This window comes from Macrobrachium rosenbergii, chromosome 32, assembly GCF_040412425.1.
Source record: "Macrobrachium rosenbergii isolate ZJJX-2024 chromosome 32, ASM4041242v1, whole genome shotgun sequence".
NCBI classification, from domain to species: Eukaryota; Metazoa; Arthropoda; class Malacostraca; order Decapoda; family Palaemonidae; genus Macrobrachium; species Macrobrachium rosenbergii.
The window spans coordinates 9361419-9485654 of NC_089772.1; the positions used below are offsets into that span (position 1 = coordinate 9361419).

Consider the following 124236-nt stretch of genomic DNA (forward strand, 5'->3'; position numbering starts at 1 on the left):
ACAGCAATGATCACAGTAGGAAATTTTACGTATAGCAATGATCAAAATAGCCCAAGCATTTCTTATGTTACTAAATTCATTTACAGCCAAGGAAATATTCCAGTAGCCAATGTGGAGTATAGGTCTGTTTATGAAACCCAGTGTGGCCCCTCTCTCTCTCTCTCTCTCTCTCTGCAGGCTGATCACTCCTTGGAGTTCTCTGAGGTTTATAGAGTCTGTAGACTCTGTCCATAAGGATTTTCAGCTTTAGACACAGTCTGAATAAACAGTACTGGAATAACCAGTACCACTATAGTTATATACCATTACTAAGTAATTTGAATCACCACCACCTCTACAAATGGTGGTGATTCAAGTTACTTGGTACAGTAGTAATGTGGTAAAACTAGAATGACACTGATTATTCCAGTACTGGTTATAAACATTTCGTCTTCAGCTGAAAACCCTTATAGAATAAGATAGAATATAGGATTTAGGCCTAGGACCTATGAGGCCATTCAGCACTGGAACTGATACTGACAGTAAAAAGGTTTGAAAGATGTAACCAGAGGAAACCCTTGGTGTCTTCCTTCCTCCCGTCGTCTACCTCTCGATTGGGAGCCTAGACGAAACCTCTGCCGTAAAGGTTGTTCTTAGATCTAGGCTGCCTACCACAGTTGTTGGAACTGAGGGGTTGTCTTCTGGGTGTTGGTTTAAAGGAGGATGACAGTAAAATGTTTTTAGCATCTTCCCCCCTCTGAAATCACCTGATCTAGATGTTTTTGGAGAAAATATCCAGACATATCCAACAAAGGACTGGTCCTCATATTCGACCAACTGTCTGAAGAAATCTGCCTTTGCGCTACAGAAAGGAGAGATTCTCTTCTTTTCAAAACAATATTTGCCCACAAATTAACTATATTCTGTCATATACAGTACTTTGGCACTTTACCTGACGGAGGGAGGAAGTCTTTTACCACTAACCAAGAATCATTAAAGACAGTTCTTTCAATAAGCTTTAACAATGCCCCTTAACAGTTGTCAAGATAAGAGGATGCTCTCAGAGTCCTTCCCAAAGTTATGTCAAGATTTACCATCTCAGCAGTGGTGAAATTAGATCCTGTCTGTTGTAAAATATTCAAAGGGGTGTTACTAGGCAACCAGGACAGAGTTCCATTAACAATCCTGGCAAGTGAGGTTGGCTTGCCTGGAATATAAAACCTTGCCTGGAGATTTTGCAACAGTATGAATTTTGGTGTTATTTTTATTTCAATGGCTTAATGAGTAAGGAAGGGATGGATATTTCAGATAATTTGGGCTAGCTACCACTGATATTTTTGGAAATAAGTGAAGATTTTGAGACAAATCACCCTTACTAATAATGGAAAAGGCTGTAAGATCAAAGTTGCTCTACCTCTTTTTAACTGCTATATGCAGTAAAGAGCTGGGAATCCAATTTTTTTAACAGACTCCTAACATTGGCTTACTCCAGGAATCCAACTTGGTCATTGGTTAAACCAAATCAGGGCTACCTCTCCATTTGGGGTTCCAAAATAATACTAGGTAAGGCAGTCGCTATCTCTTATACTGTACTGACGCTACCCGGCAACTGTCTCAGTCACTAATCACCACCTCAACGTTGTGTGACAGACAGTGACAACATGGTCCATCCGTGAAGGATATACGGCATTCATCATGTACGATCCATCACTAACTTGACCATGACGTCACATGTTACCAAGAGAACCTGAATGAAAGTGAAAATTTACAAAAAAAAAAAAAATCCTAACTAAATGGAAAATTATCTGATCAGTGAAATTTCTTTCTAATTTTTACTCGTATCACTGAACTAGTGTAGCTCTGATGACAGCCGTGAGTTAATGTATGAAACAGCCGTTCGCTTAAGAGCAGCAATTTTTATAATCCCTTCGAAACTTCAGTTTGAAGTTAAGAACTGAATATTTGGCAAGTGTTACATGAAAATAGTAGATGCCACATGCACATTAGTATTTAACAAAAATACCTAAGAGAGGGACTACCCAAAAATCGCACGCGCGCACATTATATTATATATATATATATATATATATATATATATATATATATATATATATATATATATATATATATATATATATATATATATATATATATATATATATATATATATATATATATATATATATATATATATATATATATATATATATATATATATATATATATATGTATATATACTATAATACTGTTTCTTGTTGTGTTACAGTAAGACTAAAATCATGGATTTCACAAAATCCCTGAATATGTGAAATCACCAATTCAATTAGGAACATTTGATCCCCGAGGGCAGTGAGTCATCTACATTGTTTCACCGTGTTTAGTACTAGCTCCTCGGGGATCAAATATTCCTGAGTGAATTGGTGATTTTACGAATAACCTGAAAATTCCTGGGATTTCATAATCTTACTGTGAAATACACCTGATTTATATAATCTTATATATAATATATATATATATATTATATATATATATATATATATATATATATATATATATATATATATATATATATATATATATATATATATATATATATATATATATATATATATATATATATATATATATATATATATATATATATATAATGTCAGGTGTACATATATGTATGTGTGTGCGTATCTGTGTGTGTTGATTTATACTCAATTGCTTTCTGATCACCCATCTTTTTATATCATTAACCTTTTCTTAGATGGTCGAAATATCTTCAGTTTCCCACAGCCAGATAAATCTGCATGTCATCAGTGAAAAACGTTCTTTCCATGTTTTGCATAATCCATGATAAGCAGTGTTCCTAAGACACTGGCCTGTGGTACTCTCGTTAGCAGAATTTTAAACGTAGATGTATAGTTTTCGATACAGCATGTGATTCAGAATTTTTACTGATGAAGTAACTCACGCTATTCTAGTACATCAATTTCAACGCCTGTCCATTTTATGTTTTTTATTAAGCTAAAGTGATGTTGTAGAAGATACATAACTAATATTTACTAGTATTAATGCCGCACATGCTTACACACACACACACACACACACACACATATATATATATATATACATATATACATATGTGTATGTATGTATGTATATATATATATATATATATATATATATATATATATATATATATTATATATATATATATATATATATATATATATATATATATATATATATATATATATATATATATATATATGTATATATATATATATATATATATATATATATATATATATATATATATATATATATATATATATATATATGTATGTATATGTATGTATATATATATATATATATATATATATATATATATAATATATATATATATATATATATATATATATATATATATATATATATATATATATATATATATATATATATATATATATATATATATACATATATATATATATAGTGTGTGTATTCTGGAAAACACTAATATGTGTTAAAAAAATGTATATAATTGTTTTCCATTTAGTGAATAGTCAAAGTACTGTTATAGTGGGTTTTCCGTAGCCATTAGAAACGAGTACTGCGCTTCATAGGTAAGGAGTGAAATGGCAAGAATAGTCTGGACGATACTTCCGGGGTTAGACTCACTTGTTAGCTTTTTATTTCAGTATTTATCCCTTGTAATACAGCGAGTCACATAAAAATTATGATTCAATAAATGAAGCTGAATACTTTCTTAAAGTGTTATTTACTGAAATTTGGCATTTAAGAGCAAAATTAGTTGAATTTCTGGAATATTAAAATAACCGGCAACTTTTCTTTGTTATTGTTGAAGTGAGTCAGCTGTCAAAAGGTTCTACCTCATAGAATGATGAAACTTTTCTATAAAAAAGTAATGTTCTTTCTAAATTTCTTTCAGTAATGTTTGTGGAAAACGTTTCAGCTGTTGGACAGCGAGCCGCCTTTTTCTTACATACATGTTTGAGATTGATCATATTTGATGGGTTCCATATGCAGTCATCTGATCTGCCGATGTTTCTTTTCGTTATCGCAAAATCAATTCGTTCACCGCTGTGGACTTTCACTTACACTTAGAATGGTGTGGCTGATCTTAAATGACTGTTAGATTGTTTAATAACAAAAGCGTTGCTGTCAATTCCCCTGAAAGGTAATGGTTTCAGAGAAAGACTAAGACAAAGGCTACTACTAATTTCACATTCTAACTACTTTACGGAGAAAGAACATCTTGTGCACAAATCTACAACACTAACAGTTGCATCGTGCTTCTACAAAGAAAGCTTATCAGCCGATTCAGCGGCATGACAAGATAGCGATAAAAGTCACTAATGTCATTCAGGTATGGAAGGTTAGGTTTTAATTGGTTAACATTGGGTTTTATACTGATAAAAACAAATATAAATGAAACTTTATTACAAGGAACACACCTAAGACCTGAGGACAGAAGAAAAAGTATTGATTATTCAAAGGGGTCACAGACCATTGAAAAGACATCTTCGCAATATGTTCCTTTGATCTTAGAATACAACCGATCTATTAATGAAGACAAAACATGGAACCACATCGCGATTAGGACGAGTAACCTAGCAAATATTATGCAATAGGAAGAAAATTAAGATGCAGTTATCATAGCGTAGTTATACTAAAAAAACGAATATTTGTACTTCCATTTTAATATTATACAGTGGCCGAGTGGTTGACACGCAGAGCTCGATGCCGTTTGCCATGGGATGAAAACATTATTATAGGTCATTCCAATTGCTCGTGATTCAGTTTCAACGTTACTGAGTGGGGTTTGTTGAAGAAACACAAATGACTGTTCATCAAATGTTTCTATAGAATGCTAGACAGGTATTCTCCGACAACGGTCAAAATAAATAAATTTCGCGCCTTGGTGCTCACAAGCGTCCTTGACAGTCTACACAATTTCAATCTGTAAACAGGAAAAAAAGGTTACTGAAGCAAGCGTAAGCGAACGAAAGTTAAAAGTTTCACAAGCATGGCAAATGCGACATTAAAAGAAAAACATTGTTGATAACTTACATGTTTAGTCTGAGAAACATACTACAAAAGGCCCACTAATTGTATCACGTGGAGTTTAGAAGTGTCAACAATGGAGGTGAAAAGCTGTCGTGTTTATGTTCAAGGTTAACTACCTCTCCTTCCTCTTCCCTCGACTCTTCTCATTCCTCGTTCCTGACCCCTCCAAAAAGTTGCCACACCACCAATATAGAATATTTAAATAGTTTCCACGTCGTCTGTGATTTGAGTGCTATGATAAAGACGACATTACACGGGACGAATGATTTAAAAGTGAGAGTGGAAGAGAAGAATCCAACGTGTCGTCTCGCTGTACCTGCCGCTGTTTCCGTTGCATTAATGTGTTGATTTGTGAATAAACTGGTAACCATGTGTGATGTGAGATGTGCGTTTGGGGCTGATGCGAAATCATGTTTAGTTAGTCCCTTGCTTCACGTTAGGGCATGAGGACTAAAGAGACGCGGGGCTGGGGCCTCTGAAACATTTGCGCTGCAACTGGCCTTTTGTGTTGTGCTTCGAGGCTGAGGCTGCTGGTGGATGGATGTTACGCTCGCTGCCAAATATCAAGAGCCCTGAACGTTGTAGGATTGGTGTGTGGTGAGTAGCCTAAGCCTCATTCGTAGCCTGAAGACCAACCCGAAATTTAAATAGTCTACCCTAAAGGCTAGTGTGGTTTTAGGCCTCGCAAGTCGTCAGGTTTATTACGATCAGTTTGGTTGGCCAGGCCATTTTAATGTATTCCACCTAGATTAAGTTAGGCCATAAACTAAGCCTAGGTCCATTAATGTTTAAACTAATACTTTGGGTAGGGTAGGCTGTTTCAAGCTTCAGACTATGCAAAATAGGCTATGCTATCCTTGGTTATCTTATGATAACTTATAGCATGAAATAACGAAGCGTATGGGACTGGTGTTGAGTAACATAATTATTTTGATGCAGGGCAAAATACATGACATAACTGAGTATCTTATTTTATAGGCAAGACATAGGCTGAGCTAACTAATGGTGATATAACAAGCATCTTTAAAGGTTAGTATTTACCATAGATTTTTCTTGCATTAAAAGGCATGGAGTTATGCTATACAAAAGATAATTTAGCTAGTGTAGTCTACATTTGTATAGACTAATCAGAACCACCTAATATATATTGGTCGTACATAAGCAGCATAAAGTAATATGAATTATGAAATCCTGTATTTGAAACTGGAAAAGAAAAGATTATACTCATGTGGTTTCTTTAAATATAATGTAGTTATATCTTTATTACATTGGTGTTATAAAGATATAACTACTGTATATTGGTGTAATAGCTGCCTTTATTATACTCAGTCATTTCACTGGGGTTTTGAAGGTTTTCCTCAGTGTGCCCCCATTTTTTTTGTATGGTAGAGTTTGTTATTGTGAGTGAATATTTTCGTATAATCAAGTGCACCTCTATTTCTGTGTGAAGGTCTCTAAATTTTTTGCATATTTTTGGTTCAAGATCAAGTACTGAATAATGTTGGGTGTCTTGCTCCAAGATCACGGGCATTTCAGTGTACAGTATTCAAGAGGGAACTGCAAGTTAAAGCATAAATCATTATGAGCAAGAGGAAACCATAAGCAATATAAGATATAAAACATTTAGGCTAATTAGAAACCTATTCGCTGTCTGTTTAGTACAGAAAACAAATCTTGAATATGTAGTGCTGAAATAAGAAAGGAACTGTCAAGAACTTTGTTACAGTTTTGCAGTTTGGCATATGGTAATAGTTTTTGGTTTTTATTAACCCATAAATTAGTTTAATGTCAATCCTTTTTAGGTTCTGATAGAGCTCACTCTAAAAAAAAAAAAAAAAAAGAAAATATAAGCAAAGTGAAGGTAAAGAAGTTAGACAAAGTATGGAGAAAGAGATGAAAGGTTTTGGATGAAGTGAAAGGTTGAAGGCATTGCAGGTGAATGCTGAAGGGATGCTGGAAATAATAACATTTTGCATGATGCATACTGCAGTGCTGTAAGTGGCCTAAATATGGTACAGTACATTGATACCAAGTGGCTCCCAGTCCTCTTGTACTCACAACCAGTTTAAAAAATATCATACTTGGGCTGTTTTAGATGGTTAATGGTAGTTAGTCAAACCAAGCCTATAATTTTTTCTCGCTTCTTATGCATCCGTGCACTGTCCGTGATCATTCACTACATAACAACTGCCCTCCAGCCTAGCCAGTGGAGAGTCATGCAACTCATGGTGAGGTGTATGTAAGAATGAGTCTCATGTTCTTGTTGTTTCCGTTCAAGGGATACAAAATGTTTCTTAGATTTAAAATTATGAGTAAGTAATATCTAGCACCATTTGTTTACTCCCATCCTTTCATAAAGCAATTTCATACAAAAGGATCCAAGTTAATCTTGGTTACTCTAAAAATCAAGGAAATTGTTTACTTGAAATGCTACTTTAGTAATACCTCTAGTTATGTCATTTTGAGTTTCATGTGTATAATTCTACAATGTTTTTGTTAAGAGCATTCATTTAGGAAAAATAAGTTGACTTATTGGTTTATACATCTGTAGGTAGGTCAGCAACAAACTTTAAAAAGCTATAAAAATATAAATATCAATAAAAAAAGTGCCAAACTGATAAAGAATTTTAAAATATATAAAATAATATACAGTAGTGTACAATATAAAATCACATGAAAGCGAAAAAACGTTAAAAATATTTATATGAAGTATACAAAATATTTAAATAGTACAGTACATAATGTATGATTTGGATGATGGTAGCATCAATCATTTCTGATAAGGCATGAATTTTAGCTCATGTTGTGGTGGTTGGTGCAGTACATTATAGAGTACATACTTTTTTTTTTTTTAGTTTTTCTGTACATTCTTTAAGGTTAATATGCATAAATTCATTAAAAAGGCAGTAAAATTTTTAACTAGAGAACAACACATTGTCCATTCATTAGTAGCAATATGGGGATGCATTTATAGTTTGTTGAGGTTATTGTTGAAAGCACTTATTCAACTTAGGTTGTTTTTCCACTTATGTTGGTGTTTTGCAATGAATTAGCAATATAGGATGAAGTTTTACTGTGAAAAGAAAAGATTTTTCTGGATTGCTATAAAGATTTTCTGGATTTCCTATTATCATTACATCTGCTGGAGAAGACTTAAGGTAATGAAGTGCTTCTTAGGGCAAAAGTCTGTGACACTAACGGTGTTTTTTTTTACACTCAATATAACAGTTCAGTAATACGATTTGCAGCTATTAGAGCTCATTTAGGAAAATAACAAATGGATTTTATCCCAAAAATACTGGTAAGCCACTTTTTAACTGTAATAATTTGCTGAGGATGCTTATCCTTTGATCTAGATCCGTGGTAATTCATGTTTGTATTCTCTCCAGACTGCTATATGTTTGTGACAAAAATTGGAAAGCAGTGCTGTAAAGTTTGATACCATTTTCTACAGCTTATGAATTTCAGTATTGTATATGAAAAAATTTAAGGCGTAAGCTGAAAGAATTAGATTTTTATTTTGATGCCTAAAGGCTCAGTACTTCAGGGGATTCAAGTAATAAAAAGGTCTTTTGTATGTTCATCTATTAACCACTAGCAGAGTAACCCATGCCTTTTATGTATATAGGATGCTGATCGAGGTTGGGGGGCTGATATCGAATGTGTGACAATCATCCATGAACCTTAGAAGACAAAGGTTGATTAAAAAGTGTGTAGAATAGAATGTCAAGGACAGTTACATTGATCAGCCAGCAGTGATTGAGCTGGCAAAGAAGGAAATCATGTATGAATTGCCAGCAGGTGAACAGAGGATATTAATTACAGTACATGCCCAGTGCAAAGCCTCGGATGAGGATGGTTGGTCAGTGATTTACTGGGGACTTAAAAGCAAGGGACAAGGACTGTTGTATGTGGCTTCTGGCGCAGGGTAACAGCAATCTGGAAACTATTGCTTGTGAATGAAAAAATTTCGTTGATATAGTAGAATGAAGTGAACGAAGTCTTGAGCAGTGGATGATGATGTTATGGATATACAGATAGTTCTGGGTATGCTGCTGGGTTGAAACCTGTCATGACCAGTTATATAACCAAAAGCTGAAAAGTAACGGTATTTACCTTGTAAAATATAAAGTTGCATTCCAACCGATCATAAGCCACTCAACCCTTGTCCAATGTAAGCGATGCTTTTGGGCCTGAATATGATTGAATATCCTGTTTCACACAGTGTTAAACAAAATGGCCAGACACATTAAATTGGATTAGGGCAGATGCAGAGAAAACTTAGAAATACATTGGATAAAAATATTCAAAGTGTACTAGACTCTGCTCACCATATTCATTGTGAATCCGGCAAAGATGTCTACTATTTCCCCTCCCCCTTCTTGTATTGTTGCATTGCATTATTTTTCATGATTGTTTAGAGCTTCCAGTTTGATGCTGCTGTGAAAGATTAGTACTGTTGGGGTTTGTGGGTGACCCAAATGGGTAGAGAGTGAGAGTTCCTTTCTTCTGGATGCAATGTTGGTGGGGCTGTTGGAGTTTATTGCTGACATGGAATGGCTAGGGGGTGTGGGAGAGTCATTTTTTTGTGGCCATTGATAATAGAGGAGAAGCTTTTTATGCTGATGACGATGGTTATGCATACTCGGGGTGTGCAGGTTGTCTGCCAGATATGTTGTTTCTTCTCCTGGTAAATGGTGAGAACTTCATGGATAAATATGGTGAAGAACCACTCCTGAAATTGTAGGATTAGCTTCACATATTGTAATTACTGGCATTCTCAGACAGTCCAAGGATGTCACAAAGAACCTTGAAACAAATACTTTTGCAGTTTCTGCATCCTCTGTCAAAACTTATTCTGCTGTATGTTCGTGAATGATCATCATGAATGCTGTATGTCCCAGCTTGATAACCATTGACTTCTTTAACCACGATCAAATTGGTTTAGAAGTAGCTCGGCAGCCTGTTCCACATCTACAACCTCAGACTCAAAATTTTGCAACAGTAGTCTTATAGATCTCATCAACTAAAAAGAATTACATGATATTGTGAGTGCATTCAGACCCTATCTACCTCCACGTTGCAATTATCATTGAATGATGCAGCTCTATTCATTCATCTCATCGTAGTTGTTTAAAGTTTTTCCAAAACTTTTCCACCATCCCGTCAGGGTTAGCATCAAGAAACTGGACCATCTCCGTCATCCATTTGTGGTAGGCCTTGAATATTGCAGTGAAGCCTTGATCGGTAGACTAAAGAGGATTGATGTTGGAAGGCAAGAACTCTTCAGTATTTTCAAAATTCGTAAGAAGGAGCACCTTGTTTGCAATTTTATTACAGTGGGTATATTAATCAAGGCTTAATGAAACATAGCCAACTACGAACTGTTCCCTTAAGCATTATTGCTCTTGGTGTGCGAGCAACTTGGTTGCCCCAGCATGACTGAATGGTTGATAGTGTACTTCTTCCAGAATAACAACCATCACATACCTATGGTTAATGGCTTTGATCTTTGATGCCCTTGACTATGAAATACTTCATATTTAGCGATATCAGAAATATACTTTGTGTGAAAATTGAGTAGCATATCTAATTACGTCACAAAAATTTTAAAGTGAGGAACAGTTTGTTTTCTAGTGAAGAGCAATTACTTTGGTTACTGTTTTGCACTTTTAATTTAAAATATTTTTTGTCTTAAAGTTTCATTTAAGGCCATTAGTTTCATTAATAAGTTGGTCTCTTCTGGCTAACCAAAGTACAGTACTAGGCCTTCTGTCTAGGTTAGTAAAATCTTATTTCTGGTGATCGTAAATAAAATTTACTGGAGTTGGTCAATAAAATTAAGTTCAATGAAAATGAGCTAAAATTTCACGTACATTATTTTCGAATTTAATAAAAAAAGGAGTTAAAAGGCTACATAGTTAGGAATAATAGTTAAAATCAGTTGGTAAATGATGTTCACTACATAGAGACTAAGAGATTTCAGGTAGATCGTTTATTTTAATGATTCCAGTGCTTCATTGTGTTTAAATAGAACCCTAGAAAGATGCTGCAGTTAAATTATAGTGAGGTGTGGTACCTATCATTACTCCGACTTCACTATCTGAAGAATATGTGCTTATTGGCAGGAGGTAACGGATTTTCAAACCTTTGTTTTTATCGTTTCCGTTACTTCGCTTTTACTGATTTACTTCTGTTTGCACTAAGGTAAACAACTTCTTAGTGACCTTTGGCTTCTTCGGGTCCTATATGTTGTGGTCCCTTCATTTATCTGAATTTCGTCATCAACTATATGTTGTAGTCCTTTCATTTCTCCGAATTTCGTCATCGAGCGAGTTAGAAGTTATTAAAGTATGTTTTCACCCAGTATCTCCAGTGATGTCCTTTACCATTCCCTACACACACACACACACACACACACACACACACACACACACACACACACACACACACACACACACACACACACACACACACACACAGATCTTATAAACGGATTTTACGGGTGGAAGAGGAGTCTTGGAAATTGTATTTTGTGCTTTTTTGCTCTATCGTGGACGCATGTCTGTATACACGTTAACGTAAATAATGCTGTAACCTGTTCATTTATTTACAGCCGTGAATTCTAATGTATATGTTACAGACTAATAGCGAAACCAGGCATTTCACGAACTGCTTGAAATTTCAGGGAGATTTCGCTATCTGCCTGAAATTTCGGGCAGTTCGCGAAATGCCCAGTTTCGCTATCTGCCTGTACCAGTACCTGGTACAGTACCATCACCAATCCTCTCAGGAGGTTTTGTGTTATCATCTGCGTGTTTTGGTACATATTATAATCCTCATTTTAACTGCCGGTGCTTGACCAAAAGTGAGTTAACGTGAGTACTCATGGAATGTCGAAAATCACGACCTGTCTCTCACATAATAAGTTTTTTTTCTCCAAGAGAATTGGAAATGGGGAAGTTGTTACGTCGGATGCTTAACCTTGATCCTCCGTTTGACCTCTGGCATGACCTTCCTTTGGATGATGCTGATGACGAAGCCTTCTTAGTCAGTCTCTCTCTCTCTCTCTCTCTCTCTCTCTCTCTCTCTCTGTTATGCCTTTGCAACTTGGCCGGTATGTGGTTTCCGTGTATAAAAATTGTCTTAATTGATAATAATCGGCAGTTGGTTGTCGAAGAATGTCAAATCTTTCGACTCATGCTCTTTTATTGTTCTTGAAGTCACAACGGTTTTCAGCACTTACAGGTAACGCTGGTACTACCACTTATCATGGTCAGAAAGATGACAATGACTCTGTAGGTACTGTTGTTGTTTATGGTCGTTCGCTGCCGCGAAGCTTTGCAGTATCTCCGACCGTTTTTGGTGCCCCATTGGATAATAACTTTTATTACTCGGCCATGTCTCGTTTTTATGATCCTCGGTGGGCGTGTGTGCGCGTTTGTTTGAGAATGGGTGCGGTGGTGGTACTCTCTTTATGTTGCGAAAATAGAAGCCATCAGTCGCGTTAGTGTTGTCTTTTTAACTGCTGTCGTTACTGCTTTTGACTGGCGCAAATGATTGAGTGTGAATTACTGTTCTGAATTTATTAGTTCACTATTTTTTTTTAAAGTTTTTACTGTAAGTTTTGATATGTGAAGTTGACTCCCATACTTGTATGTTCCCGTATATCTCCTTTAACTCTCATAGTTACGTATATGCCTTTTTTGCCCTGGCAGATGTAGCAGAATGGTGAGATAGATTTACCAGTATACTTTGTCTTTGTATTAGATTTAGGATTTATATATTTTAATACGATGCCAGAAACTGAGGTGGAATAAGGAAAATCATCCAGGCATAAGATTATGAATGAGGTTGTTCGTTTAGTGTGATGAAAAAATCATCAGAAGATTGCCAGTACTGCGTATAATCCATTGTCCCTGAAAAATTCGGGCTTTTTGTTTGTCAGGGATTATCTTGTCACAAAGACGAAGATTTTACGACTCATTTACTGCCACTGCGCACGAGCTCCAGGCTTGTATTAGTCTCTTGCTTAGTATCGTGTAAAATTATGCAGATAATATTATCAGGGCTTACTCACGATCATATTTTATAACTCCTGTAATTAAAAACGGGATTTTATTACACAGATTCGTATGGGAGGAGGCGAGGCCAGTTGTTTATGTTGTGCACTAAAAGACTCTTTTTCTGCATATTGTCGGGGATTTTATTGATCTCGAGTAGACGTATCTCGTGCAGACTGCAATGATTTGTCAGGTCATTTTAATGTTTACCATCAGCACGTAAGGGTGAAATGGTGACTCTATTGAGTGTATTCGTCTTTATTAGCCTACTTTCTTGAGTTGCTACCTGTACATATTTTGACCGAGGTTGGCGCTATATCACACGATCTCTCTCTCCTGAAGCTCTGTAGGCAGACCTTCCATAATGATGGAAATGTTCCGTATGACATTTCAACTTTGACCTAGCGACCCCTCGATCTTCTCATTAATATGTTGGTCTGATTAAAGTTTAGTTTCTAAAAGTTTCGTGCTAGCTCTCCTTGTAGTGTCTCCAAAAATCACCTTGTTCAGTAATTATTGATGTGAGGACGTGGAAGCAGACATGTCGGTGACGTCAAATGCCTTCGAGTCAAGTTTAGTGAACTTTCCTTCTTACCCTTGCTTTGGTGAACGCTCTCTTTTGCCACTTATTTCACGATTATCCGCAATTGTTCTCCATATTTTTATGCATTCGTATTACAGGTTTTAAAATGCTCCACCCCCCACCCCACCCGTTTTAACAAATTTTCAGTTAATTTTGCAGAGCGGAGGCTCGTTTTCCCTCAAGTTTAACGAAAGGTGGCGTCGTCCTTTGTGTCAGCGATAAGACGCGTCAGTGGATTTAGTCTCCAGATTTTAGCGCCACATGGCTGTAGCGTGGACACCCCCCCTTTTTTTTAACTCCATTACATCCATTTTAGCCAAGTTCGCGACATCTTTTATCCCCATTTTTAGTTCCAGGGTGCGTTTTCTCCCCGTCATTCCATTAACGACCAGCTTCTAATCATATCCTGTTTCAACTGCCCAAAAGTCCGTTATCTTACTCCGCGACGTTTTCTTCCTTATCTTCCGACCTTCGAGGCTCATGCGCAGTCGGACCCTAATGACTGTATCAGACCTGAAGTTATGTCAGACTTCCCCTGATCTCACTCGCTATCAAATGACTCCCAGAAAGTAGATTCCCATTTTGACTTGCAACTTACCGTCTTGAGATTATCTGTCTGGTGGCAGTAAAAGTAGATGACTCAGTATGACAGTAAATAATTTTGTGTGTTATGTTGCTATGTTCATTCGTATGGCAATATTTAACGGGATAATACTCTTGAGATGTTCATTAATTGTCCCTACACTTTGGAACGTAGTTTAATGCAGTTGTGTGTTGGGGTTACCTTGACAAAGTATTAACTACTTTGACCCAAGAATATCGTGATCTGTGGAGTTATGATGCACAGATTAATTCGAGTTTTATTTGGGCCATTTAACCATTACTCAAAAAAAGCGGGAAACACGATGCTAAGAGTGTTTGTTAAAAGCACTACCTTTACCGAAAGGAAAAGGATTTTTGTTTTTATGATATATATATATATATATATATATATATATATATATATATATATATATATATATACACACATATATATATGTGTGTGTGTGTGTGTGTGTTTATATATTTATATTGCCAATCACCTTTATTTATTGCGTACTGCTATAAGCGCAATGACCCTTTAATGGCCTTATTTTTTGTAATTTTAGCTCAACTTTCCTAATAATTATTAGACATGCTAAAGGGACCGTCGCAAGCTAGAGTATGAAAATAAGAACTAATCTCATTACGCCGGAAAGGCCAATAAGAATTTATTTCAGCTCATGGCTATAAATTTCTTTCGAATACATTTCTATTTATTCTGTAATGAAAATAAAACTGTCTTCACCATGGTGATGTAACTTTAGGCTCTATTGCTTTTTAAAGGGATGCATAGAGTATATTGATCCCATCACCAATTCTTGATATTGTAAAGGCCTCAGTGACCTCTTTTAATGTTTCCTATTATTTGTGGATATGCTCTCCACTGGAAGCCCCGAAATTCTTGTGGAAATAATTGAAGAAAATCTAATCAAGTGGAATTCAGTTCTTCCAGATTATAAAACTGATAGCAGTTCCATTTTAGTTTTCCGTAAAAGAAAACTGTTGAGATGGCTGCTTGTCTGTCCGTCCGCACTTTTCCTATCCACCCTCAGATCTTAAAAACTACTGAGGCTAGAGGGCTTCAAATTGGTATGTTGATCATGCACTCTCCAATCATCAAACGTAGAAAATTGCAGCCCTCTAGTATAAGTGGTTTGTATTTAATCTAAGGTTCAATTTAGCCATGATCGTGCGTCTGGCAACGCTATAGGACAGGTCATCACCTGGCCGTGGCTGAAAGTTTCATGGGCCGTGGCTCATACAGCATTATACGCTGTACAGAAACTCGATTGCGCCGAATGAACTTCAGCGCGCATATTTTACTTGTTTTGTTTTGTATACAGTCAGTATGGATTCCATGAAGGAAGATCAGACGGTGATAAAATCCTAACTTCTTCTCTTCCTGTGATAACTTATCAGGAACTTGAATTGTAAATCCGGAACAGATGTCACTTCCCTTGGCTCATCGAAGACCCCGTCAGGGTCGAAACTTACTCCTTGTGGCTTCACGCGTCTGTGAACACGTTTCAGTAGTCACTTTAAAGTCTGTTTTGGCTGCATTTGATACCGCCATATCTTCTGCCTCCTTCCCCTGTCTCGTGGATCTGTTCATTTCTACAAATTTTTGTTCTCCCATACATCTGCAGTGAGTCTAATCCTAATTAATCATCGTCTTTTCATTCTCAGTTGACTTTGTAAGTACTTTTCAATCTCACTTAATGTTGTATTATTCGATGTATGGAGATATATACAATAGATAGTTTATTTTGACTGGGGAGACAGTAAGACTAATTTCCTCCCTAGTACTACCACAATTACTTCTTTCTAACGGCTCCTTCATCCTAATTCAGGCCTCATTCTTCCCTGTATTGTGTCATGGTCTCGTGTTTGGGAGGGTTCTCTGCACGCTGTTGTTCTTTATTTAAGAACATGAAAGGCCTGTGTAATGAGGACCTCATTAAAGGCCCTGTCTAATGAGGACCTCAGATCACCTTCGTGGTGCATGACCTTAGTGGTCAGCCATTCGCGTTTAGACTGTAAAAGGCGTTTCCTTCCTCTTTTTTGTCAAGTAATGTTTTGATTTTGCCAGTCACGTCATCCTTGGTCTCTTCGCCATTAAACCACTTTCCAGTTCTTAGGGAATTCTGCGAAAAATTCCGACTGTCCTACTGTGTGTGTGTGTGTGTGTGTGTGTGTCTCGCTGCTGGCTTTTATTACTGTGGTTAGCATGATGTATGTGTAATGTAACTTTTTTTTTTTATTCAAATATTGAAAATTCCCGATTCGATATTGGAGAACCCAAAACTCTGTAACCTGATATTTGTTGAGGAATGTATCGAATTGTGTTTTGTATTCCTTTTGCCCATACTTACATAAGAGTACAGTGTTCATTGTACTTGTTCGAATGTTTAGGTGAGAAATGACTTTATAAACAAGTATTTTTTGCTTGCATTTTTGTTTTATTTGATTTTAAAATCCTGATAACAGTAAACTCTTGGAACAGGAGAATTTCTTGCAAGATGTGTTGAAAGTTTTTGCGATGCTACCTTCGTCCGTTGGTTAGGATAAATAATTCGTAGGCATTTGCTACTAAGGCTTTTGACACTGAGCAAAATAATGATGTTGGCAAGGACTTCAGTTGTTTATATGTAAGAACATTTAATTAAAACGCAAAGGGATTGGGCAGATAAAGCTTATTTTCTTCCCCTGACAATTTTGTAGTGACTATTCTTGGCTTTTCTTCTGACACGTCGGAAGAAACAGTTATCACTCTATATGGAAGCGAAGTCGCTATCCTTGTGGAGAAAACTTCGTGTACGGTTTGCCGTGTTACGTACACCTGGAAGGAAGGGTTTTGTGGGTGTGTGTTTGTGTGTACTGTCTGTGTACGTGCGCGCGCCTGTCGTATTTTTTCGGTAGGGGGAGGGGTTTTGGGGGTTGAAGATCGTTGGGTGGTACTAGTCGGAAGGCGGCGGTGGGCTGCCTGTTCCCGGGAGATCGGGCAGGAGCTCCGTACAACAGGTGTTGGTGGTGCTCTTGGAATCAAAGGACGAGGAAGTGAATCACCTAGGAAGTAGCGGCTGCGACTTGAATTTGTAAGAAAACAGACGTAAACGATATCGCTTCAATCCCTAAAGGAGCCAATTCATTGTGATTCTGCTCTTTTTGCTGTTAATTTCTTGGCTTTTCAGCTGAAAAAATTGCCTCGGATAGATCAGTTGTTTCAGGTTACTGCATCTGTCTATGCAAAATTAAATGTATTTGGTATAAGGCTTTTATTTAAGCTTATGCCGGACTTATTCGTCCTTGATCTCAAATTTAGGGTGCATCATTTCCACTCTTTCCTCGATTCGTCCGCCTCTTGATTTTAGCAAGCTCTATTTCAGTCGTTCGATCAGCGAGCCCACATAAGTTATCTCTAAAGCTCTTCCTTTCTTTCGAAAAGTCGCTTCTCTCCACTTTTCCAGTAAATATATTACGGTCCGTTCTTTGGAAATCTCATCCTGCTTCTGTTTTCCCTGACTCATAGGCATTCTCCCTCAAGAGGCGGGTTTATCACTTCGCACTAGGTTAAGCCCCCAAATTTCTTCATTTTTTCTTATTTTGTGTTATCCCGGGCTAGAAAAATGGTTCAGTCTGGTTAGATACAGCCGAAAAAAGAAAAGTAAAAAGTTCAAGTACCGATGGCGGCTCAAGGATGATTTATTGTAAGCCTACCCTGACCGCCAGTGACGTAACACAAGTATCGGCTCTTCAAGGATCCTCTTACCTTATAAGTTACATAGATGCTGGGAGGACCCAGGCGGAAAAGGCCAGATAACATCCAATCATTTTACAGATAACGCTTTTGCTAAGGACGTACTGTAATTGTCAAGATTTCTCGTCGTGTCCTTTCGAGATGTGACAGAATTCTTCAAGTCACAATCAGGAAGTCATTGCATGAATCATCAACAGTCCTCCTGAGCTAGTTGTTGGCTTGTCGTTGAAAGGCTCGAACTTCTCGCTACTCATAAATGTATGATATTCACACTCGAGGCAGCCGTTTTCTTTGATGCGCTCAGAGGCGATTCGTTGACATTTGATTGTGGGTGGAACAGTAAGGGACATTAGCGTCGGAAGCATATGTATTTTTCAATTTTTGGATCTTTCTTGGATATTGACCAACAAGGGTTTTAACCCGGTATGTAGCCTATCCACCTTTGTGGCGTGTTTAGTACAAGCCCGTTGGGGATAACCGTAAAAACATGAACAAAAGACTGTCAATATCATAAAGACAATGACCCCCAAGAAATATGAGTCCTAGATAACGACCCCCGAAAACCCTTGGGGGTGGCTATCTAGGAAAGATTCCAATTCTTTTATATCTTTGGTATTTTTTTAAGCTATTTATGTTAATACTGGCAATACCTTGTGAACACCGATACTCTCGAATCCACTTATCCCTAATTCCTTATCTCTTAGTCTTTGTCTGACTCTGATGCTTATACTTTATAGGCTAGTAATGTTTATTCTTCCGATATTTTTGTGTATTGGTTTGAAACTTTTTTTTTATATCCTTATTTTTTTCTTTTTGATGCCATTCCAGGTCACACATTTTTTCTTACCCTCGTGCGTGTTTACTTTTTACTATAAATAGACCAAGACATGAATAATGTATGAGCGATGAGCTGACGTTGTTTTGAATGTTTGATGTTTTTGCACGTTACCTCAAGGAATTCAGCATCCGCCTTTTTGTGCCCAGAGAGAGTTCCTTGGGGTTAGTGTTGTTTTTATTCATATTTTCGTAACAAAGGAACGGCCGCATATTTGTGTAAGCCAGCTCGTACGCACACACACACACACACACTCACTCACCTGCGCAGACATATAACTCGTGCGCTGATAGCATCTTTTCGTCTTTCGCTTTTGTTTCACTTTTTACATTTTTACATACTTCTTAGTGCATAAGATTATTGAATGTTCTAATGTACATATGAATTAAATTTAGTCTTTGTAATATTTTCTCATGCAAATTTTAGTAATTCGCTTTAGCATAAATACGTTACAAAAGTAATAGTATATGTAATTCTCTCTCTCTCTCTCTCTCTCTCTCTCTCTCTCTCTCTCTCTCTCTCTCTCTCTCTCTCTCTCTGACGTAATTATGACACACTGCCACGTGCACCAGAATCTTTCAGGTCAGCTGCCAGCTTGTAATGGTTGTATTTTGGGGATTATGAATAGTTATGCAGAATTTTTAAGTAATTTGTATTTAAAATTCATGTTAATTTTTCTTTTACAAGAGATAAAACCTTTGAAATTGAATGCAAGAAATGTAGTACACGGTTCAGTCAAGGTGTATATTATATAGGTCTTGTTTGTGAACCATAAGAGAGAGAGAGAGAGAGAGAGAGAGTAAGTACTCCAAACACACTATGTATATGGGTTTGCGTGTTTATGTAGACAGACTCGGACTAGCCCAGCCAAGCACGCAACGCATACTGTTACCAGCCAGCGCAAAATATATTCTTTGTGTACTTCCAGCGCCCGAAGTTTTGTTCTTTCTCAATCTCATTTCAAACCTCTGTATCTTTTCTTTACCGCGAGGATGGATGCCTTGAACTCTCAGGATGCTAAATTAAATCTTTACACCTGTTAATTTATTGGGTGTCACTTTGGCCACGACAGGACGTTCGGGGAACCACGTGTGGTAGCAGAACGAACGGCCTGATTATTTTACAGCTTCGCGCAGCGGAATTCCACTGGATGATGGGCCCTGAATTCAAGAGCAGGTGGGGTTTGGGAAAGATGACCGGAAGTGGATCTCTCTCTCTCTCTCTCTCTCTCTCTGATGATGATCTCTTTAAAATTGGAGGGGGATGTTATTTATATTTTTACCCGTAGAGCGTTATGCATTAAAATGTGTTTTTTTTTTTTACAGTTCGCAGTGTTTTTATGACTTTCATTTGAGCTGTAGTCCGTGATGAGATGTTTATCCTACAGGATTTTTCGGCGTAATCATGATATTGAACGTTTATGTTTTTAAACAGCAAATATTGAAATATACCCATATATATATATATACATATATATATATATATATATATATATATATATATATATATATATATACTCATTCAAACTGGATGATGTGTGTGTTACAAGCTTTCTAACAAACAGATTATATATATATATTTGTCCTAGAAAGCTTGTAATTTTTTTTGAAAAAATATCTCCTTTATATACCATCCAGTTTGAATATATTATAATATATAGTTAGTATATATATATATATATATATATATATATATATATATTTATTTATATATATAGAAATAATCAACACAATGACGTGTGGAACAGAAATAAATTTCTGACTCACATCAGGCTCGAACCCGTCTTTCAATTGAAAGGCAAGGGCGCTGCCCACTAGGCCATACAAGTCATATTATGTATATATATATATATATATATATATATATATATATATATATATATATATATATATATATATATATTTATGTATGTGTGTGTGTGTGTGTATTGTGCAACATGCACCAAAATGGTAGACAAAAAAAAAAGATAATTTTTTTTTAAATCCCGCAATTTTTGTCATTCGTAATGAAGTCCTGTTGTTTGGCAAAGCCTGACCTGATCGTAAATCTTTGCGAATTCCAGACAGGCACGAAACGTCTAGGCAATAAAGATCGCATGTTGTTTTCCAATTCTGACTGTAATCCCCGTTTGACTTCGTCATTTATATCACCTGGTGTTAATAAGAATTTCGAAAGCATTTTCAGTTGGGGATCGATGTTTTGGGCAAACCTGGAGAGAGAGAGAGAGAGAGAGAGAGAGAGAGAGAGAGAGAGAGAGAGAGAGAGAAGTCTGTCATTTTCTCTCTCCCCTGCGTTTCATCCCAGTTGCGACCCACCACAGCCTACTGGCTGCCACAGCGGCCATCGTCCGCTCTCTACGTGAATAGAGGTGCAATAAGTTTCAACGGAACGTACCCATCTTGCTCCGTCCTCGCATGAGAGTTGAACATGAGAAATCTCATTAGTAAGACTTGGCGTGTTGAGAGAGAGAGAGAGAGAGAGAGAGAGAGAGAGAGAGAGAATATCCTTTGTATACGGTGCATTATTTATCGAAAGTGGTTCGTAGGCCTGTGAAGTTTGCCACCTGACTGTCGTCGTGTTCAGGACTGGTCCGAAGCAAAATGCCGATTATAGAAAGAAGGCGCTCTCGCGCTTTCCAGTGGCAGTGGGTCGTCGTTGCCGCGTGTGCTGCAGTGCTGAATGCTCGCTTCTGTCCTTGTCATCACGTGCAGTAGCGTGTTAATCTGTGGCATAAAGCTGTGGTGTGGTAGATCGCTTAGGCGACTCTAGCATTGCAAGTTCAGCTTTGCGTACAAGAGATGCTATGGTCGCGAGTGTCCTATAGGCTTCGTTAATTGCTTTATAGGCAGCTCGTACAAGAACGCACGAACACATATGTTAAAAAAAACAAAGTTTGGATTAATCTCTCTTCGCAGTTAATGCAATTTTCTAATTGTGATTTTAATTTCGCTCGAAACCCATTTCGGAAACAGTGTTGTGTCGTGGGAAACGGATTAACTCAGAAAAATAGAGGTACTTTTAATTTTTCACCTCTGCGTGCTTGGGATGGGCTACCATTTGGTGAGATACATTATATATATATATATATATATATATATATATATATATATAATATTTTACTGCAAATACCGTTACAAGGTTTCCTATAGGGAATCCAGAAACTTTTAGGAAAGCACGCACGTATTTATGATTATGTTTTCCGTCTGTATATATTTGCAACACGCTGAGCAACGTGTTTTCCAACCGTTCGGAAAACACGATCGGCTGTGGATTTGGGCCCCGAAAAATATTGTAAAGAAAGAGGAACATGTTAGGTTTAATTCGGCCTTATAAAGACACAAGAATTTCTTATCACCTTCAGTCCCCTTTGAGCATGTTATTATTATTATTATTATTATTATTATTATTATTATTATTATTATTTGTATATTTTTTTCCCAAATACGTTCATGCTCTTTCAATCTGACAGACAGATGTGTCAGTTAGGTTGTCGACTTTCCCTAAGCCATCGCTCAAGTTACGACCCTAGCAGTGTTTATGTTAATGCTCTTGTTGAGAATTGAAGGTTTAGAGCGGAATTTTATATCATATCTCTCAGTTAAAGTTTACTAATGCGGAAGTGTATGTGAAAGTATGCGTCATGCGCAGTGTTTTATTATGTACAACAAAAGGCGACGTCATGAAGACAAGGTTATTCGTACTGATACACACAAACAACTTCACATCATTGTCCAGTTAATGCTCTGCACTGAGAGCTGGACAATACAAGTCAGTGAAAGACTTTCAGATACCATGTTGTTGTGAGGTGAAGTTTGAAATGAACACGTAAAAAAATGCGTTTTCTGTACAGTGTATAATGCTGTATGAAACTCTCAGCCACGGCCCATGAAACTCTCAGCCGCTTGTCGTCGTCGTAATCTGGGGCCAACCGCTCTCACCAGTGGCTCCGTGAGTGGATTGAAGGTACCGAAGTCTGGGCTCTGGAACAGTGCGTAACGTCTTTAGAGTCGGAACTTGCCATTTTTGACACAATAATAGTACTCTTCCACTTGCAGCCAGACTCCAGGAACGTATTTTACATAACCTTCTTTGAGCGTCAGACATTTTTCTTGCCTGTGCGTGACTCAACTTCCCGGACTGTACAAAATGTATATAAAAATAATAGGGGCACTCACTTGCCAGTGAATTGGGTATACGAAGTTAATTAGGCTGGCGTTTCTGATATCTGCCGTGCACACTCTCGGACTAAGTTCGGGTGCCTTATATCCTTGATGGAATAGGGTCAACTGTGATCCAGTGACACTTGCAGAGGGACAAGCCTTTTGCCTAAAGAGTCCAATCACACAGACTTTCAGTACTTCAGGCCAGATTGGGATCGTGATCAGGCTTAGTGTTGCAGATCTCAGAAACTACTGAGCTGAGAGTTCTGATCTTGTACAGGTTGGTGCAGAATTTGCGCGCCATCTTGGATTTTGTTTCAAAATTTCAGTAATGAACAACAGGTGGTTTGATGGCCTGGCCCTGGTGTAACCACTTTTACCAAATGGCCATATTCATTATTAGAGCTTCAAGGAGCCTTGTTGCTTTGTTAGGATTGTTATCACTATGCAGATTTAAAGAAAAAAGCTGTTGAATGAAATATGAGGAAATTTCACATTGTGGTACCTGTGTGCCCAAAATTTGTGCTTTGGAAATTTTGATGATGTCGTAGGCGACGTGACATAGCGGCCGTATTAGACTTTGTTGATAACCTAAAAGAAATAGATACCAGAATTTCTTATGGGAAATTCATCTTATTTCTCATGGACTGTCTATATATGGTGCAAGATACAAGTTGCTGATTTGATATCAATCCACGTGCAAAGGAGGCTTTATTGGGCACGACGCATATTTATATGTATGCAGTGTATATAAATTGAGACTGTTAGTCCACTTTCATTCATATTTGAGATGCAGGCTACCATAGGAGAAGCAAAGTAGGTCACTTAGAAAAAGGAGCTGATTTGCATGTATCATGTGAACTATTGAGATGATAATTGTAAATACATTTTTATCATACACACACACACAAACACGTACACACACACACACACACATTATATATATATATGTGTGTGTGTGTGTGCGTATGATGAAAAGGTTATCATACCATTAGTTATGTGTGTACAACGGCAAACGCAGACCAATGGTGTTTTGGGGGATTATATTCATGGTTACTGTCCGATGCCACGGATGTGGAGTGACGTCAGTGTCTCGTGACAAGGCAGCCATATTGGAAAATGTTTATGACCCGAACATAACTTCTCCAGAACGCCTCAAGGAAACTACGGCATTTTTACATGCAGCCTGTGCATCAAGTGCAAATAACAGTTATTCATTTCTAACGAATCCGTATGCAAATTAGGATTTGGCGGCCGTGTTCGAACTGTTTTGAATCTAGTACCGGGCGTCAGTGGTTTATTAGTTAAGGTTGTTATTCTTCCTCACCATATTTGAGTAATGGTATTGATATTATGGTAATTAGAGGAAATGCTGTTTGTTATTATTATCGTTGCATTAAGCTGCAATCCAGTGCAGTTTCTAGTTGCTTATTTAATTGTTTAGGTGGGTTTTTAGTTTTCTGTAAAAGGAAATTATTGAGATGGCTATTTGTCTGTCCGTCCGCACTTTTCTGTCCGCCCTCAGATCTTAAAAAGTAATGAGGCTAGAGGGCTGCAAATTGGTGTGTTGATCATCCATCCACCAATCACCAAACATACCAAATTGCAACCCTCTAGCCTCAGTAGTTTTTATTTTATTTAAGGTAAAAGTTAGCCATGACCGTGCATCTGGCAGCGCTATAGGTGCCAACAACGCATGCCACCACCGGGCCTTGGCTGAGAGCTTCGTATAGCATTATAACGCTGTACAGAAAACTCGATTGCGACCGAGGAACTTCGGCCAATTTTTTACTTGTTTGTTCCTTGCATATAAGGGTCATAACATCGCTAAAGGCTTTTGTGTGCTTAACATTTTAAAGTAAATAGAAAAGGCCAATGAATTACCGACAGTTCCGGCAAGAAAGATTGGTTCAGAAGTTGTAGCATCGGTTTGCCGGGGGGAGACCTAATGACTATGGAATGTCTTTTATAAGCTGGCGATGAAGACGGCGGTAGTGATTATGATGATGTTAGCAGATGCGTCTGGGAGGCGCTATGGCCATATTAATCTCGGCGGGATATTCCTTGCGATAAAAACTCAGTGCCACGGTGTGATACGTCTCCGGTCATCGCCTCTTTCTTTTGTGCTCTTTTGAGGGCAGGTTTGTTTTTTAAGGTTTCTGTAAGTGAAAACTATTGTGCCGGATTTGTCTGTCCGTTGGCCCTCAGATCTTAAAAACTACTGAGGCGAGAGGGCTGCAAATTGGTATGTTGATCATCCACCCTCCAATCATCAAACGTACCAAATTGCAGCCCTCTAACCTCGGTTAGCCATAATCGTGCATCTGGCAACTATATAGGACAGGCCACCACCGGGTCGTGGTTAAAGATTCATGGGCCGCGGCTCCCATAGCATTATACGGAGACCACCGAAAGATAGACCTATTTTCGGTGGCCTTGATTATACGCTGTACAGAAAACTCAATTGCGCCGAAGAAACTTGGGCGCATTATATACGTGTTTTTTTAATTTTTATAATAAAATGCTTTTTTTATATATATCCGTAACAACCTTTCATCGTCTGTACTGTATATATATATATATATATATATATATATATATATATATATATATATATATATATATATATATATATATATATATATATGTATGTATGTATATGTATGTATATATGTATGTATGTATGTATATATGTATATATAGATATATACTGTATATATATATATATAGATATATATATATATATATATATATATATATATATATATATATATATATATATATATATATATTATACTACTTAGAGTTCATATATATATTGAATTCTACTGCACTTAGAGTTCATCCGCTCTTACTGCTTCCCTCGTCCAGTTTTCAGTCACAGGAGTTAACATAACAGGAATTGCGATTACACGGCAGGCTAAAACAGTTACGACTTTAGAGGCCTACGGCAGTATATTAATACTGGTTTGGCAATGCCTATATCGTACTGAAGCGTGTAAGCCACGACACACGTCAAAGATGCTTCCAGAAGGTAACGTCAGTCTTCCAGAAATACTTGAAAGTTTTTTTTTTTTCCGTCATGGTAAATATTTTCGTTGTATTATTACGGCATAAACTGTTGGTCGAATCATAAGGTATTTTGAGGATTATCGATTCTAATCTGACGTAAGTCCAGTATTTTCTTTTAGTCTTATGGTGGTACCTCTCTCTCTCTCTCTCTCTCTCTCTCTCTCTCTCTCTCTCTCTCTCTCTCTAAAAGATTGCATTAGTATTATTCAGTGCATACATAATATGCGTAGCATATATACATGTATTTATATACAGTATATATATGTATATAAAATCTTATACATACATACATACATACATACATACATACATATATATACATGAGTAAAAAAGCCACAACAATATAATTGATAAATTGTATATTTTAAGATACAAAAATATACAAAATATACAATTTATCAATTATATTGTTGTGGCTTTTTTACTCATTATTTTCGATCACAATATAGTGATGCTCCACAACATATAGCATATGTATGTACATATGTATATATACAGTATATATATCTATATAAAATCTTATACATACTTATATGCATACATGTTGTGGTCAGGGCAATTCGCCTCACCACAGAAAGACAGTGTCTGACCGTAAGAGCAAATCATGCACCTGGTAGTCAGTAGAATGTGGTGTGATTGCCTCCCTGGCAGGGAAGGGCATGACCTGATATGCACATGCAAATGTGTGTATAATGGTGTGTATGCGCTGAAGAAGAAGAAAATAAGACCCGAGAGTGGGTAAATGAAAAATGGAAGGTGAACATTTAGTTTTTTAATACTTTCCTGCAAGCCAGAGATCGGAACTTTGGTTGCTTGATCCCGTCTTCAGTGAAGCCACTAAATTGGGCACCTGCCTGAGACGACCCAGCAGCGACCACAGATGGAGAAGACACAGGTGCTCGAATCTGGGGGAAGGCAAACAAACTTTAAAGGGGGGAGGTCGCCCCCCCCCCCGCCACCCAACTTCTTGCACGATTTACATGATTTTATCTGGAGTGTTCGCATCAAGGTTTCATTTTCAATGGCAGTGACTGTCTCTCTCTCTCTCTCTCTCTCTCTCTCTCTCTCTCTCTCTTGTGTGCACTCTTCTGAGCAAAGCCTACGTTTGATTGTACACGAGAGGAAACACACACAGTTGTACGAAGTTATATTCAGTCCCCCGGAGTAATGGGACTAGTTCGGTGAAAGTGACAATATTTCCACTTCCTGTGACATTGTTCGTGGCTAAATTCAGCAGCGGAAGCTGTGAAATATTTTCGTTAAAATCATCGAGGTGCTCTTCCGCAGTCGTGTCCAGTTGCAGTCAGACCAGGAAGCTTGTAAGAAAAATAACAAGTGTAAGTTTAATTAATTGCTTTTTTTTTTTTGCTGTGTTTGGTAATTAGGAATAAATGGCATTTAATTGTAAACTTATATATATATATATATATATATATATATATATATATATATATATATATATATATATATATATATATATATATATATATAGAGAGAGAGAGAGAGAGAGAGAGTGTGTTAGTTAAACTTTTGTTCTATCTTTGGTAACTAGAAATAAATAGCATTTAATTGTAAACCCATATATATATATATTATATATATATATATATATATATATATATATATATATATATATATATATATATAGAGAGAGAGAGAGAGAGAGAGAGAGAGAGAGAGAGATCTAGTGACTAATATGAGGTCTTTCTGCCGTGCCCTATATTTGTCGCAAAGGTTAAAGCTCTTAAAAACATCTGATATCTCATATTAATTATGTGATTGATCTCGGAGTCAAAGTCAGGGTCATGCTTAGAGGTCCAAGAGTCACCTTAACCAACATAACCTTTTAATCATAGGAGGCAGGCACTTCATGCAATATAAGTTACAAACTCAGTTAATAAAGCCAATGTGCAAAATTAGGTCAAGGTCATTGTTAGGGGTCACAGGTTAAATAGGAGTTTGCCACCACCGGGCTATTGCATTACAAGAACAACTTGTTTTAACCTTTATGGTTTCCAGCATGTATCTTGGGTGTGGGGTTGCTAGCCCATGCCATTCTTCACTAGCTGCAACTCAGCTCAGCTGACCAACTACCAGGTACAGGGTTCTCGTAGGTGAAGAGAAACAGCATGAATTAACAGAACGTTCTTAAGGCTGGCTGGTAAGGCAGGTGTCATGGCCACTTCACCACGATATATATATATATATATATATATATATATATATATATATATATATATATATATATATATATATATATATACTAACAGGACCTCATTCAAAGTGGATGGTATCTGGCGGAGATATTTATTCAAAAATGTTTGTCCTAGGAAGCTTGTAACCTTTTGAATAAATATCTCCGCTAGATACCATCCAGTTTGAATGAGGACCTGTTACTAATTGTATTAATGCACATAACAATTAGGTATACATTAGAACAATTATATATATACGATATAGTTAATATATATATATATATATATATATATATATATATATATATATATATATATATATATATGATTTGTAATTCATGCTTATTTCGAATCTTAATCCTCTCGAGGAAAAAATAAAACAAAATCTTGAACTCTTGAGCCTCAAATCAGTCAATCATTCTGTGCATTTCAGTAAATTATAAATTACAGTGGATGATCGTGCGTCAGCAGTACGATTGCATAGCTATTACGACGGCATGACGCACCGAGATATTATTAATTATTACAGACATTAAACCGTGTTCAAGATTACGTTATTGCCGTTATGAACCCATTGTCTGTTGACATTATACGCAAGCCGTGTTCCTTTATCTGATGATATGATTTAATACAATTGATTCTGGTAAAATACCGTCCAGTTTGGCGGATGCTTTTGAAATGTCAGCTTCAGAGCAATTTGATTTAACGCTTCTATGAGTTCATGAAAGTTGGAAAAGTATAATTTTATTTTTAGTTGGTGCTGCAGAGAGAGAGAGAGAGAGAGAGAGAGAGAGAGGGAGAGAGAGAGAAAGTTACTGAGTGGGATGAGCCTTTTTTGAATAGAACTACATCCCCAAAATAAACATTATTTGTTTTAATATGTTTTATTTTTATCGCAGGAGTGTTACGATTACACATTTATTTTTTTATGAACCGACGACAGCCCTGAACTTCCTGTACGAAACACGATTGTCGCCGCTCAGCAAACAGCATTGTCTTTTTGCGCGTGCGTGTTTTGTTTCCTGTAATTGCCTGTGGCCTTTAAACTCGTCGCTACCGAGAATTTTATGGCGGGAAAGATGAGAGACATCCTGCGGTTCAGATTATCCCATGAATTCCGTTCATTTTTCCGCGTGGAGACCGAATGGGTTTTGGGGACTTCGGCAACTGCAGTGTTTCCCAAAACGAGGACGCTTATGCCGAGGTGAAATGATGCAGGGTGGAAAATATCGCTTTCACGTTGGGCTGCAGTCATTGCATGTTATGGGTCTGAATGGCTCGCTTCATCGACTCGTAGACGTTTCAGACTCGCATCGGGATCGAAGCCGGGTCTTTCAATTTCAGACTCACGTCGGGATCGAACCAGGGTCTTTCAGTTTCAGACTCACATCGGGATCGAACCCGGGTCTTTCAGTTTCAGACTCACATCGGGATCGAACCCGGGTCTTTCAATTTCAGACTCACATCTGTATCGAACCCTGGTCTTTCAATTTCAGACTCACATCGGGATCGAACCCTGGTCTTTCAGTTTCAGACTCACATTGGGATCGAACCAGGGTCTTTCAATTTCAGACTCACATCGGGATCGAACCCTGGTCTTTCAATTTCAGACTCACATCGGGATCGAACCCTGGTCTTTCAATTTCAGACTCACATCGGGACCGAACCCGGGTCTGTCAGTTGCAAGGCGAGGGCGCTACAAATTGAACCAAGTAGCTGGTAGCGTCCACGCCTTTCAATTGAAACACCCCGGTTCGATCCCGATGTGAGGCCATTTTATTTCCGTTCCAGAAGCGATAGTGTGTTGACGACTTTCATCGAATCGTATGTATGGGGCAGGTGGCCATAGGTTGCCAGGCCTTATAAAGGTGTTAGGAATGTTAGGGTTGGGCTCCAGGATTTGTATGTTGTAGCATTCTGATTACTTTTATGTTGAACAGAAACAGGAGACGTATTTGTCCTCGTGTTCAAGAGCAGCGTTTGTTAGTGTAGTCGTTGTTATATAGGCCGTTTATTCATTTAATTTTTATGACAATTTTTTTTTTCACCTTCTTCCAACCTCCTGTTTTAATGTTTGTTTCTTGTGTAGGCATTTCAGTAGCCATTATTAGTATAAGGTTCTGATATATATATATATATATATATATATATATATATATATATATATATATATATATATATATATATATATATATATATGCTATTTGGGCATATTTTCTCTTATATGCAATTCCTATTGAAGCATTGTTCGCAGGTACTATCTTTTTATCAAGACTTTGAATCAATCTATACTTCTTTTCTATTCAGGCAAGCTTTTCAGGAATAAGGAAAACTATCCAAGATTCTTTCCATTTACTTTTCCTAGTCAACAGACAGTTTCCCCAACTGTCGGCGGCGTTTTCAGGATTCGATTACAAACTGCATGCGGACTTTTGAATTTTAGACATGCCGTCATTGGGGTACTGAACCACGCCCTTTGCTGCAAGCCGCGGCATTGGACGCGTCTTACGGAGTGCCAAGAATGCCCATGCTACCGCCCAGACCACCAGCAAGAGAATGAGGCCTGCTGACCAATAGAAATTCAGCACCAAATGACGTCATGTCTAAAATTCAAAAGTCCGCATACAGTAAGAAAAACCTTGTTTGTCTATTTGTAATCCAATCCTGAAGACGCTGCTGAGAAAGGTGGGGAAATAGTCGGTCGACTAGGAAAAGTAAATGGAAAGAATTTTGAATAAATTTTCCTCATTCCTGAGAAGCTTGCCTGAAGAGAAAAAGAAGAAATATAGACTAAGACAAAGTCTTTATAAAAATATAGTATATGCGAACAGTGCCATCAACTTCAATATAATATATATATATATATATATATATATATATATATATATATATATATATATATATATATATATATATATATATATATATATATATATTTGTTTGTATATGTGTCAGTTTTGAATTTTTGTTCCCAATCAATTTGGTTTGGATTTCCACTTCTCTCTCTCTCTCTCTCTCTCTCTCTCTCTCTCTCTCTCTCTCATTTAAGCTATTCAAGGTTACTTTCTGATAGTCTTCGGAACTTGGTAGTATAAGTGCACATATAATTTTCTTTAGTATAATAAAATCACGGTAATTTGGAGTTCCATACGATATGAACTTGACCTCAGCCTTCGAGGCCAAGTAATGATCACTGCCATAACTCTTAACGGCTTTTACCATTGTCCTGAAGATCATTTACATTCCCTTAACGAAACTATGGGGGCTGTTGTGTTGGGAGCGGCGGAGCTTGTGGAAGTGGCCCGCGAAAATATTTTCTTGGCGAAGAGAACGCGAAGATTATTGTGCACCCTTTGTTTGGTTTCGCCTCGTCTCCGACCGTTTTATTCTTTTCTTGGACCTCCTTGTTTTAATGGTTGTTTCTTAATTAGGCATTTGAGGCAGATACTCTGCCATTATTATTATTATAAGGTTCATGATATCCCAACTGTAGCATTGTAGTGGTTTTCGTTGAAATGGATGAACTTCTATTCTCTCCGGGTCCTCAAAATGCAGAATGGATTGGCATTGCGTCCTGAGCTGCCATATATATATATATATATATATATATATATATATATATATATATATATATATATATATATATATATATATATATATATATATATATATATAATATCCTTTACTTTGATGGAGAACTTATGTTTCTGTCTCGTGTCGTTACTAGTATATTTACAACAATTATTTCCTTTTTGTTTTGATTCTTCTCATCTGCTTGACATCATAGTAAAATGGGCGTGTTTTACTCCGTCCAGTTATCATGGACATTTGTTTAAAGTTGTAGAAACTGCCTGATGCAACCGAACTTCAACTCCGAAGGAAGGTTGTCGGGTGTCGAGTCTGTCGTTTCACTGGTTGGGGTCTTGATGGTCAGTTCCGGGTATCTTTATGCCCTTCAGATGGTCAGGGGGAAAAGAGAATTATTGTGGGTGGGGGGAGGGAGCATTCCCCGGTGCCAGTAGTGGCCTCCCTGACGAGAGATGTCGTCGACAGATGGTGTTGGATCACGGGTGAGGGCCGGGCCGTAATGGCCTTCAACTCCTTCCTGGGACTTTTGAATTTGATTAACACGTGTTTCAGTTCCGTGAGTGCAGGTGCCTGCGGAGAAGCGTTCGGGACATTTTATTGAGTGCGGAGATGATGAGGACGATGCTGTTCGTGTTAGTTTTTGGATAATAGGAGAATTCTCGGGAAGTGACTTTCTCATGTTGACATTGTTTACCTTCCTCCTTTTGCAGTCGTTTTCTCTCTCTCTCTCTCTCTCTCTCTCTCTCTCTCTCTCTCTCTCTCTCTCTCTCTCATACACACGCCAAAATCAAGGAAAAGTACTGATTATTAAAACTAAAAACGGTAAGCTACCATGTTGCGCTGCTCTCTCTCTCTCTCTCTCTCTCTCTCTCTCTCTCTCTCTCTCTCTCTCTCTCTCTCTCTCTCTCTCTCTCTAAAACGCATAAACAGGATAAGCAGAAATAAGGCGGTAAAAAAAAACCCACCTCAAGTTGCGGACCTTCAGTAAATAACCTTACGTCTTAGGAACTATCAACAATTGGAACGAAGACACAGTGTAATTGGCAGCATTATGGGTCTCAAAATATATCTCTCTCTCTCTCTCTCTCTCTCTCTCTCTCTCTCTCTCTCTCTCTCTCTCTCTCTCTCTCTCTCTCTCTCTCTGCACAAAGGCTGATGGCAAGCAAAACGAAGGCGCAGTACAACTCGAAACAACGAGGTATCGGATTAATGTACGCATCTCTCTCTCTCTCTCTCTCTCTCTCTCTCTCTCTCTCTCTCTCTCTCTCTCTCTCTCTCTCCATAGCAGCAAAATTCAAAGCAAAGATAGACTAATGCATTCCTCCGAACACCCCTCCCTCCCCCCTCTCTCTCTCTCTCTCTCGCACAAACCAACATCCAGGTAAACAAAGAGATTGATTGACGTAGACAAAGAAAACTCAGAGGCAGCGACAGGATAAAAACAAGCAACGGAGCTCCTCTAATGCACCCAGACACCTGCCACACTTTCAGACGTCAATAATGAGGGACAGAGGTTCTTGCTCTGAGGTATTTCCAGTTTTGAATTGTCGCAATCGGCCAGGAGAGGAAACGGTGGGCGAACTTGATCATATTCATTTGCGCCAAACGGACAAATTGCTCTCTGAAATTTTCAGCAAACCGCGAGGAGCTCAACGAAGCATTTTGTTTTCACGCGAGATTTGGCATTGTTCGTCTCTGTGCGAGTCGATGTCGTTGTAAGTTTTAATGTTATTGTTCGCGCTTTGTTTTGGATGGTTGTTATGTCAAAGAGCATAATATAAGTTAAAGCCAGATAGACTGTCTGCAGTGATATTCAGTACGAACTGGAATGAAGGCTCCAGCGGCGTCTGGCATCGTGTGCGGCCCTGTTCCAAGTCGAGTTGCATGTTTTGGAATAAAGTTGAATATTCTGACGTCCTTAGTGCTAACACTCAAGTGCAGACAGGTTACTTGTTTTTGCAGTGACATTGCAAATTTGATATGATATGAAATCCTACGGCTAAGGTGATCTTTCGAGTCGTGGAGTGATTTATGCCCGAGAAAATGTAGGTAAGGCATGTCATTTGCGCCGCTGTTGCCATATAGAGCCCCCGTGTTTTTGTATGTCGAGTGGAACTAGGAATGAGAGAGAGAGAGGGAGGTGAACTAAATTCCCAGTATTCTAAGTGGAGAAAAAGGTGACCGACGCGCCGGGTCCGGCTCCTTCCAGCACGTGTCAAATGCCTCCTAAACCTCATTATTTTGCGATCGTGTGCCCCGTCTTCTCTGTGACGGTTGATACGAGGCGACAGCGGAAAAGTAGCGGGGATGCAGTTCGTGAGGAGACAAACAGGACTGTAAACGGAAAGAAGGTCGGGAAAAAGAGAATAGACGTTTTGGATGAGAGAACATGCGATGCTCTGTACACACACACACAGACCTCTCATCTCTCTCTCTCTCTCTCTCTCTCTCTCTCTCTCTCTCTCTCTTTTCTTTCTCCCTAATCTTTGTTCGCGTTGGTGATCTATTCCGTTCCTCAATGTGGACTCTTCCGTCGTGCCGTTGTGGCGAGCTTCCCCTCGACAGGAACAACGAAAGCTCAGGAATCACACACCGAGGATGGAGAAAGGGGAAGCCCCGTGGAAATAAAGATACGCAGAACAGATTAATGGTTAATGCAGCTCTCGGGGTCTTTTTAATCCGAAACGGTGGAAAGCGGCTTTGTAAACAAAAGGATAGCCACGCATTATACAGGGCAGCCCTCGCTTGCACGAGCAATTGGTGCTGGAGAGAGAGAGAGAGAGAGAGAGAGAGAGAGAGAGAGAGAGAGAGAGAGAGAGAGAGAGAGAGAGAGAGAGAGAGAGAGAAATTTATGTTCGTCAACAAAGGAAATTGCTAACATCATCAGTTTTCATTTGCTATATATATATATATATATATATATATATATATATATATATATATATATATATATATATATATATATATATATATATACATACATACATACACACACGCATACACACACATATATACATATAATGTGCATGTATGGACGCGTTTATTCTTATTTATCAGGTTCAGCTCCTACGTGTATCTTCCGTCACCCTTGCCTGCATGCAAATGGTGCTTGTGGCTGAAAACATAATTGTGCACCATGTAGCAACATGTCCAGTTGATTGACGTGATTGGATTGCTCATGTCGTTCTTAATGACCAGAGGATTCAGACGTAACCGGGTCTGTGAATCTTTTCTATTGGCGGAGAATGAGGTGGTTGCAGACCCAGCTGGCTTCATGTGGGTTCATATTCATGTTCTGTTAGATATAGCAGCGAGTCACGAGAGAGAGAGAGAGAGAGAGAGAGAGAGAGAGAGAGAGAGAGAGAGAGAGAGAGAGAGAGAGAGAGAGAGAGAGAAGCGTCCCTTACTTGTGAATAAAGACTGAAAATAGCGAAGTGACTTCTGTTCCACTCGGTGTTACGGTCTTGTTGTGATGTTGATGAAAAACAGGAATGATTTATTTTCTACGTTCTTTCCCCACAGGAAAACTAATGAAGGTCTGTCGTGAAAATCAGAAGGAAAGGAAAATTAAACGCAAAAAAGAAATGAGTCACGTGCAGTGAAAAATTTGACACGAACTGAAGACTTCATGACTCGCACAAAACAGTGGGTGTTATCAGGATGTTATTCTGACAAAGGTCTAAAGATTCCAAGCTTATAATGATAATCCTATTTTTTGTAGAACACTTGTGTGCCATTTTTAAGCATCACAGAAACACAATTCGCAAGATGCGTCATTGAAATCAAAGCAGATGATTGTTTATGCTGAATCGGCCGATTAGAAAAGAAACCTCATATCGGATATTGAGGTAATAAGTCAAGAGGTAAAAAGCGATATCGGTGAGGCATTAAGTAGGAAGCATTTGAAGTAAAGAAGGCTGCTTGTGTGGTCTAGAGAATTACCCCCCTTGTATCCAATCCACCTAGACTTCCTTGCGAACCCCATTGCTGTTCCTTCAAACAGTCCGTAACAGAAACTGCAGCAGTAGTGTCGTCATACGTAGCAGTAGCTGCATCCGTAGCAGTAACAGTGTTTCAAGTGGCCCTCGCCTGCTTCCCAGTAAAAGTGGCCAGATTTTCGCCCGAGAAACCTCGATACTATCTGAGACGAAGGGGTCCCCACCATCCGCTCAATGAGGTACTGATCCGCGAGTGGTCCTTGAGTGAATCGGTGCCAGCCAGTGCCACCAGAAGGAGGGTAGGAGGAGGAAGAGCAGCAGGAGGAGGAGGAGGAGGTGGAGGAGCACGCTTAACTCGGGTGCCGGTAGAGGGGCACACAGCGATGCCCAGGGGGAACCAGTCCCCTCGGAAGACTCAGAGCGTATTCGTTGGAGGAGGATGCCGCGCCACCTCTCCCGATCTGGTTCTTCTCCCGACGTCTGCGGCGGCGGCTGCGGCTGCTGTGGGAGGCGGCGGCGGTGGTGGCGGCGGTACCGATTCTGGACCCCCGACTCCGAGGGAACGTCATCCCCAACATGCTGTGGTTGTGCCCAGGCCTCTTAGTTTAGCCAGCGACGGACATGCGGCCGCTTATTTGTACTCTTGCCACGCACCCTACGCCAGGTAGTGGTTCCTCTCCTACGCTTCGCCCTTCTTAGAGTAGCCAGTTCTCTCTCTCTCTCTCTCTCTCTCGTAGTTATAGATAATTTAGTAGCTTCATCTAATTGTTTCTGGGTATGTTATTTTTGTGCTTTGCGTTGTAAATCTTGTGTGTTAATGTGAAATATGACATCACATTTTTTATTTTTCATTTAGCTGATCGGCTTCTTTTAATCAGGGCCCAAATCTTTTTCGAGAATGGAAATAATTCGATTGTCACTTTTGGAATGTTGAAATCCGTTTAATAACACCCTACAGTCTTCAATAAAGATCCCAATTCCTCGTTTTTGAACCATTTATTTGATTATGCCTGTCTGTTCGCTGTGCCTCTGCACCTGACTTTAAGTTGCATTTTCAAGTCTAGATATTCCTCATGGAGGGTTATGATGGTACATCATAAAACACATCATAACTATATGGTAAATATATGATTGATGTACCATGATTATATGGTCCATATATAATTGATGAGATCTAGTGGTATTTCCTGGAAGCCAGCAGGCTTCATTAGTGCACCGAAGGACAGGAAAGCACTCTCTGATTCATAATTGGATAATGCTGGTACTGACCTTATGCAAATAGGCGTATATATACACACACACATATATATATATATATATATATATATATATATATATATATATATATATATATATATATATATATATATATATATATATATATATATATATAAAATATATATGGCTATAAAATATTTGATGTTATAACAGAATTCCATCTCATAAAGGTTGCCTTATAAAAACACCAGAGAGGTTAGAAGTTGACTAATTCCGAAAAAAGTGATTAGAAGCTGCTGACATCAATGGTTTGCCTAGTATCTGTGAGCAAGGAGGACAAATGGTAAATCAATGCCGGAGAGCGTTCTGTGCCGCTAATAATTTGGGAGTTTTCTGCGAGGATTCATCCTTCAAACAGCAGTCGATGAATGATGAATGTCATGGTGCCTTTTGTTTTGTGTCCCTGTGGCCATACTTTCCAGGGCACATTAATTATCGACGAATAGGCTAATTTTTCTCAACATTAAGCACCCCGTAGGCGGGGTAGCGCCGTCAGTGCACCTCATGTGGTGCACTGTAGGCATTACTTAAGGTTCTATGCAGCGTGCCTTCGGCCCCTAGCTGCAATCCCTTTCGTTCCTTTCACTGTACCTCCTTTCATATTCTTTTTCTTCCATCTTACTTTCCACCCTCTCCTAACAACTGAGGTTTTCCTCCTGTTACACCTTTCAAACTTGTACTGTCAATTTCCGTTTCAGCGCTGAATAACCTCATTGGTCCCAGTGCTTGGCCTTTGGCCTAAATTCTATATTCAATTCAATTCAGTTCAGCATAAAGCAGTTTCCCCATAACAGGAGTGGATCCTGTAAAAAAAAAAAAAAAAAAACAGTGGGGGTGATTTGTCACATCCACATTTTGACTGTTGAGCGTGAATGTAAATTTGTGCAGAAAACTTCCTTCCAATACCTCTTTTGCATCATCTGCCATGCACTTTTTACTTCTCATTTTCCTCCACCTTAATTACACAGTCTTTCCACATGGCCAGACCATCTCAGAACTCTCTAATCCATCCTTTCACCTACACGAACTTTTTATTACTTCAACGCATCTTCACGTAACTCACCCTTGCAATTCTTCTTACACCACATAAAAAAAAGTCTGTTCAAGGTATAACAGTCTTTGTTGAGAAAAATAGCTTATACGTCAGTAATTAATTTGCCCTGGAAAGGGTGCCCGAAGGGAAACAAGGCAAAAGGCCCTACGACATTCATTATTCATGACTGCTGTTTGAAGGATGAATCCTTGCAGAAAACTCCCAAAACGTTATCGTGACAGAACGCTCTCCTGCATTGATTTACCACTTATCCTTCCTACTCACAAATACTTCTAACTTCTAACTTTTCTTTTAATCAGTTGACATCTGCACCTCACTTCCTTAAAGTAGAGTTTACTCAGTAAATTTTCATACGATCCAGAGAGCATGAGTCTCCCTAGGCACTGGTCTTCTGTTTCAGACCATAAGCAGTGGCCTTGCTACCTTTTTTGCTTATTCACCTGTCTTTGAATCTTCTCTTTATTATCAACATTGTGTGCAAATGTCATCTACTACTCCAGACTCCATTCACGACCCCTTTTTGTTGCCGAGCAACTTAGCTCCTGCAACTTCTGCCCTTTCTGTGGCTAATGTCATCATTCCATGCCTAAGGAAAACAAAGAATGGCCATGGCTACATAACACGCCCTCGTCTCAAGAACAGTTCTACTCCAGAACAGTTACCCCCCACTTAAAATATCCCAACGCCTGATTTACTTTCATCATGAAAAAAACTTATCACGTAGTAGATTATTTTCCTACACTATACTTCCCCACCATCTTATATCAGCGTTACGTTTCTGTCATTTTTCCGTAAACTTTTTCAGGTTCTTACTGTGACACAACTTTTCCTTTCACCGTCAGACTTTGGCGCATAACTTACTTCGAAGCGCAAACTCGATCCCCACGCATCGTCTTCCAGTAGTAGAAGCAAAAAGGCTTGTAAACGTAATAAAACTGATATTTAGAAAGCTCATAAAATGGAGTCAAGCAAGATTTCATATAATTTTTCCGTCGTTTTCATATGTAATGACTATTTTTCGTGGTTCCCTATTTGTAGAGGAAAGCATACCTGTATGCGGCATCTTGATTTACAAACCACAGACGTTAAAATTCCTTCAGTAATGACAGAGATTTTGTTAATTTATTTGTTTATTTTGTACTTTCCGTTCTTCCAGTTATTTCCCTTCTTTAAGGAAACTTGTCGAGAATCCTCATCATCATAATATGAATGTCTTTCACGTCATGCTTACGTAAAAAAACATTTGTTACTCGTTGTTCATAAGCTGAAGGTGTTATAATGTTCTATCGTTATTGTAGGTGTTTCTTATATAATTGATTAGACATTTAGGAAAGAAACTAAACAACTAAGCTATTCTTTGTTTGTTTGAAGAATAGTTCCAGTACAAACAGTGCTCGTTTGAAGTAATTCGTAGCAAAATTTGCAGTGATGGTTGCCGGAAACTTATAGTACATCCAGAGGTTATATTACTTTGGTTACATCTCGCGGTTAGCTACGCAGAGTCAGAGGCTGTAGCAAAACCAAGAACGGATTTTTCCAGTGTGGCTTTTGAACGATGGAGTGCTCAAGAGAGAAAGAACTCTCGTATGCGCATTTGCATATTCACACATCTCACTTTCCAGCAAAAGAAAAACAGTGGTTTCGTGTTGAATGAAGGATGACGTACATGTTCAGAACAAGTTCCTTACTTTTACTGAGGCAGCCGGTATGAAAGTAGGAGTCCAGACAAATTCAGGCTTATTTGACGCTTTGGAAATCGTTCACAAGACCGGCATTTTATTTTTAGACTGTGGAAATAGGTGTTGGAAAGGATGTATGAAATCACTGCAACTTTCGTGAAAGGGACCTGTGAGGTCATTCACCGCTGAAAGGAAAATTAGCAGGAGGGAAAACCTCGCAGCTGCACTATGAAACAATTGTTGGAGAGGGTGGAAAGTCAGATGGAAGAAAGATAATATGAACGGAGGTACAGTAAAAGGAATGAAAGAGGTTGCAGCTAGGGGCCGAAGAGACGCTACAAAGACCCCTCAAGTAATGCCTACAGTGCACCGCATGAGTTGCACTGACGGCGGTACCCTCCTACGGGGTATTTATGCGTAGTTGTTTATTGAAAATAAAACTGCTCTGCTCAGTGGTTTACTCAGCTGGACATGAGACGCGACTTGAATAGAACCACTAGATCTCATGACATGCGTCCACTCTACTCTTGCTATTCACTGTGAAGAGCGTCTGATGATTTGCAATACTTGGTGTTAGCTTTGTCCCTAAGCTTATTCCCAAGAAGCACTTGAAGGATATATTCTCTTGTGCTGATAGAGAGAAACATATTGTTTGTAAGAATTCCCATATCCAGAAATGGTGATTTTTTTTAATATACTCCATTCAGATTTGAATATTGATTAGTGTCTGGGCGCCAGCAGCAGCATTGCATAAAACCCTTCATTTGCCAGGCAAATTTGCTCAAAAAGTCTTATTTTCAACCAGAAATCCAAAACCATTCAAGGTAAACCTCATGATTTGGTTCCACCACTTGCTTTGGTGAATATAATTAATCCTTATATTTTTCATGTTACGTTGTTACACTACTTCGCAGTAGACACCTCTTGTTTCATTTAGTGTAAAATTGTGGAACCTCTGTCATCCTTGCAATACTGTCGTGTTTGTGTCCAGGAGAGGCCCGCATGCCTCATAGGTTATAGGTCATTTAGAAACCTCGTCGCTGTATGTCAACTGTTTTTAATTTTATATGCTAGACCCTTGCGTTATCTTCTTTTGTCCCTCATTTTGACTCGAAATTGAAGCTTCCAAAGAATGTGGGTTTCAACCTCCCACACTGCAGCAGTAACTGATCACGATACAGAACCAGCGATTTTTCATCGCCCCGAGGGAGACGCGAACCCGCGACATCCGAGCGGCATGCCACGACGCTAACCACTATACCAGCGCACCAGATGTTGGTGCCTTTTGGCTCATTAAAGGAAAATTTCTTGTTAATTCGTTTTACGATACATATTTTCGTTTAAACAAAATATTAGATTTAGAATAGAGGTTTAACCATGATCAATTACTGCTTCTTGACTTGAATAGTGCCACCCTATGGGTCCAGATTTTTTTCGGGACATGTCTTTATTCAGTGAGGATGAATAATAGTTAAAAAAAAATTTATATACAGCCTATGGCCTACGTGGAATGTAGAACAATAATCACGAACGAATTACGTTTCTTAATACATACTTGAGGAACAAAAACTAACGCTCACGCCCCTTCGAAAACATTAATAAAACAAGTAAAATATGCGTCGAAATTCCTTCGGCGCAATCGAGTCTTCTGTACAACCGCTACAGTGTATGATCAAGGCCACCGAAAATAGATCTATCTTTCGGTGGTCTCATGAAACTTTAACCACGGTCCGGTGGTGGCCTGTCCTGTATGGTTGCCAGAAGCACGATTATGGCTAACTTTAACCTTAAATAAGATCAAAACTACTGAGGCTAGAGGGCTGCAATTTGGTATGTTTGATGATTGGAGGGTGGATGATCAACATACCAATTTGCAGCCGTCTAGCCTCAGTAGTTTTTAAGATCTGAGGGCGGACTGAAAAACCGGTACGATAGTTTTCTTTTACAGAAAACTAAAAAGCGAACTACCAACGTAGCCCAGCCCACGATACACTGATGTGTCAAAGAAGTAAATGTTCATTTCAAGCAAGCACGAAAAAGTAAAAAGTAAAAAAAGAGCAACCTCATAGCCGAGCTCTCCACAGCTCAGAACTCTTTGAATCGATTTCAAGTTTGTTTTTATGAACCCGCTAACTACTTTTCCGCTTCGAAGACAACCACTCCGATTTTTATCGCAACGTTTTTGCATTACAGAAATTCTCTGTCCAAAGTGGAATTTTGTTAATTACGTCGATTTTTACAAAAGGGATGCCAGTCATTCCAGAGGGATTATTTTGTAATGAACGTACGTGAGTATATTATCAAGCATGCAGAAGTGATATGTGACTATCTCGAAATGATTCATTTTGTACAGTTTGCACAAGATACATAACTCCCTGCTTCAGTAACTCAGCTAGTCCCACGGCATTATATTTTGTCTAGATACTCATTATTCTTTATATTTTTCTCTGTTTTTTATCGTACAAACTGGTTTTCTCCATACAACACAGTATTGTGCCGCATCTCTCGAGTCAACGCTTGCATTTGTTTCTTTTTATGTGTTACACTTGTTTTGTGTTTGCATTTTGTGTTTACATATTAGTGTTGCCATCTTTATAACTTCATTTTATGGAATTTTATGTTACAAAGATACTTTCAGCTTTGTTACAAATCATATAAAGTTTCATTTTATTTGTGCGTTTATAAAGTTTTTAAGTTCGTAACCGTGCAGTCATTTTCACAAAAATGAACATATCACTTCGTCTTATATATATAGATAGATAGATACATAGATAGGTGTGTGTCTGTATATATGTAAATGTGTTCATATATTTATGTACATAATGTCATTATTAAACACGACTGGTTTGTGCGAGACTGGAAAAGGGTTCATCCAGAGAAGCAGAGCTGACATAGGCTACTCCCTTGCGCTGGCGATACACAAACATCGAGAGGGAATTCATTTCGTTTAATGGCAAGAGAAGGCCTGGGGCGTGTGGTATGTTGCTGTGGTTATAAAATGTGTGTTCGTAGATGACGCAGTGCGAAGGGTACTTGTAGATTCAGCTCAATATTTTCGTCTAGCCGTTCTACATTATGCTTGTTCTTGTGCGGCTGCTGGAAGTTTGTGTGGGTTGCAGTGCATCCGTTTCGAGTTCCCTAGAGCATCGGGAGAAATCATTTAAGAGATTTAAAAATGGATGTAAGGGTGAGGTTTTAGACCGTGGGGTGAGGCACCTCTCTCTCTCTCTCTCTCTCTAGAAACCTCGTATCCCCCTTACATAATCGTATAAAATCTACTTAGCATTTGGTTGTCTCTCTGCCACATATCCCTTAACGGCGTACTGAAATCCTCACCCTCATGCCATCCTACAAATTCGTGGTGGCCATGTCCCTCCGCCCCTAAACCTGAGTTAGGCGAATGCGAACCCGATCACACTTTCATACGAGTTAACGTTAAGTCCCGTGATTCATGAAAGGGGATATTATTTACCGAGGTTCCTCGCTGTCTGTGAGACTGGCGTTTACATCGAACCGTCTCGGACGCGCTTCAGTCTACGAATTCAAAAAGGATAGTGTTTTCTAAGTGAAATTATGAATATCAGTAGTAGAAACAGCAGCAGTAGTAGTAGTAGTAGTAGTAGTAGTAGTAGTAGTAGTAGTAGTAGTATCACCATCGACATCGTCAAAATTACTGCTTTGTTGCGATAGGGGTCATATTATTGTTATTATTGTATTATAATTATTTCCGGAGTTATTTCATATCTCACGATATTAGTGTGGAACTGTTGGACTTCAGATTGTAGGGCGATGGCCGTGCCGGGATAAGAGATAGCGATGCTGGGCGTGTCCATGGAAGCGGACCCTCTGAACACAGGGGATCTATTGTATAAAGCCAGGCCTAATGCTATTTTTGTCTCGCTTCGTATTTGAGCGAATGCGACCTATTTCTGCTTCTGAGCCAGGCACAGGGTTTTTTGCGATGCTTTTCATTGCTCTTGTATTTTGTAATAGTTCACGTTGACATTTCCTAAATTAGATTCGGGATTGATTGTTGCCACAACTGTTTAACCTTAAAGTTACTTTAAGATGGCTTAGTTGTCATGTTTCCCCCCAGGTTTTGGTTTTGGTAAAGGCAGTTCCGGTGACAACTTTCTCCAGTTGATTCTCAGCCCTGATTGACTCTAAGGAATCTTTGTTATTTTATGTAGGCTGGGGATTTTTACCCCTATATCTCAATTTGAGGTATTTATTGAGCATGAACCAATCGATTTAGGCTGTCCACTATGAAAGACAGTGTGCAAATCAGGCCACTTTCTGCTTTTATCAAGAAACGAACGTCCAATGCGTTCCTCTAAATTTTCCAAGCTGGGAGGTTTGAAAATAGACTGTCAGCGAAGGAATAAAATTGTTTTGATTCAACTGAACTATTTTCTTTTTGCGTATTTTACGAATAGCCAGTCAGACTCTGTGTGGGACTTATTTGTCCCTGAATAAAGTAACGTTTTCTTAAGTGGCTTGTGTAGTCGAGATCTGTCACTGTAATCTGCAGCTGTTTCTCCTCAGAACACGCCCATGGATCAGGCTGTGTAACCAAAATCCGTAGCTTTAGCTAGTGTTGAATGAGGCTTTTGTAGGCTATCTAGTGAAACTCTGCTGTCAGTCAGGCTTATGTTTCCACCGTCTCTTTTATTATTTTCTTGGCCACCTAAATCTTATTCTGCAAGGTTTATGCACTCTAGTAATCTTTCAGCCCCAACTTTATAAACGTCAAATTGTATATTTAATGCGTCACGTATGCAGGCTGTAACTTTACCCAGACTTGAACACTATCCAATGTATCCATGCCAACTTTTTAGCTTTCTGTAAAAGAAAACTATTGACATGGCTATTTGTCTGTCTGTCCGCACTTTTTCTGTCTGTCCTCAGATATTAAAAACTACTGAGGCTAGAGGGCTGCAAATTGGTATGTTGATCATCCACCCTCCAATCATCAAACATACCAAATTGCAGTCCTCTAGCATCAGTAGTTTTTATTTTATTTAAAGTTAAAGTTAGCCACGGATCGTGTGTCTGGCATCGCTATAGGAAAGGCGGTCACCGGCCCGTGGCTGAAAGTTTCACGGATCACGGCTGAGAGTTTCATACAGCAATATACACTGTACAGAAAACTTTGTAACTTTTTTTTTTATTCTACCCGTCATTGGCAAGATTTTCTGTTCTCCAATATTTTTTCTTTTTGCGCGGGGGGGCTGACGTCGGATTTTGACATTTGGTTGAGTGTGCAGTAATCCCTACATTCGTGTTAGTCATCACTGGTTGCGTTTTAAAATCTGAAGAAATTTTCTGTTCTCAGGAATCGTTATTAGTCATGCAAACAGACATTTAGAACGGTAATTTCGAAATTCCTTCTCACACCAGTGGCCAGCTTTCTCTGCCAACTGCATTCCTCTTTTTTTATTGCTTTGCTTTTTTTATTACGCTGCTTTTATATTTATCATAACACTGTATTTATGTTTTTGCCATCGACGTAAATATTCTTTCCAACCGACGCAGTTTTCCGAAATTGTTAGCTTATTATTTCCATTTTTTTAAACTTAAAAGTTTGTTTTTAGTGATTTGTAATAATTTGTAGATGTAAAATTGGATTGATAAAAGATCATAAATCACAGAATGGAACAAAACGGTGAGTTGGAGAAGTGTTGGCGATGGTGGTGGTGTTGGTGATGAATAGTGATGAGGCGATCATAACGATTAGCTGGGAATTATTGATCCACCCTTTATTCTCACCGATAGACCCATGTCGAATGTAGGTTACACTAAGCCTTGCATTGTAGGTGCATGTGTTTACCTTCCTTTACATATCTTCTCTTTCGTCGTTTTCCTTTATTAATCGTTTATTTTTATCTCGCTGTTCCACTCCTTAAAGGAGAAATGGTTTATTAGCGAATAACGTTTGAAGATTTGTGTACACTGAATCAGCCCTCACTAATCTTCTTGCTTAAAATATTTGGAAAGTTAGCTTTCAGCTAACACTGTAGACATCGTTAGGCTGATGAAGTCCGCACCTGATTTTCTGCGAGCACATATTGAAATCTCTGTCATCCGCAGTGCTGAATCACCTTATATAATCATTACATTCGGTGGAATGTTAAGAATGGAGACTACTCGTCAGATAACCATTGCTTTCCATCTCTCAGGTCGCTCTTAAACTCATCCCAGAATATGAATCTTTCAGTTAGCTGCATTCCCTCAAGTATTTCAAGTAATTCGTTCATATCCCGTCCTTGAACAGCCGTTTAAACAGCTCATTTGCTGAGTCTTGATCGTCTCTTCATTTTGTGGCGTTTTGTGAAGTATATTTCTGTTCATTTGTTGTGTGTGGATATTTTTGTATATATACTATTTATTATTTTGCAGATTCGAGATTTTCGTCGTCTTTACGTTCTTACTCGTTTTGTAATTGTTTTGTTGTTGTTGTGTAAGAGTTTATTTAATATATATATTACAGTATATAAAGTCTGCTGTAATTTGATGTTATATTTTAACTTTTTGGGACCATGATGGTAAAGGCAGTTCCCAGAGTTATATGTTTGTAACACACACATATACATACATATGTACATACAAACATATATATATATATATATATATATATATATATATATATATATATATATATATAATGTGTGTGCATATACCAAGGTTTTGGAAGATCTTTTCTTTTGGGAGAGACTAAGGGGGATTGTTTTCTCTCTCTCTCTCTCTCTCTCTCTCTCTCTCTCTCTCTCTCTCTCTCTATATATATATATATATATATATATATATATATATATATATATATATATATATATATATATATATACACACTGTATATACACACATTACTATTTGCTAAGTAACAAGATAAAAATGTAATATATACATATAGACAGATAGATATATAAAGAGAGAAACAAACCTCATATACAGTTTATATATATACAGTATATATATATATATATATATATATATATATATATATATATATATATATATATATATATATATACATATATATATATATATATATATATATATATATATATATATATATATATATATATATGAAGGAAAGAAGGCCTTGCAGCACTCCAGTGCTTCTCTTTCCTTCATGGATTTTGTCTTATTTTTATATTCATCACGCTCCATATTTTCGTGATTCAGTTACACACACACACACACACACACACACACATATATATATATAAAACGGATTTTGATGTAGGAAAAACTTATTTTTGGTAGTCGCTGTTTAGTCCTCAAGGAGTTACCTTCCATGGTCTACCAGAGCTCCATGTATATATATATATATACATATATATATATATATATATATATATATATATATATATATATATATATATATATATATATATATATATATATATATATATATATATATATATATATATATATATATATATATATATATATATATATATATATATATATATATATATATATATATATATATATATATATATATATATATATTTTACATTTTATCTCATTACTCAGCAAATTTAGAAGATAGTAATATTAGGATTCATTGCAATAACACAGTATTTGAAAACAGAGCTGTATTTACAGTATTATAACTGTATAGATATAGATGTATACAGAATAGTCTTATTTCATTGGTAAATTTGAACCATTAAATAAAAGCATGGACATCCTTATTGTGCTGCTGCTTATATTGCGCGCAGTCCTAAAAGTATTTTTTAATGTACTTTGACCTCCAGTTGCATCACTTTATCCCCTTTTGCTCGTCATCAATTAATTTTGGTCTCTTCCCACTGCATGTAATTTGTTTTCAGTTTTATTTATCATATAAAACCATAATTTATTCAGCTTTACACTTTATACAGAACATAGTCTTTTTGATGAGATCTATGAGATTTTTAAAATTCAACTCACTGATTTTGTTCAACCACTTTATTGTAAGATTGATTTGGTTTGGCCTTAAAGGTGTAGATGCTTGTAAAGTAATACTGTACATGAACTTGATTCATTTAGTTCAGAATAAAGTGTTATTATTATCTAAGTTCAAATAATTATATTGGGCTTGCCTTGTAAAGTGTTTATTTGAATTTCTATAGTTTCATTTGTTTTTGAGGGATTATTTTGGTTTTCTTGTCAGATATTTTGTGAGCACACCTTCGCCTTGCCTGGGTATAACCTGCAGGATGAAGGAAGCGGAGCGATCTCCCTCGCCTGGCATCGGCAGTGGTCGCGCAGGACCCCGTGGGTCAGTGGCATCACTGAGCTCCTTAGGAGGTAGTGTTCACGATGAACTCTTCCGATCACCAAGGCATGCGGAGGCTGCCTTGCGCCGCATGGAAGCATACTACAACAGAGGCCAGTTGTGTGATGTAACACTTGTGGCAGGTTAGTAGAAAAAGAGATACATATCTGTAAAATTGTATATTTCATCAATTTTTCAAGTTTTTTACATCATTTTGTTTTGTTGTTCACAGCTCAGTGTTCCTGTCTGATCCCAGTGCTTTGTTTCAACTTTGAACTTATTTCTTTTTTCAAGAAATGAATTTTTGCAAACACAGCAAGCCTTCCATTTTACTTATATAATGACACCAGGTAGCCAATGAAGAGGCAGTGCTCTTTTGTGAATTATGAATGAGTGAAGCATTATTCAAGTGAAACCTATCATTGGGCTGTTACCAATGATGTACAGCTGCATATTTTCACCTGTTGTTCACTTGTCCTGTGGAAGAAAGTGTAGCAAGTGCCTTTCATTTTCTTTGCACTTCTTCCTACTTCATTTAATGTTATAGTGCTTTTTAGGCATTTTTTGATTTGCCATGGAAAAAAGTGCCTTGATCAATTACAGCTGCGCAGAACATTTGTTTATTTACTCCTTTGAGTTTTGGATGTAAAAAAGAAATTATAATATAGTTTTATTATCACTGTCTGTATCTCAGTGTTGTAATTTTGACACTTAGGCTCTTCAGCAAAGGTAGACTATGTTTTGGTGTAGATTTTTTTTTTGACTGTGTATTGAAATCAGTTGTCATTTGATTTCCTTATATGGCTACATCACTTTTCCCAGTCACAAGTGCATCAAAGGCCCTTCCTGTACTTATTTAAGAAATCAGTTGTCAACCTGGATTTTGGGAGAGCTCTCTCAAGTCAGAGCAAAATGACCTAGCTTTCACAATCAAGATCTTCAAAACAGCTTCACTGAATAAATATCATCCTTCATACTCTGAGTGCTACAAATCACCTTTCCCATTGTCTAACATCAGTGGATGGTCTTTGAAAGGCCCTTTGTTTCCATGAGCTTTTGAATGCTGTGAATTTTGCACAGTTCTTGGTCTTCATGGAGAAGAGGTGGATGATCAATTGTCCTGGCAATTTTGGGAATGTATTTTTTGCTCATTCACAGTTTCAGTAATTTGCAAAATGTATGGATTTATTTTGCTATTTACAATCAAGATTTTCAAAACAAGCAAAAAAGAACTGATTTTATAAATATCTGATCCTTCATACCTCTGAGATCCTATCCTTAAAATGACCTCTCTGGAAATTACCAGATTTACACAAATCTTCACCGTGTCTCATTAATGTACCTAGGATTGGATCAGAAACTAGATCTATTCATGGTTGGTGGGTGGATATATTTTGCACTCTTGATTTTTAGTCACTCATAAACTTTAGTTTTGATGAAAAATATCCAAGTTTTTAAAAGTAATTAAAGTTTTGGCTCCTTGGCAAGAATTTTAGTTCAGTTAAATGTTAATACTAAAAACAAAAGTCCGTGTGTAATGCAGCCTTATATTGTATGGTTTATGGTGCACACCAGCTCAAGAGACTTAGTAGATTTTGTTGTTGTTGCTGGGAAAAGATGTAGTTTCTTTGATGTCACTTGCTGGCAGATGTTGAGGTCCTGAATATTGTATATATAAATAACATGAGAAACACCACTGTTGATAGAACATCTTGAAAGAATTGTGGACAGTCAAATTTCAGAGAAAATATTGTAAGGAGAACCGAAGAGGGAAGAGAAAATATGGAGGACCTTTCTTGGTATACTCCGACTCTGTGAATCTGTGAAGTGTGACGTATAACATGGCAAGATAACTAAGATAACTGATTATAAAAAAGGATCGGGAACAAAATTCTTTGGTGACAGAATCAGAGAAAGATGTGGTATTAGATAAGAGAAATGTGAGGAGGAGATGCATGTTAGATGCAATAACTCCAGTGCACCCCTTAAGCAGTAATGCCAGAGTAGTAGTTTTAGAAATTTCAATATTGTATGCAATCCCTATTTAATGCTATTGATAAAAAGTAAATAGAAATTGTCAGAAGATATTGAAAGGGGTGTTAAAACTATTCTTAAAATAGCTGTGTAAAATCTTTAAAAGTGTGCCCTTTTCCCAGGTGCCTTTCAGGTTTAATTATTGAAGGATCGAAAATGTCTCGTCTGAGAGGTGTATCTGTGTAGTGTTTCACAAGTAATGTTATTGGACTTTAGTGTATGAAACACAGCTCTAATCTTGCCATATGATTATATTCATGTGTCATAAAAATTACTACTGTAAATGAATCTTTACCTGTTATGTATAATTTCAGTGGTATCTTTTTTTAAATTCATGGACTGTTTGTACAGTATAATGATAACTTTGCTTTTCTTCAGGCAATCGCCGCATTAGAGCTCATCGCCTTGTGCTGAGTGCGGCTAGTGACTACTTTGCAGCAATGTTCACATCCCCAGTCCTTGAGGCTACACAGGAAGAAGTTGTCATGAGGGACATGGACTCTGATGCTTTACACATACTTGTGAATTACTGCTACACAGGTGAATGGCAATATACACATTCTATACTGTACAAAAAGTTCTTGCTTCAGCAACCCTAGAACTAGCTACTGTAAGTGCAATGATTTCCTAAAAAGGGGTCTTCACCTTGTTTTCCATGGAAGTACAGAGGGTCCTCTTTTCCAGTGGAAGACATCTTAGTTAGCCAAAGATTCTGTAAAAGAATCTTATTCTTTTCCTATTCATGCAAGCTATTGACTTATTATCTCTTAGGTAATTTCAGAGTCTTTGTTAAGAGGTTTAAAATATGTATAAAAGCACCCCATTTCCTACTAAACTTTTATGTTGAATCCATGATTTTATTTGGTGTTTTTTAAAGAATTTATTTTTTTTTATTGAATCTTCCATTATGTTAAGTGCTTTTAAAACATTGATTTTTCTCTTTGATTAATGATTGAATATTTTTTGTTTCTGTAAGCTCTCCTCTGTGTAAGATAAACTAACAGGGACATTGATTAATAGTAGTTTGTTAATGCTTAAAGGATTATTAAAGATAATTAAATTTCTAGTGTTTTATAGGGCAAAACTATTTTAAAAAATTTTCGGTAATAAACATGAAGTTCCCATAGTTGGTTACCATTGTACTGTAGATGGTATTAAAGATTCTCTTCCAACTCAGCCGTCAAGCTTCTTCCCATGTACCGTGCTAAATCATCAGTTAATAATGAATCTTTGGTGTGAGCAATATAAGAATGTAGAAATGTGACTCATTGGCTTCATTAATCAGTTTATAATAGTATGCCTAAAACTTGGAACTTATTTGCTGACGTTCATTTAGGTTCTTTTTTCCCTCAACATATTGCATTTTTTCCAGGCACGCTGGAACTTAATGAAGACAATGTGGAAGTTGTAATGTCAACTGCTCACCATTTGCTTTTGACGGAGGTAGTAGATGTTTGCTGCGACTACCTTACAAAGCAGCTCCACCCAGCAAACTGCCTGGGAATTCAGCTATTTGCTGATTCACAAGGTTGCTCAGAGCTCCATCGTGTTGCTTCAACTTTCACCGCAGTATGTTCTAGTGTTTTTGGTAACATTAGAAATTTCAGTAGAGACTATTTAAATGTTTTCAGATTAAATTCTGAAATAGTTCAGTCATAGTACATTGGGTTAATGAATATTATAAGTCAGATTTCGTGAACTTTTCTTGTTTTGCTATGAGCAGTTTTTATACTTCCCTAGCTCTGTGCAACCGCAGTCGATGCTCAGAGCTGATTTTTGTATGTTACTCTTGGTATTACAGGAACATTTCCAAGAGGTTGTGCAACATCAAGAATTTGTCCAATTACCAACAGAAGAAGCTGCAAGACTTTTGGCCTCAGATGATCTTGACGTTCCCTCAGAAGAACTTATTTTTCAGGTAAGATTCTTTTTAAATCTGTTAATTAAAGTGAAACATGGATGTTTGTATAACTTTTAATTGAATGGTTGCGCAATGAGATTAAATTTTAGTGTCTAAGATCCGTTGTGCAGGTAGAGGCACAGGAAAACAAGGTTGGCCAAAAAAAGGTCAGAGTATGATTTGGAGAAAGTTACTGGAGTTTAATATTGTTGGTTTTATTAACAAATAGGGTACCCATACAACATACAGATGACCTCTATTGGTACTGGTGCTGACTTGCTTATTGTTCACCATTTATCTGCATAGTAATTTTTCATTTTCCCAAAGACGAGTATCCCATGTCGAGAAGAAGCCCATTACATACTACATCATAAATGTCACTCCTCCTCTGCTTTCATATGATTTATTTGTGTAGCTGTTACGGCCTTTTTTTCCATTGTAACATTTAATTTTCCAACCTCTGTATAAAGCCAGTAAAGACTGCTATGACTTTAATCACCCTCATTTACGATCTTAGATTTCCATCATGCAGTTACTCTAAATGATGAGTAAGTCAGGAATGGAATGTTATAAAGTGCAGTGCTGCACATATTCTAGTTGGGATTGAGTAATATTAGTGATGTATGTTTATTCACTGTCACCAGTTCATCATCATTAGGAATGTTTTTATATCAGCTTATTACTTTATGGTGTAAATGAGTTCTCTACTCTTTTCCATTCCGTGCTTTTTATACCTGAACTCCCATTAGCTCTAGGTCTTCATCTGTTCCCTTTCTTCATGATTTCTTTGGTCTTCATCCTACATTCATTTGTACTGCATTTCGGACAAACTGTTCCCCATCCCTTTTCATCACATGCCAGAGTCATCTTGCTCTTAGAGATCTGTCTTTTTCCAGCCTTTTGATACTACATACCTTGTCCAGTTTCTTATTTGTACTAATGTCTTCCCAACATATTCTGGCCATGAATATGAAGAGTGAAGTCATACAATTTTAAATGCATTTCTTTTCCTTGTCAGCGCATGTCTCTGCTAAATATAGAGTAGCACAGGCCTTATTTACATGTCATAAGTGTTTGCCATCTCTACTAATGGGACATTTTATATACCCGCAGTTACTTGTAATTAGTTCAAGTTAATAAAAATCCACCAGTAAAGTGTTTGCTTGATTATATAAAATGAATTCTTTTTCTAAAGTATGAATAAATGCATTTGAATATTTCTATTTATTGTCTTACTGATTTGTAATTTAGGCCTTGCAAAGTTTACATATAATTTAGAATAGGGATGTATTTATAGCCATTTACTCTAACAAAAATTGTATTTCAGGCACTGGTTGTATGGTTGAAGTATGACCTTGAGAATCGCTCTAAGGATATGGCACGTCTGTTGGGTTTGGTTAAATTGCCTTTGCTTTCACCACAGGTAAGATGTTCTTTATCAGCCTTCATACTGAGGTTGAAAACAAGTTTAGCATATTTAGACCATGGATTTTATTACTGAGAACCTCTTGAAGTTTGCTGCCTGTTGAGGAAATTTTTGCAAAAGGACATGAAAAAATTGATCGTACATTGAACAAACCCTCAGTTTTATTTATGCTTGATGCTTTTATTCAAGAGTAGAATCATTCTAGTTATAAATTATATCCCAAATGAATATCAAGGACCATATCTTTGCCCATGCGAGCAGCTGATGAACTTTCATCTTGTTGTGTGGGGAAGTCAGTGAAGGGAGGGAGTCTCCTGCCTTCTCTGGACTTGAATTACAATTCATCCAGTTCAAGTCCATGAACTTTGGCCTCTCCAAAGTTCTTCAGATATTCATATGCGTGTTGGCTTCTTTTAAACTTTTTGCTTATTCATACTGTAGTGGAATGTAACTGAGGAAACTTTAGTGGAATGTTGGCTGGATTTCCCATCTCTGTCCTCACATTTCAAGCATGTCAGTGAGAACAATTATTCCATTCAGCTGTCTCAACCTGCTGTTCTTGAGTATACAGATAGTTTTAATCTATGCAGAAGTATGGAACACAGATTGCCAAGTTACCACACATGTCCAATTGGGTTTTAAAGAAGTGCGTGGCAAAAAGCTCCAACAAGATTATCTCATCCAGTTACAGACAGTAGTGTAGTTGGAGGCTGTTAAACAGTACCTCATTAAGGAATGTCTTTCAATTGATGCTGGAAAGGTCATAACTAAGTCAACAACCTGGCTTTACCAAATCAATGGCAATTGTGTAATTGGTGCCATTCAAGGAGCATCATCTGCTTTGTCTTTGGAGATGGAGGGAGTTGTCTGTGTCAGCAGTGAAAGGTCACCAGTCATCCTTATCTGAGGTGTTCAGGGTCAAAGGTCTGGACCAGGTCTATTCCAGCCAATTGAAATAAACAAGCCAACAGTGAGGAAGAGGCACCACTGCAATGTTAAAAGCCCCACCTTGAGACTGATTGATTGTTCTCAATCTCTCTAGTGGTACATACAAATCCACTGAGGTGCCTCTGAAGAATTTAGCCCTGAAGACAGTGTTGCTGCTCCCTCTAGCTTCTTTTTGAATAGTAAATGAAGTGCATGCCGCCTCTAGTCATGTCAGACATACCAAGAAGGACAATGTACCAATCTAGTTTGTGTCAGGATTTGTGTCCTGAACAGGCAACTTTCTCTTTTCCTCAAGCTACTCTCAGCTTTGTTATATAAACTCTGCCTGTTCAACTTGATGATAAGGAGGACCTTGCTATATGCTCTGTCAGAACTTTGAGTCATTATCTTGGAGAAATAAGGCTACTAGTAGGTTGCAATTTATGCTTGTTCTGCTTTACTATCAGTATTAGGTGTGGGGGGGGGTGTCACATAGTAGAACACAATATCTTTTTGGCTCAGGAAAGTCGTTTTGGAATCAAACTTTTACACCTCAGAGTCTGAGGCATTCAGGCATAAGGTCAAGGGTCATGACATCAGGCTTTTAACCCACTGAGGATTTAACGGTATTTCCAAAACTTTCTTGTGTGAGAACACTTCTTTCTGGTTAACCACTCCCTAGAGATAATTTTTTACGGTCTACTGCATTTTTTTTTATAAAATGCAAATTTTGTTGTAATTTTGAAGCCAAAATTTTTTTTAATTTCTTTGAAAATTTGAAATAAGGTTATATAGTTTGAATGATGCATTGAAGTTATATAAGGTCAAATTTATTTACTTTTTTTGTAAATAAGTATTCAACAAATATGATGGAGATTTATTCATATTTTTACACCATGAACAAGTACAATGAAATTTGTTTCCATTGATAAAAAATGAAAACATTTTTAAGATTTTCTGTTTTGACTGGTGTGATTACAGTTCTCTTTGTACAGCCCCTACTTGCTTAAGAGATAGAGTTAAACCATCCCCAGAACTCCCTAGATGTCATCCCAATTTTATTTGACCTCAGAATATTTATGGATATTTTTTGCTTGTTTTCCTTGGACGACTGTCATTTGATCACTGCAATCCCAAGGTTTGGAACTTGCGTGGTGTTATGTGATGTCCTCAGAATCTCAAAAGGTTAAGATTTGACAGATATAGGTCTCCAACCACACTTGTCACATTTTTAAAGGAATTTAATTCATAAATACCTGGATTGATACTCTTTTGGTTGTACTGTACAGTGTTTGTGGGTCAGGTTGTGTCTCGTCATTGGCTGTAGGTCATCTTTTATCTTAACCTAAAAAAGGGAAAGAGGATGGGATGACTAGTGTTTCATTATTTTGCTCTTCCTTCTCAAGCCACCCATTAGATATATGGTGTAGATATAGGGGGGTTCCCTGTGGCTATGCTTCTCCTTACTGATAAGTATAATTATGTTGTCCAAGTTAAATAGTACACCAAGAAGTATAACTCACTACCTTACTACGAGTACGAGTTCCTGTCCAAGTTATGATCCTTTGGTAACCTTAAGACTTTTTGGACCTGTTTATCTTCAACCAACAGTAGCACTGGTCAAATGCCTTTATATTTTAACATGTTTTGACTTCTGGGCACCAAGTCTATTCTACTTAAGTAGCTAATCAAGCAGTTGAAGTGCATTCTACTTAAATAGCAAATCAGGCAGTTGTAAAGTAATAAGTTCATGTTGAAACAATTTTTTTAAAGACAAAATTGATTTTTCCACATATTAAACCCATTACTTTAAAATAAATTGGCCACCTTCCTGCCTTTGAAATTGAAGCTGATTCAGACTTTGCAGAGAATGATCAGTTTTCACCAGTAGAGTTGCTTAAGGACCCAGATGCATTCTCTCTCAGACAGGTGGAAAATGGGATTCTCATTCTTAAATTATTTGTCCGAGTGTCTGGAGATTGCTACCATGGCATTCAAGCCTGGCATAATACAATAAGTTTATAAGTGAAAAATTACTTTTATTTTTAAGAGAATATATACTTGCACAATAATTTTACCTGTTATTCTTTTAAAGCACTGTATATGTTGATGAATATTTTTTTTTTTTTTTTTTTTTTTTGGCTGACCACATTGAGACCAATATGCTGTTTAAAGAAAACAGAGAATGTCAGGAGCTGATTGTAGAGGCACTCAAATACCATCTCCTTCCTGAGCGGAGGTCAACTCTTCAGTCTCCACGTACCAAACCCAGGAAATCCACCGTTGGGGCCCTGTATGTTGTTGGAGGCACAGACTCCAATAAGGGTGGGTGGAGAGCAAGTAAGATAGACCATTTCATTTTCGTTTAAGGAGATAGGGAAGGCTTCTTCATCTTTTTCACCCATCTATGCAGCCTTGCACTGTACAAGCGAAGACATTTGTTGTTGCGGAAGAAAATAAGACGGAAGAGAGATGGGACATAATACCCTGGACTCTTTATAAATATATTTCTCATGCTTAAGAGATTTCTTGTGGATGATTAAGCAAGTGCTGTACCCAGTTGGCAGCTGAAGCTGATGCTTAGAGTACTGTACATATTTTGTTTTATAATATTACTGTACTTACATTATGTCATGTAACTGCATTTGCACGTTGTTGGTTTTGCTTATTCAGGTTTTGCTCACTTAAGTAAATCATCCATATCAGTATCATAAGTTCATCTTTATCACTTGTGTACTAATATTCCTCACAACTTCCTATTTCTTCTCTTGGTCCTTCCCTTCCTCCATGATTTAGTATAGAGGTTTTCAAGTATTTTCAGTAATATTCACTGTAGAACTTATTCTGTAAACATATACCTTTAGAACTAACTATTTTACTTTACAGTTCTGTTACTGTGCCAACTCTGCCTTTATTAATTAAGCTATTCATTTTAGAGCTGTCTTTGGGGTTCATATTTCCAGCCTTTTAAAGATTGTTACTATGTGAAATTAACGCTTACTTTTAATACTAAAGATATGCTGTATATTAATGTCTTCAAGCCCTGTATAATTTAGTTTGCAATTATATTCTTATTTTAGAATATTCCTATCTTTCAGCTCTACATCTTGTTTTTTCTAATTCATTATCATTACTTCATATTCATCCTGCATTTTCAACCCATAATTTTTGTGATCTCATCTTTTGTACATAGATTGCTACATACGTTCATTTATTTATCCCATAGATAAAGGTTTAACGTTGTTGCTGTTATACAGTAATTGGACCCATTTTGATAGCCTCTGAAGTTGGTGACTTGTATAAATACAGTATTATTAATATTAGGCAGTTTAACCAAACCAGTGATGTAGTGCGCACCCTGTCTCTCATTACCTTTGTGGTGACAAAGGTTGAGTTAAAGTGGAAGAGGCTATTTTAAGTCTTTTTGCAGGCTCTACTGGAATAGAAAAGTATAATCTGCGAACAAATACGTGGACCACTGTAGGAACTATGACAGGTCGACGTCTGCAGTTTGGTGTTGCAGTTTTAGATGGAAAACTCCATGTTGTTGGTGGACGAGATGGCCTGAAAACCTTAAACACAGTAGAAGTGTATGACCCGAAAACGAAGACATGGTCTCCTTTACCTTCAATGTCAACACACAGACATGGACTTGGTAAGAATCAGAGTTGTCAGATTTTTGTGCTCTGCTGCCTGGTACAGTGAAGCATTAGCCAGGAATAGTAATCAGTTCACAAAACAGTTTTAGTCTTCTACTTAGTTGAGCGTTTGTACTTACAGGGAGTTCCTTTACTTACAGTATATGTCACTAACATATGTAATAGAGAAACTAGTGATTAATTCTGCTAATATAGTATGTACTCATATCTTTTCAGTGTTGCTTTTAAATTTGTGTAGTGACTTTGTACTTTTAGTCAGATATGCATATTATATATAGCCATCCTTATTTCAGAGTGTCAGTGTAACTTGACAATGAAAGAGGCATGGTATCTCTGTAAGTCATTAAACAGGACAGCATGAACAGGTTTTAGTTTACTGGCCGAGCAAGTAATTCAGTGTTAGGAATGATTTTTTTCAGTGCATTTTAATTGATATTTCGTATTTATTACCGCTGCTTTGCAGTGGTAAGTTATCTCTCTGGGTCTGTATAATTTAGCTGGTTAGTGACCTGGCAGAGCTAGTCTAGTGCCAGTGTGTTTTTGCTGAACTATTCTTTAGGGGCTTGTAAAGGAACATATTCATAGATATAAACAGTGGACCTGTGAAAGAAAATTGTAACTATATAAAAACAACTGATGGCCTTATAATCATGGAATTCCTGATTAACTATGATTTTAGCTTAATATTGTCCATTTCAGTATGGCTTGTAAAATTTTGTGAAATATTTAAACTTACCAAAACACATTGTAAACTACTTGAACTTAAACTGTCATTTGGTTAATATGCAGTGTACTGTACTTACTGATATGCATTATTATATTAATCACATTTTAAAGGCTCAAAACTTTGAGAACTTGTGGTAAAGTAATGATACACAAGAGGGAAAGAGAGAGTAAACAAACAGACATATATACTGTTGCCATTGTTTGTCACCCCAAGGTCTGACATGGGTGGAGAGTTGCTTGGCCGTTGTTTATTTGTATGTATGTTCGATCTATAGGACTTTGTGTGCAAGTGCAGTGACCTCTTCCTTGCTTCTGCTACTCACTAGCACCTGAAATCCTGTCTAGACAGGTTATTTCAATTGGTGACACATGGTAAGCCATACAAATGTGTTTTGGTCACAGAAAGTTATGACTTTGGCTTACAAGTGTGTATCAGTTCAGGAAATCCCTCCCATTTTTTCTGTTGGTCAAGTTGATTGAAGTGTCATTCAACATTCATATCATTACATCTTGGTGACTTTTCTATTCATTCCTTCAGATGATATAGTAATTGAATACCCTCATTTTTAACAGCTAGTAGAGTCACAGAACTATTAGTCTTGACTCGTAGAATTAGTGACAAAAGATGGATGGAAACAGGCAATTGTAAAATAGTTGCGGGTGTACACCCTTTGCTTATTCAGGTTGAGGTCTAGTAAGATGGTTCGTAAATTTCTGCTACTGTGTGATTAATTACAGTAGTAGATAATTAACTCCTACTTTATTTGCTTCTTTACTCTACTTCCATCGAAATTTCCAGGCTCAGTCTGTATGTTTGAGAGGTTACTAACTTTTCTCACATAAATTTGTAGGTATTTAATGTAGTGAAAACACAATCCAGTTCCAGGTAAGTAGGCTATGTACTCAGCAGGATGATGAATAAGGTTAAGGCAAAAAGGGCTTTATTCCCGAGCTTCAGCTGTGGATGACCTTAGTTAATAAACCAGTAGGCAGTGGCTGGGATCGTTGACTACTTCAAGGAACTGGCTATCCTTGTGTGTATGTTGCCAGTGCATCCTTCATGGATTCCACCACATCAGTGTATAGACAAAATTTATAATGGCCCTCAGTCCTGGGCACGTGTAGGTACTAAGAATCTCTTGGTTATAAATAGAACGATCAGTTGAAAATAGGAAAAAACTTACATGAATTTAACAACTCAGAATGTGGAATGGCATAGGTTTGTACTCACAGCAGAAGTATGTAAGTTGAGTAGATTGTAAGGCAGGGACACTGTATATAGATTTTGTGTATTGTTTGGTTTTAATATAATTTGGAAATTAGTTTAAAAGAAAACTTGGGGTACCTGAATTGCTTAAAAGTTTGATTCCCCCATTCATTTTCTTTGTTTCTGCATTAAGGACAGATTGAAATTTGAGTGATGGAACAAAAATATGCTATATAATTATAATTATCTCTGCACTATTACTATATCCTGCCTAAATTTTCTTTGATGAAAGACCTGTAGTGCAACTTTAGAGTACAGTATTATTTCCCTTGAAGTGGTGGTGGTAGTAGTATTCGTTATTTTCTCCTCTTTTGTGTAGGTGTTGGAGTACTTGAAGGTCCCCTATATGCTGTTGGAGGCCATGATGGATGGAGTTACCTCAATACTGTGGAAAGATGGGATCCACAAGCTCGCCAGTGGAGTTACGTAGCACCTATGTCAACAGCGCGATCAACTGTTGGTGTTGCCGTTCTAAATGGAAGGTAAGATTATTGCTTTTTTCTTTGGTCATCAAGTTATAAGAAGCATTTTTTCTCATTTTCTGGTATCACAGAGGTGAGATAGACATCAGATGTAGGCTGCAATGTACCATTAAAAAGACAGTAATAACAGATTTCCAAGACTGACATAATTTGGACATGTGCTGAGAAGGGATAAGGAAATGTTAGCCAGATAAGTAATAAATATGGAAATATCAGGACAAGGACCAGTAGGAACATCCATGAGATCATGGAAAAAGGGCATAGGTGAAGACTTACACCAGACGGTGATGCAGATGAGAAGCAAGTGGAGAGAACTCATTTCTTTTGTAACCTCAAAAGTGGGGGAAATGTGTCGTGATGTTTTATATTTTCTTATTGTTGATAATTATTTAAGGAGTTTTAAATTTTACAATTCAACTCCTGGTTGAAAGAGACAGTAAATTAAACTAAACAACTTTCACAACTGTGATTCTAGTAAGGCTGGTTAAAATAGGTGTTTTTTTGATAGCGTAACCGCTGTTCGTCCTCAGAGGAGTTACACTCTCGTGGTCCTCCCCAGGACTCCATAAATCTGACCAACTAATTACAAAGGATTCTCTTGTAGTTGGCCCCAGCCAGAATAGTGCTTGTTGGCACAGTGATAGATTATAAAGGACTCAGGACAGGAGGGCTTTATCTCTGTCCTACGACGGTTAGCTAGGCTCTACGTCATACTCACACAGATGTGACAACAAGTTGGTGCCATCTTCATTACACTCTGGTCTGTCCAAGATTTCACTAGTCCCCAGGATGTGCTCTGGAATTGCATTCGACTACGTTTTTTTTCACCTGCTTGACATGAATCAAGCTAAGTACTTAGTTGTAAGACTGACTGAAAAGTTTTAATTTCTTAAAATTTTAATGGGCAGGCTTATTTTTGTTTAATGGGAGCCAGTAAGCCTCTTGCAAGGCGAGGAGTTAGGAGTAGACCGCTAGGCTACGCTATAGTTGTTGTGCTGTTTTTTCTGCTTAACACAGTGAGATTTAGCATTAAGGCAGTAATATTAGACAATTTAGTTATTGAAACTTATTATACAATGGCCTTTTAACATTGATAGATAATTTGAAGTTACCGAAAGGGCAGTCGGGATAGCCTAACTTTCTTTCTTATGAAACCTAGCTGTGATCGTAGTTCCTATTTGTGCTTTACTTAAGAGCCTTGTTGTTTACTAAGGCCATTATTGCCTTTGTAGTATTTTAGAATCAAACTAAAGGGTTTTGTGATGTTGAAGTTCCCCAGTTATCCTTAATATTGGGGTTCTTTTCAATTGTAAAGGAACACATTCATGCAGATTTACTTCCAATGGGATTACTCCGCTGATAGTGACGCCACGTGTTTAACACGTATCATGATGATTATATTTTTTTCTAAGGAAATACAAAAGTATTTTTTGTAATGGTGAGCTTTGCCAAACATTTTAAAATCTTGAAGATACTGATTTGATACATTTTTGGTATGATAAATCCAATAATTATTGATTTTGTTTAATGTACCAACTAATGTAGTCTATAGTCTAGGCTATATTACCTTCACCTTGTGCTTGGAATAGACCAGGTAATCATAGGTTATGAAGTGTGTATGGATGTCCATTTAGTTTTGTCTGAATTGAGTTGAGAAGCATTGATGAGTAAATCTTTTATGGGAACGTTATTGTAGTAATTGTGAATTAACATTTTAAAGCATTACTACTATTTTATGGATATGTCCCATTGATCATGTTTCCTTACATCATACTATGGACATGTACTTGTGGCCATGTAGGCTTGGGTTAATTTGAAGTGTTTGCAGTCTATACAGTGTTATAGGTAGCTAACACTATGTAACAGGAACAATTGGAGGGAGAGGGAGTGAGGGAAGCCCCCCTCCCCCAAGACGGGGCAGGAACTGTAGACAGGAACCATAGAAAGGAACAGCTACTGGTCTTGGAGACAATTTGCAGAAACTGGTAAACTCTGTCTGTGGGTCCTGCAACAGCAACCTCCGCTTCCTCGTCATGTGAAGAGAGATGGGATTTCATGATTGAAGGCAGTAGAACTCTCATACTACACACTACGACACCATCGCACTGTAGCAATAGAACCTTTTTCCATCTCAAGCCTCTTGATCTCAACAACATCTGAAAGACTAAAATATTACAAACATTCCAAGTAATATTGTAGTCAAAATAAAAACCCCATTTGTTTCAGAGAGAAAACACTTCAGAACAAACAGAGAAAAGATGTACAAAGAATAAGGATGTTTGATGAAATGAGGTTGGGAAGGCATCTAAAAATAGGACAGTTGGAGGTGAGAGGCTCCCTGTCTCTCCTTGGAAATGTAAGAGACAAAAGATATAACAGAATAAAAGAACAAACACCAAAGTCTAAAACAAGAGTTGGGTTTGTGTTACACCAAAAGGCAAAATATGTTAGAGAGAATATATCAAAGAAAACTGCTCATAAGGCTAAAATGAGATGATAACTATGCAGCCAGAAGGAACGAATAAAACAAAAAGTAAAAAGAGCAGACATGTTGTAGGGTTGCAGTATTTCCAAAATAAGCATATCTCAAAACAACAATTATACTAAAAAAACGAAAAAAAAAATGAATAATTTAAGAAAGGTGAAAGCATACTAACTGGATGGCAGGTCTTCCTCCCCTGCCGTTGGTAGCCAACTACTAGTAATCATCTTGTTTCAAGTTTAATGGCCGGTTCCAGCTTGTGCTAAAAGTAAATCCCATATGTAAAGATGGAAGATTTGTATCTTAGGAGAAATATAAATTACTTTAAAAATTTGTCATTTTTTTAAACACTTAGTCCTTTTATCACTACTGGGCTGCTGTTACGCAGGACTTAAACACATTATCTGTGCCGCAGCGAATTGCTTAGCCTGCTTTTCACCTGTGGAAATGGCTCATAACTACCTGCCATGAGCCAGCCCCAGAAGAGATAAATGAGAACTTGGTTGGTGGCTGGACGTGTGAAATGTGCCACATGGCTTTTGGCAGCAAGTTTAAATGATGTAAGAGCAATTTTTAAGCTGTCTCTATTAGATATAGATTTCAACGGGGGTACGGAAGAAGGAGACTGCTGTACATGTTCCAGCAGTACTGTGGCAGTGTGTTTCCATCCCTCCCTGAGCAGAATCCACATTTGGGTCAATACTGTACTCCATAAACAGTGGATTCTAGGAGCTCCCACTTCATCTCCTCTGTTGGAGACAAAGAGTCTCTCTCTCCTTGGGAGAGAGATCACTGATACCTGACATGAAGTGGACAGAGCCACTGAAATTTCCCTTCTGAATCCAGATGATCTTGTGAACAGTCTTCTGCTTTACATGAGAGGGATACTTCATATGAGAATCTTGCCTTTCCTGTGCTGTAATCATGTACTGAGGGGACCCAGATAGAGTCCACCCAACCCCATTTGAAGTGTCTGTACCTTCTAGGGGGTAGTGATATATCTTGGTGATACGACTGCCTTGGCTCAATCAGTTCACGCATGCTTCCCTGATAGGAAAATTCTGCTTGCTGTACTTTATATACTGCCAGGCAGGATGACACGACTGCCTTGGCTCAATCAGTTCACGCAGGCTTCCCTAATAGGGAATTCAGCTTATTGTGCTTTCTATACTGCCATGCAGTGACGATACAACTGCTTTGGCTCACCAGTTCATGCAGGCTTCCTTGATAGGGAATTCAGCTTGCTGTACTTTCTCCAGTATACTGCCAGGAGGTGGTGATATGACTGCCTTGGCTTACCACTTGCTACTGAGCATCAGCATAGAGATGCTATCCATGATTCCCAAGAGGAATTCATATGCTGCCAAAGGCTTTCTTCTTGACTGCTTTGGCATCAAGAGCTCGGATTTCCTTAATGGCTCTCTTAGATGAGGACAACATTTCACCACTCATACACCTAGTTATCATTTGCTGTTGTCTCCTGGCCTATCATTCCTGGCCAAGAATGAGGACCTTTTTAAAGAGAAAATCCCCTTTTCTGATAAAGGAACTCAGTTTTTCATATAAAATATTATGCTTGGTTCAAGCACTTAAGGTTTTACCTAGATGTCATGGCAAACATCCCAGGTGATCCTATTTCTCCTATGCCTTAGCACAAACAAACCACTCTCTCTACATGGGCTGAGAATTATTTTAGTGGCCCTCATTAAAAAGGCAGACCCTCACTCCTTTCCTAAGTCACATGACATCCAAAAGGTGAGTACAGTACATTGTTAACCTTCTTTGGAAATGCTTCCTTTGAAGAAGTCTTTGAGTGTATGCAGTGGTTATTATAGACAGTATTCCAGAACTGGTGAAGACACAATAATCCTGCAGCCAGACCCAACACAATAAGGTAAGTCACAGTAGAACCATAATGGATAATACATTTATAGATTTGTGTGTCTCCTGTTCTTTGTTGCCAGAATAAAGAAACTGTTGATAGCCTGTGACTTTACCTTGAATAAAAAATTCCTAAAACACTATTACCTTGAGAGTGGTGGTCATGCTGAGATACAGGCAGTCCTTGCTTATTGGTGGCGTTGGTTAACGTCGTTTCGATGTTACGACACTTGTCTAACAATGTTGTTAACCAGATTTTCGGGGTCGGTAAGTGATTTATCAGTGTCAGTAAGAAGTTTATCGGCACCGATAAGCAGTTAACGGTGCCAATAAGTAGTTAAAAGCCCCGATAAGCAGTTTATTGGCGCACAACATCATAAACGCCATTTATTACCATAATTATCTGCGTTTTTCGGTTATCAGTGCTCGGCTGGGAATTGAAGCCCCTGCCGTTAACCGGGAACTGCCTGTATTGCTGGGGAAGGTGCAATAATCCCACAGCCACCTTCGAACCACAAGAATAATACATATTGGCTTGTGTGTTGCTCCTTGTTCTTAATTGCCAAACCCTATGTGTATCCAGAATAAAGATAATGGTTAATAACATATGACTGTACCTCACACCAAAAGTTAATCTGGGTTATTTGGATTTATTTATTAGGAGCTAAGCCATTTCGTCACCTGTCAATTTCTTCTGTAAGCTACTTTGAGGACGAGCAGTGGCTACGCTATCAGAAAACAGGTTTTGACGTAGGAAAAACTTATTTTTGGTAGCCGCTGAGTCCTCAGACCACCCACTTTCCCCAATGAAAAGGCATTGGACTTGGGTGAACATTTTTCTTGCACAGACCTGGTGTGTAATGAAGATGGTGCTGACTTCTTGTCACATTTGTGTGAGTATGACGTAGCGCCTAGGTAATCATTGTAGGACAGAAGATAGAGCCCTCCTGTCCCGAGTCCTTATATTTTATCACTGTGCCAACAAGCACTGTCCTGGCCGAGACCAACAATAAGAGAATTCTTTACAATTGGTTGGTCTGTCTCATGGAGCCCTGGGGGAACCTTGAAAGCATAACTCCTTTGAGGACAAACAGCGGCTACCAAAAATAGTTTTTTCTACATCAAAACCTGTTTTATAAGTTAAAGATTTACTTATGTTCGAATTTAGAAACTTGTTTTGCGTCGTAAAAGTACTGTTTTTTAAACTTTGAGTAAGACCATTGTTTTTGTTAAAATGTAGTTGAATAAAACCTTATTGTCACAGTTATTGAGTAAGACCATTGTTTTTATTAAAATACAGTTGAGTAAAACCATAGTGTCACAGTTACAGTCTCAAGGGGCTCATCTACAAAATTTATTCTGTAATGAAAGATGAAAATTGTAGCAATGTAAAATGAAAGAAGTTGGACAACTATGTGAAAAGAGAAAAGGTATTTGATAAAAAGGCAGATTCTGTAGTATAATAATGTTGATGAGAGGTATGTTTGTAGATTTTCATTAATTATCCTAAACAAGACAATCACTGCATATATGTTTGGGAACTCAGATTGAACTGAGTATTTTGTCAATTATTTTTCAGGAGTGGAAATGTATGTGATTTGCATAAAATTATTGTATTTCAAAATGACTTTTTTCTGATTTTCCAGGCTCTATGCAGTAGGTGGCAGAGATGGATCGGCATGTCTTCGAACTGTAGAGTGTTACGATCCCCACACTAATAAATGGACTTCTTGTGCTCCTATGGCACGTCGACGAGGAGGTGTGGGTGTTGGTGTTGTGAACGGATTCCTTTATGCAGTGGGCGGGCATGATGCACCAGCATCGAACCCATGTGCTTCCAGATTTGACTGCGTTGAAAGGTATTATTCTATTCTACCTATACAAATTTGGCATTATGGTAATTTATATTTGGTTTAGCACTGCACCAGCAAATATTGTGTTTCAGTATTGAGAAGTTGATGAGTAGTACATATTGTTAGCAAACCCCAAAAGATTTATTTTACTATATAGAAGCCCCCAGTTATCCAAGTAGTGAAATTTCCAATTATAAAGTATGTCATTAACTATCTGCATTGTGTACAATTTTTTTTTTTTTGTTTTACCCTTTATGAAGTCTGTATTTTCATTTCACCCATTTTAGTGAGATTTTAAAGGTAGCCTAATTCTTTTGCTTACAATTTTAAAATCCTACCAATAATGCTTGGTATGATGAAATTTTATGTCTTAAAGAACTACATATGCTTAATTATTATTAATTGAGTGCATTCATCATTTGGGATGTTATTGACTTGACCAGCAAACTTTAGCAGAACAGAATGCCCATATTAATGAAAAGAAAATAGAAATTAGACAAGTTTTAAAATAGCAGTTGATGATAATATTATTTATCATTGTTATTAGTATTATTACTGTTATTATTAGCAGTAATGTTATTATGAAGGAGACCTGCTTTAAACATGTCTCATTAAAAATTTTGGCTGCTTCAGTAGAATTTAATTTACAATAAAGTCTGTTTTTCTAATAGGGTAATTACTTTTTCCATGGGAGGAAGATCACCTAATAATTATCCAATAGTAATTTCATGAAAGGGAGGGTGTTGACACATTGTGGAAGATTTACATTTTACTAATATACAATATTTTTATTTTACTAATATAAATATTTACAATAAAACACTCCCTCAATGAAAGTGAGAAATATATTGAATTAAAAAGCAGTTTCTGGTTGTATTTATGCCACCTCTGCATGAATATGACCAGAAGGTAAGTTTGACTCTAGTCAAGATTAACCTTGTCAGTGTAGTTGTACATTTCGTAAGTCACTCAATAGAACTGCATCCATATCAAGACTGAGATGTATTTTTTCATGTCTGAACTAGAAGCTGACAGACTGGCTTCCTAACAAAAAAAAAAATAAAATAAAAAAATAATGCCCATGAAGTGCATAATGGGAAATTAGTCTCTATTAGATGAAACAAAAAGATTGGAAAAATAGTATGAGAAGAGGAAGTTAGATGCAATTATCCAAGTTAACTTGCTGAGGATGTCCTGAAGGATTTATTATGGAGGAATAAAACAGGTTTTGACGTAGGAAAAACCTATTTTTGGTAGCCACTGTGAGTCCTCAAAGATTGGGGAGGCCATTTGGGTGGATCATCAGGTAGCATGAAGGTGGTCACCTGTTCTGAGGAAGTGTCATATCAACTTCCTGGAACTGATGGCTGTCTTTCTGTCCCTCAGAAAACTGAAACCTCCAAAAAGGGCCCACATTTTGTTGGTCCTAGACAATATGACTGCAGTGTCTTGCATCAAGAGGTTGGGCTCATGTTCAGCCCTCTCAGTCAAGGAATACAACAGCCTTAACCGAGTGGATGTTAGACATTCACTCCTTTCAAGTGGACCTGTTTGCCACATCTGGAAGTGGACTTGTTTGCCACATGCAAGAACCATCAACCTCCAGTGTATGTATATAAGATTAGAACAAATGGAGGCCAATATACCTTTTTCCCCCATTGTCCCAGATTTCAGAGGTTTTGAACAAACTACTAACTTTTAACGGAACCGCTTACTTAGTAGCCACAAATTGGCCGAACAACCATTGGTTCCTATTGCTTCAACAATTGGTGAAAAATTCTATTCCATTACTGTCAGCTGTTATATCCCAGACAGTGGTTAGATTACATCCATGCTGAGAGCCCAGTTGAGATCTGTGTTGAAACACTTGTCCATTTTTTTTATATATATCTTAACGAGGATTACAGCAATAATGGCATATAAGGCAGCATTGTTGGAACCTTTGCTTATACCAGATGATACCAATTACACGTCTTTCTTGTTGTACTGATGATTGCCACAACAATACTGCTGTAAGTTATGGTAGTCTTTCCATCATTCAACAAATCCTGTCCTCTGTGTGATGCAATTGCCCTCTGTGATGTCATATTAACATATATGGAATTTTTAAATGTTTGATCTAATTATGATGGTGAACCCTCAGTTGCAGTAGAGATCTGGCAAGTATTCACGATTGGAGTAGACTTTGGGGCATGAAGCTTAACCCTTCTAAAACTCAGTGCATGATATGATAGTTGATCCAGAACACTTTTGCCTTTGTATCGTGATTAACATTTAAAAAATGTCTGTGACTTTAAAGATTTTAGGTGTAACTTTCAATAAGAAATTGACTTTTCAGAAGCATAAATATAATATTGCTTTCTCTGTTAATCAAAAAGTTGGTATTTTGCAGAAATATTTTTGAATGTTTTGTGCTGAAGCTATTATGTATAAATCTTGTAACTCCTTTTCTTCAAAATTTTGTGGAATAATGTTCTCCATTGCAGTCTTTAGGTGCTGACTCTCATCTCAAACTCTGGGATAGTTAATCCAAGTTGGTATTTTTCAGAAATATTTTTGAATGTTTTGTGCTGAAGCTATTATGTATAAATCTTGTGACTCCTTTTCTTCAAAATTTTGTGGAATAATGTTCTCCATTGCAGTCTTTAGGTGCTGACTCTCATCTCAAACTCTGGGATAGTTATGTCATCCAAGTTGGTATTTTTCAGAAATATTTTTGAATGTTTTGTGCTGAAGCTATTATGTATAAATCTTGTAACTCCTTTTTAATGTTGACTTGTGGCATAGGTGTAAAGTGAGTTCCTTATGTTTGTTGCATAAAATTTATTTTAGCAACAAACATCATCTACACTCTTCTTTTCTTGACCTAGTTCCTTTTCCTTGTAGCACTAACTAAGCATGGTGCTACTTCAGCAAACAGTGTTTTGTTTTCTAGTATCAGGTGTAATACCACTTGGTTTGCTACAGCTAAAATGTGGAATAATTTACCTCGTGTAGTTGTGGAATCTTCTCCAAATGTTTAAGCAAGGAGCAAATTCATTCCTGCTTTTTTGCCGAGATCTCCTGAATTCAAGTGTACCAGTTTTATTTTTTATTCACTCATTTGCCATAATTATTTATCACCTTTTCCTGTACTTTGTCTCTCTTTGCAGGCAGATTTCCCTTGGGAGCCTCTTGGGTTTATAGTTTCCCAACTCTGTCCATAAGGGTTTTCAGCTGAAGATTTAAGGAAAGAAAGAGAGAATATTTATATTTCTCTATTTATTTAGTTATGTTCTGTACTGCATTTACAGTATAGCTGCAGTCGTTAGACAAAAACAAAACAATCTGTAAATCTTAAATAAAAGAATATGTTACATTGTTGCTGCTGACATGTACTAAGTACATAAGTAGGGTTAAGATGCTTGCGTCTTTGTAGACAGTGAACAAACTATTTTTTGTTATTACTTACTCCTTAAGAAACAAACTATTTTTTTTATTACTTACTCCTTAAACAAAACAGTTTAACAGGAGTTGTCTTAATATAACATTTACATTTCTTTAATAATTGAAAGCAATGTAGAGTTGATTTGAAGTGCATAATGCATATAGGAGGATGTGCATAGGTTATGTATACATAAGCAAATATGCTATATAGTTTATTGCCCTTTTTTATAATTTATATAAAGGATTTGAGGGGATGATTTTTCAGTATGAATAAGATTAAAATTGAGTTAAGTAGGTTTATAATTCTAATGCATATTGTGTTCAGTTGTGCAGTGTTTAAAAACTGATATGCACTATGTAAATGAATAATATTCATGTTTTTCATCTCTGCTTGGCAGATATGATCCTGCAACCGATACATGGACTCAAGTTGCATGTTTGAATGTTGGCTGTGATAGTGCAGGAGTAAGCCTTCTTGGTGACCGTCTATTTTGTGTTGGTGGCTATGATGGACAATCTTATCTCAATCTTGTCCAAGCTTATGATCCACAAACCAATGAATGGACGCAGGTATGTAGTTTTGCTTTTACAGTACAGTACTTGCAAACAGTTGGTATGCTCTAAATATATGAAAAATATTTACTGATGTTTGACTTTCCTAGATGTCTCATGGTTACAGTAATTTATACTTTACAAAACTCCAGCAACCACATAATGAAGTCATAATTAAACAAAGTTTTGAAGAAACAAGCTATGTTCATTTAGATGTAACAAACCAGTCAGACAAAAATAAAAAGAAGAGTATAAAAATACTTTCTACCAGACCTTTTGTCATTGATAAGCATTAATGTCAGTTAAGCCTTTTTTTTTTTATTGTACTATACTACATTCAGGATCCCATACACAAGAGCAGCAGCAGTACATATTTTTTCATGGTTGAAACTGATGGATAGTGCTTTTGGAGATTCTCCAGATGCTTAAAATTCACAAACATGAAACATACTTAGTCACACTCATTAGTTTTCAATTGAATTTTAAACAAATGTTGTAATACAAAGCATGTTTTTCAACACCAACCAATTAAACATGGTATTAGCACCTTCCCTTCCCCTCACCTACCAGCACCTTGGATTTTCTGGGCTATTTGTGGAAGGCCAACTGTGGTTAATGGTTTATATTGAAAATCATGCTTTGCATTCTAAAGCATGGTATTTAGCTCTTTGTGTACTTATCTCTTTTGCATATGGACATTGTCTTTCCTTTTGGTCTATCACTTTTGTCTTAGTTTTCTAGTTTTATGTGAAGTGAATTGCTGACTTACTGTTTTGCTTAAATATTTTAGAAATGTTCAGTATTATTCATATAAAGCTTAAGTCTGAATGTTTAAGTCACACAAAAAATTTTTTTTCCAAATTTTTGGGAGTACTTTTTTGATAATTTAAGTATGAAATAAATTTTTATGTTTATTTGGACATGGTTTGTATGTATGAAATTACATAATTAGATATTCTGTACTCTTTTGTCTTGTGTTCTTTTTTTAATATCTGTGTGTATTTCAGATGGCTCCATTACCAAGTGGTCGTGCTAGTGCGTGTGTAGTAGTGGTAAAAAATGAGCACTGACCCTTGTTTACCCTTTTATATAGGGAAACACGGTAAGTGCTTATTGGAAGTGGTATTGTCTTTGGGTCCAATATTATCCAGAATCCTTGAATAGGCAGTAAGTGTAGCTTTATGCATTCCAACAATGGACAAGACTCTCTACCGTGGCTAACGTGATGATTTTAATGGAGCCATGAACATAGAGGGATGTTTGTTGCAGTGGTGCTGTCCCCATTGAATAAGACTGGATCTCACACGTAAATCAAATGTAAGTACTGTCTTTTCAGATATGAGGTTTTGATATGTCCATATATTGTGCAGACCTCATACATATGCTATAATGTTTTAATCAGAAATAGTTACATGGCTGTTAGATCTCTCTGTAAATCTCTCTTCAGTGAATGGCTCTTTTTGCACCGGTTTGTTTCCTTAATATGAATGTACAAAAGTATTTTTATATGAACTGAAGTGCTAAAATCTTTATAACAGGTACAAGAATAAGGAATGAAATAGGTTGTATGTATAGATATTGTTGAAGGTATCTTTAGGAGGATTTAAGCTGTGGGGAAAAATGATGCATTATTGTGAGTACGACCTGATCTAGTACCGCATCCAAAGAAATATTGATGCATGTACATTTTACTTTGATTTGTTTTATAAGATTTAGCTCAAACCAAAATAAGAGTAAGAACACTTCATGCTTTTACATAAACTTGTAAATTGTCTGGTCATAGATATTACAGTACTCATAGCAGTCCATTCCCCATGCAACACTTAAAAGTGGTTACCTGCTAGGCAGATTATTTTAGTTCCTAAACAAATCTTGAAGGGAAATGTAAATACTACTCTTATTTTAGTTTCTCCTTTGGAAATAAATTATGATGAAAGACATTACAGTATTATTGTATAATTCTTTTTAATGAGATTTATATTTGATTTCCCTGTCAAGACTTTTTAAAATTATATGCTTTATTTTGTGGTCTACATGCCTGAATGTAGTTTACGGCCACCATTTTGATATTTTGAAAGCTGTTGGATAGAAGTTTTGTGTTCTAGTTATCATGGCCTTTCTCAAATTATGAAAATGTCAGGTTTTCTTAACATTTAATTTCAAAAATTTTATTTAGATTCTGATACTTCCAAATGGATGATACAAACACTCTTAACTTTTTATGGAACCCCATACAAAAATCATTGCATGGCTATATTGTCTAATCTTTCCTGTTTTATTTAAAAAACAGATCAATAGTTCCTTACATTGCACTCAACCTCAATACTCATAGCCCCTTGCTGTGTGAACAATTGCTTAAAGCTAATTGACTGAACTTTAATTTTTTGTTTTTCAAAATTGGGTAGGTGTGTTTTTCATACTGTCATTCACCATTTTTCACATCTTTGAAATTTAACTTGATAACTCATCATCAATTTTTGATTTTGATTGCTTGTAGAACAAGTAAGAAAGCAAAAGTCGATGGCTTGCCACATCACCAGTAGATTTTGAATTTAACCCCTTAAAGAACCTAATTTTTAACATATGTTTAAAAAAAGATTCCAATTATTTTATTTAAAATTAATTGAAAATATAGGTTGTTTAGACACTATACTTCTTAATTTCAACATAAAATTATCATTATTTTATGTAAAATAGTGATTTTTAGAAACTCAATTTGAGACCTTTTTATGGTCATTAATGAGTTATCTTGTACAAATTATACTTATTTTGGTCTATCATGAGATATCTCATATGCTTAGTTTTAGTAATTTTGAAAGTAGGCATTTCAAGATCAGTAAATGATTTTTCAGTATCACTATCGTCATGGTAACTTGCCATAACTGGGCTAAAATAATAAATAAATAAAGTCAAGAGACTGACAAATTACGCAACATCAACGTAATAAATCAGTAATATATCATATGAAGTCTAAAATGACAAATAAAACAACCAAACTTGTCTAAAATGACAAATAAAACAACCAAACTTGTCTAAAATGACAAATAAAACAACCAAACTTGCCTAAAAAGAGTTGAAAAGAAGAAACAAAACAAACTAGACTCTCAAAGTCGCCACTGGAGAGCTACTAATAGTGTGTACTTGGCGTAAAAGAAAAAAAAAAAAAAATTATGCTTGACATATCACAAAATGGTCAAGAGACTAACAAAAGACAAGACATCGTAATAAATCAATAATATAACATGTAGAGAGTCTTAGATGTCAAATAAAACAACCAAACTTACCTAAAAAAGTGAAAAGAAGCAAAAAACAAACAAACAAACGACCAGGATGGCCACTGAATTGCTACTAATGACATGTAGTCGGTGTGAAAAAAACACAAAAGTCATTCTCGATAACTCACAACTTTCAGCAGCAAGTACCACTGCCAAACGTATGATATAGCACGAGATATCTCGAAGAAGCCTTAAAAACAACACTGTGGATCACGAAACATCTCATATTAGTCGTATTTTAGCATTTAACATTGTTACGAGATATCTTGTGGTAAATCCAAAATTTTTAGAACACTGATCACAAGTTATCTTGGTTAGTCCAGTAAGGGATTAATAGGCTTGAGCAAGAATAAGGTATTATGCATGATTTTTACAGACTAATGAGCCTTAAGCTGAGGATCAAATATTCCTCCTGGAGATTCATCCTAGTGCAGCTATAAAGTATGTGAGATATAGCAACAGTGTTCCTCCTGAGGTAGGGTACATTTGCTTATTCTTTGTAATGTTGAAGTGTCCTTCCTAAAATAAATAACAGGCATTGGCAATTAAGGATGCTTTTTAAAAAAAATGTGAGAGATAGGCTTTATTTTTCTGGATGTGTGTTTACAAGAAAATAGCTGGAAAATTGAGAAAAAATTTAAAGCAGATTGTTTTATTATACTTTGAAATTATACTTTGAATAGCAATGGGTACTTTTTCATTGCTGTCTAAAACAATTTTAATTTCATTTGTGAATATCCAACACATGAGATTCCTTTTAAACTGCTAAAGCCATAAATTATGATTAATAATAAGCAGACAATAATAAATTGTCTTTCAAATTCTCAAAGAAATTAGGTCTTAAGTTTTTTTAATAAAACATGACTTTCTATTACATTCTTTACAAACAAAGAATAGAAATACAGTCAAGAGTTGAAGAAATTACTTGGGAAATGCATGTCAATAGAATGCAATGAAAATCATCATTAAACAATCTCAGTTATGAGTAGTGGCAACTTAATTTCACATATTGGAAGAACAACAGCACCATCATCGGCAAACTACTCGTACTAACGAGTTTTATAGGCCAACAGTCATTTCACTAATAAAACGCTAAAATCAAAAAGAGATCCGATCACACTACTCTGAGGAACACTAGACAAGATAGCTATAGGCTCACAGTTCAGGCTGTCTAATACATAGCATCCAATGCCTAAACAACAAAATGGAATACATGCAAGAGTTGATTAACCAAGTGTAAAGCAGGACTAAAATCAATTTGAGCAGGTGTGGACACATATCCATTATTGAGGTTGTTTTTTGAGTGCAACAAATTAAAATCAAAATGGCAATACTCATGCCTAATTTTTTCCTATATGCATACTGATTGTTGGGAGGCAAGCATTCAGATTCAGTTCACGTCCATTATAGCTTAAAGATCAACTTTATACCAACTTAAGCGAACACACTGGAACAGTGTAAATTGGCTTGTAAATGTTACAGTCACCTTTAATACCTAGGAAAGGAAGCATAGGAGATTGCATAATTTTCACTTACCTAGAAAAGTGCTACTTCGGAAAAAATTCTAAAAAGGACCTCCAGATTTTTTAATGATGAAACCCTGTTAGTATCTTTTTCACCCAACTGTCAAGATTATCCAGGATCTTTTTAATTGCCTTTGAATAAAAAACTAAGGTAAAGACTGCCTGTGTAGGACAGGTATAAAGGAGAAGACTCCCAAATGAAAACTTAGGCCTCAAAGGTTCCATCAATATCAAGTAGCTTTGCTTAGCTGCATATTGAGTGACAATATCCAAAAGAGTGTAGTTCTTGAGAGTGATTGTTTAATATCTAAAACCCATTATTTTGATGTATCAGTATAATAGAATAATGTACCTAATAAGACCAAATGACAGCAAATTATGACCACTGTAAGAGTGTGGCATTCTTCATTGAGAAAGCACTGTCACAGTGAAGTAACCTGATCTGTTGCTATTGGTCAATCCTTGGAGGTATTTGAAGAAGAGTCAACACAACAAAATATTCAAGATTTGTCAATTCAGTAAAACTTGTAACTATAAATTTAGTTTTCTGTGATTACCAAAACAGTGCACCACAAATGATTGAAGATTTGAAACTAAATACTTTAAAAACAATCGTTCAATATTTTTAAAAACAATCGTTTAGTATTTTAAATTTATCCAGTTGATTAAATAAAATAGATATTTTTCAGTTTATCCAGTTATTAAATAAAAGATTTTTTTTTTATAAAAACAAATCTCTCAGGCTACCTTTGATTCATAATACTGTACTGTATTGTTGAAAATACAGAACTTTTAATATTAAATTTAAAATTTTTTTGTGGCTGTCCATGGTTTAACACATCACACAAAACAGTATCTCATACGATTTAATTTATAATTATTAAAATTCCAGCTTGGTGGTCTAGGTTCGTTATATTTCACCACAAAAAATTTCTTATGCCTTACAAATTTTTTTTTTTTTTTAATAAATGTGGGGTTACTTCATCTCCTCAGCATTTCATTTAGTTAAGATGGTGGTCTTCAGTGGGCATTCACGTACAAAGTATTAATATCTGAATCTTATTTGTAGTATTATTTATCATACCACATTCACAGTCATGTTCATCAGAAGTAAAAGCTTGTTCCCATCTCACTGATGTTTTGAAAATGGAGAAATTTGTTTATTCAGGTAAGCATCTTCAAGTTTCATCATAATCATAGGCAGGCAAAATTAAAGATCTCCAAACCTATTTTATGACTATTATTTTTATACAAATCATTCATAATTTGTATCAATACGAAAATGGTATATTTAATATTACTCAGCAGTCCACATTATGACCCACATTAAAGTTGGGTGTGTTTCATTCATAGAAGGAATTTACCATTTCAAAATATTAAAAAATTGCTTTTGTCAGCAGAATTAGAGGTAAATGTTTAGAATAAAAAAAAAATTAATAGGTGAATGCTAATAAAATATCTTTGTTGATTTTGTATTCCATATTCATCTCAAAGGTTAGTCAGAAGCATCCTTCATCATTTTACATTTTTATTCATTATTTTCCTAATTGTTAAGTATTGAAGCTAGATCTGTCATTTGTAAATCAATCTATAACCAGTCAATTGCAAATTACCATTGTAATTGTAAGTGACAAAACTGATAATTTACTGCATAAAGTAGACAGCTTTAATTAAGCAATAATGACCGAATGAGAGCTTAATTCCAATTGTAAGCAATATATAACGTGTAACAAAATAAAAGTATTATAGCACCTCCCATATCCAGTCTAAAGCTGGTTTGGATAATGAAATGCCTTTTCAATAATTATTTTGCTGTAATTTGATTTTACACTGAAATAATTATTTATAAAAATACTTTATTATCAAAAGGTTCAGGAGTGCATTCAAGATTCCTTTCATGAGTATTTTTCCAGGCATTCAAGATATTGATCAGGACATGCCATTTGTATGACTGGAAATAATTTTTGGCTAACTGAATTAAACTGAACCCATTTAAAAATTTCCCCAACACAATTCTTGAAGACAATGGTGTATTTCGTAAATAGTTTTGTGTTGAAGTGATATTAGTATGTAGATATTGGAAGTGTTTAGTACTGAATGACCAAGGGAGTACCCTCTGTGACATTTTCTAAATCTTTGGACTTATGATCAAAATACCAGAGTGAATTAAGCTTCATAAAGGTACTAGATCATCCCCTTTGTACGGTATTGATGTAAACTATGTGATATTGAACCCTCCTCTATTTTCATATATGAGATAACATTGTATATATAATACAGTAGGTGGTAAGCTGCTAGATCTCTTATAATATGGTATAATCTTTAAGACTTGGGGGTTAGGAGGAATACAATGTGTGCTGGTGCATTAAAGTGTAAGTGTGTGTTGTGTAATGCAAAACAAGCTAAATATATCTTTGTCACATAACAAAAGCAAAGATGTACTGATTCAAAGAGTACATTTTTTCATGTTATGCTTAATTGGCATTGTACCAAATTTAAGTTGATGGTTAATGCTGTTGAATTTTCGTTTGTTGAAATGAAGAGCCTTTTGTCACAGTAGAACAATTTTTTTTATACTGAAGACTACCTTTTATAAAAATAAGATCAGTTGTCAGTAGGTGCATTTGTCTAGATTTAGAATGAACAAGACTTGAAGTAACTGATTTTGCGCAAGTCATTAGTGAGCTTAAGGTATTAACAAATTGCTTGCCACTGCCAATAACTTTGTCACCATTAATTAGCACAGTAACAGTTACATTTTTTTTTTCTTAAGTAGCCGTCAGTAGATTTAAGAACAGGTTTTAATTAACAGGCAACGTTTGCTTCATATTGCATTGCTTCTCAGATATTAAAAGTAAAAGAAGTCTTAGACTTCTGTTTCTAAAGAATGTTGGCTCATTTTATATTTTAATTACCAAACACTTAGTTGTCCATAATATATAAATTTTTACTTATAGTAGTTCAGAAAAGAAAATCACATTTGCCATGAAAATTTTAAGTCCTTTAAGTGTTATATATAAGCAGTCAGTTGAATAGTTTAAAAAATAAATGCCAATCAGCATTCTATTGTTCATTCATTATAGTGTCTGAGGTGCATATGGATATAAATTTACTGATGCAACACATTTTGGCTTTTGATGCAATGAGTAGAAAGCAAGATTACCAGTTAGTGTGTGCTGTTGTTGAAAACACTTGAGTATTACTTTGCATACATGAGTATCCTGTATTCAGATTTCTCATAATGGTATTTCTTGCTCAAGAATTTGTGATGAATGTAATTAGAAATTTATTTGTAAAACTGCACCTTCAACACATTTTAAATCCAACTTTAATTTTTTATTCATCATAGGTAGAATTTAAGCTCACAACCTTCAGGTGTGTGTATAATGTACATTCCTCTTATGCTTAATGTCTAGAAAGATGGTTTAGCTGATAGCTTCCGTAGATGAATGTATTCTAGACATGATGTGTAGGTGAAGCAGATGATATCTGTGTTTTACTATAGGGAGTATTAATAATACAACATTCTCTTGATTTGGGATAGAGTTATCGACAAGTGCAAAGAAGCAAGCCTCAGTATTTTAGTTAGTAGTTCCTTTATGATTCTTGTATGTTGAATTGAATTGAATTAATATCCATCATGCACCAAGTCATGCAGACCACATGGTGCTATGTTATGATATGTATAGATAAAGTATGGTCATAGTTAGTGATTGATAAGTCATATTTGATGAAGAATGTTTATTTGTTGAAGGAAGTATATGACACTTTCTATGGAGAAGTGTTCTGCTTCGGTGAGAATACCTTGAAGGCAAGGTGGATAAGGGAAGGGAGGTTAGGCTGGGAAATGCTGCGTTGTGCGCGACTGTTTGTTGGGGACAACTGAAAGAAGGGTATGACAAGTTGGACACAGTGTTGGAGGGGATCCGTTCATCAAGTGGGTGTGCTTTAGATCTGTATGACCGACAAGTAGTCAGCCAAGGGCTGTTTTCCATCGTCTTTTCTTGTGACATGGGTTTAACAATGGTAGTGTGGTAGATTTAACTGCGCGGAGCGTGTTATTTGAGATACTAGTCCAGAAAGACTGCCAGTGACTTGTATGTAGTTATGGAAAAATGGGAAATAATCAGAACATGGGATGGTTTTGAAGTGCAAGCATCCCAACAAAGCTGCAGAGCAGGCCAACGAGTCCACCTGCTCATTACCTAGGATGCCCACATGGCTTAGGGTCCAGTAGAAGCAGATCAGCTTATTCCGCATTAAAATGCGAAAAAGCCAATCTCGAATTTGACGGACTATAGGATGTGTGCAGGCATTAGATTGGATAAGGTTTAAAGAGTTAGCCCAGTCTGTGAAAATAACGAATGATGGGGGATAGATTAGTTGTTTTAGTGCAACCAGAATAGCATATAGTTCTGCCATAAATATACTTGCCACTGGTGGTAAGAGTAGTTGGAAAAGTTTGGTTGGGAAGAGGACCACTGCCCCAGTTCCTTTAGGGGACTTGGAGCCATCTGTGTAGATCGGGGTGCTAGCGTCATGCATCAATATGTGCTCAAGAAATGAGAATTTAGATTAGGGGAAGGGGTTTTAGTTATAAAAAATTATGTAGTATAGATGAACGGACTGAGGGAATGGGATTAGCCAAGTTGGGAAAGTGTGAATATGGAACGGAAAGATTGCCAATTGTGGGGATGAAGAGTGAGACAGAAGGGTTTCCATACGGGTAGAGAAAGGGCAGGGTTGGTTGGGATTGTTAGTAAATTTGGCAAGAAGGGGCTCAGGTATAGTTAGCTTTACAGTAGAGAGTTGGTGGAATCTGGCTTAGTACCTACGAGCAAGGGGGGCATGTCGGCGGGTAAGCGATGGTAGTCTTCATTCGGCATAGAGGCTTTCAATTGTCGTTGAGAGGAAAGCCCCGAGGGCCAATCTAAGTCCTAAGTGGTGTAAGGGGTCTAGAAGGGAGGAGGAAGCTAAAGAGTACACATGGCATCTGTAATCAGAACAGATAGAATCAGGGCTTCATGTAGGTGCAGAAGCGTTTTGCGGTCAGCACCCCAAGTAACATTGGATAAAGTTTGAAGGCGGCAAAGACGCTGGAGAGCAGTTTTTTTTTAATTGACAGGATATGTTCCTTCCAGGTAAGGCAGGAATCGAGATTCTAGTACAGATGCTTCTCTACTTATGAACTTGCAGAAATACGAACAACCGTGATCGTAAATTAAAAATGACAAACTTAAATTAATTTGTATTTTTCATAGCTAACAAACCTGCGGTCTTAACATTAGGATAAATCTTCTGGCGCTAGCTGGAAACCGGTAAAAATAAAAGCAAGAATTGTTTATGCAAAGATTTGGTGGCATCTGGCCTATCTTAGACCATTACATACTACAGCTTTCTCATTTGCACAGTTTGAACTATCTGTGTTGTATGCCATCTTGGTAAACCTAGTGCAAAATCTAACAGCATATAAAAAGACAGTCACAGAGATATATCAATAGAGTTAGAATACAATTACAGTATTCTAGGCCCAGTTTCAAAGTAATAGTAGTCTGCAAAATTTTGCACTCTGAAGAAAGAATCATGGATGTAGAAGTATTGCCATCAGTAGTATGCAATCAAGACATATCCTATCTGTTAAGTACCCTGGTATATTTTTTTCCAGAAGAGAAAAGTATATAGTTACACTATGACCTACCTTACCAAGAGCAAAAACGTAGCAGGTATGACAGTTCGATTGGCAATTGTACCCAGAGAAAGTCTGTTCCCTCAAGATAAAGCTCTGTGGATGGAAGCATAGATACGAGCAGCAACACAACCAAGACATGAATTGTATTTTTTACAATTATGAGATAAGAATGCAGAATAAAACAGACTTGCCTGCTTGTTGGGTAGGGACTACATATAAAAAATTTGAATACTTATGGGATAAGACTGCTTTTCAGATTCCAATACCTGTTTGGTAAGAACTATCCAGATCCAAAAAGCTGTCAAGCAGCAATAGTATCCAGTTTCAAAACTGTTGGTCAGGAACCACATCCAGATTCAGATGCCTGCTGAACAGAACCCTATGCCCTTATTCATATACTTAGTTGGAATGAACCAGCTCTTCATTAATGCAAATCCAGATACCCAGGATCCAGTGTTTTTGATGAGTATGAATTTCTGAGAACCAATTACTTCTGATGTGACTGCCTAACCAGAAATTGGGCAGCAGCTGATTTATAATCACTGATCAGTTAACCAAATGCCTCTTCCACTGAACTAGTATTCTAATTCTAAATCCTTCAAATCTCATTAACACACTTTGTAAAGAATATTTTATCAAGGTCATAAATGGATTAGAATCTTTGAAATCATTGCTACTTAAAGCACAGGTCCTTCATGAATTGGAATTGTTGCATATAGGGAGTGAGTTGGTCTGCATTTACTTCAGAGCTTATAAATTAGGTAAATCTTTCCAAGGAAATGTCTGGAATCTGACAGTTCAGATGAGCAGACAACAGGATAGGAGATTACATAGGCAAGCGACACAACCATACCATAAATAACTACTGGATCTCAATCAGGATAGGAGACTTCATGTATTTATTCAGGCAGAGATGAGATTGTATTCCACTAGAAAAGCTATTTTGTATAACTAAAATAGGTTCATAGTCTGTGTGAAAACATTAAAAGTATTTTTAGCACCAAAACTTTCAGCCTTCTGACTAATGTATTTTGCAACAATTGCTTTTGTTTCCAAGTATGAGGATGTAGGAATAAGCCCCCAACCCCCTCCACCACAACAGCAAAATAATAATACTGTATAGGCTCCATTTGTCTCTTGAAGCAACCAGCTGTACTTCTCTTGGTGTTAAGCATGAGGAAGCTAAGTTAACACAGCATAAAAAATATTCAAAATTTTGCATGTTTGAAGTGTGTTACATGCATTACTCCATTTTAGGATAAAACTCAGTTCTGAATGCAGCATACTTGATAGTGCATCACAGATTCTCATGCCTTGTATAACATGAGTCCATAAGATGTAATGAGTACTGTATATATGCAATGCTTGTTATTTTTGGATTTTAAAGTGTTACTCAGTAAACTGTATTTGTCATTTCGAGATGTGTGATGTTCTTGTTGCTGTTAGAGTAAGCTTTATTAACACTCCATCAGAAATTTTGGAAGTTGATTTGTTTTGTGTACTTTGGAAGACCAGGATGACAATCAGAGGTGATCCTGTACTTCTTATGGCATCCAAAGTCCCCTGTTTGTAGTTACCGATATGATGGATACATTGAACCATGTACAATCACTCATCAGTAAGTCTGACTGCACACATACAGTATCAGTTTAAGTACATGTACAGTATCCATTTATGTAAATGGACAGTTCAGATATATGATATATACACAAAGAGTATCTAGCATCCATGATTTGATTTTACCACAATTTGAAAGCTTAAATATCATTCTCCTCGTTACAGAAAGGTGTCTTCATCCTTTCCTTTCATGCTGTCCATTTCTTCACTTAATAATTGTATCGACAATCTTTTCTCAAGGAACTTTTTGCTCCAGAGTACTGTATATAAAGTTCCTTTTGGGATTTTTACAGTTGTGGTGTAAGGAGGAAAACTGTGATTATATATCTCTTTGGATCCTTTTAGTGCATAGAACCTAAGTTCATTTTTTTTGATAAGGCTAAAGGTACATCTGATTTAAGATTCTATTACAGTATTTACACATACTGTATATTAGCTGTGTAGTCTTCTTAGGTGTATTGTGTGTGGCTGTAGCACTCTCTGATACTTGATGCATGCAATGGATTTTGTAAGTTATTGATTTGTTGTTACTGTACTGTACATCTAGAAATAGGTTGCAGTGGCAGAGAGGTTGATATGGTGCTTCTGTGCAAAAATGCCCTAAGAAAGTATTTTTAAAATCAAAGACAAATGATCATTTCATCAGCACCAAATGATGACAAAACTGAAAATTAAAGTGGAAATGTATTGTATAGAACAATGACAAAACTGAAAATTTAAGAGGAAAAGTTAGTATAGAATGGGCAAAGTATTTTAAACTTTAGTTTGCCACAAAATGATTGCATTTTGTTTATGAATAGTTTTTGTTGATTGTGTGCAATATAGTAATTCCAAAGGGGCATTATTTTCAAGTTGATAGTTGCAGACTGATATGAACATAGTCAAAAACCTTATCCAGTTGCTTTTCATAGGTAAAGACTGCTTGTACTATTGTGCATGATTATTGGAACAACACTTCCCAACTTTGAAACACATTTGTCAAGAGTGTCATAAGATCAATTGAAAAAAAATTACAACAGTGTATTTGAAAAGTTGTAAAGGGTAGTGAGTTACTGGAATAATTTTGAAAAAATTTTGGGGCAGCAAAGTATTTGTTTTTTCCGTTTTTAGTAAGGGTTAATTCTGAAAGGAATACTCTTACGTATAAGGTATAGGAAATTTTATTCAATTGCAAAATGAAAGTTTGGCTTCCAAGTTGCGTAAACATTTTTGGTTATAAATTTGTAGTGCTAAAGTATCCTAGACAAAAAGTTCAGGCTTGAGGTTACTCTCAGCCAAATCAGCAGTTCATAAAAAGTGCAGATGTGCATAATTAGGAAAATTTGTATTAGAACAACTGTCCTTCAAGTTCTGTATTTCCAGTTACGGTCGTGGTCATTTTAATTCTTTAGGCTTGTTCCTTCAAGATGCTCTACTTTGTAAGTGAAATGGGGGAATAATCCGACTTTTCATGGAATCAGAAAATTGTTGGTTATCATTTTATTGAAATATTCGAGTTGTAAAGATTAAAAAAATATATATATATACAGGCTGAAGTCATGAAATACTGAACTAGGTGTTGATTAGGGTATTGTAGTTTTTAAATCAGTGCCATTAACACCAGAATTGGCCAATGACTCAGTTTATGATCACTGGCCGTGGCGCTCTAGGATATAATGGTTAAAATGATTTTCCTTCCATATTTCTTTTCATATAAAAATTGAAGTGTTATAAAAGGAATAACTCATATTTGTACTTCTGATTGTAAGTATATCAGGAATGTACAAATTAAAGAAATTTTAATAAATTGTAATCTAAGTGTGAGCATTATTGTTTAAATATAGGTAATGGATGTTGGGTATAAATAGTTAGCTATCTTTAACAAATGAGTTAAAACTTGTAATCAGCTTGGAGAATAGGGTAAACACTTTCTAAAGTTTCATACACTTGCTTGTAATCAGCACAGACATGGCTGTCTCTTTCATTTTCTCTTTAACAAGAAATATTTCTATTCTGTACTCTCAACAATTTGCAAGCATCACAGTGATATTTGTTCAATAGTGGCAGCTATGCAATGCAAAAGTATTTAGCATTCAGATTTATGATTTTAGTGAAAATATCATTGCTATCTCAGAGCAGCTTCATTAGAGTAGTAACAATGCTTTACTGGTTTATTAGCTTTCTTATTAATGTTGCAGTACTATTATTTGATATTTATAGAAGCTTCACTGAATTGCAATCTTTTCACCAGTTGCATTTATGTAATCAACCCAAAGAAAGCCACTTTTTGCATTTAAATTTTTATATACTATAATACAAAAATCATTTAAAATACTTATTGATGATAGCTGAACCAATCTTAACAAGGATACAGTAGCAGCTTCATTACCAAATTTTGCAGCTGAAAGAAATGAGATTTTAATCCTAAAACCTTACCGTGGTAAGTGCATTTGCATGGATTCATATAGTCTCTTGTTTTATCTGCATTAAAAATATTGCTCATAAAACAAATCTCCAATACCTTTATAACTTGAGTTTTTCATATTACAGTACGATTATGGTGTAGTATGAAAAATAAAGGGAATGTTTAAAAGAAATGATCTTACGAAGCAGAAGGTTCTTGATTTGCCGTCAGTCAGTAGCTGTGCTAATGTGCCCTAACCTTTCATAATGGTTGTTAGAGCCTTGAAGATCAATTAACAGTCTGGCTTTAGATAAGTCATGCTTTTGCAATTATGATGGCTGATATTACTTGACCAATATTGTGATGACCAAACTTTAATTACTAGCACTAAGTCTTTGAAAATATGTAACAACAATAAAATATGAAACCTGAGTAGTCTTTCTTTTAGAGTTAAGGTATTTAGATTTAAGTAAATGCTTCTGTTTTCCAAAGTAGTAGTTAAGGCATTTCAAGGAATGATTGTAATGTAGATAACGGTTTTAATAGTTCTCAGGTTTTGGTTAAATGAACCTTTCCGACATTTCTTACTTTTATGAAAACCATCCAAATCCTTCACCCTGGGTAGCACCTTGGAAATGTGAAATAATTTCCCTCGATATTGGAGTCAATGGTTGTAATTTTTTCCACTTTCACTCATGAATCAGAAAAGAGTGTAGCAAATAGTCAACCTACCCTGGATGAATATGATGTGGCATACTTGTCTGTTTCCATACATGATTAAAACTTTTAATTCCATCATTTAGTTCATGGCTTGCTCATGTAGGTGAAAAATGGCCAATTTAGGAAATCTCTTGTAAATGATAACTTAACAACCTTACATAATTATTCACATGCACTTCTCAGAGCAGTTAGCTGGAATATTGTAGTGGATAACTCAAGAGTTAGTGTTGTGTTTCAGTTGTGGGTTATTGATGGGAAACAAAATAGATGTGTGTAGCAATTTAAGTAATTTTATATGTGTACCAGGGCCACTTTCATTATCAGTTTTCTTCTCCAAAGCATTTTATCACATCTCTTTAATAAAGTAACTTGACCATCTTTCCTTGAGGAGTTTTTAATTACTGAAGCTTTATCGTTACTTTCCTGCATTACCAGTAAAGTTTTGTGGTAAATTTTAGTTCATTACTAATATGCAACCAGATTTAATGGTTGACAGAAAATAGCTCTGTTAACTCAAATTATGCATATTCATTTGTGTTTTATTTTTTAAAGAAAACAGTGATGATTTTCTACTGTCATAGATAGCCTAAAATATAAAATAGCAAGAAACAATCATTCTTGGTGATAAACTTTTTAAGGTTGCAATTCACATTAAGATGTTTTGCATTATGTTTTCCTCAAAATACCAAACTAGACAGTGAAATTTGTAATGGAAAACGGCTTTTATTAGCAACTTACTTTTAGCACTACTTGTAATGTGGCACATACTAGTCAGTTACTTTTCTTTTTATTCTAAATTGCCTATATTGAAAAAGAGGTACTGAACTGTAGAAAAAAAATTTTAATGTCCTTTTAGGGTTCATATATTACATGTCAGGTATACTATTTTGAGATTTATTTAAAAAATGATGAACTGCTACAGTTTGATATAAGTGATTACCAGTTTTTAAGGGACTGTTGAAGAAGTAAGTTGCTATGGATACGGAGTAGTTACAAATATTTTATCCAGGGGTTGAGATTTTCCCATTGTAATGAGAGTTCATCAAAAACCAACAGGAGCTGTTTCATTTCAAAGAGTAATCTAAACTGTAGGCAACCATTTGCTGTATTCTACACAATATTGTAGCTGTTGAATATTAGAATAAACAAGGAGCAAAAATTCAGCTTCCAAAGCACAATATGTACAGTAGCAAAACATTATGCAGTTCTAAATATGCAAATAAAAATATTCAAAGTAAGATTTGTAAAGTATTCAGTGAAGAACTCATCTTTAGGATAACAGATTGTTTTCTTTGCAAAAATTAAGTTCCATAATAATTATCACTGCTGTTTTGTAAGCTAAAAGAGTTCTGGTCTTAGTTAAGGGATAATTTGATTTGTAACTTGTGCTATAAAGTGTACTGATCTCTGCTACTGTATTTATTGTCAGGAAATTTTGTTCCTTCAATAGGAAGCTTTAGCATAGGCGTAAGTTTCTTTTCAACTGTGTATGAAACTGCACTGTACTTCCTATGCATGACGCTTTCTTTAAACTTTGTATGATTTAACATTCCCTCTTTTGTAGTTTTTTACTGTTTGTCAGGTATATGGAAAATCATGGATCTACAGTAATATTAGAATTTTTTTATATACAGTATATGTGTACTGTAATGTACAGTAGTTACCTCTGGTGAAAATGGTACAGTGGTTAAAGTTCAGCATGTGAGTTAGGCCACCTTGTTAATTGAATATGCTTTAATTGATGATAAGGTTCTGAGCTAAAAAAAAATCTGTCATTAATGTACAGTATTCCTTATCATTTGATCATTAAATTTAAAAATCCCGAGTAAATGATTTTGTTTTAATATGAAAGTAGTAAGTATTTTCATTCAGCTGCTTTTTATTTGTTTTTGGAAAACGTAAAATATTGGAGATGACATTTGTAAATATGTATATTGGTATAAATGGACTCATATGTTGTTAGTCTGAGTTGATACCTGGTACTAATTTTTTATCATGTAAATTCTTGGTATGAAAATGAATACTGCATAATTTTGGCAAGAATACTACAATATTTGTACAACCTTCACCAAGTGCATTCCCAGCTCTCAGGCCTAGCAATAAACTTTATGTACTGTACTTGTATTGTTTTATTTGCTCCTTCACTTGACCAAGTGTAGTTAGCAAAAAGATTTTTTTTCATTGCAAGTTAAAGTTTTTATTTAATAGGGTCATATTTTCATGATTTTAGCAGTCATCCAAGAAATATAATTTTTATAAAATTAATTATTTGGATATTTACCTACTGTTAGGTGCAATTGGAATTCAAAATAAAAGAATAATGCTTGGCTGACCCAGATGGACTGCCTATAATCACCTGTTTCCCACCAGGTGGCCAACATTCTTGTCATAATTCTTCCTGACCATTCACTAAAATGTGGGATGGCTGGGTAGGTTTCCACTTTAACAGTAGGTAAGAAACCAAATGAATTCATTTTATCATAATTTTCATTTGTTCATATACAGAACAACCCTTTCGTCTTAACAGAAGGGAAAAATTATCTAGCGCCAGCTGGAGTCTGGTTAAGAAAAAGTTACAAGGAATTGGTGGCGTCGGGAGATTGGCCAAGATGGCGGCGAGGAGAAGCCAGCCTCCCATACCCACATCATGAAGCTCGCTTCAGTTTTTCTCTGACCGCCTTTGTAGGAGGTTGTGCTGTTGCCCTCTCTCCTCAAAGCTGTTTGTTGTCCACTTCCTGCTCGCTTATGCCATTGGATACTGGTTTTATCTTTTTTTTTTTTGTGCTTGTGATCTGTGTTTTTTTGTGTCTCTTGTGTTTTCGCTATGAGAATGCAAACCCATGTCCCTTCTAAACCCATCAAACCCCAGAGAAAATGCCCTGAGGTTGGCGGTAATCCTTGCTCCCAATTCCTGCCATCCTTTGTGAAAGACCCTTCATTCTATTTGTATCAGATGTAGATCTAACATTTGCAGTGTAACCCATGCCCTGAATGTGTTGATTGGCCTCTTGAGTAATGGAAGGATTTGATAAAGGGAGGAGATATAGGAGGAAGTCTGCGCTGCTATTTTGGGAAGGTTTTGCTTCTTTGGGGTGGCGTCCTCTTCTTTCCTTCTCATTCTAGCTCTTCTCTACCAAAATCTTCCCGGGATCTTGAAATTGATTTGGATGTCGCCGCTCTTGTGTGGGGGACCTTCCCCCTCTGGGAGGGTAGAGGCTACTGACCCTTATACTGTTTTTTCAGGAGGTGATGTGCACAAGATGACCAAATGCAGGGACTCCTTGGACCTACCAGTCATACCAACCCTTTCCGGCCTACTGTCTCATTGTTTGTCTTCCTGCACTCCAGTTTTGTCCACCATGACAGTTTCCAAGACTGCTGTCTCAGTGAAGTCATCTCATCTCACCATGGCTAGAGCTTCAGTCTCTTTAGCCTCCTCTCAGCTGTCGATGACACTCGCCACTCTCCTCTCCGTGATGTCAGCCATGTCGATGCCATCAACAACCACGTCTGCTCCTTCTGACTCCCTTATCCAGTCTTTTTGCGACAGAGTCGAAGGTATCTTCATGAAGAAGTTTGGTCAATCAGAGGTTAAGGCATCCAAGAAGAGACGTCATAGATACTCTTCTTTTTCTTCTTCTTCTTTTTCATTAACTTCCTCTTCGTCTTCGTCACCTGCTCTGTCCATTCTCATCAGACGGAGGAAAAGAGACTTCATAGCTCCTCCATGTAAGAAGATTTGTGAATCTTCCTCCGAATCTCTCTCTTCTTCTACTGTAGTTGTCCTTCGTTTCTCTAAGCACGTCCGTGCTGAACCAGTTCGTGCTTCTACTCAAGTTACCTCTAAGAACCGTTCTTCCGTCAAGGCATGTGTACGTGTTCCTTCTACTATTTCCGATGCTCCTCAATCAACTGATGACGTTGGGGCTGTCGACCCTTCAGTTCGAGCTCCCCCTCAGAAGGCTTCTGTTATTTCTCATCCTTTTCCATGTCCAAGTGTTCCTCAAGTCTGTAGGAAGAATGACAAGGCCACTATCAAGAAATCTAAACTGCTGGATCCCTCTCTCCGGAGGTCTCGTGTCTCTCTCGTACACGTCCCACGTCCTGAAAGTCCTGCAAGATCGTGTGACTTTCCTCGTACGTCGTCTTCACGTCATCATTCCCGATCACATTCCCCTAGAAGGTACCGTGTTCAGCGTTCTTGCTCTCACGGACGGGAGCGTGATTCACGCTCCTGTTCAAACCGCCGTGATCAAGCGAATAGTAACACGAGTCGCTCAAACCTACATGATCGTGACTCACACTCCTGTTCGCATGGCACACTGAGAAACCACGTCCTTCATCTCCTTAAAAGCAGTGCTCGTTCATACGTCCGCAATCGAGATCACGCTCTCATTCACACGGCCATGAGCAATCTGCGTGTCGCAGAAGTCCTTCATGGCCTTGTAACCTGTCACGACGTTTGCCTTTTCATCATGACCGAGACCAAGACAAGGTTCCATCTGGTTCCAGAGACTTACAGGCTCCCCAAAAAAGTTTTAGGCCTATAACTCGGTTATAAATCAGGACATCTTATTTGTACTCTTCAAGGATTAAGTCTTTCTAGATAAATCCTAAGAGGTACAACTGGACACAGCAGAGCTTCTTCATTGCCTGCTTAAGCAGTTAACTTATGCAATGTCAAATCTGAGAAGGGTTTTGCATTGACATTTTTAGCCTTAAATAATGGGAGAAAAAAATGTGTCCCCTTGAATACAGCTTTACAAGAAAGAGCTTGAAGCTCACTAATACACTTTGCTATACCAAGGGACAAAGGAAAAAGTGTTCTGAAAGTCAAGTTCTTAAGGGAAGCTTCAATCACTGGCTCTTACTAAAGTAACTTCAATCACAGGCTCTTACTAAAGTAACTTCAAAATATAGGCTATAGGCTACATCCAAATTCTATCCTAAACAAAAGTTTGGAAGACCTCATCCAAAGTCATGAGCAATAGTCAAGTTAGCATGTCCCAGAACTGAAGACAACAAAAAGCAATACCCCACACTTTATGACCTGGAACAGAAAGTTGCTTTGCGCACCTGAATTACTGAAAGCACCTGATTGGGTTATTTACAGAGGTATGGGTGCTGGAAACCAAAGCAGTGGCATTCTGAGAACCTGCTTTAAGGGATACACTTTTGAGACTGCCTCAAAATGTCCTCTGACAGAGTAAGATGGCTTTAACTTTTGCCCGTTTTAACAGGAGCCGAGGTAGATGCAAACAAACGAGTGCTGATCAATGGAGTCATCTTCGGCAAAAAGAAAACAAAGCACAGCACTGTGAATACTGTGACGTACCTGGGACTGGCAGAAATAATATCAGACCACTTCTTACATTTTCATACCAATGAGAAAAAAATAAAATCACACTCATTACCCCTGGCGGGGTAACACCCATGTGACCATTATGTCCAACTGATACATTAAGTTTACACAAAATTCATTCATACAGAACCCAAAGCTTCTATCTCTGCTTGCTGTAGATGTCATAATGCAAAACAGAGAACAAGCACAATACCATATAAGAGAAAAACACACACAAATAGTCAAAAATTATTTAGCCAGGCAACACTGTATGCACAAGGACACAGCATGGAGAATTCTGACAAGAAACTGAACATTCCAATGCCGCCTGTTGGGAAACAGGTAATTACAAGCAGTCCGTCTGGGTTAAACAAGCGTTATTCTAATGTTTACTCTGAATGCTGATAGTACCTAAGGGCACAAAGATGTAAATTAACTTTAACAGCAAGTAAGATTCATCCAAATATTAACACCTTAAGATGGCTGCAAGCCTATTTATCACACAGCAAACACAAAGGTACTAATAAGTAAATAATCCTATTTTTAATATCTCTGTCAAGTTAGCTACCTTTGCAGAAAACCTGAAGGGATGTGGGTGTCAAGCTGTTACGTGTGTGTTTTGCTAGAACTAATAAGAAAGTTTCATAACACCTCAAGGTGGCCTAAAAACCCATTTATCACTCATCAAACACTAATGTTATCAGTAAGTAACTGCTCTTAATTTTCAAGAAATCTTCAAGTTTGTTTGACTTATGGGACAACCTGACCTAAGGTAGGTGTCCATCTGTGATACATGCACTAAGCTTGACTTATTAAAGAAAATCTTTGACAATAGTTGGCTACAGTCCATTGCCTATTCATAACAATTCAAACACCAAAAGTGCTGTTTTGAAGAAGCCTGTTAATTTCTTTGACATTGGATTGAACCTGGTGACAACTGGGTGTCCAGTTGAGACATCTGTGGAATGAATTTGCCCAATTTAACACATGACAGCTTTAGGTGACCCAAAACCTATATTTTTCCTGCATCAAACACCAAAGTCCTAATAAATAAACTCCTAATACTGTATTGAAGAAATCTGCCATGAGGCTTGGACTTTGGAGAGAATATGATGACTTTTGGGTGTTCAGCTGTGAATCCATGTTAAGTCTGACCTATATTTAACAAATCCGACAGTACCAGTAGGTGGCCTGCGGTCTATTCATCACACATCAAATACTAAAGTGTTAATAGGTAAATATTCCTAATTTGAAGAAAACAGTCTAGTTTGTTTGACTGGGGAAAAGTTGACAGTAAGTGGGTGCCCAGTTGAGACACCCTCGTGCTGAAATTATCAATTTAACAAATTGTTTACTGTAACAGCATACAGTGGCCATAAACCAATTTACCACACATAAAATACTACAGTATTAAGTAAATACTAAAAAATTTTAAGAAATCTGTTAACTGTCTGACTTTAGGGAAAACCTGATGGATGATGTGTCTATGTGTAACTAACGTGCTCATCTTCACCTAATTAACAAATCTGATAAAAGTTTAACATGGCCCAAAGTCCATTTATCACACATCAAACAAAAAAGTACTAATAAGTAGATAATCCTGATTTGAAGATATCAGTTATGATTCTTTGACTCTGGGGAAAACCTGATTACAACTAGATGTCCAGCTCTAATCTCGGCCTACTTAAGAAATGTAGTAACACCTGAGGGTGTCCAGCTGTATGTGAGATAAGCACTGACTATTTAAAGAACATGATTATAACATGATGAGTCAAAAAACCTATTTATCCCACTAACAAAATGTTCCTAAAATTTCTTGTCTTGAGAGGAATCTTGATGGCAGCTGGGTGTCCAGTTCTTACATTTTTTAGTTAAAAACCTAACTAATAAAATGATTGGTTTGAGATGCTGTAACATAAACAAATCATTAGGCAAAGTTTCTTCACCACAGAATACGGATAACAGCTAGAGTCTAACTGCAATACTATACATTATGTTTATTTCATTCCATATATAACGAAACTTGGATTAGGGTGGCCCGAAACCTCTTTTTAGGACATCACACACAACTTTCTATACAATAAACCCAATCTTAAAAACAATGTCAAGTTATTCACACTGGGATAATCTGATGGCAACTGAGTGTCCAGTACTGTACATGCTAAGTTGAGCTGAGTAAACTAATCTGATATGGGCTCTATGCCCATTCACTACCCATCAATAAAAATAATATAAATTTTCATAATAAAATTTATTATTTGGATACTTACCTACTGTTAAAGTTAGCTTATATCTCAGCACCAATAGGAGAGTCGGCATTCAAACAAAAGATTGAATGGCTGCCCAGATGACTGTCTAGTTCACCTGTTCTCCACCAAGTGTCTGTTTCGAATGTTTAAGCTCGTCAGAACTCTCCTTGACAGCCCACTAAGTCGTGGGGAGGCTGGGTGGGGTCTATTTTAACAGTAGGTAAGTATCCAAAAAATTTATTTTGTAAAAATTTATATTATTTGGGATGAAACTTACCTACTGTTAAACTTAGCTGATTCCCACATTGAGAAGAGGATGGTGGGTAGTGCAGCTAAACCAAATCCGCTCAGCCAATTGAGCTAAATGTTTCTTGCATGACACGCAAAACATTCTTGCCTGATCTGGAATCCTTTCTGGATCTCGCTGGTGTCAGAAGTTGGATTCAATTCAGGGGAAGGGTCTCATATGTGTGCAGCAAAGAGCAGCCTTGCAGAGAAAACCACTTCAATTCAGCTAGAATGAAATGGAAGCAGTATGAGGGGACCCCTGTGCCTGGGCCCAAAAGCCCTATAAAACGATAGTCACTAAAAATAAATACCTTTATGATATAAAGGAATACTCCTATACAATATATTTACCTTCATGCTCCCCAAAATACTAAAACCTGGGTACAAAGAGCCTAAAAGACTGCTCTTTCCTCAGTTCATGAAAAGACTTTACCCACTACTGGTAGCGGACTAAGGGCTTTACTGTTTCAACATGATTCTGCATACTGAAGGTACTGAACAGCAAAACCAAATTGCACTTCTACTGCGCTGCATTAAACCCACCCTCATGCGACAATTTTTCATCCAACTAAATGAGGTAGCGACAGCTCTCCCACTATGAATATTTACCTTTAATAAAGGTAAATGGTATGGAGCTAGTTCTCATGCACTAGCCCAATCAAATACGTCACAGAGAACTTTGTGTTCTTTGACAATGACATTCTAGGTTTCTAAAACTAAATAACAAAAGGTTAACTTTGCCTCTACCAGGCTTAACCTTTGACAAAGACATTATAAGTTTCTAAAACACAAAAATGTCATTTTCATAATAAAATGACATTTTTATAATAAAACAGTTTTATATTTACTTACCAAATACCTATATAGCTAATACGTTTCATTTATCAGCAGCTTAAATTTGAAAATTCGCGGTAGCATTCCAATATTTTGGTGTAGGTAACTCGCCCCGCCCACTTTCAGGGAAGGATAGGTACAACACTACTAACGAGCCCAATTCATTTATGCACTATGCCCATGAGAGGGGAGGAGGGATGGCTTTGATCATGTAGTTACTATTTTATTATAAAAATATCATTTTTATATAAGTAACTTACCAAGTAACTACATAGCTGAATCCCACACTGACAGGAGATGGGATGCATAGGCATGTACTACTCAAACAAACACTCACGAATGGAGATGAATTTTAAAATAGTAAGTAGTTAACATTGACAATGTTAGTTATAACCTACCTGGTGAGAGAGCTCAAGCAGGAAAATACTGCCTCTGACGCGGCTCATCTCGACCGTAGTGGCGTGGCAGTGAATCCAGAGGCACCTCTACATTAGTGGGGCTTTGCAGCCAAGGAGTACTCCGATGGCTGCCAAAGCATACAAAACAAAAAGCCCTTGCCCTGGGCACAGTACCAAACCAAGACCATGAAACAAAAGTTACACATACACCATAAAACAGATCAGTTACCATCACCCATTCATAACACGACACAATGAATGATGGGTGCTCCAGGTACTCAGTACTCCCCAACTTCCCAAAACTCGACAACTTAATTCAAGGCGAGTAGATAGAGAAGTGTAAGGGTACCCCCTATCCTTCCTCCCCTAATACCCGGCCAGCTACTGATAATGGGCCAAGGGTACTGCAGTTCTCATAAACAGTTTCGATGTCATGTAGATAAAATTTGCAAGCACTGATTTGCACTTACAGAAAGTGGACTGTAAAATAGAAGATAGAGATAAATTCAGCTTGAATGAAAAAAAAGTCGCTACTGCCCTAATTTCGTGGGCTTTAACCTTGCAAATTGGCAAGTCTTCCTCTTGGATCTTCATGTGTGACTCTGAAATCACGCCTCAAGAAGAACACTAATGCATTCTTGGGTAAAGGACAGGTTGGATCCTTAACTGAACACCAGAGGTTAGAGCTCTGCAAATAATACGTAAGTGCTCTTGCTGGACAAAGAGCTCTCTCTTGGTTTGTAGGACCTAGAATGTCTGTTAAACCTTTGATTGTAAATGAGTGATAAAATAGCAAGGAATCTGCTATCTGCGCTACAAAGGTAGACGATGATTCCCCCCCCCCCCAAGTAAAACTGAACATCAAAACATGAACTATGTTTCCATTTAAAGGTATTAGAGCCTGCAAACTACCCTCACTAGCCTAGGTGTAAAGAAGGGAAAGCATAACATGACCTCGCCTAAGTGTGTTTCTAAAAGTTGCCAACTAGTTTATTACTGCCTTGTCTTTACTGTAAGTTTATATTTAAAGAATTTTGTTTATGTTTTTACATTCATCCGTACGGGGTTGGTCCTAAACAAGACCTACTGCACATATCCTAAACTGGTAGTTAGCCTACCTTACTACAGGGGCGTGTTAGTAGTCTTCAGTTTTATCAAAATATTTGGCTCAAAATTAATTCATCATTATTTACCTACACAAATAGGATAACTTACCTGATATGACCTCTTCTTTTATAGGAAATATCCACTGGTCTCCTCATCAGAGATTCCTGAGCCTTAGTGGTCCACATTACTAGTTTCTTGTATTTGCATGAGCTATTTTCTCGAAAACAGTACCCGCAGTCTCCAAGATTTGCAGACTTACGAAACGATGATCGCGTAATTGGTTATTAATATTCAAAATAAGCTGTTGACGGTAGCCTATACGTCGAGTCATCCAAAAAGGGGTTTGTTTACTTCTGTTAACTGCCATGGATCCTGGAATCACACTAAATAACTCTGACTTTTCTGTAGGAATCTGCCTTTTCACGGAATATCTTTCTTTCAGCTTCAACTGGTGAATGTGAAGAAAAGTACTCTGAACTACAATTCCAGAGTAGAAGCGCAAAAACGAAAGGCAAAAATACCTATATCCTCAAAATTAATGTCATTTTTAGGAATCGGAATTAATAACGGAAAATAAACATTTCTATAATTGTTACTGTTAATTAACATAATATAAAAAATAAAGAAAACTAACAATCTGTTATGTAACGCTAAGAAGGTATTATATTTCTGATATTTTGAAAAACGTTTTTCACACGGGCAAACGTACCAAACGCAGCTTTTATTTGGAAACTATGTATTGCCAGCAATAAATTTCCTCTCTAAATAGTCCACAAACGACTCCAATCTCAATTACTCCACGAACTTATACCTAGCAACAATGCCATTTCTTTTTGCGCCATATACTTTTGGTTTTAGATACAGTGCCAAATCTTTCTCTGTCACCTCCTTTTGGATTCAGATACTTAGAACAACTACCATTTCCTAATATTAAAACTTAAACAGGGGCAGATATACTGTAGATTCTACCAACATCACACTTGAAAGGAAGAGGTGCACAGTTCCTTTTCCTTCTTGCAAACGTTTCCAAGCACATTTTCATCACCAGGTCTAATGATGCAGAAGAAAGTGATGTGATCAATATCTAACAAAACGGGTTGATAAAACACCAATAAAACGAAACTAGATTAAAAACATAAACTAAACACACATATAACTGAAAAACTTACTGACTCATATGGACATTCATAAACCAAGAAAAGCGATCAAGGGTTAAAAACAAATATTAAATGTTATAAAGAGGTGCAGAAGAAGGCTGAATATTTAAAGATAGAATCAGCTGACTGTTACCTAATGACTGCAGAATACGGAGAGAGGTTTCATCTGCGGTTTGGTCTCTGGTTCCAAGATTATCCTGAGAAATGCAAGATTTGCATCTGTAAGCATGTTCGTTAATGTTGTAAAATTTATTCTCACACAATGTAACATTTTCTATGGCTGACTCCACATTGAGTAAGTATTTTTTCGCGTTGTTTTGGAGGAATAGAGATAAGTTCGGAAATTACTGAAATCCATTTGCTCTTCGATTCCTAACACCAGCCAGCTTAGGAATAAGTCTATAAAAGTATTTCTTAATAATCATCGTGTCATTCGTATACGGTAAAAGTGGGAACAAAATCAAGATTAGGTACCGTACGCGCAGGAACTTCCGGCTGAAACTTATTATTCAAAGATTTCTTGAGATATTTGCCAAATATATGTTTTGAATTGTAGTTAAGAAAATAGTCTAAAAAATCCCTTCTCTGTGAAATTCAAGCCAGTCTGAAGAGAGAGAGAGAGAGAGAGAGAGAGAGAGAGAGAGAGAGAGAGAGAGAGAGAGAGAGAGAGAGAGAGAGAGAGAGAGAGAGACAAAAGGCTCTACACAATAATGAAAAAACACGCTCATCCTGAAAAGGATAAAAGCACTGCTATTTCCACGAGCAACATTTCAGCCCTAAACTGCGACTCCTAACAAGTTTTTCCTAAATCATAATTATCCTGCAAAGACTACATCGATTACATAATGTCGTCAGAATTGACAGAGTTGAAATGCGGTTCTTTTTGAAATCTTAAATTCAGACGTTTCATGAACATGCGGTCATACCTGCATAATAATAAAAAAAAAACATTGAAGCTTAATTCTTGAATGAGGACATGAATAACTTCGGCATTGCACGCCGAGAAAACAAAAGAGAAACGCAGCGAAGTCCACCGACGTACCCGGAAAACACAGCTGAAAACCTGCAGGAAATTCGACGGGTTTATCCGACCACGTAAATTGAGCTGCTGGGTTCTCCTCTTACCTTGTGGGGAGATCGAGAAGCGCTTGTATAACTGTGCTCTGTTTGATCGTGAGTAAATTTTAAATGCGTGTGGCTCTTAAGAACCCGGAGAAATGTGAATATTATTTAACGACACTATACTATGTGAGTTGACCAATTTCGACAATAACACGCGAAAGTGAGGAATTAAATACTGTTTCGTTCTCAACTGTGAATTATAATCGAGCTCACCATACGACTGTGAACTGAGGACAGACCCAAGAGCAAACACGTCATAAACGCCCCATAGGCAAACGTCGATTGCGTAGACCAAGGTCTATATATAGACCTTAGCGCAGACGTCGTTACAAGAGAAACAGAGCGACGGGAAACTAACAAAGCAGATTTTTACCGCCACGTTATGTTCAAGGTACAACTAACTGATATCATCGAAGACTCAAACACTCCATGATAGATGTTCTTCCCTCATTTCTCCCAAACAGTTTTATCAAAGTAAGTGAGCATTCATTGTATGTGATAGCATGTTTTTCTATATTAAGCTTATGTTTAAATGGGTGGATGTGCTGTATATACTTATAAAGATAGGCTACTTATAACTGTCTTTTCGACTGCTGAAGAAAATGAGAATCCACATGATAGATAAATCGACCGACAGATGCTGTAGGTAGCTAGAATCTGAAGGATAATAAAATGATAGGGGTTATTATTGTTACAGATAGCTACTGCAGCTGATCAATTTATTCTAAATTCTGCCCAAATTATCTGTAAGTCAAGAAGGTTCAACGATGCAAATTTAAAATTTGTCACCCTAATATGAGTGATCATACAATATCCCCAGTTAGGGAACAACCTGAAAGGTAAATCTTATAAATGGGGTTGAAATGGATGGAATATAGAGTTTAGGGCCCAAAGGCCATGCACTGGGACCTGTGAGGTCATTCAGAGCTGGAAAGGAAATTGAAAGTAGGTAGTTTGAAAGGTGTAACTGTAGGAAAACCTCGCAGCTGCACTACGAAATGATTGTTAGGAGAGGGTGGATAGCAAGATGGAAGAAAGAGAATATGAATGGAGGTACAGTAAAAAGAATGAAAGGGGTTGCAGCTGGGGGCCGAAGGGACGCTGCATAGAGCCTCTAGTAATGCCTACAGTACACTGTGAGGTGCAATGACGGCAATACCCCTCCCTACGGGTTATAAGTGGGGTTCGGGGAAGGGACAGGCCTCCACCACGAAACCGCAGCAAGAAGGTCAACGTTCTTCCCTCTCTCGAGAAAGGGCCCGGAGTCTCCATGACCTCTCGTCAATCCTCAGATTCATATCCAGTGCTCTCTTAGCTGAAGTACCTTCGAATATCCGACCTTGAAGATGACCCTTACTTCTATAAACAGTTTGTATTAAGTATCAATTAATCGCTCGTAATGCCTTTAATTTTAGGAAAGTTCCTAAGTCTACACATCCTAGTCATAATATGTCTCACAGTTCACAGAGCACGCATTGCAATTAGTTTTGAAGTTCGGTATGATATGGCACAGAGAGAGAGAGAGAGAGAGAGAGAGAGAGAGAGAGAGAGAGAGAGAGAGAGAGACTCTCTCCTAAATACCTAAACCATGGCAAATTTTTGGCTGCTTCACGTCAATCATTAATCAGCATTCATTATACAACAGCTTCCTCATTAGCAGTCATTATCGACGTGCGTCACACGGCCAACTCACATAATTCATTACCGTAGTCGCATATATGAGTGCTCATTTTCTGTCGGTGGGAATCACTTGTTAGTTATTTGCTCTTTCCTTGTTTTCTGAGACCGTATTTTCATCGTGAGGCAAAATGTCATTTAGTATAGGCCGGCACTTTCCGATGTCCAGGCCTGTCTCTAGGATGAAAGGTTTCGCAGAGACTTCAAAGTATGTTGTAAGGTACTAAAAATTCGAATAAAAATGTTATTATATAACAAACTGTTTATTTTACAGATCCGCGACACATGACAGCAAATCTTATCAAACTAAATAGAGGGAAACGGCGCAGGAGAAACCCGACAAACAAAGGAAGGCCAGAAATATTTGGGAAAGTCACTCGTGTTACTAGACAGTAATCAACTGTTTTACAATCAGACCTGCATTATTCGACTTTTCTTCTTGTTCTCTCCTGTCTTCAGTGACTGCGCAGGTGAATATACTTCCCAGCTAAAGACTATGCCAAACAAAATACTGCCGAATTGCGTGAACAGATAATTAATAGAGTTTAGCGACTGAAAAGAATATCAAAGGCCATCTCACCGGGAACCCGAATATGCAAACCATACGATGGCGGATCAGAGTTCCTCCATCGGCGCTCACCAAAATCGTGCTGATGGTGGCTGGGGCCTGGGTGGGTTTGGGAGTTCTGCAACAGCTCCCTTTTGCCCACCCGGGCATTGAATACCTCTGGAAGCCATGGGTAGAAAGTATGGATACCAAAATGTACCGCCCACCAGCGAACCCACTCATCAATTATGCCTCCATAAAGGTATGTAACCGCCCTCTGGCGATATGTTTATGAACTTAAGTTAGAATGATCACTTGGTTTTATATCGTATTGAATTCAATATAGAATTTAGGCCAAAGGCCAAGCGCTGGGACCTATGGGGTCATTCAGCGCTGGAACGGAAATTGACAGTAATAGGTTTGAAAGGTGTAACAGGAGGAAAACCTCAAAGCAGTTGCACTATGAATCAATTGCAAGGAGAGGAAAGTAAAACGGAAGAAAGAGAATATGAAAGGAGGTACAGTGAAAGGAACGAAAGGGGTTGCAGCTGGGGCCGAAAGCACGCTGCAAAGAACCTTAAGTAATGCCTGCAGTGCACCGCATGAGATACACTGACGGAGCTACCCTCCCACGGAGACCTGGTTTTATATAGTTTTGTGGAATGACGAAAAAGAAAAGCATTTAAGCGATTCAAGGTTTATTTTTTTTACTAGGTTCATCAGAAATTATGAATATTTTTATTCGACGGGAAATGAATGTACCTAACATGTTAACCAAAATCACATATCCTGAAAGTTCAGCTGAGATTAATTTGGGTCACTTCATTATTATTCATGAGGTGCCAGTTTCTCATGGAACAAACTAATAAGACTTAACTTGCTTACTGAAAAGAATTCTTTGCTGAACAGTGTGATCAGCTGTGGAAGAAGAAACAACCAAAGCTAAAGGTTTCATGACAGAATAAATAAATTAACGAAATCAATATACAAAAAAACTCATTAATTACATCAAAGAACTCACAGCTACACTGCAGATAATACATAAAATAGTCCACAAAAATTGAATTCGAATGAAGTACACTAATGTAGAAAAGAAATGAACCTGTTAATTTACGGGAAGCTCTAAGGGCTGATCTTCAAACATTAAAAGCAAAATTATTTACAAAAATCGTTACTGCTGGAAAGTAGAGTATTCTAATCAGTCAGTCTAGGTTAAAGAACCTGCTAATTATCTCTTTCATCTGAGTAGTGACTTCTCCCCGCAGGAGGGTAGTGCCGCCAGTGCACTTCGTGAGGCTCACTGTAGGCATTACTTGAGGTTCTTTGCAGCGTGCCTTTCTTAGGCCCCTAGCTGCGACCCCTTTCGTTCCTTTCACTGTGCCTCCTTTCATATTCTCTTTCCTCCACTTGACTTTCCACCCTCTCCTAACAACTGATTCATAGCGCAACTGCTTTGAGGTTTTCCTCCCGTTACACCTTTCAGACCTTTTACTGTCAATCTGCGTTTCAGCGCTGAATGACCTCATAGGTCCCAGTGCTTGGCTTTTGGCCTAAATTCTATATTCAGTTCAGCTAAGTATTTCTGACATCGGGAATATAATAGCCTACGTGTGCATGTGAGACGGAACTAGACCTATTGAGAAAGTCACAGGTTTACACTGCCTTGTCTCTATCTTATCGGTCCCCTGACCAACAAACAACTTCTCTGTATTTTTAAAAACACTTCTAGTTTTACCTAACTGGGTGTAATTACGGCACACAAATATAACACTATTTAGGTGAAGTGGTGAAAAACTAGATGCGCATACTTCAGAAGAGTCAAATCATTCAAGTAACAAATTATCTGAGGCGAAAACTGCCAAGAACAAGATTTATATAGATCCGAATAACCAAAGCTTGTGTATCATGCGATTTCAGAAAATCTCAGTAATGATTTAAGATATTATTATATAACCTTAAGAACCAAAAAATTTCCCCAAATAAAAATAGTCGATTAAAACAAGTAGTTCACGGATATATAGTAAAATATCTGGAAAAAAAATCCATGATGCACAATAAAGCTAAACAATTTTTAATAAATTACCTTAGTTCTTTTTTGGGATTTTGTTTCTATAAATGCTGGCTACAAGATTTCAGTGTAAAACAGACATTACATTCTTGGCAATTGAGAAAACAACAATTATCACAAGACTTAAAAATAAATGGAAGTTAAAAAATTTTGTCTTCATCACTGACAAAAATAAACAATATTATTACGTAATAAGGAACTCATAATAATTTATATTATTACTCAACGTATGTGGAGCTGTTAACGGAAAAACTTCCAACAGTTCCCAGATCACAGGCAAAAAACTTCTGCCCATGAGTCACTGACATCCCAAAATGAAAGCCCCTCCCCCACCCGTCCCGCACGATAAGATGAGGCTGCCGATTGCCAATTTCTTTTCAACTAATGTGTTGCACTGATTATCCTTCTGCATGCAATATGCTACCTGAATTTTGTTAGTACGCACGATGCTGATACTATTATAAATTGATTCAAGTGATATCAGTTGGAAATTTATGTTTTTATTTTGTGGAAAATAAGTAATGCCTAAATGAACAACTTACTTTTTAACTGGTTTCTTTCCGAGCACTGTCTACAACATTCCGTCCAAGATAAATTGGAGAGACTGTGCTTTCCAATAAAGGGCACTTCGTCACTTTGTCAATGGTTGCTCATCTTCCGAGGAACAAGTCTTTGCTATTGTCAAGTCACAGCCTCACAGGCACAGAACCAAAGGAAATCACTGAGTGAAAGGTGTTCACGGCACAGAGCAGTTTGGCAGCCGCGATTAGACTGCTCTAGGAGCAGTACTACAGACTACAGTCGCGGTCTTCGAGTAAGACCTCTGGGAACAGTCCTCTCAACAACGCCACCTGATAGCCGAATAGCTGGGTCGTAATCATTGGTCGTAGTTGCATCTGGGGAAATCAATGTATTACAAAGATCGTGCCCAGAGTGCTTTAGAGTTACTAGTCATTAACAGCAATCAACATTTGTAATATGAAATACCGTGAAATGTAAAACAACCCGAAAGCTGACATTAGATGTAAACACAGGCTCGTTGTAGTAGTTGGAACGTTAAGTTAGGCTACAATTATGATTTCATGACTATGAATGGAAAATATTACCGCTTATGATCTTGCTTTCTTGGATATGTCATATTACAGGTCTTCAAGAAAGAGGACGGTGATAAATAACTTGTAAGCTTTTGTCATGGTCTGGTGTCTATTAAACTGCGTAACTGAATTTTCGACCATGCGCTAACCTGGGTGAATAAAAGCACTAATACATAGGTAACATGATTTATACTTGGCATGAGTAAAACCGTTGCACACACTGAAAATGTAAGATTTCTCGTGTGTATAGAAATGAGCACACAGTCCAGAAATTGCTCTGGAAACTTTACAGGTAATGTTACTTGACATAATTTATTGAATTTTCCAGAGTTGAGAACTGTAATCATAGTTTACCAAGTTGAAAGAATGAGTTCAAGTCAATTTTTCTTATATATCCCAGGACGACACAGAATATCCAGAATGGGACCCAACCCACCTGCAGAAACTCCTAGAATCACCGACGACCACGTGTAGGCATCAGGTCTCTCTGGGTGGAACTTTTACTGCGGGAACTGTCAAACCTGCAAAAAAGATGGAAACAAATATGTTTGCTTTGATAACGATGTAAGGTAAGCAGTCTCTAACAATCGAATTATTGTTGTTCTTTCTGCTCAAGGTGGTCCACTGACAGGTCACTAATAACACAAGATGCGGGTTTCAGGTGGTCCATCAATTTTTTTGTACAGTGACCGCATCCTAAAGAAACTTTTCTGTCCTCAGAACGAAAGCTTGTGCAGAAGTTGGAGCTATCCAAGCACCTGTATTCACCGAGGAAAGTCTGTAGCTCCCATACAGATGATTAATTTTATCTAACCTTATTCTCCCTAGGCAAGAGGCCGACAGTATTCCACAACTGGTTGACTTTAAACCCAACATCCAAAATGTTAAAAATAAACGATCTTTTCAGGTACTCTTTCTTCTTTGTGGTAGGTAAGATCAAAGCAATAAGAGATTTACGTGCCGAGCCAAAACTTTCAAAAGCCTCGGAAACTTCTTGACTATTATTTTTATATTCTACTTTCTTATCTTATGTTTTTCATTATCACCAACTCTAAGAACATTTATATAAAGTTCGCATGAATACATTTCATAAGCTAGTAGCCCTCAAATAAAGAAAAATAACTTTCCTATGCATATTTGACAACTGCAAACAACGGCATAGGTTCCTGGTGTTCCATTACTTTCAAAGTTGTATGAATGATGAAGACAGAATGCGATTCCTTAAGTTGTATCAATTCAACCAACTACAGCCCAAGGTCAAGAAAGACATGGTCTACCCAATTGGGCGGAGTCGTCTCCCACCTGGCGATGACGTAGGCGATGACGTATCTTAGAGGTACCTGCTCATTACGGCAATTCACTGGCTGACGCAATAAGGTAGACAAAGCTCCGCCTACATGGGGGGATTTTGGGGGAAAGTGAGCAGACCTTCTCCTTCTCTTAACCTTGCTGCAGACACATCCAGCGAACCATCTAGAAGGAAAAAACAAAAGTGCAAAATATGAAGAAATTAAAAGATTGAAATAAAATCTCCAACATTTCTCAGTTATCAATGTTTTATATTTTCACTTGTTCCAGGCCAATACCAGGAAACTGTCTGATTTACTCTTTCGGGGTAGGCGGAGAGATAACGTGGGACAGGGCAATGCTGAAATTCAACTGCTCCATTTACGCCTTCGACATGACAACTGAATGGGATAACGGAGTTGTTGGCCACGGGTTTCACTTCCTGAACGTTGGAATTGACAAAACGAATTATGATGTAAGTTGCCTTCTCAGGGAGGATTCTGTTTCCTCTTTGTTTTCATGCTCGGTTCTGTATATCTTTAATACATTTCCTTTATTATTATTATTATTATTATGATTATTATTAAAACATATAGCCCAATTCTTATGGGACAAGCCCACAGGGGCCAACGACTTGAAGTGAAGCTTCCTAAAGCCCCGTCCACACCAGCGGGCACTGCCCGACGGGCAAACACTGTTCCCATAACCTGTTCCACTATACTGAGCGACTGAGTATGGAGCCAGAGCGATGCGATTGTCTGGTAACACTGCTTCAGAAGCGAGAGGAAATATAAAGAGCTGCAAGTGCCCGACGTGCATGCCCGCTAGTGTGGACAGGCCATAAGAATATGGTGTTCATTTGAAAGGAGTTACAGAAAATAACAGGAAATGCAGAAAGAAGAGACCACTTACTAGGAAAGAAAAAATAAATCAATAAAAGATTAAATGTAAATGAATGATTAAAATACAATGTGAATTGTTTCACGGTCGATTTGCTTTTCAAATAAGAGTCTAACATCCGCACTCTAGGAAGTAACCTTGACTGGTTCTACAAATTGGAGAAATAACCAGACGGCGGTATGTTACGAAGACAGAGTCGCCAACTTGTGCTGGCATTAGCTTACGTAAGGTTCTAGCAGAATGCTCATTCAATATCTATCCATAAAACTTTGCTCAGGATACTTATGAGGAAATGCTCAATTATTTATGCACCCTGCAAGTGACGCCCGTAGGGGGATAGTGCCGTCAGGGCACCTCATGTGGTGCAACGTAGGCATGACTTTAGGTTCTTAGCAGCGTCCCTTCGACCCCTAGCTGCAACCTCTTTCATTCCTTTTGCTCTACCTCCGTTCATATTCTCCTTCTCCCACCTGACTTACCACCCTCTTCTAACAACTGTTTCACAGTGCAACTGCGAGGTTTTTTCCCAGTGACACCTTTCAAACCTTCTTGCTGTCAATTTCCTTTTCAGCGATGAACGACCTTATAGGTCCCAGCGCTTGGCCACTGGCCTATATTCTATAATCCAATCTAAACCCTGTAAGTGACAAATATCACAGGCTACAGTAGAGAAGACAAACATGACTGATTTTCAATGTTTATTCTCTAATGTTGAACTCTGAATGTTTTACAGATGTTAGTAAATGAAATTTGAGGTTTAAACGATGCATCGACATAACTGGTAGTTTAAGTTCACCATTTTTATATAGGGGCATGAATGCGCAGATCACCATTATTAGAGCTGGCCAACAAGAATCAAAGCAATGCAGAGTACTGCAGGTATTAAGGTTCTTTGCGGCGTCCCTTCGGCCCCTAGCTGCAACCCCCTCCATTCCTCTTACTACACCTCCGTTCATATTCTCTTTCTTCAATGTTACTTTCCACCCTCTTATAACAGTTCTTTTATAGTGCAACTGCTTTGAGGTTTTCAGGTTTTCCTCCTGTTACACCTTTCAAAAACCTCCTTTACTCTCAATTCACAGGTAGCAACTGGGTCTTTTTGTCATTCCAAAACAAAGCAGTATATCCTTTCGTTGTGAGCAAATATGGTTAAAATAAACAGTAGCAACGTCTTTTTGTCATGGGAAAACACATATATCCTCTGTGACTTAAAATAAACTGGGTAAAGTGAACTGATTAAGTCAATTTCGACTCATCCCCTCGAGCCAAAATTCCCAGTAATGAGACTAGGTAAAAATAACCATAATCTGGCAATCTTTATTGTTTATTTAATTAGCTGTTTGCATCGTTTCCACAGGCTCACCTCAATATGACGAACGAGGACAAAGAGAACCCCCGTTTCAAGGAAAAAATGGGATTCTTCAGAACGCTGCCCGCCATTCGGGACGTTCTTGGACACAAGGAGCGTCCCATTGACGTCCTGAAGCTAGACATAGAATTCACGGAGTGGGAAGTGTTCGAAGGCATCTTCAACTCCACGGAGAATTCCCGAGTCCTCGATGACGTGAAACAAATAGCATTAGAGGTGAGCATGTCAAGGGCGATTGTTACTGTTTGCTGTTTTTTTTTTTATTTTGTGTTCTGTAAAAGAGGACTGTTGAGATGGCTATTTCTGTCCGTCTGTACTTTTTCTATCCGCCCTCAGATCTTAAAAACTACTGTGAGGCTAGGAGGGCTGCAAATTGGTATGTTGATCATCCACCCTCCAGTCATCAAACATACCAAATTCCAGCATTCTACCCTCAGTAGTTTTTTTTTTATTTAAGGTTAAAGTTAGCCATGATCGTGCTTCTGGCACCGTTATAAGTACCAACAACACAGGCCACCACCGGCCCGTGGCTGAAAGTTTCGTGGGCTGCGGCTGAGAGTTTCATGGGCCGTGGCTGAGAGTTTCATACAGTATTACACGGCGTACAGGAAACTCGATTGCACCGAAGAAACTTCGGCGTATTTTTACTTGTTTCCCAAGGGTCCCAGTCCACCGATATAGAATAGAACGTAGGGTTTCGGCCAAAGGCCAAGCACTGGGACCTATTAGGTCATTCAGCGCTGAAACGGAAACTGACAGTAAAAAGGTCTAAAAGGCGCAACAGGAGAAAAACCTCAAAGCAGTTGCACTATGAATCAATTGTTAGGAGAGGGTGGGAAGTAAGAAGGAAGAAAGAGAATATGAACGGAGGTACCGTAGAAGGAAAGATGTTGAAGCTAGGGGCCGAAGGGGCGCTGCAAAGAACCTTAGGTATTGGCTACAGTGCGCCGCATGAGGTGCAATAACGGCTCTACCCCAGTACGGAGGAGATCCGCGAACTCAATTCATCACAGACATTATAACGCAGATACAGTCTGGGATTCTTTTTTTTTATACACTACGTATTCCACATTAATAGTCAAATCTACACTGTTAGAGTACTAAGAAAAAAAAAAAGTCTAATTTTTTCCTGAACTTGATATTTTCAGTCCTCCTGATATCGAGCGGGAGCTTATTGCATAATCTTGGAGGGGAAAATTTAAAAGGTCTGAAGCCCTCATTCGAAACTGCATCTTGGCTCCACTACCTTGAGTCTATCTGTAGCTATTCTTGTGCTGACTCCGTCCCTTGGGTGTATTATACGCAGCAAGGCGTTCAAATATTTGGAACACCCAGGCTTGACAGCTTGGTAAGTCATTACATATATTCTAACCCTGTCACTCAGTGTAGGCACCACCTTTTATTAAGGTAGACTTTTAAACCTTATGAATAACGAAGTGATGCTAAAAAAAATCTAAGATCGAAATTCCGGTTTCTCCAACAGGAGTAATCTCCGTAGTGCCGTCAGTGCACTTCTTGTGGTGCACTGTAGGCATTACTTAAGGTTCCTTGCAGCGTGCCTTCGGCCCCTAGCTGCAACCCCTTTTTTTCTTTTTACTGGACCTCCTTTCATATTCTCTTTCTTCCACTTTACTTTCCGCCCTCTCCTGACAATTGATTCATAGTGCAACTGTGAGGTTTTCCTCCTGTTACACCTTTCAAACTTTTACTGTCAATTTCTCTTTCAGCGCTGAATGACCTCACAGACAGGAGTATTAAGCAGAGAACGAGCTACATAATTTGCAATAACTGACTCGCAGATTAATGAAGGCTTGTTAAAAAAAAAATAAATACTTTCCAGATACATCTAGACGACTTCAAGAAACCCTCAGCCGCTGACCGAGTCGCTGGCGGACGCCGAGTAGAGAAGATATTGCAGGATTTGTATGAGCACGGCTTCCACATGGCCCATACAGAGCTCAACAGCGCATTCCAGGTACCACTGGCCGCCGCATTTTCTGCCATCTGATATTTAGGAGTTTATGTTTCTGTAGGATAGCGCCTTTATATACGTATATTAGTTTTATTACTTTTATGAATACTGTCGCATTGAATGTTTATAAGTAGGAGTATAAATAGACATATATATATATATATAATATATATATATATATATATATATATATATATATATATATATATATATATATATATATATATATATATATATATATATATATATATATATATATATGTATGTATATGCTGTATTTGCATAGTGGTCCTGTGGATGAAGAATATGAGTTCCTGACATGAAAATAAAGAAGGGGATACCAAGACTTTCGACTTTTATTATAGTCATCTTCAGGATACCTTGCAGACGGCTTTATAATAAAATTCGAAAGTCTTGGTATCCCCTTTTTTTCATGTGAGGATCTCACATACATACACACACACACACACACACACACACACACACACACACACACACACACACACACACACACACACATATATATATATATATATATATATATATATATATATATATATATATATATATATATATATATATATATATATATAGAATCTACTGGTCACTTTTTACCAGGTACATATGTATTTGTAATAGCCACAATGCCCTCTTAACTTCCCTGAATTCTCCGCGCTTTTTGGATACAGTTGGTTGACACTACAAAGCCTTAAGATCCAAGTGCAAGAAATATGAAGAAATTATGATGTCCAGTTCGTATCCTGCTTCCGGACATCATAATTTTTCACTGCATTTGGACATGATGTCCAGTTCGTATCCTGCTTCCGGACATCATAATTTCTTCACAATTCTTGCACTTGGACCTTAAGGCTTTTCAGTGACAAGCGTATCCAAAAAAGCGCGAAGAATTGAGAAGTAAAGAGGGCATTGTGGCTATTACAATTACATATATATATATATATATATATATATATATATATATATTATATATATATATATATATATATATATATATATATATATATATATATATATATATATATATATATATGTGTGTGTGTGTGTGTGTGTGTGTGTGTGTGTGTCGTTCATGTATGTAATATTAATTCTTTTCTATCCTCTAATGCCTTTTATGCTCTGAATGGAAAGATTCGAAATCTCTGTGTGATTTTGTTCCTTACCTTTTTGCAGGTTCACGCAGACGTTCGAGGCCAGGTCATTCCTCTGTTCAGAGAATCACTCTTCCTGAATCGACCGTAGCGTATTCAATTACTGCTCTTTCGCAAAAAGTCTAAAGTTTCAAGAAATGTTTATTAAGAGTGACCTTACCCGACGAAGGAAGACCAAGATTGAGCACTCGATGTTAGAAGAACCATTTCCTTAAAGATTTAGACTTAATAAAAACGTAAATAATCTTGTTATATGAATTTTAGCCTAGACACAACTTTGGAGAAAATAAAAACACCATTTCAAACGATACTGTGAAATATGTTTTAACAGGCTGTTAAGGAGAATTATAGACAAAAAAAAAATCAATTCAGAAACACTGTGGAAATGAATTTAGGTACTTCAAAGTAGTGTTAGTCTCACCATTAATAAAATTACCTCTCCTTTCACTTTCCAAAGTGAAAGGAATGAAAAGATTCTGATAGCTTGATACTTCTGCTGAAGCAGGGACTCGAAACTTGGCTCAACAAGACATCATCAAGCAATGTAGGCTAGTGAAAAAATCCACATTGATGTTATTGTAAATGTTTAAATATAATATATATATATATATATATATATATATATATATATATATATATATATATATATATAGTATATATAGTATATACAAGAGCTTTCGAATTGAGCCTAACTGAATATAGAATTTAGGCCAAAGACCAAGCACTGGGACCTATGAGGTCATTCAGCGCTGAAACGGAAATTGACAGTAAAAGATTTGAAAGGTGTAACAGGAGGAAAACCTCGCAGTTGCACTGTGAATCCATTGTTAGGAGAGGGTGGAAAGTACGATGGAAGAGAGAATATGAAAGGAGGTACAGTAAAAGGAACAAAAGGGGTTGCAGCTAGGGGCCGAAGGCACGCTGCAAAGAACCTTAAGTAATGCCTACAGTAAACTGCATGAGGTGCACTGATAGTACTACCCCCTACGGCGGGGGTATAGCCTACGACTGACGCAAATAACTGTAGAAAAATAATTTTTTTAAAGCCGTTTGCTTTAATATCATAACAATTTGCAACGAAGTAAAAAAATTCTCATTTCTGCTATAATAACAATTGATAAACTCTTACCGTGTAATAAAATCAAAGCTTACGAATGCATGTGAACAGAGTAGCAATAAAAATGCACCCACCTCGACAGTTCATAGCTGACTGTAACAAATTACATTCCTCTGATACCCGTTATGCTCCCACCTTGCATATATATATATATATATATATATATATATATATATATATATATATATATATATATATATATATATATATATATATATATATATATATATATTGCTATAAGTATCACTACTTCGCAGCCCTCTATGTTAACTTTTATGAAAACAACACACAGAGACAGAGAGACACTCCTTAAGACACTCTCTGTTAATCAGAACCTGACAATTAAGTTCGTCAGGGTCAGTACTCTCCCTCGCTAAGCCCCTTCAGAGCACTTGCCCTGATCTGTTTTTGTGACTTTACTGACATAAAAACTCTTCTCCCCAGACAGAACCCTTCCTTCTCAGGCGACCACGTGAATGGCCTGCAGCAGGAATTAACAGGAATCACCCTCGACAGGCAGGACACCTGAATTGCCCAGGGCAGCGAACACCGGCAGTAAACCAAGGTCATATAAGGATGACCCAGGGTCAACAACAGAAGAAGCAGCCAGACCACTGACCCAGTGACACGCCACTGTGCGCTACCTTGTCACCGAGCAACCGCTCACCTATTTTGTGTGGCCTATCACCTGCCATCCAAGTGCTACCTTAAAGTGCAACGTGTAGAAGTCCATATATATATATATATATATATATATATATATATATATATATATATATATATATATATATATATATATATATATATATATATATATATATATATATATATATATATATATATATATATATATATATATATATATATATATATATATATATATATATATATTACGTTTCATAGAGTGGGATTACTACAATTGATATCGTTGTTGTTATAATCATGCTTTTATCCATAAAGAACGCCTTGTTTTTATCGGATTAATCTAGACTCAACTGGGTGATCTTATCAAAATGAATGTGAGGAGGAGTAAAGCCGATTCGCTTTACACCTTATATCCCTCACCTCTCACACACACATGTTCCTCATTATCTAGTTTTCCGCATTCAACTAATTTTGTTAATGGGTTCAGTAATCACATGACTGCGCCATAATTTAATTTATCATGTGTTTTCCTTTATGAGACTACGTTCCACGATCGCATTAGGATATGTTACGATGTGGAATATTTTCGTATGCTCTGTTATCTTTTCATAATTCCTTGTAATGATCAGGACATCAGATAGAATGGATAAGTAGTTGGTATCACATTTTGGGAATAATTTATGGTAACTGATAGTTAGACTAAGTAGGCTTTAACAATTTAATGAAAACAATAGGCAAGGATTTATTGTGCATGCATGCAACGGTGGCTTAAGTTAGCTTCTAAAACGTATTGTATTTTATAACTATAAACTTAATGAGTGAATCGATTCTGTTATTGAGCACTGTTAGTAAGCCTTTTTATATCTAATATCGAATCAAGAACGCTTTAATACTTGTTATATTTCTCTGAATTTGCGAAAGTAATTCGGATATAGGTAAGTATTGTATGTGTGTATATATATATATATATATATATATATATATATATATATATATATATATATATATATATATATATGTGTGTGTGTGTGTGTGTGTGTGTGTGTGTGTGTGTGTGTGTGTGTGTATTATTCTCTAGACCAGCAATTTGACACGTGTCAAGAGGAAGACATGGATGATTAAGAAAGAGATAGAGAGACTCAAATTAATTCATTCCCTTTGTTTAACCTTAGTTCTCAAATATTTACCAATTCGCAGAGATAAACAGAGAGAGACAGACCCACAACCAGTCAGAGAGAGAGAGAGAGAGAGAGAGAGAGAGAGAGAGAGAGAGAGAGAGAGAGAGAGAGAGAATGCATTTTTTCTCTTGGATGTGGAACTGTCTTTTAATGCTACCTATGTTTTAGCTTCTCAAGGAAGTCTTGCCAGGATGGCTGGTCTGAAATGTTTTAGTCCAGCAAAACTTCACTCGAAATCTGACATTTCCAAAAGGTTGCTTAATCCGGAGGTTAGATTGCGAGGCCTCTGTTGAATGCAAGCTGGAATGTACGCAAACCTCCTACACTAAAAAGTAGATTTTAAACTTGTAATTCATGCATATATCAGTACATTATAAAATTAATTTCTTCTTGTCTATACAATGCCTTACCTTTCCTGCACATTTGGTCTCATTACCTCCGCTTCAATGAGGTAAGGAGACCAAATGTCATGTTTTAGTGCAGTCTGGCTGTTTATTTTCCAGATGGACTACGCAAAAAGTTGGGGCTGAACTGAATTAAATATTGGATTTAGGCCAAAGACCAAGCACTGGGACCTTGAGGTCATTCAGCGCTGAAACGGAAACTGACAGTAAAAGTTTGAAAGGTGTGACAGGAGGAAAACCTCAAAGCAGTTGCACTATGAATCAATTGTTAGGAGAGGGTGGATAGCAAGATGGAAGCAAGAGAATATGAAAGGAGGTGCAGTAAAAGGAACGAAAGGGGTCGCAGCTAGGGGCCAAAGGCACGCGGCAAAGAACCTTAAGTAATGCCTACAGTGCACCGCATGAGGTGCACTGACGGCGCTACCCCCCTATGGCGGGAAATGAATTTTCACGAAAATGTGACCGAAGGTGGGCCTCGTGACTGGCAACAAGTTGTTGCATTTTGGGAGAGGTAGGAGTGTAACTTTTAGGGAATTGATTAGACTACAGTAAAACCAAAATCGAGTGGAAGGGCGGAGCTAGAGTTGGTCAACTCAGTTATGCCAAATCTGCAAAATTAATGGTATATAAGTTGCACTAAAATAGGATTTTTTTTCAACAGAATTCAGGTATAGAATGGCCCAGAATGGTTTTCTTTGTGCAAATAAATAGTTGTTCATTCCTTTTTCGTGACCACAATATAACAAAAATGTTTATACTTATAGCAAATGTGGCATAGTTGTTGAAGAGCATTGTGTGTGTGTGTGTCATCACATCTCACTGGCTGGTGAACTCAGAGATCCCCGGAGGACGCCTCTGTTAGTCCAGTCAATCTTAGTTTTGGAAACTGACACATAACACAGTTTCTTCTTCAGGAAGCTCCTTGAAGACTCGGAATCCATCCCGATCCCGACCACAGGTCTCCGGAGCCTGGGGAAGGATTCCGTGTCTTCGCGGAGCTTAAGAAAGTGTGAGTTGTGTTGTGTCTTTTTCCAAATCTAAATCAAAGTAGTCTGAATAATAAGAGGACCCCTCCGGTGATTCTGGAGAGGATAATTTTGGTCCCTAGTGTTGCCAGGGACCCTCTCCTGAAAAAATTGATGTGCCCTTCATATATTAATTATATACATAAAAACATAAATTACAAAACCGAACGCCTTAATGCTCAGAAGATTAAATATTCAATATTTTCTCTCGTTCCACAGTCTCATCCAAAGACAAGTGTAACCACCATCTATGAATTAAATCATATATATATATATATATATATATATATATAATATATATATGTGTGTGTGTGTGTGTGTGTGTGTGTGTAGTCTTCATAGCTTCTTAGCTAGAAACTCCAGCATCCCCGGAGAATAGACTAAAATAAATAATTCCCTTAGGGCATTGTCTAAAACTCTACGGGAACCACACGACATATTTCGCACGCGTTTTCATAACCGTCAAGAAAGCTACGTATTTGTTTTGGTTTGTCACACTTACTGTAGATAGGAATGGAGGTGTCGTGCAGTGGACTGCTTAGCCTTGGAGGAGGTTTGCGATTCCCGAACTCCATTGTTTCATCACTCAAGCCCTGATTTAAGCAGCGAGGAGAACATGGCGACCAGGATTCTCCGTGAGGGAACACCGCGAAGAAAAAAATCGATAATTGCCGTAGGAATGTCACTGTAATTGACTAGAGTGATTTGCATAGTGGATACCTCGAAAAATCGACGCCATGTACAAGGGTCAACAGGTGTTCGCTAACCAAACGGGGACTGGTGCACCTGTTCTTTTCTCAGCAGACCCTCGTCGACCACGGCAGGATGAACATTCTGGTTCCCAAGATCCTCTACCTGTTCGCCTCTCAGGTAACTTCAAGTCTTTTCAAGAACTCGTATATCTGTCCAGTTAGATCTCTTCAGAAGGTTTTTTTTTTTTAAAGGACAAGTTTTCCCGTGGGAGGTGGTGGTGCCTCCTGACGGTGCTGTAGTCTTCCGGTTTTCGGCAAGTCTTTTGTAGCTCCACGTCCGTCGTACATAGCCAAAACGGTTATGGCATTTTTCTGTGATGAGATTTTCTTTGCTTAGGAATTAGAAGTGAAACAATAACCCTACACTCATATATTAATATAAATAAATATATATATATATATATATTATATATAATATAATATATAATATATATATATATATATATATATATATATATATATATATATATATATATATATATATATATATATATAATGTTGAAGGGAAACCTTATCATCAAAATTTAATACTGAACAGAATGGAGGAAAATGGTCAATGAAGCTGAGATTCCTGGACACACCAAAATGCTTCTTCATCGGATGTTGCTAATGATAGTTTGGTCTGTTAACAAAACTTCACTCGTCACAGAGAGAGAGAGAGAGAGAGAGAGAGAGAGAGAGAGAGAGAGAGAGAGAGAGAGAGAGAGAGAGAGAGAGAGAGAGAAAGTAATGCTCATACTTAGGGAAGAAAAAATCAAATCATGCCAAGTACATTTGATGCAGGAAGACACTGCAGAAACCTTGGAATGGGGGCAAATGCTACAGTCATATGTTAAGAATGCCCCTCAGACTCTGTCAGATTTTGGGTGCTTTTTCCACATATATATTAATGGGCAAAAATTAAACTGTTTCTTGGATCTATTCACCATGCAAATTTAGAACTTAAATGATTAAAAAATGCAGCATTAATTAAATGCTACAAAGAAATGGGTTCAAAATAGGTCAGGCGACAATATTCCAGAGTTTCATTACAAGATACTGTACAGGGCTGTGCTCTAGTTATTAAACTGTAAAGATAAATTCACAATGTAAAAGAATCTACAAAAAAAAAAAATTCAAGATGATGGTCTACAGTGCTGCTTGTTTCTAATCTGTAATAGACAAAGAACACATAAAAAAGTATGTCTTTTGTTAATGAGACAAAACCATTACCACTCATAATAAAATGTTATGATTTTCCATTCAGAAGGTTTCCCGTGGTTAATGAACCATTCCCTCCTGAGAAACTCATCGAAGCCTCATTTCTTCTTTCCCACAGCTATGGCTAGTCTCTGTCACTGTGGAGGCGAAGAACATGCCCCCCGACCTAGCTATGAGGGTCCGGGAAAGCAACATCGACGGCTCTTGTGTGAAGCCGGTTCCCATAACAGACGAAGTCTACGAAGAAATCATCAACGGACCTCAGCCAGGATCAATTTGCGACGGTCTGCCCTGCCACGTTCCTTACGAGGACTGGTACTGCGCCTGTGAGTAAGGCACGGTCTTGGTTGCTTCTTCTGTACTGGCATACCTAAATCGTTGATTTCGATGTTCTAAAAGTGTATACCACTGACATTTACTTCCTTGGCAGATGGCTTGCAATGGGTGTTAGTGAATCACAGATGTCCCCGGTGGTACAATATCAATAGCTGTTTCTGAGGCAGTGGTTCTCAACCTTTTTTTTTTGGCCCATGCACCCTTTCACTAAATGTCAGAACGCCATTCCCAACTCCCTTTCCAAAATTGTCTGCAAATGTCAGAACGCCATTCCCAACTCCCTTTCCAAAATTGTCCACAAATGTCAGAACGCCATTCCCAACTCCCTTTCCAAAATTGTCTGCAAATGTCAGAACGCCATTCCCAACCCCCTTTCCAAAATTGTCTGCTTCAAAAGGTGAATTCCAATAATATGCGTATAATACTAAAATTCCTTGGTCACAATTCCACACCCCACCCTAAAACTCTGGAATTCCCCCCTGGTTGAGAATCACTGCATTAAGGCGACTTCTAGATCAACTGGATCCAGGGAAAAATTCCAGTGTGTTTTACACGTAAAGAGAAAAAAAAGTGCATTGGGTGACTTTAAAGTTATGGATAATATTGTAATGTCACACTTTCTTAAATTTTAAAATATTAGGTCCCAATTTGAAAGTGGAACAGATAGTCTTAACTGATTCTTAGTGTGACTACAATGTCGTGTCTGGTTTCATTATCCTAAACATGAATGGGTCTGCTATAATGACAGGAAAAATAAGCTTCTGCGCTGACCTGTACAAAACATCAGAACTGTCACATACAGTAGAGGCAGACTTTTAGGTTCTGGGGGTATGTTTTTATTACCAAGCCCCCTCTAATGGCTGATCCTTCCCCTCCACGCCCCCTCCCAGATTTAAAGGAAAATGAAAAAAAAGGAGAAAGAGAAGGGGGGGTTTTTTATTCTTCTGGGAATAAATTAGCGAGATACTTGACACTGCTTCTTAGCGACTCTTGTTAAGAGAATAACGAATATAACTAAAGAATTTTTAATTTTTCCCTGGGGCTCGCGCCCCCGCCCTGGAAATTGCTGACGTCCCCCAGGTTGAGAACCACTGTTTTAGATAATCATTGCATAGAAAATGGAATGTGGAATATATGTGACTGAGGCATAAAGCCAAGCACTGGGACCCATGGGGTCATTCGGTTTATAATAGACATTCTAAAGGTCAGGGTTAAAATGGGTAAAACCGAAGATATTTAATTTCTAATGCAATCAAAACTGCCTTAAAAAAGAAAAACGAGTAACAAATGGGACGAAGTTTCTTCGGCACAATCGAGTTCTCTGTACAGCGTATAATCAAGGCCACCGAAAACAGATCTATCTTTCGGTGGTCTCGGTATAATGCTGCATGAGCCGCGACCCATGAAACTTTTACCACGGCCCGGTGATGGCCTGGCCTATATCGTTGCCGGACGCACGATTATGGCTAACTTTAACCTTAAATAAAATAAAAACTACTGAGGCTACAGGGCTGCAATTTGATATGTTTGATGATTGGAGGGTGGATGATCAATATACTAATTTGCAGCCCTCTAGCCTAAGTGGTTTTTAAGGTCTGAGGGCGGACAGGAAAAGTGCGGACAGGAAAAGTGCGAACAGAATAAAGTATGGACGGACAGACAAAGCCGGCACAATAGTTTTCTTTTACAGAAAAGTAAAAAATAAGAGATAATCATTGTGCCTCGTTTTCTTTCACAGAAACCTCTGGATTTTGTCGCCGTCATCAAATTTGTAAAAAAGTGCCTTCTGAAGTGACGCACCAGTGCCGACAGTGTTACGAACCTGAATTTTTGCATTTTTAAATAGTTTATACAGAACAGATTAAGGAAGAAATTCTATTTGGCCTTACAGAAAACGATCCTATGAAAGAAAATTAATTCTAGATCTGATCTGTGCAAGATACTGACACCTTTTACCAAACATGCATTCTAAACAAGCCAACAACTTTATCTAGTTATAAATGAGGGTTGGATGTCTTTATCTGACCGACGCAAGAGGAATTTTGTTTTCCATAACGTGTTCGTTGTTGAGTTTATTATGCAAGCAGTGAATCTTCTGATTACTTTCCTTTCATTTCAGTGTGTAACTCCTTACTGCCGTACTGCCTACACACTGCGTTCGGTAACTCACCTTTCTGCGGGTGGTGTATAGATGAAGGCTGCTCCGTCACCAGCATTCCGCCAAACACAAGCGAGGTAACGTCATCTCTCTCTCTCTCTCTCTCTCTCTCTCTCTCTCTCTCTCTCTCTCTCTCAAAAAAAAAAAAAAAAAAAAAAAAAAAAATGTCTCATGACGTCAAATGTCTTATTTTTCAAATTCTTCCGCATGGCAGTTCACTCTCATTATTATTATTCATATTTCCATTACCAAACTTTTTTTACGGTTCATTTATCAAAGAACCTTTAGTAATGCCTACAGTGCACCGCAGGAGGTGCAATGATGGCAGTAACCCCCTACTGGGAGAGAGACTTGTGTTAAGTCGCATGGATATTTTTAAAGTTTTTTCTTTTTACTCAGTACAAATATTCCCAAGAATGTCAAAATTTTTCAGGACTATCCCGAATACGGTGTCTTTGAGTACGTCGCCGGACCATTCCCAGATCCCAAGTAAGCCGTATTCCTGGATCTTAAGCAAGTCGTATTCCTGGACCCTAAGCAAGTCGTATTCCTGGATCCCAAATAAGTCGTATTCCTGGACCCTAAGAAAGTCGTATTCCTGGACCCTACGTAAGTCGTATTCCTGGATCCCAAATAAGTCGTATTCCTGGACCCTAAGCAAGTCGTATTCCTGGACCCTAAGCAAGTCGTATTCCTGGATCCCAAATAAGTCGTATTCCTGGACCCTAAGTAAGTCGTATTCCTGGACCCTAAGCAAGTCGTATTCCTGGATCCTACGTAAGTCGTATTCCTGGACCCTAAGCAAGTCGTAGTCCTGGATCCTAGTCGTATCCCTGGACCCTAAGTAAGTCGTATTCCTGGACCCTAAGCAAGTCGTATTCCTGGATCCTAAGCAAGTCGTATTCCTGGATCCGAAGCAAGTCGTATTCCTGGATCCTAGTCGTATTCCTGGATTCTAAGTAAGTCTTATTTCTGGATCCTAATTAAATGGAGCCGTTGTTTCACTTCAGAAATGGACACCAGCTGTTTTTAATTAAAGCGAACATTTGTTGCGACTTACTCTAATACAAACATTTTTTGTGATCTTAATGGGTCTCTGTGCCTAATGTTTAACAGCCTCACACAGTCCAGTAAAATACTATGCATAGTCACTCTCTCCTTAAAAAACAAAATGTTAACACTATATAATCTCGAAAATGAATTTGTGATCAGAGGAAGTAAACTGACTCTTGAATAAGCAAATGGGTTGATTTTTATTAACCTCAGATTATACTTGCTAATAAAGTTTTACCGCCTAAAGCAACTATATGTTTTCATTTTCATTTTCTCCAAGTTTCCTGCCTACACTGTAATCGCAATCGCAAACGCAAATGTAATGAGAGTTACTAAGAGTTGCAAGGATCAGGATGTCTGAAAGACTTTGTAGTCCATCCGAGGAGACATCTTGTGCTCACTTATCGAGAGAGAGAGAGAGAGAGAGAGAGAGAGAGAGAGAGAGAGAGAGAGAGAGAGAGAGAGAGAGAGAGAGAGAGAGAGAGTTGCAGACACTAAAACAACGGAATTTTTAGCCTAATTAGGAAAGATATCTACTGTAATATCTAAAACGCTGCTAACCCATGTCCCCTCAGATCAAAGGGACTCTTGACCTAAGAGACAAAATTCCTCCCGAGAAGGTTACTCAGAATACAAGTTTGCTATATCAGTGTACTACCGGAATTACTCTGAGTTTCAGTAAATGCACACTCGTCAATGTGATATCCTTTATTCCTGAATATTTCCTGTGAGTCGTCAATCTGAAGACTAACAAGAGAAATCCTGTTTCATGGAACCCATGTTTTGATCAGGAGCCATCTCGATCATGAATTATAGCATTCGGTATTTTTAAGTTCCTTAATAATAAATAAGATTTAATTAATTTCAAGCGTAGAGTTAAATTGGGAAGTGTTTATTACAAAACCAAGGAAAAAATGCGCCGAAGAAACTTCGGCGCAATCGAGTTTTTTGTACAGCCGCTGCACCGTATAATCAAGGCCACCGAAAATAGATCTGACTTTCGGTGGTCTCGGTGTCCTGAGCCGCGGCCCACGAAACTTTAACCACGACCCGGTAGTGGCGTAGCCCATATCGTTGTCAAAAGCACGATTATGGCTAACTTTAACCTTAAATAAATTAAAAAACTACTGAGGCTAGAGGGCTGCAATTTGGCATGTTTGATTACTGGAAGGTGGATGATCAACATGGCAATTTGCAGCCCTTTAGCCTCAGTAGGTTTTAAGACCCGAGGCCGGACAGAAAAAGTGCAGACAGAAAAAAGTGCGGACAGAATAAAGTGCGGACGGACCGACAAAGCCGGCACAATAGTTTTCTTTTACAGAAGACTAAAACTGGAATTAAGATTATGAAGAGATGAAAGAGAAAAAAAAGCATGGGGAGAATTTCTGTGAGCAGCAAAGAAAAGGAGTATCGCATTTGAACAAACATTTATGTAAGTGAGGTATACAAGATGACAGAGAGAAATCAGGTAATAATGGAAGATTTAGCCTTGACATGTGAATTAAAGACATATATTTCCCTTTAGCGTGCATGCGAAAAGAATGCTTTGGTACGTTTGTAACAGATGGTGCCCATCTTGAAAATACAGCAACAAAAGTAATAACTTTTTCTAGACTGGAAACAGTAAGTTCAACAAATCTCTCGCATTCAACTTGACCCTCATTCCAAGCCAAACCATTCTGTTCACCATAAAAATAAATTAAGGCATTTTCCCTCCCTCCCTCCCTCCCAAGGCAACAAAGTAACGAACAGCCCAACCGGGAGGGTCGTTTGCAGCCCTCCACAATTGAGAGAAACTGCCGACGCAATTTAATGTAGTTGCGCTTTTTTCATCCGGGCACCAACTTCCTTCGAAACTGGTTGAAAAGCAATACAAAAAACAGAAATCTGAGCGATATTAGTTACGGTTTCGGTAATTTTTCGGAAGACTCCAGCCAGCCATTTCGAAAGGCGCCAGCTACCCATTTCTGCATGAAAAACCATTTTGGGTTTTACACGCAAAAATGGCTAGGAAATGGTAGGGCACTAAAAGAACCTAATAATAATACCAACCTATCGTAACCTAGGGGTGTTTACTGGTTACATTTTTGCCTTATTAACTACGGAGGGGGGTGGGCGGCCGGTACTGTCCTACCCTTTAAGACGTAATTTGGTTAATTATTTTTCTCTGTCATTAAGCATTTGCGAAGGTCATGTACTGAGATGAAATTTTTTGTTTTGATGTGATCTACCGAAGAAAAATATAAATTATAAAGTGGGATTAGGTGGCTGGAGTCTTCCGAAAAATAACAATCGTTTCTTCCTGTTTCAAAATCGTAACTGTGAAGTAAAGACGTTTGAAACGTTGTTTTTGGTGGTGTTGCAAAACTGAAATCTATTTGGTGTTCCTCCAATTCCTGATCACCACACAGGAAGAACAACATACCTTGGCTGTTCCCAGAGGTTGGACCACTTCTGGACGGTCTTTTACTTTTCAGAGTATCAGTTTCAGGGAATCCACAAGGATCTCTCGATACTGCTCGCAGATGAGCGTGGAACGGAATGGAATATAAAATTTAGGCCAAAGGCCAAGAGCTGGGACCTATGAGGTCATTCAGCAATGCGAGGGAAATTTTAGGAGCATAATGGTTTTGAAGGTGTAACAGGAGGAAAACCTCGCAGTTGCATTATGAAATAATTGTTAGGAGAGGGTGGAAAGTAAGATGGAAGAAAGAGAATATGAAGAGAGGGGTTTAAGCTAGGGGCCAGGGGATGCTGCGAAGAACCTCAAGTACCGCCCACAGTGCACCACGTGAAGTACACTGACGGCGCTACGCCACTACTGGGCGCAGAAAAGCATAACTCACTTCAAGCTTCTAAAAGTATTTAGAGGTTTTATCACAGTGTTATATTAAATCTTAAAACGATTAATCTGAACAATATCAGACATCTCTTAATTCAGTAAATGTTGAACACATTGTATCTTAAAAGTCTTTCAAGAAGGAAATGTACAATCACTCTTCAAAAGTAATCTTGAAAAGATTTACTTTTTTAGTTCAGAAAATAAAAAGATATTGAAAAAACTTTTTAAAACACGCTTGTATTAAAATGCACTGAAAAGTACAAAATATTTTTCGAGACAGAACCAAGATTATCTTACAATTAATCATGTCTACAAAAATAAGAGCGTCGGCGCTAAACATGGAAGGAAATTCTAATAAAAGAGAAATATATTTTTTTATTTCTTGTACCATTTCCTTCCACGTTTGGCCCCCACGCTTTTATTTTTATAGACATGATTCATTGTAAGAAAATCCTGGTGTCTCTAAATATTATTTTGAACTTCTCAGTGCATCTTAATAAAAGCGTGTTTTAAAAAGTTTTTTCATACCTTTTTATTTTATACTTTTTAGTTTTGACAGAAATTGTAACCGATTTATGACTGTAACTAAAAAAAAAATTGAATGTGATATCCTGTCGAGCCAAAGAACGTTTGACAAATCCGTAGAGTTATTAACCTATTCTACCGAGTCAAAGAGGGTATGAAAAATCCAAAGAGTTTCTTAGAAATCCTGAGATACCAGGAGAGGTCACTGTAGGGTCACTAGAGGTCACTGCTGACCTACTGATCATGTAAGGTTGTATTGTCACCGGGACTGAGCAACCTTGCAAAATTCCAAATCCATCGGATGGAGGAAACAGGTCGAAAATTGAGTTACAAGTTTTGACCCAAACAGACAGACAGATGCAAATTCAAGTTAAATAAAAGCATGCAAAAAGATCTCAATCAACATGGAATAAATCTCTTGTTATGAAAATTCATCTGAAATACTAAACGGTGGTCAAAACAAGACTAAAACTGCAAGCATCCTTATAAGGT

At 37.3% G+C, this 124236-nt stretch overlaps 2 protein-coding genes and 1 pseudogene across 4 annotated transcripts; all 3 read left to right on the forward strand.

The window, feature by feature from the left end:
• Positions 1 to 5107: 5107 nt before the first annotated feature.
• Positions 5108 to 88048, forward strand: LOC136855646 (kelch-like protein 5). Of its 3 annotated transcripts, none has more exons than XM_067132842.1 (12): positions 5108 to 5655; positions 48004 to 48251; positions 50521 to 50682; positions 51515 to 51711; positions 51944 to 52060; positions 53370 to 53465; positions 56531 to 56735; positions 57826 to 58050; positions 60367 to 60529; positions 66539 to 66751; positions 70570 to 70741; positions 71731 to 88048. In XM_067132842.1, exons 2-12 carry the CDS (start codon positions 48050 to 48052, stop codon positions 71791 to 71793), a joined length of 1815 nt encoding a protein of 604 aa, XP_066988943.1. In that variant the 5' UTR covers positions 5108 to 5655; positions 48004 to 48049; the 3' UTR covers positions 71794 to 88048. The 3 variants fall into 3 exon arrangements, with proteins under 3 accessions (XP_066988943.1, XP_066988941.1, XP_066988942.1); XM_067132840.1 differs by lacking the exon at positions 5108 to 5655 and adding an exon at positions 35412 to 36495; XM_067132841.1 differs by lacking the exon at positions 5108 to 5655 and adding an exon at positions 35413 to 36495 and having other exon boundaries at positions 56531 to 56720.
• Positions 88049 to 91559: 3511 nt separating this feature from the next.
• On the forward strand, positions 91560 to 110739 carry LOC136855590 (probable methyltransferase-like protein 24; annotated as a pseudogene).
• A 4862-nt stretch (positions 110740 to 115601) lies between these two features.
• Positions 115602 to 120628, forward strand: LOC136855572 (uncharacterized). Its single transcript, XM_067132667.1, has 4 exons — positions 115602 to 115748; positions 116949 to 117156; positions 119286 to 119401; positions 119758 to 120628. Exons 1-4 carry the CDS (start codon positions 115704 to 115706, stop codon positions 119815 to 119817), a joined length of 429 nt encoding a protein of 142 aa, XP_066988768.1. The 5' UTR covers positions 115602 to 115703; the 3' UTR covers positions 119818 to 120628.
• The last annotated feature ends 3608 nt before the right edge of the window (positions 120629 to 124236 follow it).

What these genes read in the sequence shown, in the direction of transcription:
- LOC136855646 (XM_067132840.1), top strand. Translation starts at nt 36,215, where the DNA reads ATGCCCAGGGGGAACCAGTCCCCTCGGAAGACTCAGAGCGTATTCGTT. An exon ending in TGATGTAACACTTGTGGCAG is followed by an intron (nt 48,252 to 50,520) that starts GTTAGTAGAAAA and finishes GCTTTTCTTCAG; the next exon opens with GCAATCGCCGCATTAGAGCT. An exon ending in CAGAAGAACTTATTTTTCAG is followed by an intron (nt 52,061 to 53,369) that starts GTAAGATTCTTT and finishes ATTGTATTTCAG; the next exon opens with GCACTGGTTGTATGGTTGAA.
- LOC136855572 (XM_067132667.1), top strand. Translation starts at nt 115,704, where the DNA reads ATGAACATTCTGGTTCCCAAGATCCTCTACCTGTTCGCCTCTCAG. An exon ending in TCTACCTGTTCGCCTCTCAG is followed by an intron (nt 115,749 to 116,948) that starts GTAACTTCAAGT and finishes TCTTTCCCACAG; the next exon opens with CTATGGCTAGTCTCTGTCAC. An exon ending in TTCCGCCAAACACAAGCGAG is followed by an intron (nt 119,402 to 119,757) that starts GTAACGTCATCT and finishes AAAATTTTTCAG; the next exon opens with GACTATCCCGAATACGGTGT.